We start from the raw sequence: 144,179 nt of genomic DNA, 5'->3' as shown, positions 1-144,179 counted from the left end.
AGAAAAGATCTCCAATTCTCTCTGTTTATTCAACTTTCTGGAATACCGCGCCTTGTCGTCTCTTCATCCAATTGTTTGCGCCATCTATTCTATGTCCTGCCAATTCTGCGTGCACCGCCATGTGGCTCGAATTTATACGGCTTTTTAGCGGGTTCATCATCGCTCATCCTTATTATATGGCCTAGCCAACGCAATCGCTGCATCTCGACACGTTTAACTATATTGATGTCGTTGTATAGTAGATACAGATCGTGGTTCATACGACGTCGATATTCACCGTCAACGCAGATTGGTCCGTAGATCTTTCGAAGAATTTTTCTTTCAAACACGCCAATCACTGCCTTATCTGCTTGCGCGAGTACCCAGACTTCGGAACCATACATCAGCACAGGTAGTATCAGTGTTTTGTAAAGCGTTATTTTTGTTTGAGGAGTTGTGGCTTTGTTTTTGAAGTGCTTACTTAAGCCAAAGTAGCATCTGTTGGCCAATACAATTCTCCTTTTTATTTCACAACTGATGTCGTTTGTTGTGTTTCCGGCGGTGCCGAGGTATACGAAGTCTTTTACTACCTCAAAATTATAGGAACCAACTACAACAGTTGGCCCGATCTCAATGGACACATTGCCGTTGACACCATCAACTTTGTCTTCTCGCCGCTTACCGCCAGACCCACTTTAGCAGATTCTCCTTCGACATTCATAAAGGTATCGGTTATTTCTTTTACTGATCGTCCCATGATGTCTATATCATCAGCATAAGCAATTAACATGTGGGTATTTGTGTAGATTGTGCCACTTCTTTTGACGTTTGCCTCTCGTATAACCTTTTAAGTAAAGTAGCCCTATATGCCGCATTTTTCTCTTCGGTAGCAGCACGACACTCCTGGTCATACCATGGATTCTTTGGTGGAGGTCTCTGGTATCCAAGTACTGATTTTGCGGCTGTTTGCATGGAGTGGGCAATGTTTTGTCATTGTCCTGATATGTTATCGGGACGAGGAGTGCTTTGATTAAGCAGTTGGGCCAGCTGAGTGGAATATGTTGTGGCTATCTGTTGTGAATGCAGCTTACCGATGTCCAACTTCCGTGTTGTGTCTGTTCGCACTTTGTTTGCTACGTTTAATCTGGTACGTACCTTTGCTGCAACAAGGTAGTGGTCCGAGTCTATGTTTGCACTTCGGAACGATCGTACATCCAACACGCTTGATGTATGTCTTCCATCTATCACAACGTGATCAATTTGATTTCTTGTTCTTTGATCTGGCGACAGCCAGGTGTCCCTTTGAATATCGAGATGCTTTAATCTGGTACTGCTAACCAGCATGTTTCTTGCAGCTGCATAGTTATCAGCCTTATACCATTGTCAGATGTTTCACTGTGGAGACTGAATTTCCCGACTGTTGGGCCAAAGATATTCTCTTTTCCAATTTTGGCATTAAAATCGCCTAGTATAATTTTAATATCATGGGCATGGCAACTGTCAAAAGTTTTTTCTAAGCGCTTGTAAAATATACCTTTGGTCTGTTCGTCCTTGTCTTCAAAGAATGCGTGAGCGCAAATAATGCTGATGTTGAAGAATTTTGCTTTTAGTCTAATTGCAGCGAGTCTTTCATTCACTGGGGTGAAACTGGAGACCAGATGTTTTAACCTCCGACTAACTACAAATCCGCAACCGAACTCATGCTTTGTGTCAAGGCAGCTATAATACAGGGCGTCACCGTTAGGTGTTGTTGGGACGCCTTTCCCGTTCCATCGTATTTCCTGTATGGCAGTAATGTCGGCCTTGTACTTTTCAAGTACATCTGTCAATGGGCAAACTGCACCTTCTCTATAAAGAGTGCGAACATTCCAGGTGTAGATTTGCAGATCATGGTCCTTAAAACGTTAGCGGGGTTCGTTTCTTTTCTTTCGTTTTTTATAGTAGGTTCTTTTTTCTAGGGGAGTGTTACTAACCCGACGCCCAAACCCAAGTCTTTAACGTTCTTATGGGTAAACGCGCGGCACATGTTAGCTCACTACCTTTAACAGGTGTTAAAGGCAGTTGGGGGCAATGGGGAGGTCAGTGTCCTCTTGAGATGAAAGAGGGACCAAGATAAATCCTCGGCTTTGGCGTGTTAAAGCCGTCAGGACCGTTCCTTGGTATCTTCCATCCCCTACAAGATTGACATTAATTGTATTTTCGTAGGTTTTACCATTTTTGAGATATAGAAGTTCAAATTGGGAAAATGTACTGACTGTATCGCCTTCTTATAAAACAATGTCATGAAGAGTGCACCATAACTAACCTTAAATGAAAACCGCTTACACCTGGGAAGTTTTTTTTGGACTCTGAAACAGCAATGTTTATAGATGCTAAAAATCCAAAAACAAGATAAAATCGCTGAAGGGATTTTTAAATAAATCGCGGTCAAAGTTCTCATTTTTAGGTTTATTTTAGATTTTTAGGAGTTTGCTTGGAAAGGGCAAGTCGTATCAAAATGGGACTAAAAAAATTTTTTAGAGGATATTTACTGCTACACCATTTTCTTTAGTCCCATTTCGATATGACTTTTCGCTTCCAAGCAAACTCCTGAAAAACTAAAAATAAACCTAAAAATGAGAATTTTACCGCGATTTATTTAAAAATCCGTCCAGCGATTTTTTCTTGTTTTTGGATTTTTCTCATCTATGAACATTGCTGTTTCAGAAAAAAAACTTCCCAGATGTAAGCGGTTTTCATTTAAAGTTAGTTAAGGTGCACACATGACATTGTTTTATAAGGAGGCGATACAGACAGTACATTGTCCCAATTTAAACTTCTATATCTCAAAAATGGTAAAACCTACGAAAATACCATTAAGGCCAATCTTGTAGAGAATTTTCACTGCTACAACATTTTCTCTATTATTATTTCGATAGAGCTTGCGGTTTCCAAGCAAAATAGTCCTACAATATGAACTTTGACCGGGATTTATTTTAAAATCCACCCTGGGATTTTTTGATTTCTGATTTTTCTCATCTATGAATATTGTAGTTTCAGAATCCGCAAAAACATCCCAGGTGTAAGCACCTTTAATTTAGAATTAGTTAAGGCACACCGAGTACAAGCTCGTATTTCCAAATATTAAGTCGCAAAATACCAAAAAACTTGTAACATCAATTTTTACAACAGTTTTTCTGATTTTAACATTATAATTTATTTATTCTAGATATTCTGAAATATCCGATAATCTATATTGTAACTAAAAATAATGCTGTTTTTTTAATAAAATTATTGAAACAAGATTTTATTTGATGTCGGATTGATTCAAGTTAAATTTCCTTTTAGTACTACAGGAATTGCTTTAATCTCTTACAGTCATAGGCTGAAAGTATATAACTGTCGGCTAAACCGATTTCTTCTTTTTTACTTATTTTTATTTACATTGGATTAACACATGTCACCAGCATTTTTACGTTTCTATGAATGCACCAACTGTTTGTTATAAGATAAACAAATGTATTACAATTAAGATTAGTACTTTATTTTTCTTTATGACTATGAGTGACCCCTCATAATTTAGTACCTACAAAACATCCTAAACTACAACATTTGCCTGTTTATTTTCGTTACTTGTCGTCTCCTTAGACATGTACATGCTCTTAGATATGTACCTAAAATGCAGCGGGCAACGACAGCTGTCAATCGAAATGTCCTACCCTACTGACTGACGTCAGTTTGACCATCATTTGGCATGTATGTTGCCTTTAAAGATAATCTCACAACGTTGCTCTTATTTTTTAGTTTGTAAGTGAGTTTTTTTAATTAAAGTACTAAATTTAATTCACATATACATATCTCAGTTAATGCCAGTATAAATGCTTCCTTTCCTCTGTTAACATGACAACATCACTCACTTACTCATCACTCACCACACAAAGCCTGTAATTGTGTTTATTTAAAACTTCATTTTCACATGAATTAATAATAACAACAAATACTTTGGTAAAAACAATATTTCCAACTCTCTTTTGTTGTCATTGGCCGGACATCAATGGGAAAATGTTTATTAAATATTTACTAACAATGAACAGCAATAATGATTGACTACACATTTCAGTTGACCTCCATCATGTTGTTGCAACACTAAACAGTGGTCCATGTATGATGTTGATGTCCACTAGCAGCAAATATGATCTTATGATGAACCCTTTAAGTGATTTGAATCTGGGAAATGGTGAAACCAACTGATATGGGGGACAAACATACAGTATGCCATTTTTGCGTATGCTTTTGTTTTCTTTGCCTTTTTTTCTTCTGAAAAGACATCATCAACAGTTCACAATAACAAACACTTTGATTGTTTGATGACAAATATGGACATAGTACACATCTTGGTGTTCACAGTATAGTGTAGCTGTTTCGGTTGATGCTTGTTGATATGTACATATGTATAGTAATGTTAATAATAAATGGCTGAATTGTCCATTATTAAGATAAGAAATAGTTTTATTCAGAAACATATTTCATTGATTTGTTTTTTTATTACAGTAATGATAAAATTTCAAATTTAAATAGTTTCACACCTAATGACTTTTTTCTTCTTGAAATCATTTCTTTAAACCAATCGTTTGTGCCTCAGCTTGTACATCACTGTCCATCACCGAAGAAATTAAACGAAAATCCCAGTTAATTATTTTGCACTTCGTCTATGTTTATAGTCGTCAGTCTTGTGGACAATATCGAGGCGGAGTATCAATTCAATATTATTGACAATGATTTGAAGGCAAATTAAGAAATGTTTATTTCTGTTAAACTCTTTTATTTCAAACAACAAATACATATTTATGTACAACCACAACAACAGAAGTTACCAAGAATAAGCCATTAAACACCATCAACAGAAATTCAAATCCATTAATTTTTTCATTGTTCCCTGGCATTTCAAAAAGATTTCTGAGAAACATTTTGGTCACCCTAAAATAAACTTTCGACGACAAGATTTTGGAAGCCTTTTTATCTTAATGGTAACCGAGGATCGATGTGAACGAGGTGTTGTTGAACAAACGATTTCACATTCAACAAATATTTGTGTCAGTAATATTATTGTTATTGCTATTGTTGTTTATAGACATTGACAAGAGTAGAGATATACTGATTTGATATTTCATTTTAATTTGTGACAAAATAAATAAATAATGCTGAAAGAAGAAATTTCTGTATGAACACATAGCTAAACAAATTTACAATCGGTTTTCGGTGGAGCTTATTGCCTATAAGTTTGGATTATGCTAGGCATGTTTGTAACTTATGTATTTTAGTGGCTGTGACAACACATGATTTTGAACATTTCAGCGAAGTTTTGGTTGTCAGTACGTTCATATTTAAATATTCTTTTTTAAATGTGAATAGTTATGGTGAAAACTTTATCAGTTGTAGAACAAGTCCATAATTATGAAAGTCATAAGTTGTTTGCCGAATCGTTTGAAATTTTCTAACCATCTTGCATGCATCTGGCCACTCATTCCTACAATGCGATCAAGATTTTAGTCTCATTGAAAAGGAATAAATATTATTCGGACATTTTTACGCCTTATGATTGGAATTGTGTAGTCATTATGGCAAACAGAGAACCATTTCAAATGGAATGATGGTGGCAGGTTATATTAAAATCATATATTTAATAGGGAGACTAGTGACAAAAAGAAAAGTCTTCCAGACAACTCTTCGAAATGTTTATGGCTTAGGATTCAGTGGATTTGATTCCAAAATGTATAGCTATTTATAATTCACTACAAATATTCAAATAACATAGATATTTTATTTCAAAATATTCATTATACCCTCAGCATTTATGCTAACGAGGGTATATCACGAATATTGTCAATTATTTCATATTCCATTTCAGAAAAAAAGGAAAAATTTTTTCGCGCTACATCAACGATTTTTGATATGTAGGTTAAGAAAAAAATTCCCAGTACGAATCTGGTCGCAAGCCAATTTTTGGTTGTTGCGGACAAAAGTTATGGCGGTTTTATTTCGCTTTTTAGGATAGAAAATATTAAAAAACGCTAATTATTTTAATGAGCACAATTGTTACAAAAAAGTTCTCTCGAAGTGACTTCAGCGAGTAGATTGCATAATACCTGCAAAATGTTACACAGAATTCGCGGAATGTACATAAAATTGATAAATTATTGAAGGTAAGTTAACTTTTTTTCAAAATTAAGGCCCATTTAGTGATCATAAAATTACTTAAACATTTGCTGTGGATCAAATCATCACGGCGAATCAAATGAGACTACAAACATACAGATTGGTGTTATAGTTTCGATGTTACAACCAAAATAAGCACATATTTTGGTCAAAAAAAAAAACAATTTTTTGTTTGAAAAAATATATTTTCTCATGCAAATGTTGCAAAAATCTATAGGAATACTTCCATCATTTTGCTTAAATCTCCCAATAAAATAGACGGATTTCACTTTATTGACATTCATATTAAAGCTTTCCCATTAGGAAAGGTAATTGAGTTGATGGGGATATATCTCAAAGCTTCTGAAATGGAAATACATGTCAAATAACCCATTTTAATTTATATGCATTTTAAAATACGTGTAAATCGCGTAATTATCAAAATCATTTTGTCCGCATGTGATTTTCATACAGCAAGACCATATCTATTATGTTGTATATATTTTTCTATATATAATTTTGATGCTAAGATGTAGCATCGGCTGCATCTTAGCATTAAAAAACCTATAAAATATCGCTAATTTACGCAAAGTGCATACAATTTTTGTCCGCATCCGATTTCAGTGTCCATCATGAAAATCTACATCTATATATATCTATTTCAAGGCGATCAATAAAGAACCGTGGATGTAGCATCACACACTATTTTTTGGGATAAAGTGAATGTAGCTTCCTTATCAGTGAAGTTTTCAAATATTTGTTTCAGCTAAAACGAAGATGCTGCACTAGTTTTTCCATTGCAGTGGAAACGATTCGCAGAAAACGCGATAAAATACGCCATATTTTCAAAAACAATTTTAGGTGATTTTTCTACTTTGGAATTTCTCGTAACTCCCGTTTTAGTAGATGGATTTTGACGAGAAATTTATTGGATCCGGAACGTAAGAAACTAAAATGTGCAATGGAGTACGAGGTATTCTAGAGACAATTGCAAATATTAGACCCGAAAAATATGATTTTTAGAAAAATGTTCGCACAAAATGTCTGCCTTTGGATGCAGATTTTTATGAAGCTGTGCAGACTACATTCACAATATACGTATCAAATAACTCAGAATCACAAGTAATACAATCCTATATATGATTTTTTGAAAAACCTGTTTGCGGAATGAAATTAGTAGAAAATTTCAAAAAACACTGTAAATCTGGCTTCAAAATTTCAGCATCATTTAATGGTTGAAGCAGTTCAAATTTTGAAAATTAATACATTAGTGAGATGATCCTTATTTAGTTTGCTTCTACTTTTACTTTGACAGGAAAATCGAGAGAAGTGTGGTTTACTCAAAAATCTAGAGAAAACAAAAAAAGACATTTTGGCTTCAACCCATTTTTACTCATTTTTTAACGTAAATATTGCCACAGCTTCCATGTAAATTATATTTTAAGGGCAATATTTTTTGCCACGTCCAAAAACATTTCAATTTATCCAAAAATATTTTATTTGTACAATATACAATCACAAGTCGCGTGTTCTAAAAGGGTAAACCTTGGATTCAGCTATGTTAAATTTTCAAAAATATTGGTGATATACACTTTCATACGGGCAAAATGTGCCTCATCGAAATAATGGTTTTAGACCCCAAGTATGTTTGGACGAAATGTATTTCAGACAATTTAGAGTCGATTGAGCAATGTCCGTCCGTCTGTCTACCTGTCGGTCTGGCTGGCTGGAGCGCACGATAACTCTCGAACGGATGCACCGATTTGGTTCAAATTTTGGCTTTCGTAATATTTTGCCCAAACTTAGTTAAAGTTCGAAGATGGGCTATATCGGTCGACTCCTTCCGGTACCTCCCCCACAAAAGTTCGAAAATGTTCGGAAAATTTGTGCGCACGATAACTCTTGAAGGGAGTAACTGATTTGGCCCATACTTTGCCCATCGTAAAGTGTGTACCAGACTTAGATAATTTTTCAATATGGACTCAATCGGCCCACTCCTTCGGGTACCTCCCACACAAAATTTCGGAAAAGTTCAGTTTAGGGCCATCTCTCGCATCGCTTTGATTTTACTTTAAGCAACTTGTATTCACTGCCCCCCATACGACGGTACAAGTTTCCTTAGGGGCAAGTCCATACATCCCGAGAAAACAGCCTGAAAGTTGCAAAAACCCCCTATGACACCGTGTGAGGTGGTTGGAACGCAAGATGACTCTCGAACGGATCTGCCGATTCGTTCCAAAATTTGGACTTCGTAATATTTTGCTCAAACATAATCTAAGTTCGAAGATAGGTCATATCGGTCCACTCCCTCAGGTACCTCCCCCACAATAGTTCAAAAATGTTCGGAAAATTTTTTCGTATGGTAACTCTTGAAGGGAGTGGCCGAATTGGCCCATACTTTACACATCCTAATATATCTACTCGATATAGATCAGGTTCAAATATGGATTATATTTGTCCACTGCATCCGGTGGGAAAAAATTGTTTCAATTTATACAGGCTGTGGGGATATCTCTGTCAGCATAGCCGACTGATACTCTTTTACTTGTTTTATAGTAATTTAAAAACAAATCCGGGAGCCGAAAAAGAAGATATTCTGGTAGAAGACCAACAATTATTATTAATTATATGTATTATTTAAAACTCAAAAAAAAAAAATTATTATATATCTGAAGATATTTTGTATGTTTTAAAAAATTGATTCAAAATGGCCTAACCCTCAGTCCCTATCAATAAAGTTTTTTAATGGATTCCAAAATGGCCTAAGCCACTTTATTTTTTTTATTAACCGCTTAAAACAGTCTTTGTCTAAATTAATTAATACCTTATGATTAACATAAAACAAATATTACAACAAATATTTATTTACTATTAATAAAAAAATGATAAAAATATTTTAAAAACGTATTTTATTTTCACTTTGTTTTTCTCAGAACCATTTTTTTGGGCTTAGGCCGTTTTGGCGCTAAGTGCCTCAATTGTCGGACGGCGATAATTTTCAGCGGATTAAAATTTATTTTGTAAACTAATTTTCACCATCAAATAATGTGGAGGTACGAGCGGAACTAGAAAAGTTTCTGGCCTAATAATGAAAACGCGAATATTTATCATCGGAAATAGTTTTATTGTTTTTCAAAAAATACTCTAGCATGATTTATAAACTTTTCATGCGCTCAAACCAACTGTTGATGCACACATTCCATTCCGATTGAGACACCTCCAAAACATGTTTTTTGAACGCTCCAGCAGCATATTCTTGCGATGAAAATCGTTGACCACGCCTATTTCCTTCATATGCGGGAATCAAATGATGTCACCGGGTTCCAAGTCAGGGCTGTACGGCTGGTGACCCATCAATTCCACGTTTTGTCCGGTCAAAAATACGTTCATTTGAATCGATGTGTGAGGGCTCACATTGTCATGGTGCACAATGATTCATCTTCTCTTCTTCGTTTTTCGAATATTTCAGGCAAACAAATTGTAGTGGACCACTCGGGATGAACCGTCCTACGTTCCTCAAACCGTATAGTAGCCGCAGGGTCAATTTGGCCGAAGAAACAGGCGACCATTTGCTTTGAAGTGCTTCTTCCATGAACAACTTCCATTGGATTTGGCTCGCCCTCGAAGGCACACATGGTCGATTGCTTATCTGTTTCGGGCCGTTTCGTTTCGCCGTCTGTAACGAACTTCTAAACTTCGTTTGAAGCACAGCGATCGTTTTTATTCACAATAACTTTGCTTAAATCGACAAGATCATCTTTTAACGATTGTCAAATTGTGCTGGATATAACGAGAGAAACCCATTTTTATGCGGCCAGGTGTTCATCCAATATAAAATATTAGTTGGTGGAAGAAATGACCAAGGATGCCTCCATTTGACGGTATAAAAAAGGGCGATCTTGCATTATCCTTTCACGCACGGCTTAATTTTTTGGTGACACAACGGCCTTTTTGCACGACACCAACGGCCTTCGTTTTTAACGAGTGTCGGACACGATTGAATTCATTAAACCGCAAGGATAACCTACTGAAACAAATTTCAAAAAGGTCCGAGAGGAGCTCTTAAACTTCACTTTATTTAAATTTTATGTAGGAGGTACCCGAAGGAGTGGACCGATATTGTTCATATTCCAACCTGACAGATGACTGGATGAAATAATACGATGTGCAAAGTTTGCACCAATCAGAAACTCCGTGAGAGAATTATCTTGCGAATTTGCCATTTTGCCGTCAGGGAGCTTTTAGGTCAATATCTCAGGAAGTATGGACTTGCGCAAGAAAAAAATTGTACCGTCGTAAAGGACGCAGCAAGGACAACCTACTGAAACAAATTTCAAAACGATAGGAGAGTAGCTCTTAAACTTCATTTTATCAGAATTTTGTGTGGCAGGTACCCGAAGGAGTGGACCGATATATTCCATTTTCGAACCCGATCTATATCTCGAAAAAATAACACTGTGCAACAAAATGGAGGTGAAAGTCTGGGGCATGGAATATTCCTCTTGGGGAAGAAAGGTCTTGGTGAGTATATTAAGAACTCCGAAGGACAGATCCGCTGTGAGTCGAACTTTCGCGTTATGGCGTGCTGAAGTTGTTGCTAGAGACCCTGTAAGCCACCAGGAATTATCGTTATATCTTTGTTCACTGTTGTTTTAGCTTATTTTTGAGATGACATGCCTGCAGTCAAATTGTATGAGGATTATTTTCGTAGAGCACTTCGACCTTCTAACTCGCTTCCCTCAATGTCCTTTTCGTCCTTTATTTTGAGAGCAGCTATAAAAGTACCACAAGATGACGTTTTTCAGCTTCGAAATGTTCTGCAATCCCCTTGTGTACGTGTGTGATTGAATAGTGTGTGGCACTCCTTCAATCCATATTCCAAAAATGATACATTTTCCTCCAAAACAGGACTTTTAGTTGAAGAACATACAAAAACACAGTTTTTTTCTGAGCAAACAGGGGTAAATGTCAAAAATGACTATGAAACCGCGAAAAAATCGCTTAGTTGTCAATGAGAGCCGTACCTAATTTTCTGAGCGATATTTTTGCAGAACATTTCGAATGTCCTTTTCGTCCTTTATTTTGAGAGCAGCTATAAAAGTACCACAAGATGACGTTTTTCAGCTTCGAAATGTTATGCAATCCCCTTGTGTACGTGTGTGATTGAATAGTGTGTGGCACTCCTTCAATCCATATTCCAAACTTTTAGTTGAAGAACATACAAAAACACAGTTTATTTCTGAGCAAACAGGGGTAAATGTCAAAAATGACTATGAAACCGCGAAAAAATCGCTTAGTTGTCAATGAGAGCCGTACCTAATTTTCTGAGCGATATTTTTGCAGAACATTTCGAAGAAAAACGTCATCTTGTGGTACTTTATAGCGGCTCTTAAAATAAAGGACGAAAGGGACATTGAAGGAAGCGAGTTAGAAGGTCGAAGTGCTCTACGAAAATAATCCTCATACGATTTGACTGCAGACATGTCATCTCAAAAATAAACTAAAACAACAGTGAACAAAGATATAACGATAATTCCTGACAGCTTCCAGGGTCTCTAGCAAAAACTTCATCACGCCATAACGCGGAAGTTCGACTTACGGCGGATCTGTCCTTTGAGATTCTTAATATACTCACCAAGGACTTTCATCTCCAAAAGGAATTATCTCTGCCCCAAAATTTGTGTTCACAGTGTAATAATACGTTTTGGAAAATTTGGTCCAAATCGATTGCTGCCTTCGAGAGTTATCGTTCACACCATTTTACAGAAAAAAATTTGAACTTTATGGCCCATCTTCGAACTTAAACTAAGTTAAGACAAAATACCGAAAATTTGGTACAGAAGTTTTTATTACTTGCATGATGGTTGGTATTGAAAATGGGATATATCGGTCCACGTTTTGATCTAGCCCCCATAGAACGGTACCTCCCGATTTTCGGTATTTTTAAGGTTTTAGCTTCATTATCCTACCGTAATCTAAGTTAAGACAAAATACCGAAAATTTGGCTCGAATAGATTGATCCGTTCGAGAATTATCGTGCACACGAACCAGACAGACGGACATGGATAAATCGATCCCAAATTGTATGAACCGAATTTCGTCCAAACATACTTGGGGTTTAAAGCGTCATTTCGATGAGGCACACGTTTGGTCGTATCAAAGTCCGTCCGTCAGTCCGTCCGTCTGTCTGTTGAAATCAAGATACAGCTCGCAATTTTAAAGATAGAGAGTCAATATTTGGTACAGAAGTTTTTATTACTTGCAGGATGGTTGGTATTGAAAATGGGATATATCGGTCCTCGTTTTAATCTAGCCCCCATAGAACGGTACCTCCCGATTTTCGGTATTTTTAAGGTTTCAGCTTCATTATCCTACCAAAATGGCTGAAATTTGGTACGTAGTCTTCTTTAGAGGTATAAAACTTTCCCCCAGAATTTTGTCGGTATCGGTCCACGCCTTCATATAGCCCCCCCCCCCCCCCCAATTTCATCAAAATCGGACGTATATAGCGTGTTTGGTGCAGCAAATACGTGAAATCTGGCGAAAATACATATGGGAGCTATATCCAAATCTGAACCGATTTTCACCAAAAGCAATAGCGTTCTTCCTATGGCTAAAAAAGTTGTAGTCCCCAATTTTCAGCTGAATCGGACAAAAAATGCGACCTGTATGTTGCGAACAAAAATACATAGGCAGACAGACGGACGGACGGACACGCATAAATCGACTCAGAAAGTGATTATATGTATATCCCCAAAAGGAACTGTGGGTCTATTTCGTTTCCTTTTGTATGTTACATACAAATGCACAAAGACATAATACCCCTTACCACTGTGTGGTGTAGGGTATAAAGAGAAATATATAGAAACGTTCAACTACGTTTCTCCTTAGTTGTGAAATAAAACAAATTTTCAAAGTTGACATCATTAGTGGGGAATCGGCATATGGAATCAAATGATTATGTACTAAATAAATATGGATATACCATATTTCAAATATACATATCGGCCTTTTTGTACAAAATTTACTTCTGTTGAACCTGAGGTATGGGGTATTGTATCTCGCGAATTGTTGTAATATACCATAACTTTTGAACGCATTTAGGTAAAATATACTGTTTTAGCACGATTCACCGATGGATTTCTTAAAATTATAATTTGAGCGGAAACTGTGGTCATATTAATGTAAAACAAGTAAAAAGTCGTTAAGTTCGGCCGTGCCGAACTTTTTATACCCTCCACCATAAAATAGTCTTAATTAAAATGGAATAATTAGAGTCCTTTTACAATTTTAGGTGGAACAACTTTTCGACAATGGTTAGAATCCTACTGCCTCCCACTATTGCTTAAGTTACACTGTGAACACAAATGTTGGGACAGAGATAATTCCTTTTGGAGATGAAAGCCCTTGGTGTGTGTATATTAAAACCCCGAAGGACAGATGCGCCGTGATTCGAACTTCCGCGTTATGGCGTGATGAAGCTTTTGCAAGAGACCCTGTAAGCCATCATGAATTAGCATTATATCTTTGTTTGTTGTTTTTGTAGAGCACTTAAGCAACAGTGAACAAAGATATAACGCTAATTCCTGATGGCCCACAGGGTCTCTAACAAAAATTTCATCACGCCATAACGCGGAAGTTCGACTCACGGCGGATCTGTCCTCCGGGGTTCATAATATACTCACCAAGGTCTTTCTTCCCCTAGAGGAATTTTCCGTGCAACAGACGTTCACCTCCATTTTGTTGCACAGTGTTATCTGATCTAATCTAAAAAAATGTGTTCAGCTAGGGGAAAGGTACCACCTACGGGGCTATATCAAAGAGTCAACCTATCTTTAAATTTTTTGGCGGAAAAGTTTTATAGCTGCAGGGAACTTCAAGAGTCAAATTGAGGGTAGTTTCATCAAAACAATGTAGACCCTCAAAAATGGACCCATGTTGACGAATTTTAGTGAAGAAATTTCGTGACCACTGAAAATTCCCGAAAATCGGGAGGTACAGTTATATGGGGGGATATACCAAAACATGGACCTATATTGACGATTATTTTTGAATAGACAAATTTGTACCGAAAATTCTTAAAATACCGATCATTACAGCTAGTTCGGTTAAAAATTGCAGCTAAAATTCTTAAAATACCGTAAATGGGGAGATACCGTTATATGGGAGCTATACCAAAACATGGACCTATGTAGACGATGTTTCGTTGGAGATGTTTTATGACCACTGAGAACTTCAAATGTCAAATTACAGCTATTTCAGTTAAAAACTGTAGCTAAAATTCTCAAAATACCGAAAATTGGGAGGTACCGTTATATGGGGGCTATACCAAAACATGAACCTATGTTGACGATGTTTGGTGGAGATATTTCATGACCACTGAGAACCTCAAATGTCAAATTGCAGATATTTCGGTTACAAATTGTGGTTAAAATTCTCAAAATACCAAAAATCGGGAGGTACCGTTATATGGGGGCTATACCAAAACATGGACCTATGTTGACGATGCTTGGTGGAGATGTTTCATGACCACTGAGAACCTCAAATGGCAAATTACAGCTAGTTCGGTTAAGAATTGTAGCTAAAATTCTCAAAATACCGAAAATCGGGAGGTACCGTTATATGGGGGCTATACCAAAACATGGACCTATGTTGACGATGTTTCGTGGAGATATTTCATGACCACTGAGAACCTCAAATGTCAAATTGCAGATATTTCGGTTACAAATTGTGGTTAAAATTCTCAAAATACCCAAAATCGGGAGGTACCGTTATATGGGGGCTATACCAAAAGATGGACCTATGTTGACGATGTTTGGTGGAGATGTTTCATGACCACTGAGAACCTCAAATGGCAAATTGCAGCTAATTCGGTTAAAAATTGTAGCTAAAATTCTCAAAATACCGAAAATCGGGAGGTACCGTTATATGGGGGCTATACCAAAACATGGACCTATGTTGACGATGTTTCGTGGAGATATTTCATGACCACTGAGAACCTCAAATGTCAAATTGCAGATAGTTCGGTTAAAAATTGTGGCTAAAATTCTCAAAATACCGAAAATCGGGAGGTACCGTTATATGGGGACTATACCAAAACATGGACCTATGCCCATATCCTTTGGTATATAAGTTTGTTGATCACTAGGAACCCTAAATCCCAAATTATAGCTAATTCGGTCTGCAAATGAGGCGAAGAACGTCAAAATACCTCAAATCCGGAGGTACCGTTATATGGGGGCTATACCAAAAAGTGGACCGATATAGCCCATCTTCGAACTTGACCTGCCTATGGAAAAAAGACCCTCGGGTGCAAAATTTCAGCACTCTATCTCAATTATTGCGGACGCTAGAGTGATTACAACAGACGGACAGACAGACGGACATGGCTAGATCGTCTTAGAATTTTATCCTGATCAAGAATATATATACTTTATATGGTCGCAAATGATTAGTTCGATGTGTTACAAACAGAATGACAAACTTAATATACCCTCCATACTATGGTGGAGGGTATAAAAATAGAAAAAAATCGTTGAAGGAAACGAGTTTTTTTAAGTCAGTTTTCAATTAGTGGCTTTACAATACAATGTAGAGTATAATGTTCAAAGAAGATGTTAAAGAATACACTTCAGAGATGAAGTTTCTAATGTATGATTTTTTAATATAACCACCGCATCAATCTCAAACGGATGCTGACATTTTGAAGACTGAAAAATTGGGTTTTTTGAATTTTTGCTCTAATCGGAACGCGCAACTGTACTCGTTTAAAAACTGATTATTAGATTGTAGTACTCGCGATTACGCATTTTTTGATGTATAACTAGGGCGTGTAGCCTTCAAAGGTTCACAACAATCTCAGCTTAAAGTCGAAATTTTTGTGCGTATTTTTTTTAAAAAACCAGTTTTTTGGATTCAGAACTTACAAATGCCTTTCGATTTCAGTGGAAACTAGAGTTTGGGAATTCCCGACTTTTTTTCATTCCCGGGAAATCGGGAATGAAAATTTCTCATTCCCGGGAACCCGGGAATTCCCGGGACTATGGTAAATCGAATTCGTGGGGCATAGACGTGACAGAGAGTAAGCAAACATGAAATACCTACTCCCTTTATGTGTAGTTGTGTCATTAGTTATCTCTTTGGAACAATATTAATAGCAATAGGGTCAAAAAGCAATAGCAAACATCTTAAACGACGTTGTGCCAAAATCTTGAAAGAACCAATAAATCATATATGACATATGACAGCTGTTCAAGAATATCTATATGTATGCCGTCAAAATCCAATTATTCCTGACTAATTAGCGGAGGTTATATAAAATATCTTTTTCCAACTACCATCCTAGCAAAGCTTCCTTGATATCAAAAGTCAACGATATCGTATGTTCTTCTTATGGTTCGAAATGTGTGTTGATCATATAACAAATCCGTTTATAACGAATTTTTACACGGGTGACCTTTTGAGTACACGGCTTCGCAATGGCAACACGGTGGCATCAATGATATAGAGTCGTACTTATATGAACATTACATACCATTGTTATTACTGGTTTCTAATCCTAATATGCTATATTTGCCACTTACACAATATACAGTGTTTTATATTGCAAACAATAATTTTGGAGAAAACAACAATTCGAATGGATCACAGCTTTTATATCTTAGCAAATTAATATTCTTCAAGAATGCCACCAATAAAAATTTAGACAAGAACAACCGGGATAAACTAAAAATTAAGAATTATGTGAGGTTATACAGACTTCGAAATCCAGAAAAAACACCAATTATCGAGAGGGCCAATACATACATATTTTATACGAATTATGGCGATTTTTCCAATGGGCCCGCAATTACGAATCATCGGGGCACGAAATATTTCCAACATTAAATAACTATAAGGCAAATAATATATGACTTATACATGAAAATACAAATACCCGTATTCCCGGGAATTTCAAAAAATTTTCCCGGGAAATCCCGTTCAAAAAATTTCGGGAATTCCCGGGAAATCCCGGGCCGGGAATTCCCGACCAGAAACTCTAGTGGAAACCCGCGTGAATTTAGTTTGTTTACGTTCTGAATTTAACAAGCCTTTGCGCGTCTAAATCCATCCACTAGATCGGCGGATCGGGGGATCGGCCCCTCAAATTTCGAAAATAGGCAAAAAATATTTTTGAAAATATCGCGTATTTAGACGCGTTTTAGATGTGTGATTCCTACTTAGATAAATAGAGCGAAACGCATATTTAAAATGTGCGAAAACAGATATTGAAAAACGTTCGCGAATCCGGAGATATAATAGATTTTTTCTAAAAACTGAGTGCGATGCTACATCCACGGTTCTTGATGGATCGCATTGAAATGACATAGGATGATGTATTTTTTAATGGTGATCATTGAAATCGGATGCGCATAAAATGCAAATGTACTTCGTGGAAATTATGGGCATTTTACTGTTTTTTGCACCCTAACATGCAACTGATGCTACATCGTGGTCGTCAAATGGAATTTCACAAAGTGTATATCAAATAAGAGGGATTGATTCGCTGTTTTGGAAAATCGGATGCGCATCATGTCATTTTCACTATTACGCGGTTTATATGCGTTTCAAATGTTGTAATATTCAATATAACATTATTTTAATGTTATGCCACAATTGCAATTCCTTGTGATTTAATATAATGTTCTAAAAATATTCGCCAATAGGAAAACTATAAGTGAAAAAGTTGTTGCAACGGAATATCTTCATTATTGCGTGAAATTTGGACGAAAATGACGAAGAACTCAATCATTTTTTCTTCAACATTTCCTATAAAACCATAAAAAAAAATAAAATTAGAATAACATAATTTTTATTTTTTTCGTCACATTTTCATTGTATTTTGCAAATAACACGAATACTATAGCTCCAAACTTCACGACTTAGGTTTCATTTTATTCCTCACAATGTCTGGATGCTGCTATAATTTTTTTATATATTTTTTTGTAAGTATAAGCGCTATTGTTTCAAAAATATGTTTGTAAATACGTGAAATTATTTAATAAATTTAATTTTTCGCGAATCCATTGAAACTTTTTGATTTTTTTTTTTGCATATTCTCAAAGGGTGCGAATTCAGTTAACGACAATTGGATATAACAGCTTACTATATTAAGCCGCGATTTTTTTAGAATTTTTTCTAATTAGCATAACTAAAAGGGTCATATCTTTTGCGCGCAACAATCAAAGTTGGTAACGAAAACAGATTTGGATCACGATTTTTTTCTTAATCTATGTACCAAAAATCATAGATGTAGTATCAAAATTTTTTTTTGATTTTTTTTGAAATGGAAAAGACGATTTTAGACATTTTTGCTGATATGTATGTAATTACCAATATTAAATGCGATTTCTTCTTTGTTGTCGGTATCGGTCCACGCCTTCATATAGCCCCCATAGAACGGTACCTCCCGATTTTCGGTACTTTGAAGGTTTTAGCTTCATTATCACACCGAAATGGCTGAAATTTGGTACTTAGTCTACGTGGGTGGTATACAACTTTCCCGCAGAACCATGTCTTCATATAGCCCCCATAGAACGGTACCTCCCGATTTTCGGTATTTTGAAGGTTTTAGCTTCATTATCAATCACACAGAAAAGGCTGAAATTTGATACTTAGTCTACGTTGGTGGTATAAAACTTTCCCCCAGAATTTTGTCGGTACCGGTCCATGCCTTCATATAGCCCCCATAGAACGGTACCTCCCGATTTTCGGTATTTTCAACGTTGTGGCCCCAATATTCCATCGAAATGGCTGAAATTTGGTATTTAGACTTCGTTGGTGCACGCAGAAAAAACGGCCTCTCTAACATATGTCCCAAACATATTTTGCAGCAAACAAATATATGTTTGCAACAGTCCCAAACATAACATATGTTTGGGTCCTGCAAACAAATATATGTTTGGTTGCAAACAAATTATATATTTGGGTGCAAACAAATTTATGTTTGGGTGCAAACAATTTGAATGTTTGGGTGCAAACAATTTAAATGTTTGGGTGCAAACAAATACGAACCCAAAAGCCACAAAAAAAAAAAACAAACACATGCACCAGTGGGCGATTACTGAGAGCAAGGGAGCGTAAATTTCAATGTAAAACACTTTGATATCTCTATAATATAATATACACACAAAAGGTGTTGTTTTTGTTTACTGAAAGGCACAACAACAACAGACACATAGGTACATACAAAATTCCAAAGAAATACATAACACACTTTAATAAAAGAAAAACTGATTGAAATAATTTGTAAATAGTCACACTTTTAAAAAGAAAAATATTTAGAAAGTTATAAAATATTCCAGAAGGGTATTATCAGTATATGTCCACGTCTTCCTATATCCCCATAGAAACCTACTTCTTGATTTTCGGTATTTTTTAAGTTTTAGCCACATTCTTTTACCGAAATATAGGAAATTTGGAATTTAGTCTTCTTTGAGTCTAAAAACTTTCCGTTAGAAATTTGTCGGTATAGATCGACGTTTTGAAATAGCCCCCATAGAACGGTGCCTCACATTGTTTTACCGAAATTGCTGGAATTTAGTATTAAGTCTTCTTCATACACGAAAGGAAACTAATTATTGCATTTTACTTCAATACAACTTGTGGTGGAGGGTATAACAAGTTCGGCCCGGCCGAACTTAACGCCGTTCTTATTTGTTTTCCTTATTTTTTCTTCGCATTTTTGCAAATAACATGGATATTATAGCTCTGAACTTCACGCCATAGGATTCATTTTATTTCTCCTGCTGTTATTTCGGGATGTTGTTGTAATTTGTTTTACATATTTTGTGTAAGCATAAGTGCTATCCTTTCAGAAATATATTTGCAAATACGCACAATTTTGTAATAAATTTGATTTTTCGCGAATCCATTGACATTTCAGGAGTATTTTAACTCTTTACGATGGTACAAATTCAGTTAACAGTAATAAGGCATAACAGCTTAAGTATGAAAATTACAACGGTCAAGGTTAGTTACAAAAAACTTTTTCTTTAACTATGTACCTAAAACCATTGGTGTACCATAAAAAAAAAACTTTTGAATTGAAAATAAATTATAGAGCCAAATGAGATAACCAAACTGATATAACATTTTTTTCTCACTAATTTTCTTTAATTCTGAAAATCATAAAAACGATTTTTTCAAAGGTAAAATTTTTTAACAAAAAAATAAAATTTTTTTCAAAGTGGTTCAATATTTGAATGAAATACACGTTATTTTAGTTACTAGCAGGCTTGAGTTTATTCATTCGTGCAACAGGAAGTCAGTTTTGAGAATTTGTTTTTTTCATTTCATACATTTAATTTTTTTTTTTTGAAATTGATTTGTGCGTGAACTTTGTTTATATTTCAATGGAATAAACGTTATGATTAATAGGCAAAATTTCATTCATCCATGCTACAGGATATCATTTTTGAGAAAAAATGTCCAAAAGTTATAGCCAGAATGACCACGTTTTTATATAGCCCCCATCGAATGGTACCTCACAATTTTCGATATTTTTTTAGCCACACTATTCTATCGAAATCACTGAAATTTGGTAGTAAGTATTCGATATTGGTATGAAACATGATTACAGAGAATTGTGGGTATAGCATTTGTTGGCAAATACTATTCTTGTTCGGCGGTGCCGAGGTAGACGAAGTCTTTAAACACCTCAAAATTGTGGGTAAAAACTTCTACAGTTGGTCCGGGTTCCGTGGACTTAATGCGAGTCGATTCCATCAACTTGGTCTTATCGCCGTTTACTACCAGACCCACTTTATATTATATTTAAGTATCAGTATAAATTAAAATTCATTGACTTTTTGTTGCTTATTTCTCGCTTAATTTCAGGTAAAATAATACTACAGGTACTACCTAATTAAAATGAAATTGTGCATTTCTTTATTCTTTCACATATATAAATTAATGCTTGTATAATGTCGTCGGCATAAGCAAGTAATATGAGGCTATTGGTGTATATTGTGCATTTCGTATAACCGTTTGCACTTCGTATAACCTTTACCAGCAGGATATTGAGAAGGTCATACGAAGGGGTTTCTCATTTTCTGAATCCTCTTTTGGTACTGAAATGTTCGGAAAGTTTCTTTCCTATTTTAACTAAGGACCGGGCATCAGTTAGAGTTATCTTAAAAAGGTGAACGAACTTTGCGGGGATACCGAATTCAGTATGGTTTGGAATACCTTTGAACGCAAGGAACTGTTGAATGCTACTCTATAATCGACAAAAATATGATAATTGTCGTTCTGTATCTCTTTGGTCTTCCCCAGGATTTGCCGCAAGGTAAATATCTGGTCAAGGGTGGATTTTCCAGGTCTAAAACCGCATTGGTATGACGCAACTACTCCTTTGACCAGAGACTTTAGTTGTTCGCACAATATCCTTCATACTATCTTTTAAGCAATAGGGAGCAGACTTATGCCCGAAACACAGTCGTATCTCCTTTTTGGAAAACGTTACACGCGATGCTCAGGTTCCAATCATCAGGTACGCGTTCTCCCTGTTTCGGACATTGAACAACTCGGCTGGTAAGCCATCGCCTCCGCCTCAGTATTTTCGGACTTCATTCTGGCTCCTGTAAATATCCATTTCTTCTCACTCTCGTTTTACGATTTGTCTTTTTTAGGGAAAAAGGCTTTTATCCGAATACCTCTCCCGGTACTCGTTGCTACTAAGGTAGAGTAGTCCTATATTATGCATACATCTCTTCTGTCACTCCTGGTCGTATTATTGTGTCAGATCCAGCTTGGATTTTATGGCCCCATCTAAACATGGTTAAATATTGAATTTTACAGCAATTCTAGGCTATATCTCTGAAACCTATGTGAATCTTCATCTGACCTCTGAAGCAAATTTGTAGATAAGGGAAAGAATAAAATATTTGGAGAAATAATGAACCCGAAAAATTACATTTATTGCCTCAAATTTCATAAAATATAGAAAATTTCCATAATTTGTATACATTTCGCAGCATCTCTCCAAAATTAATTAATTAATTTAATTTTTTCTGAATATTTTCTTTTGGAAAAATATTCGCTGGAATGTAGTACACAACTCTTCAGAACATTCCATTATTGTAAAATGCCTCTATCACTTCGTTTTCAGTAAATTTTTCAACGACGATTTAATAAGTTTGTCAATAATGTGGTGAAATCCGAAATGCGAGAATAAACTGTTGGTGTGACTGCGTTTGAAATACATGTTCAAAAATATATAATGCAAAATAGCGCTGAAACAAAATGAAGTAAACAATTTAGAGTTTCAGAATGTTCTGAAGAATTGCTGAGAACTTTATTTGGAAGGTTTTTGCAGGAGGTTACTTGGTTCAACTCCCAATAATTTAGCCGATACTGTACAATAATGTACAATTTTCTATATTTTATCGATTTTCATGTCCTAGATGGAGCTTTTCTTATGTGGTCTGTTCAAAGATAAGGTCTGCTAGTATATGGCTACAATATTGCCAAAGACAGCAAGGCTAAATTCCTTATTGTTTCTGAGATAAAGGTCCGATAAATGCAAAAAACTGTAGTTTTAGCCCGCTTTAGATGAGGCTATAAAATCCGAACTGGATCTCATAGGACAAAACCCTACTAGGGTTTTTGTAGTCTCAATATGTACTTTCAAAAAATGCATACTAAAAGTTGTTAGAATTTTCAGTGTTGCTTAGTGAATTTGGTATTTCGTATCCGTTGGGGGTACAAAACTTTCCACATAAATTTTTTAGGTAAATGTCCACGCTTTCATAGTGCCCTTATAGAACGGTACATCCCGATTTTCGGTATTTTGAAGGTTTGTGACCACAACCTTCAAAATACAGGATTGTGACGTCAATATCAGCGAAATGACTGAAATTTGTTATTTATTCTTCCATGGGGTTATAAAAAAACGTCAAACATAGAAGCGTACCTCTTGATTTTCGGTATTTTGAAGGTTTTAGTTACATTATCTTACTGAAATTTCGGAAGTTTGATATTTTGTCTTCTTCTAGTCTAAAAACTTTACGCCAGAAATTTGTCCGGGTAGATCGAAGTTTTGGTATAGCCCCCAAAGAGCGGTACCTCCCGAATTTCGGTATTTTGAAATTCCTGAAATTTGGAATTTGTTCCATTTTACTTCAATACAACTCGTGGTGAAGGGTATAACAAGTTCGGCCCGTCCGAACTGAACGTCGTTCTTACTTGTTGTTTTATCAGATGCCCTAATGAATGACGAGATGATTAAAAACCACTACGTTTTTGCCGTTGCTAAGTATATTAGCCTCATTCCATTGTCAGACGATTTACTGTAGAGACTAAATTTCCCAACTGTTGAGCCAAGATATTATTCTTCGAATTGCATGGTATTTGATCAGTTTCTTTAAACTGATGTTGCCTGAAGTCTTTGGTATCACATTTCTTTTCAAAAAGCCTCAATTACCAAACCGCCAGATACTATAAAATATTCGCTTCTGTTGTCATTCGCATTATTTTGAGGTAGATTTCAAACAAATGTGCTAACAAATCATTTCATTAAATCAATGTTAACGTAATATTGTCGCTATAATCACCATAAAGGTGCCAGAAAAAGAAGAAAACAAAATGCTATTGGTCCCAAATAACAGGGAATGCCAGAAAACCCGAAAAAAGGAATAAAACACCGAAAACACATAATGTAATTATTGCCATTATAGACCCTATTAATTATTGTTTAAATAAGGGGTTAATTAAATTATAGTGGGTTAACGAATACACACCCCAACGCCCGAATGAAACCCTCCATGCCAGAAAAAGGACAAAGAAGTTTTGTAATTTTTCCACTTGGTCGCCAGCCGGTCCGAATTTCAATTAAAAATCACAAGAAATAATTGAACATAAAAAAGACATTAAACCAATGTTTTTTAAGTTTCTTTTTCCGCAGTTTTAGGGCATTGTTAGCGGGTGGGGTGTGTATTCGTTCGAAGGACTCATTATACAAAATTGCGTTGTTTTCTTGGCGAAGTGTATTGAATTGGCCCCAGGAACCCTTTCGTTTTATTGCTTGCAGGTTAAGGGAAGTGGAAAAATGCCATTGTATGCGTATTTCAAATCGTAAATGACCCCACCAAAAGAAGGGTGGTTGCTTAAATAGATGCTTTATGGGTTGATTCTTGATTCCATTTCTTAACAGCTTGTAGGTTGTTCCTTGCACTACTAACTAAACATTTCGGCGTTTCCTTTTCAATTCCATGATGTTCGCCTTAAAATTACCACAAGTTTAAAATATTTCATTCGTAGCATTAACTGTTGTTGTTGTTGATTTTTTCCAGGATGGAGGATAATTTTCTTAATAAATTTTATTTTGTCCGCTCTTTTTTTGTTGATTTTGTTTTGGATTGCTAATGCCTGAAGCCTAGAAATGTTGTTAATATTTAATGGGCCTCTACATTTTCTTTTAATTCTTTTATGGGCTCTTTTTAGTGACCAAAATTACCCCAAAAAAATTAAAAAACAAAAACTTGAAATTCATAAATAATGGTTAAATGTTTTGTACTTCATTCACCACATTAATGGTGTTCACTTCAATGAATTACAGTAATGGCTAGATGAACGTCGTTGAAAAAAGGGGAATACTTCATACATCAGTAGAAGTATGTATATATACACGTCGAGTTTAATGATTGCAAAAGTTCAATATTGTTAGAGTTTTATGAATTTTGATTGATTGATTACTTCAAAGATTCTTAATTGTTCTTGAATTAGTGGAAAATGTATGTAAGATGAATTAACCTTTAGAATTTTCCATTTTATACACTTGAATAGAGCAACCTCAAACTTTACTTCTCTATAACGTAGCAGTTGGGGATAGACGAATTACTACATTTTAGGGTGAAAATTCCTTATAGATAGGCCGTGCCGAAACGGTTTAATTTGACCTACATAAATGAAATCAAACGAACAAACGTGTGTATTAGAGTTAAAACTTTTAAAAAATATCGCCACATTGCCGTGTAGAGCATGGAAAAATATTAAGGAAAGCAATCATAGCAAATCCTGGTTGAAATTGAAAATAATATTCAAACCGCGATGATTAGAGTCTTTTTAAACATAAATAAATCATATATATATATATATAATATATATATATATATATATATATATATATATATCAGGAAAAATTTGTAAAATTGTCTTTTCCAATTTTTTGATACTACATCAATGATTTTTGGTACATAGATTAAGAAAAAAAGCAGCATTCCAAATCTGTTTTCGTTACCAACTTTGATCGTTGCGCGCAAAAGATATGACCGTTTTAATTATGATAATTAAAAAAAAAATTCTAAAAAACCGCAGCTTAATATAGTTAGCTGTTATATCCTATTATCGTTAACTGAATTCGTAACCTTTGCGATGATGCAAAAAATAATCGCAAAGCCTCAATATATTCGCGAAAAATCAAATTTGTTAAATAATTTCACGTATCTTCTCTTCTTTATTTGCCCATCCGTGTTTCGGATATATGCGATCATATAATAATTACAGATTATTTGTTGATTTACAATTTTTCTTATGTTTAACACAAATGGATTTTTATAAATATAGATATCTGTTTTTGGCGACATTCAATAAACTTCTTTCATTTTGATGTCATGTCAGAATATTTTTCAGCCAATAAACTTCTTTTCTTCCTATATTTTTGAAACAGTAGCGCTCATACTTACGAAAAATATATAAAAAATTATAACAGCATCCAGACATTTTGAGCAATAAAATGAAACCTAAGTTGTGAAGGTTGGAGCTATAGTATTCATGTTATTTGCAAAAATACGATGAAAATATTACGAAAAAATTAAAATCATATTATTCTAATTTTATTTTTTATAGTTTTATAGGAAAAGTTGGAGAAAAAATTTTTGAGTTCTTTGGCACTTTCGTCAAGATTTCACGCAATAATGATGATATTCCGTTGTAACAAATTTTTCGCTTATAGTTTTCCTATTGGATAATATTATTAGAACCTTATATTAAATCACAAGGAATTCCAATTGTGGCATAACGTTGATTGAATATTACAACATTTGAGACGCATATAAACCGCGTAATTATGAAAATGACATGATGCGCATCCGATTTTCCAACACAGCGAATCAATCCCTCTTTTTTGATGTACAGTTTGTCAAATTCTATTTGGCGGCCACGATGTAGCATCTGCTGCATATTAGAGTGCAAAATACAGTAAAATGGTCATAATTGCCGCGAAGTTCATTTACATTTTATGCGCATCCGATTTCAATAATCACCATTAAAAAATACATCATTCTATGCCGTTTCAATGCGATCCATCAAGAACCGTTGATGTAGCATCGCACTCAATTTTTAGAAAAAATCTATTATATCTCTGGATTTACGAGAGTTTTTAAATATTTGTTTTCGCGCAGTTTAAACACGCGTATCGATCTGTATATTTAAGTAGAACTGACACATCCAAAACGCGTTTTAATATGCGATATTTTCAAAATAATTTTTTGCAAATTTTTGAAATTTGAGGGGTATCATATCCGCCGATCTAGTGGGTGGATTATTACGCGTCGTGGCTTGTTAGATTTAGTACGTAAAAAAACTAAATTTACGCGGGTTTCCACTGAAACCGAATGACGTTTGTAAATTTTAAACCAAAAAAATAGGTTTTTGAGTAAAATTTACGCAAAAAAATTTCGTGTTTGGGCGCAGATTACTGTGATCCTGTGAGGGCTACACCCTTATGTTATACATTAAAAAATGCAAAATCGCGAGTACTACAATCAAATAATAAGCTTTTAGGGAAATCTAGTTGCGCGGCCCGATTAGAGAAAAAATTCAAAAAACCCCATTTTTCAGTCTTCAAAATGTCAGCATCCGTTTGAGGTAGATACAGTGGATATATTAAAAAATCATACATTAGAAACTTCAACTCTGAAGTGTACTCTTTAACCTCTCCTTTGAGCATTAAGCTCTACATTGTGTTGTAAAACCACTAATTGGAAAATAACATAATGAAACTCGTTTGCTTCAACGATTTTTTCCGATTTTTTTACATTAGTACGACCACAGCTTCCGCTCAAATTATTATTTTAAGAAACCCCTCGGTGAATCGGGCTACAACAGTTTATTTTACCGAAATGCGGTCAAAAGTTATGGTATAGTAAAACTGATCGCGAGTTACAATACCCCATACCTCAGTTTCAACATAAGTTAATTTTCTACAAAAAGCTTGATATACATATAATTTGTTATTCAAAAATTTAAATTCAAAAATTTTACAAAGAAAAAATTATCCAAAGGCTTTAAGATATGGGTGTCGGTGCATAACCTTTTTTCACCGAGTCGAACAAAAAACTCATTTTCGTTATCAGGACAATTTTACGCGCGTGGTACTGGTGTAGTTTTTTTGTGTGTATATGAATGAACACAAATTGAATTTTTATTTAGAAGTGATTTTCATTTATTTTTATACCCTCACCATATATGCTAACGAGGGTATACACACTTTCATACGGGCAAAATGTGCCTCATCGAAATAATGATTTCACACCCTAAATATGTTTGGACGAAATCCGTTTTAGAAAATTTTGAGTCGATTTAGTGCAGTCTGTCTGTCTCGTCAAACGATATGGTCGAAAATTCGACCTTGAAGGGAATGACCGATTTGGTCAATACTTTGCACATCGTGAAATTTCTACCAGACTTAGAAGAGGTTCCAATATGGACTGGACGGATTGAGTCCCTATTGGAACCTCCTTCGGAAAAGTTCAGTTTAGGACCTTCTCTCGAATCGCTTTGATTTCTGTTGAAGCAAATTGCTTTCCTGCTTCAAGTACGACGGTAAAAGTTTTTTGAGGGGCAAGTCCATACTTCTTAAAAAAACAGCCCGAAAGGTGTAAAAACCCCCTAACGGCACCAAATGTAGTGTAGATTTGTACTTTTAAGCTCTTTTTGCTGATCGCTCTTTTTTGTTCAGTTCTTTTCAACGAACTAGGTTGCTCTGTTAGTTCAGTAGTTCAATCGTTCGTCGAAAAGCTCTGTCAGTCAGCTGTCTTTTCGTTCTATCGTTCCCGGCTCTGACTCGTTCGCTTGCAAGTTCGATCATTTGTATACAAAAACATGTATACATACATATGTATGTATACCGAAAAGGAACAAACATCAGAAGAATATTTAAAAGAACTCAGCAACTAAAATAGGCTTGGTCTAATTAAAAAGCTATAGCAAATTTGTAATTATTTCAGTTTAAAAATAAATAAAAAATATTAAAATTACGATGAATAAAGTTGTGTTTTTATATGTGTAAAATACAAAATTTAAACAAAACTATTACCTTTACGAAGTCATCAGTTAACTTTGACGATGGCGCCACTTATGATATTGTGAACGACGTGCTGAATCGTTCGTTCTTTAATCGTTCCTTCTTTGATCGTTCTTTTATCTCTCGGTCAGTGACCAGTGAACTACTGAACTATATCGACTCTTTTCAATGAATCTTTCAATTGGACTAGTTCGTTCGTGAACTATACAACTCCAATGTAGTGGCTGGAGAGCATGATAACTCTCCAGCTGATCAACCGATTTGGTACAAAATTTGGCCTTCGTCATATTTTGTAAAAACTAATTTTCAGTTTTAAGATGGGCAATACCGGTCGACGACTTCCGGTACTTCCCCCTAATATTTAAAAATGTAACTAAAATAACACTGTGCAACATATTTAAGGTAATCTTGTGCAAACAATTTGATCTGAGGATTTTTTGAAAGTACAGACCCCAAGGACAAAAAAGCCTAGTTGGGTTTTGTTGTGTTAGATCCAGCTTGGATTTTATGGCCCCATATAAACATGGTTTAATATTGACTTTTCAAAGCTATTCTGGGCTATATCTCTGAAACCTATGTGAATCTTCATCTGACTTCTGAAGTAAATTTGTAGATAAGGGCAAGAATAAAATTTTTGGGGAAATAATGAACTCGGAAACTACATTTATTCCCTCAAATATTATAAAATATCGAAAATTTCCATAATTTGTATATATTCGCACCACATCTCCAAAACCGTTAATTTTTCATTAATATCGTCTTTTAAAAAATATTCGCTGGAATGTAATACACAACTCATCAGAACATGTCATTGTTGTAAAATGCCTCTATCACGTTGTTTTCAGTACATTTTCAACGACAATTTAATAAATATGTCAATAATGTGGTTAAATCTGAAATGCGAGAATAAACTGTTGGTGTAAACTGTGTTTGAACATGCTGATGGAGTTTTTCTTATATGGTCTGTTCAACAGATAAATTCTAATATTTAGGGCTTCAATATTGCTAAGAGTAGCAAGGCCAAATCCCTGTTCGTTTCTGAAATAAAGGCCCGATAAATGCAAACTATTTAGTTGTAGCACGGTTTAGTTGTTTTCAGTACATTTTCAACGACAATTTAATAAATATGTCAATAATGTGGTTAAATCTGAAATGCGAGAATAAACTGTTGGTGTAAACTGTGTTTGAACATGCTGATGGAGTTTTTCTTATATGGTCTGTTCAACAGATAAATTCTAATATTTAGGGCTTCAATATTGCTAAGAGTAGCAAGGCCAAATCCCTGTTCGTTTCTGAAATAAAGGCCCGATAAATGCAAACTATTTAGTTGTAGCACGGTTTAGATGAGTCCATAAAATCCGAACTGAATTTGAAAGGACAAAACCCAAGTAGGGTTCTTGTCGTTTCGGATCGTAAAGTATGCGGATGATTTTACGATCCTGGCGTTAGGTACCTTCGAGGATAACATCTGTGAGAGATTGAACTCCTATTTAACCGATCTTACCACCTTTTTCTACGCGAAGAATATGTAGATTTCCGTGGTCGAAGGTAGCAGAATTTTGACCACAAACTAGCCCAAAATTGTAGGGGTCACATTCGACACTACATTCAAGTCGTGCGCGCACGCCACACAGTGTTGCCTCGTGGACAAAAATCAAAAATTGTGATGTTAACTTTTACATATGTTCATGATTTTTTCTTACAGTAAACACATCCCATACAACGAATCTGAAAGAATTTTGTCGATATGTGCATCCATAATGAAGTTATAGCCCATGAAATATGAAAAATATTTCCCAGGTAATCTAAAGCGGTAATCATATGAAAATTAGACAATTTTTAAAATAACATTTTCTGAAAAGTTTTTTGATAAAATTAAAAGTTTTGGATGGGGATTTGATGGGTGGGCTATAAATATAAAATTTTAGTACAAAAAGTTGACATCAACTGCACGTGGGCAATGTACCGTTATCAAGAAATCAAAATTAAAATCTGATAAAAAAATTCAAATTCTTATTATTTAGTAGAGCAGATCTTTTGATTGCCACCTATTGACACCTCGGCTCTTGTTTTCCGTTAATTGGACATCTCTTCCAAATAAAAATGTTCAAAAACTTTCTGCCCATTAGCCACTGCCGATTTTGCCACAACTTGTTCAATTTTGATCGGATAGCGTTCAAATTTAGTACGTGTTATTTTCTTAGGCCCCTGAATAGCTACACCGATTTTCACAAAAATCGGTTCAGATTTGGATATAACCCCCATATACAGTCTGTCGCAAAAGTTAGTATACACCGTTGAAACCAAAATGTATTAGGGATAAATATAACTATAACTTATTGAAAACAACAAACAATTAGTTTTATTTGATAGACAAGAAGGTTGTCTTCCGTAATAACAATTAAAAGTGCGCAATATTTGCATACATTAGCAAATGTACGGTTCGAATCCCAAAAAGACCAACATTTATGTCGCAAAAGTTAGTATACAGCGGAGAATCCTCGTGGAACTGTGTAAAAAATTCTTGATATTTTTTAACAAAATGAAACTAAATCTGTACTTAAGATCATAAGGAGTTTTTTAATTGGCTTTTATGGCAGTTATAGTACTTATAGTGACAAGTCCAACGTACTCTGGATCGTAAAATCCACAAAAATTGGTCATCTACAAATACAACAACTGTAGCGACAAAATTCCGGATGTTATGTCCTGTTTATGAATTCTAAAGCCATGAAATGCTCAGAAAAGCTATAAAGTTTCAATATGTGGTGATCTTGATCGAGTTTCGACTTGTCCTGTTTGAAAAAACGGGAATTTCTTGAAGGAAACCCATACTTTTGAGGCCATTCTCCTTTTGAAACATGTAATAATCCTTAATCCTTACACATAAGGACTTTCCTTTTGAGTTAATTTTCTAACAAATGCTGCCCCCTTTCATGTTCCCACCAAAAGTAGATAGTAGGAGAACCTCAAGGTCCGTTGTAAGCGCTACAGTTATACTGTCCTACCGGCCTTTTAGCAGTATCGGACATGCTTCTCGTGTCCCTAGTGTCTAATGTCCTACTTATGTCTAATGAACTACTTCTAACTGATCCATTTAGTTGTATTTTGGTCCTAAGTGAAGCGAACACAGCTTTTCAGAACGTTTTTGCACAATCCATGCGTTATAACAGCAGAGAAAGCTCTGTATTAAAATTTTAAATTAGCTATCATATCCTTCTGTGGTGGTGGAGTATCTCTGCGGGGTTACACCAGAATTTGAGGTTCTCCTACTATTTATTTTTGGTGGAATGTGAAAAGGGACTTAATTTGTGAGAAATTTAACTCAAAATGAAAGTCTTTATGTGTAAGGATTAAGGATTATTACATGTTTCAAAAGGACAATGGCCTCAAAAGTATGGGTTACCTTCAAGAAATTCCCGGTTTTTCAAACAGGACAAGTCGAAACTCGATCAAGATCACCCCATATTTAAACTATAGAGCTTCTCTGGGCATTTCATGGCTTTAGAATTCATAAACAGGACATAACATCCGGAATTTTGTCGCTACAGTTGTTGTATTTGTAGATGACCATTTTTTGTGGATTTTACGATCCAGAGTACGTTGGACTTGTCACTATAAGTACTATAACTGCCATTAAAGCCAATTAATATACTCCTTATGATCTTAAGTACAGATTTAGTTTCATTTTGTTCAAAAATATCAAGAATTTTTTACACAGTTCCACAAGGATTCTCCGTTGTATACTAATTTTTGCGACATAAATTTTGGTCTTTTTGGGATTCGAACCGTACATTTGCTAATGTATGCAAATATTGCGCACTTTTAATTGTTATTACGGAAGACAACCTTCTTGTCTATCAAATAAAACTAATTGTTTGTTGTTTTCAATAAGTTATAGTGATATTTATCCCTAATACATTTTGGTTACAACGGTGTGTACTAACTTTTGCGACAGACTGTATATCTATCACCGATTTTGCTATAACTCGGTCAATTTTAATCGAATAGCCTTAAAATTTTATGTGCGATATTTTCTTAGGCCAAAAATTTGTTCAGATTTGGATATAGCCCCCATATATATCTTCCCACGATTTTGCTATAATTCGCTCAATTTTTGATGAATAGCCTTCAAATTTAACATGGGATGTTCCTCAGGTCCCTGTTCAGTTTTGCCTTTGACCTAGGTTGATGAATGCACAAGTACTTATGAGGGCACAGGAATGAAAAAAAATCAACTTTGGTCCATATCGGTTCAGGTTTGAACATGGCTTCGATATATAATTTCGCCCGATGTCACTCAAGTACGGATAATTACGTCATATTTTCTTATTTAACCAATATCTCACATACATTGCGTGTTTAGTGAAAATATATATGAGAGCTATATCCAAATCTAAACCGATTTTTATCAAAATCGGGGAAACTAAAAAAAGGCCTTAAGAAAACATCCCATGTTAAATTTGAAGGCTATGTTTCAAAAATTGATCGATTTATAGCAAAATCGGGGAAAGATATATATATAGAGCCTATATCCTAATCTGTACCGATTTTTGCGAAATCAAATCAAAATCGGCAAAAATGAACAGAGGAAACATACCATGTTAAATTTAAAGGCTATTCATCAAAAACTGAGGGATTTATAGCAAAATCGCGGAAAGATATATATGGGAGCTATATCCAAATCTGAACTGATCGGTGAAACTACTCGGGGGCATAAGAAAATATCACATATAAAATTTGATGGCTATTCAATTAAAATTGACCGAGTTATAGCGAAATCGGGGAAAGATATATATGGGGACTATATACAAATCTGATGCGATTTTTGTGAGAATCGGTAGAGCTACTCATGAACCCAAGAAAATATTACATATTAAATTTGAAGGCTATTCGATCAAAATTGACCGAGTTATAGCAAAATCGGGGAAAGATATATATGGGGGCTATATCCAAATCTGAACCGATATGGACCAAAGTTGAAATTTTTCATTCCTATGCCCTTAGAAGTACTTGTGCAAAAATTCATCAACTTAGGTCAACTCCTTCTATTTTTGTCCACATTTGTATGAAGCGGCAACACTGTGCGCCACAGCTAGCTGCGATAAACTGAAAAGTAGGAACAAGATCCTCAAGTCCCTAGCCGGTAGCACTTGGGGTGCAAATAAAGAATTCTTCTTGACCACATATAAAGCGATAGGTCGGTATGTATTAAGCTATGCGGCTCCGGTTTGGTCTCCCGGATTATGTGATACGAATTAGAAAAAGATTCAAACCTGTCAGAATGCCGCCCTGAGAACAGCAACAGGGTGACTCCTCAAATCTACAATCAAACCTGTCAGAATGCAGCCCTGAGAACAGCAACAGGGTGACTCCTCAAATCTACAGTGGACATGAGGAGGCAAAGATTCTTCCAGTACAGCAACACAATGCGGTGCTTTCGTTGCAGTACTTGCTTGGGTGTTATCGTGAGAGCCATCCCAATCACCATCTGGTGGGTAGGCTCGACACATTCAGGCACATCAGCAACAACCCTAGATCAACAAGCATATGAAACAGGTTTAAATAGCATTCACACGGATGCAGTTGCTAAGACCATAAGCAAATATAAGCTTGTTCCTTTAAATTTTTAATGGTAAAAGCGGTAAAAGAGAAAACTGTCAAAATTGCTCTCTCATGAACAGTTTTACCAGAAAAGTAAAGGAATGAAAAAATGGTAGATCTGGTAGCAATGTCAAAAAGAAGCATACAAATACACTTTTCTTCTTTTATTTCACATTTTTTAATTTTGTTTTGTCAGCGTTCGCTTTTTATACCCTACACCACTACACTAATGGTCGTAGACCCATACTTACATATATATACCAAAATGAAGGTCTCGACGAGCCGTCCGTCTGTCCATCTAAACCTTGTAATCACACTACAGTTCGCAATTTTGATAGGATCGTCACCAAATTTTGGGTGTTGATGGTGGTCCCGGAGGGGAAGAAGGCTATTCATTTTGGTGATGGTCGGATAATATTTAGGGGTCGTAATGGGCAAAACACTTATTTGAAGAAAAGGTCAACGTTTCATTCAAAAGCAAATATCTCAGCCTCTATAAGGGGTATGCCAAGAGCAAAAAAACGACAACGAAAGTAGAAAATATCACCTTTCTTACGATGCAAAGGCCAAATAACGAAGATATCACAATAGTCAGTAATGCATCCCATTTTTCGCGAAATTTCGGTGGTTAATGAGGGTCCCGGATGGGAAGAAGACAACATGTTTTTGTGATGGCCAGATAATATTCAGGGGTCGGAATGGGCAAAAAACTTCTTTGGAGAAAACGTCAACGCTTTATTCAAAAGCAACTATCTCAGCCTCTATAAGGGGTATACCAAAAGCAAAACCTGACAATGAAAGTAAATAATATCTCCTTTCTAATGATGTAAAGTATGTTGTCGTACAACGAATACATCGCAATAGTCGCTAATGAAATCCAACTTTCATTTTTGCGATTTTAATTATAGTGACGAATATCACAGCTTTGGTTGGGGGCATCCAAAAGTAAAGTCTGACTATGAAAGTAGAATCCCGTCCTTGCAATGATGCAAAGTAGGTTGGCGTAGGTGGCCAAATAACGGAAATATCGCAATAGTCGGTAATACATACCATTTTTCCATTTTTTTTGGTCGAATCATCACGATATGTTGGGGGTTGATGGGGGTCCCATATAGGAATAAGCCTATTGATGATTATTTATAGACCGGAATGGGCAAAAAAACTTATGTGGGGAACATTTAGCGTTTTATTCATATGCGAAAATCTCCGCTCTTAGTAGGCATATTCCAAAAGGAAAGCCCGTCAATAGAAGAACACAAGATTTTTTTACATTGTTGCAAAATAGGTTGGCGTAGGTGGAGATATCGTAAAAATCGGTAATGCATCTCATTTTTCCATTTTTTGTAATTACGCTACAAGTCGCAATTTTGATAGTAAATAGGGATCACAGAAAGGAAGAAGCACATTGAGTTTGGTGATAGTCGGGTAATATGTGGAAAAAATTCCAAAAGAAAAGTCCGTCAATGTATGAGGAAATTATCACCTTTATTATTATGCAAAATAAGTTGGCGCATATCCCAATTACGTTTTTTTATATGAATATGACGAGTATCTCAGCTTTAGTTGGATGCGTTTTAACAATTATGCAATTTTATTTCCATGTCAGATATTTCTGCTTCTGTTGGACATATTGCAAGGAGAGAGCTTGATAATGAAACTGAACCATCTGAGCTTAAAATTAGTAAAAAATGTGGCATTTATGGTAAAATATTAGGTCTGTTCGATAACTCAAAAGTTTGTACAAGTTTGTACCAACTTTTACAAAATGCTGTTCGATAACAAACTTGTTCAGTTAAAGAGAAATGAGAAGTATTTGCAAGAACTTACAAGTACTTTTTACTTGCGAAGTTATCGAACAAGCCTATTATAATATTTTGAAGTTTTTCTTTAATGACAAATACTTCTGCTTCTATTTGGTGTATTAAAGATTTATCCAGAAGACCAGCAAAGCTTTCACTCAGTACCAAGTAGATGTCGGCAGAAGTCGAATATAAAATTAAATATTAATTATTTTGGTTCAGTTCGCCTTAAGTTATTTGGTATAAAACCAGAAAGGAGAAAGCTTCAGTATCTCCCTAAAAAATATTTACGAGTGAAAAGCTCATGCACGGGGGTAGTGGTGTAGGGTATCACATAGTCGTCCCCGTCCCGACTATAGCCTTTTCTCACTTGTTTTCTTCCGTTTTTGTTCATTTTATTCTTCATTGTCAAATAATCGACAAGCAAATGTCGAAAAATCAGTTCTACCATTTCTTTACCCAAAGAATTTTGTCTGGTAGCCTGTGGTAGAAGAGAAAGGCATTTTGGGACCCTCTACTCTCTCTTAAAAATTGCTTCCAGTTTTACCACTTTTTGGAATTAAGGAACGTTTTGCTGGTTAAAAATGGTAACAAATGGTAAAAATAGTAACCTGAGGTAAGTAAAGGAACACAACTGTAGTGTGAATAAAGTCCTCGGAGTACATCCGCCATCTATAGCAGCTGAGTAGAGTCAGCTGCCACAACAAACCAGAGTAGTTTTGGTTCAACTACGCTCGGGATATTGCAGTCGCCCGTGCAAGACATTTGCCCGGTATGCGACATGGGCCGGCACGACACAAACCACCTTTTCAACTGTCCCGACAAAACTTATCATAACTAAATTTGGAATTTTACTAAAATATCGTTAAACTATTTGAAATTTTTGAGAGAAAAATCTATGAACGAATCAAAGTAAATGGATATTGACGTCATTGGAGTGTGTGTATAAAGCATAGCCGACCAAGAAGAGGGCACACAACCCTGTCGGACTTTTATTAACCAGTTCATCAAATGATTGATAATAGATCGATAATTTTTAAACTGACTAAAAACTGGCTGAAAAGTTATCTAGAGATGAACCACTTTGAACAGAAAAAATTTTCGGCAATTGTCCATGTCTAGATAACTTTTCGACCAATAAAAAGTTAGTCGAAAAGTTATCTAGAGATTAACCACTCTGAAAACAGAAACATGTACCGTCTGCAAAGTATTTGTGTTTGTCGAAGAAATTAGGCACGAATGTATAAATAATTCGCACTTGCTTTTTCTTAATATTCTTCGTATAAATGCAGCATCCAGTTATAGAATACAGTGTTGATGGACTGAACATATTCGTACATATTACTCGTATTATTCTGGAATTAAAAAGGAACACAAAGGAAATATACAAATTTTCCCCATCTTCTCTCTAACAAAAAGAGAGAGAAAAAGAGAGGGAGAGAGAGAATATGAAAAGTCAAAAATAAAAAACACACAGAAACAAAAATTGTTTTTTTTTTTTCACATTATGTTTTAAACTGACTAAAAATAGGCAAAAAAAAGTTAGTTTATTATCAGTCGAAAAGTTATCTGGCGTTGGACAATACTGACTACTCAGGCGCTCATCGCCTTGTAAAATTAGTCAGTTGGCATAAGGCAAAATTATCGATAAAATGCCACTTATGTTTAAAAAAAAACCAACCTTAAGTGAGCTTTAAATTGGCCACAGTCCCTACAGGGAAGGAACACAAAGGAAATATACAAATTTGCCCCATCTTCTCTCTAACAAAAAGAGAGAGACAAAGAGAGGGAGAGAGAGAATATGAAAAGTCAAAAATAAAAAACACACAGAAACAAAAATTGTTTTTTTTCACATTATGTTTTAAACTGACTAAAAATAGGCAAAAAAAAGTTAGTTTATTATCAGTCGAAAAGTTATCTGGCGTTGGACAATACTGACTACTCAGGCGCTCATCGCCTTGTAAAATTAGTCAGTTGGCATAAGGCAAAATTATCGATAAAATGCCACTTATGTTTAAAAAAAACCAACCTTAAGTGAGCTTTAAATTGGCCACAGTCCCTACAGGGAATATCAAAGCACGACATTGGTATAAAGGTGCTACCGAATGAAAGTAGTTGAAAAACAAACATTCACACAAAAGCTGGAGGCAAATTCTTCGAATTAAGTAGAACACCTCAAAGTTAGGTGTTGCAAATCGACGGTCTATCTTAATTTCTTTAATCATGCAAAACGATCTAAAGTATGTCACTATTCATAGCTGCTCGCCATTTTTCTAAGTTTTCAACCCCATGTGCGGTCTTAAGCAGTGTCCTATTTCATTTGAATAGCGGTCAACAACAAAGTGATTTTCTTACAAAGCCTCCCCATTGTTTATTTGTTTATTATTGTAGTCATAAATTTGTCAAGTTTATGTGGATAATATATTTAAGACAAACATAACAAAAATTTAACGATTGAATAATTATTACCAACAATTTATGGTTTCACCAAACAAAATAAAAATGGTGAATACTTAATATGGTGTGTGATAGCAGCAATTCAAATAGATACTGTCCGTCGTCGTATGTAGACAACCAACAACCCAGTATGGCACTCATGAATCATAGAAATTTTATGGACCACACACACGTTTATGTTTGTGTGTATTATCCACCCTTAGCCACAAGGACCAACAAAAATGCCCAATGGTCATTCAAAGAGAAATTAGAAAATTTATGATAGAAACGATTGTGGCTAAAATATTTTATTTGAAATATATATTTGTTGGTATAATAATTAAATAAATGCCGTTATGCCACACACCACTGCCACCAAACACACAGACTCGCACCCACATGGTTTCACTTCAATGCGTTGAGTTTATTAGTTTCCGCTTCCATACGCTTCTTTCAGAATGAAGCCAATTTTTATCCCTTAATCTGAAAAGGTATGGATTGAGGAATAAAATAAAGATTTCATTGAATACTTATTATGCCTCTCTCGTTTCATGTATACGACAAACGGACGTGTTCAATCAAAATATTTTGTTTGGTTAGCCAAATTATAGAACGAGCAGGATTTTTATAACAAGTGAAAGTGGTCAAATGAAATCTATATTTCTCCCATTCCGCCTGCTTGTGTATATGTGTGGTGAGTGAATAACACCTTATACAAAATATTTGTACAAAATGGATGGACAAAGAGAAAACTCGTAAAACATATTTTTATGGCTTTGATTAAAGATATTCCAACTTCACCCAAGATTTCCTCCTCATTCAAGGACTAAACCACCAACCATTAGAGAAAGTGTGCCGTAAACAAATGAAATAAAATGCCAACATTTTTATGACTTCATAATTAAGTAGACCGCTTCAAAAGCTATAAGGTGTTGAAGTGATTTCATAAAACCTGACAAGAATTGTTAAGTATCTCCATAATCCTCCCCCGACACGAGGGGGAAAAGGCAACGGAGGACGTCATTCACACTTCATTCGACCGCCTGACGATCATCATGCCAACATATGTCATTCGTTGTAAATTAACCTCTGTTTTTTCGAATGTCTGGTGTTGTTTAAAAAATGTTTCTTTTGAACTTAAAATCTAGACAAGAAATGCTATAATTAATCATAGACAATGATCTTTTTTGTAGTCTTTGAAAGAGGGAAATGAAAACCATTGATCTTTGATGATCTCTTAAGACTAATTGTGTGTAGATGTCAGGCAACAATCTGTCACTTTGACAAATACTTATGTCAACATGCTCTTAAAAAATGAACAGATGACAAAACATTTGCGTTGAGATGATAAGTGTGCTTGCCTGCTACCTTGCACATGTGGAAGGACTACAATGATCGGAAGAAGCAAATATGTCAACAATCGGAATAGAAATACTGTATATAATTACATACAAAAATTAAAAATAAAAAATCTCAAGTAAAGACTTTCTAATAAGAATGTTAAAAGTTTTCTACTAATTTAAACGTCATCCTGTAACACTTAAAAACCTTCTAGGCTAGGCAACACACAGTGTCGCCAGGAGTCATTTGACATTTTTTGAAAAGTTTGACCGATTTTAGCCTAATCGTACTCAGGACAGTTTGACATACGACCATGTGTTGGTTTGTTTACAGTGGCTTGATTGAGACACCTCAAAAACATTGTTTTTTAACGCTTTTACAGCATCTACTGGCGAGGAAAATCGTTGACGACGTCTTTTTTCGTGATGTTCTGCAATCAGACGAAATCATTGGATCCCCAGTCAGGGCTGTATGGAGGATGTGCCATCAATTCCACGTTTTGTCCGGTTAAGCAGGCGCTGGTTTTAATCGAAGTGTGAGAGCTCGCATTGTCATGATGTAGAATGATTCGTTTTCTCATGTTCGTTTTTCGAATTTCTCCGGAGACTTCAGGCAAACAAAATGTAGTGTACCACTCAGAATTAACCGTCCTACATTTCCCAAGCCGTATAGTCGCCACACGGTCAGTATTGCCGAAGAAACAGGCGACCATTTGCTTCGAAGGTCTTCTTCCATGAATAGCTTTCGTTGGATTTGGATCGCTTTAGAAGACCCACACGGTCGATTCCTGCCTTGTTTTGAGCTCCTAAGCATAGATCCAAGATTTGTCGTCTGTGGCGATCTTATAAATGTTTTTTGGAGCATACGGGCAAAATGTGCCTCATCGAAATCATGGTTTTAGACCCCAAGTATGTTTGGAAGAAATCCGTTTCATATAATTTGGAGTTAATTTAGCCCTTTCCGTCCGTCTGTCTGGCTGGCTGCAGCGCACCATAACTCTCGTACGGATCAACCAATTCGGTCCAAAATTTGGCTTTCGTAATATTTTGTCCAGACTTAGTTTAAGTTCGAAGATGGGTTATATCGGTCCACTCCTTCCGGTACCTCCCCCATAAAAGTTCGAAAATGTTCGGAATATGTCGATTCGGTTCAAAATTTGGCTTTCGCAATATTTTGTCCATATTTGTCAAAAATTTCAGAAAAGTCGAGTTTAGGAAATGCTTTCAAATCGTTTTGATTTAGGTTTTATCAACTTGTATTCACTGTCCTCTATACGTCGGCTCAAGTTTCTTCGGCGGCAAGTCCATACTTCCTAAGAAAATAGCCTGAAAGATGCAAAGAAACCCCTATGACACCGTGTGTAGTGGTTGGAGCGCAAGACACTTTCGAACTGCCGATTCGGTCCAAAATTTGACATTCGTAATATTTTGTCCAAATTTAGTTTCAGTTCGAAGATGGGCAATTCCGGTCCACAGCTTCCGGTATTTCGCCCCAATATTTAAACAAGTAAGCAAAGGCTATAGTCGGACAGGGCCGATCATACGATACCCTACACCACTACCCTGCGAGTTAGCTTTCAGCAAATCAATGTTTCTTTTAGACAAATAAGCTCATTGTAAGAAATAAATTTTTGGAGTCTGGAACCTTATCACATTAAGTTTAAATAACAATATAATAATTGTTCCACAAACATCACAGAAGGGACAGGGCGGGCACCACGATTCATATTACAGCAATAGTATGGGGCCTACTGTTTATCGCCGAGTCCGAAAGGCATGTCTTAAAACACCACCTGTAGAGAAGTTGTACATGGTTGAAATACTCAGAAAATGTCGGCCGGGAATCGAACGCCCGACCTTCAGCGTGCAACGAAGGTGTGCAAACAATTGTACCATGGTGGCACCAATAAGTAATTTTAGAACGGACATTTAGTCTGGACCTAATTTTTTGCATATTTTGACATATTTGCTAAACCATATGCAAGACTTTGTGCCCTAAATATCCCATCGAATTGGCTGAAAGTTTGTATTAACTATTCGTTCATCACAATTTTCGACCTGAAATTTATCTGTATAGGTCCAGGTCTTCATATAGCTCCCATAGAACCGTACCTCCCGATACCTGGTATTTTGAAGGTTGTGGCCTCAATATCAAACTGAAATGGCTGAAATTTTTTATTCAGTCTTCGTTGGAGGTAAAAAAAACATTCCACCTGAAATTTGTCGTTATATGTCCACGTCTTCATATACATAGCTCCCATAACCAGAACCTACCGATTTCCTGTACTTTGAAGGTTATGATCTCAATATCCCTCCGAATTGGCTAAAATTTGGTATTAAGTCTTCATTGGGGGTATTAAACTTTCCATCTGAAATTTTTCGGTATAGGTCTAGGCGTTCATATAGCTCCCATACAACGAAAGCTCCCCATTTTCGACATTTTGAAGATTGTGGCTCTGGTTACAGATTTCTCTATTCTATTGACTTGTCTGAAGTGAATTTCAAACAGCAAAATGTACACATAAACATTTTACATAAATATATGTAGCATACGAAAATATGTGAAATACAGAAATTTTCCATATGCAAAAATAATATTTGCATATGCATAATTTATACATTTATACATATTTTTGTATATGTGATATATTTCGATTGGAATTTATTTAGAAGCCAAAAATATGCAAATTTTACAAAAATAGGTGTTGCATAAAATTCCGCTGTCTACATATAATTGAGATGATATTAATCGGGGTGCTCTCATTGATATGAAAAAAGGCGCCCTTGTCCCTACTGGGATGTTTGTGGAAAAATTATATATAGTACATTTTAAGAAATATTCTTAAATCTGAAAATTGGCGTTGTTTAGCAATTACTGCTACATCTTAAAATTTTGAACAATTGGACAGGTAATATGATAGGGTTCCACGCAATTTGTAAGAACTGGGAATTTGTCTGTCATGATAGAGAAAATTTGTAGCATGGGAGGAAGATGTGGCTCTTTTCACAAAACTCATTATATCTTAGGTAGTAGGTCCGCTACCAAGCACACATATTATTGGAATTTTCATTAGAGGAAAGACCGGTAGTTAATTTTTCATATATAGGCGACTTTGCTGGTATATGGCCTCCAGGGATTCAAATATGGACCAAAAACAAAATGTTTTTATTTAGCATACAAAAGTAATGGTCCATTGCACCCGCTAAATAATATCAGATCATCATCAAAAATTGTAGGCATCTTCTTCGACCTAAACCCCTACCTCGTGCAAAATTTCGTGACTATTGATCTATAATTGCGACCTCTAGTATGCTTTTGATTACATTACAAGCAAACCACTGGATATATTAGGCTGTAACTCTGTTATCTGACCACATAAATCAACATAATTGGCATTAATTGAAAGGGCAAGAGTTGTCCTTCCAAATATTATTTATGTGGGCGGAATGTGTGGTCCAGGAATAAAGATATTACCGGTATATTAAAAATTTTCACAATTTTCACAAAAAAGTTGTGGTCCATTTAACCCTCTAAACATCATTCGATCACCATCTCAAATTGCAAGCTTCTTCTTTGTCATATAATCGTACATTATTTAAAATTTCGAGGCGATCGGACTATAATTGCGACATACAGAGCCGCTACAAAATCGGATAAAAATTTTGTTTTTGGTCCATTTCACCCGCTTAATATTTCCCGATCATCACCAATAAGAATAGGGATCTATTCTGATCTGAACCCGACCTCCATACAAAATTTCGTGACGATCGGTCCATAATTGCGGCCTGGAGCGTGTTTACAATTTATAATGGACAGACGGACGGACGGACGGACGGACGGACGGACAGACACACATCTCAAAATCGCTTTATCTCGTCGAGATATGAAGATTGGTATACCACATTGGGGGTCTCCGACGAATATTTCGCGGTGTTACATGAATTTTTACCAAAACAAACTTATAATACCCTTTTCCACTTTGTGGTATAGGGTATAAAAATTTAACTAAAATGGTATGCACCATTTCTCTTAAACCAATTTGGGCCAAACTTTGGATCACCTAATATTTTGTCAAAGTTAATTTAACTTCTAAAATGACCCATATAAGTCCTCTCCTTAGGGTAACCTCTCCCCACCCCCCTCTAAAAAATGTCAACATTTGTGCCTAAGTGCAGTTTACTGTCAGTTCGAAGATCCTTTTTCCACTTCCATAATGGGTCAAGTCCGCCCATTCGTTTAAGTACCTCCTTTACTTTAATCCTAATCCACATTTTTATCGGCACACTCAAACGTCCACCAAGGGCCTCAAAATACTCAAAAGACTCTAAATATACTCGATCTTTCTGTAGATGAACGTTTAAATTCACATAGGCTGAGAGTATATCTGAGTCGGCAAACTGATACTTTTTTGCTTGTTTTATTCACAATTTCTTTGCACCAATCCACAAGAGCCATCTTGTGAGCGATTGGACAATTTTGCTGGATCTTGCGAGAAAAATCCATTTTTGCGGCCAGTTGTTCATGCAATATCAAATATTAGCTGGTGGAAGAAATACATAAGGATCCCTCTATGTCACGGTATATTACATGGCGATCCTGTATTATCCGCTCACGAACCGCTTAATTATACCCTACACCACCTTGTGGTAAGGGGTATTATGTCTTTGTGCATTAGTTTGTAACATGCAAGAGGAAAAGAGATAGACCCATAGTTCCTTTTAGGGATATACATAGAATCACTTTCTGAGTCAATTTACGCATGTCCGTCTGTCTGTCCGTCTGACCGTCTCTCCGTCTGTCCATTTTTTTTTTGTAAACAAAGTACAGGTCGCATTTGTTGTCCGATTCGCATGAAAATTAGGGAAGATAGTTTTTTTGGCCAAAGGACGAACGCTATTTATTTTGGTAAAAATCGGTTCAGATTTGGATATAGCCCCCGACTCAAGGCATTTGGTGCACGAAACACGCTACATATGTCCGATTTCAATGAAATTTGGAATGTGTGACGGAATTTAGTCTAGAAATAAGTGTACCAAATTATATAGAGATCGGTTCAGATTTGGGTATAGCCCCCATATATATTTTCGCCCGATTTAAGGAATTTGGTGCACGAAACACGATATATATGCCCGATTTCAATTAAATTTGGAATGTGCGACGGTATTTAGTCTAGAAATAAGTGTGCCAAATTATATAGAAATCGGTTCAAATTTGGCTATAGCTCCTATATATATTCTCGGGCGATTTTTGGTATTTGATGCACGAAACGCGCTATATATGTACGATTTCAATAAAATTTGGAATGTTTGCCGGGATTTGGCCTAGAAATAAGTGTGCCAAATTATATCGAAATCGGTTCAGATTTGGATATAGCTCTCATATATATTTTAGGCAGATTTGAGGTATTTGATGCACGAAACACGCTATATTTGTCCGATTTCAATGAAAAATGAAACGCGTGACGGCGTTTGCCAAATCATGTCAAAATCGGTTCAGATTTGGATATACCTTCCATATATATTTTCGACCGATTTGAGGTATTTGATGCACGAAACACGCTATATATGTCCAATTTTGATGAAATTTGGACTATGTGACGGAATTTGGTCTACAAATAAATGTGAAAAATTATATCGAAATCTGTTTTGATTTGGATTTAGCTGCCATATATATATATATATATATATATATATATATATATATATATATATATATATATATATATATATATATATATATATATATATATATATTTTACATATTCACAGTGGTGTAGGTTATTATATAGTCGGCCCCGCCCGACTTTGATCCTTTCCTTACTGGTTTTAGTTTGACGAGATGTGGCTTTGCTTTTAAACTGTTTACGTAAGCCATCGGCTCCCGCTGTTTTATTATTCTTTAGCCGGTTTATTGCTGAATTTACCTCATCTTGGCTGGGCGGTATACATTCAATACCAACTTTTGGAATTGGATCTGTAGTATTGGATACCAACATTTTGTAGAAATGCTCTTTCCGTATGCTGAACAAACTGTCTGTCAGTTTGATGTTTCACTCTTTGGTAGAATTTTCAGACTTCATTCTGGTTCCTGTACATCTCGACTTTTTCACACTCCCTCTTTTCCATTACTATCTTTTTACCAGTGGAGAAACGTTGCGCTACGCGTTGCTACGGATTGTAGAGTAGGCCTATATGCCGCATTTTTCTCTTCGGTAGCAGCACGATACTCCTGGTCATACCATGGACTCTTTGGTGTAGGTCTCTGGTAACCAAGTAATTAGTTTGCGGCTGTTTGCATGGAGTTAGCAATACTTTGTCATTGTGCGGATATGTTGGACCAGTTAAGTGGAATATGCTGTGGTCATCTGTTGTGATTGCAGCTTACCGATGTCCAACTTTCGTGTTGTGTCTGTTCGTACTTTATTCGCTACGTTTAACCGGGTACGTACCTTTGCTGCAATAAGGCGGTGGTCCGAGTCAATGTTTGCTCCTCGGAACGTACGTACATGAATGTACGATGAATGTTTTCCCTTTATTACAACGTGATCAATTGGATTTCATGTTTTCTACTGTGGCGATAGCCAGGTGCCCTTTTGAATGTTTTTATACCCTCCAACTTAGTATGGAGGGTATATTAACTTTTTTTTTTCGTTTGTATATATTCTTGATCAGGATAAAATTCTGAGTCTATCTATATGCATGTCCGTCCGTCTGTGGTAATCACTCTAGCATCCACAATAACGATAACTCTCAAGTTTCGGTATTTTGAGCATTTAGCCACAATTTGACATTTGAGGTTCTCAGTAGTCGCGAAACTTCTCCACCAAGAATCGTCAACCTAGGTTAATTTTTTGGTATAGCCCCCATATAAGTGTACTTCCCTATTTATGGTATTTTAGGGATTTTAGCCACAATTTTTAACCGAACTAGCTGTAATTTCAAATTTGAGGTTCTCGGTGGCCAAGAAACTTCTCCCCCAAAAATCATCAACATAGGTCCATGTTTTGATATCGCCCCTTTATAACGGTACTTTCCAATGTTCGGTATTTTTAGGATTTTAGCTACAATTTTTAACCGACCTACCTGCAATTTGACATTTTATGTTCTCAGTGATCTCGAAAGTTGTTCACTAAAAATCGTCAACATTGTCGACATTTGAGGTTCTCGGTGGCCACGAAACTTCTCCATCAAAAAACGTCAAAATATGTAGGTCAATGATTTGGTATAGCCCCCATATAAAGGTACCTCCCGATTTTCGGTATTTTGAGGATTGTAGCTATAATTTTTAACAAAATTACCTGTAATTTGACATTTGGGGTTCTCTGTGGTCACAAAACTTCTTCACTATAAATCGTCAACATATGCCCATGTTTTGGTATAGCTCCCATATAACGGTACCTCCCAATTTTCGGTATTTTGAGGATTTTAGCTACAATTTTTAACCGAACTTGCTGTAAATTCACATTTGAAGTGCTCTGTGCTCATGAAAATTATCCATCTAAAATTGTGAAAGGAGTCTAATTATTCAATTTTAATAATGACTGTTTTTGGCGGAGGGTATAGAAAATTCGGCCCGGCCGAACTTAACGACTGTTTATTTATTTAGTTTCTTTTTTTTTTTTTTTGCCTCATACCATTGTCAGATGTTTCACGTTGGAGATTGAATTTCCCAACTCTTGGACCAAAGATATTCTATTTTCCAATTTCGGCATTAAAATCGCCTAGAATAATTTCAATGCCACGGGCAGAGTAACGGTCATAAGTTTTTTCTAAGCGCTCGTAAAATATATCTTTGGTCTGTTCTTCTTCTTGTCTTCAGTGGGAGCATCAGCGCAAATAAAGCTGATGTTGAAGAATTTTGCTTTCAATCGAATTGTAGCAAGTCTTTCTTCATTCACTGAGGTGAAGGTGGAGACCAGATGTTTTAACATCCGCCGAACTACAAATACGCAACCAAACTCATGCTTTATATCATGTCAGTGCGCCAAGTTTAGGTGTGGTTATGACGCTTTTCCCATTCCATCGTATTTCCTATATGGCTGGAATGTGAGCCTTGTAACTTTCAAATACATCTGCCAATGCAAAAACTGCAGGTTTTCTAAAAAGAGTGCAAACATTCCAGGGTCAGATTTGCCTTAAAACGTTTGCACAGTTCGTCAACTTTAGAGGAGTTTGTTTTTCTTTTCTTTTGTTTTTTTCTAGGGCTAGGTTACTAATCCGACGCTCGGCACGTGTTAGCTCACTACCTTTAACGGGTATGGCCAGACAAAACGGCACCTTCCGAATTTCGGTAAATTAAACATTTTTGTTGACTGAACTAACTGGTATTTGACAGTTGAGATTTCCCGTAGTCACAAAATTTATTCATCAAAATGTTCAACTTCGGTCCATGTTTTGGTATAACCCCTATATAACGGTACTTCGATTTTCAATATACTGAGGGTTTTAAGGATGGACAGCTTTCGGTTATTTCGAAGTATTTGAGTTAAGGTTGTTGAAATCCTTGCATTTTTGGTATAAGTATAGTGTTTTTGGCAACTATACTGACAAGAATTTGGGGAATATTTGTTTGTGTCTTTTTCGAAAATCGTTCAAAAACTACTTTAAGAGGTGAATACATTCATATTTTCGTACTATGTTGTTATCTCTTTTCTAATTTTAACCATATTGAACGTTACAGCTAAAATTAGCATTTCAAAGACTATGCAATTTCATAAGCACTAAACTTCAATATTATTTGACATTTTTTGTGTTGACTATTGTCAAAATGTTTGACAAGTCACCTGTAATGTTTTGATATTAACCGCAAGGTGCGGTAAATTGTCTTTTTATGTTAAATCGTACGAATGAATATGTTTGTCTTTCGTTTGCATTTCCTTCAATTCTTCTGCCAATGATAATGAGAAACGCCTTGATGAGACATGTGGAGGATTGCATGATTTTTAAATCAATCATGAAGACAAAAAAAAAATGAAAATAAAAAGGCAAACCATGAAATAGATATATTAACGCAACAAATGAATAATTACCCCGAAGACTGTGGGTTCCTCCAGTATTTGAAGAATTTATGTGAGCGGGACTAAAGTGGAAGTGGGGATGTCAATATCATTTGATTGGTAGTGGCGGTGGTGTTGGTGCTAGTGAAGTGTTGGCGTCTTCTGCTCTAGCGGCGACGTTTGTCCAAAGTCTCAAACGTCAAATCTGTATGCAAACAACGTCATCATGTCATGTGTCAATTTTAAGTTTTTTAATGCCATTGGATGGGCGACTAGACGAGCCAAACGCTGGAACCCATAGACCCCAATATAATACCAATATTTAGATGGATCAGTCAGTGTCATTCGCTTGGATTTGTATACGTATGTATCTTTATTGTTGGCCGCAGTAATATCTTTTCGATGGATTTGACTGTCGCAACATTGGCTGTCACATTTAGCAAAACGCTTTGAGTGTTTAATCACTTGAAAATAGGTGTTGACAACATGTCATTGTGTCAGCACAGCAAGCGGCAAATGTTTGTTATTGGAAATCAATTGTTGCTGCTAAAATGCCAACGACATACACCGACCGATACATATGATGAGAGCAAAATGAAACTATTTCAACAATGCATATTTTAATTTGGTTCTTCTTTTTGCGAGAAAAATGCCAATATTTATGTTTTAACATATATGTATATGTCCTTGCATACAAAAGTCCAATGGATCATTCATTATTTGTCAAGTTTGTCCCTAAATCTTGTCCGATCATCACCAATTCTATTCTTCGTTACTTTATCTCTCAAAAAAAATCCCCCTTTTACCAAATAGTTCAGCCCCATTTCAATTTTACTCAATGATATTCGACTTTTACGTTATTTCTTTGCCAATTTTTGTCAAACGTTATATCACGTTGCACCACTTTCCACTTTCTCTGAAGTGGCGAACAAAGATCTTTTGAGGAACAAAACATCGCTAAACCTTGTAAGAGGATAAGAAAATCAAATGTCGCGAGTAAACCTCGTCAAGACCATATGGAGGAGAGATCATTTGACAGAGAGTCACATAGTGAGCTCGGACATGAAAATTGTGAGCCCGACGGCAGAAATTTACGGACTGGCCGAGGACTCAGAAAATAAGTGTAGGACCTTGCAGAAGAGGAAGGGGAGGCAGGTGTTAAGCCAAAATCCACTGAATGAACGAGCGGTGCTATGGGGTTATCGACACTTATAGAGTCCGGCAAACTACCCAAACGCCACTATCATGCCATCAACAAATGGTCAATGACAAAATATTAGAACACATACTCCTAGGGTGTGGACCAACAAAAAAAGCAGCAGTGAGATAAAGGGGGACCTCTCAATGTTCCCGGGGAGGTAATCAATAGTTTTGCAACCCCTTGGGAAGGTGACAAATTGAAATTGCTGAGGAGGGAAGGACAATTGGCCAAAGCGGCGGTATGGGCGGAAATGCTCGAAGTTTTTGGTAAACAAAACGAGACTTTGGAAGTGAAGAGATGGGAAATCATCCACAGTAAGGAGAAAGAGGATGACTCTCTTTGTAGTGGGACTTGACGATCTCTCATTAGCAGTAAGCTTCTTATATGGAATGAGAAGGATCGGAGAGGAGGATGATGTACAACAAAACAGCCAAGAGGTTAAACCACCGAACAATACGCAAGAGGGAGCCGAAAACACCAACGACATCCAAGAACGCCGCTTTATGGAGAAGCTATAATTGAGGTCATGAATAAAATGACTAACGGTAATACATCAAGACCTCGCTTGGGTCGTTATATTCCAAAAAAAAAAAAAACGACTCAAAGTGAAACGACGCAAAACGAATTAAGATTTTCTGTGGAATGTCATGTGAAGTTCGTAAATAGGTTCCATGGTAAAAACACTATTTTTTCTTATGCCCACAATTTTTCGTTGGACAACTAGTAACCCTTAAAGCCAAATAATAGCTAATTTGATCTAATTCGGCTGGAAAATGTAACTAAAACAGTCAGTATATCGGGCAGTAACGTTAAGAGCTGGCAAACTATCGATAGTCCGACTATCGTTTTGGTTGCTGTCGTAAAACAAAAAAAAAAATACCAATTATACAAAAAATACAATAAGTTTTGAAGAGAGCTTTAGAACAGCGATAAAAATTAGTTGGACTATCGATAGTTTGCCAGCTCTGGTAACGTTAAATGAGGCTATACCAGACGTGGGTCGATGAAACCTATCTTCGAACTTGATCTAAGTTCAGACCAAATATATATGTACAAAATTTGAGCCCTCTATCTCAAATCGTTCGGAAGATAGCGTGACTTCAACAAACGGTCGGACAAAACGGACTATGGTGGAGGCTAAACAAACAAAGACACTCGCAAAGTGAAACAACGCAAAGCGAGGTTTTGGTCCATACATTTTGGCTAAATTCAGGAACATTTGGACATTGAAAATCGATCGACGTATAGCATAAATTGTTATTAACTGAACAATGACACAACTTCGAAAACAACGCAAAGTGAAACGACGCAAAACGAGGTCTTGGTGTACACATTTTGGATTAATTCAGGAGCATTTGGACCGGTCTCCAGACTGAACCATATAAATTATAATTTTTTTACGCTAATACGGATAAAGTAAACAGGTATCGAACTACTAATACGAGGGTTGCACGAAATCTACCTGGACTAGGCAACACCGCTTATTGCCAGGCGCCATTTGAAACATTTTTGGATAGTTTGACAGTTTTTAGCCTAGACTTACTGAGGACAGTTTGTCGTGCGACTATGTTATGTGTTGTTTTCAGTGAAATATAGGACAGTTAATTCTGAGTGGTACACTATAACTTGTTTGTCTGAAGTCTCCTGAGAAGTTCGGAAAACGAACAGAGAAGAAAAATCATTTTGCATCATGACAATGTGGGCTCTCACACATCGATTCAAACCAGCGCTGTTTGACCGGACAAAACGCGGAATTGATTGGTCATCAGTCGTACAGCCCTAATTGGGGATCCAATGACTTCATTTGATTCCAGCACATTCCACTTATGTAGCAATACTTACTCTGACCACATTTCGTGGGGCCTGAAGGGTGCCCCTGAAAGGAATGACAGGGAGAATTTGCAACAAGGTAAAGAACTTAGCAAACGCAACTCCTGGAAACTATTTTTGAACAGGTAGACAGCGTAAACGCCATCTCAAAAATTAATAAACACGTTATCCAAAACCCATACAAAAACCGAGGTAATGGTTAATGAAATGGGAGAAAAGATGAAAACAATCGGAAAATCCTTAGGGCTGTTGATGAAGAACACTACGGCTAACACAGTGTGTACGTATCAGAAGAAGCATTACAATTGACCACTCGATGTTCAAATGTGCAATCATAAGTTTCTCACAATACGAAGCAACGGGACCAGATCCGATCTTACCGGCCCTACTTCCGAAGGAAGTGGACTATATATGGTCCAATGGTTTCATAGCCTGACAAGGGTAGACTTTATTTCCAAAACCGGCAAGTTACGTAATACCAAAATCTTATTGTCCAAAAACTTTAACCTAATTTTACTCAAGATAAGGGAACGTACGGTCGACACCATGATAAAGAGTGACATTTCCAGCGATATGCTTTACGTTAAAGGCAGATCTGGGGAAACCATATTGCACGAGGTAGTACACCACATAGAAAGAACTTTCGAAAGCAAATTGTACACACTTGCGGTCTGCATCGACATACATATAATGTGCTTTCAACAACGTCCTTATCCAATACTTAAACGAGTTTCAGGTTGACCGGTCTTTGAAGAACTGGTAAACCATATGCTAAACAATAGTTGGACAATCTGCGTGCAACATAATAACATAAGAATAACAGACAACATAAAAATAACATAAAGTTGGCCACGGAAAACCACCGTTACTATGGGTTACTACAATTAATAGTCTATTAAGAAGCTTAACTGACGAGGTATTTGAACTATGCAAACGACTTGTAATACCACTGAGGGAAAAGAATCCAAATGTGTTTTGTAGGTTCTTTAAATAGCTTGTAACAGGGTCAGACCGGGAGATCTAAATTTTAACCCGCAAAATAGAAATTTTTCTATTCATGGAAAACAAAAATGGAATCTGTCGTAACATTTCTAGAACAAGGTAGGACAATTAGATGGAAATACCATATCCAGAAAGGGCTAATAAAGCCAACATATTATGTTGGTATTCATGTTGAAGGCAATATGCCCAAAATGGGGATTTAATCCTATGATTCTACACTGGTTATATAGAAGCATAATTACACCGATCCTAACATACGCAGCAGTGGTTTATTGGATAGCTAATTACAAAAAAAAAAAAAAAATAAATAAATAAAAACAACGTAAAATACTGCAAGTTATCCAAACAATGTGTTGTTTCATTATAAGCGGGCCAATGAGGACTACCCCAACTAGGGATTAAGAGACAATTTTGTTTGTCCATCCCATAGCAATTCAAGTAAGGTAGGAAGTAACATCGCAGCTATAATGTTTAAGTCGATGAACGAGTGGATCAAAACAGACCACCAAAACACACTACGGGTCACTGACCGTATACCTGAACAAGTGAAGTCGCTTTATGTGAAGTTTTAATACCGGACAAAGAAATGTGGATCGATGGAACCCTAGCACAGGAATGCCCGCTGGAAGCAGCGGCTTTACATATGTGGCTGTGCTTGGTGGAGAACAATCGGAAACAAATATCTGCCTCCGACGGCGGTTTATAAATGATACTTTAGGCGGAAGTTCTTAGGTTTTTCGGGTCGCTGGTTTCATTTTTCATATTTTTTAACTCTCATATAGTCATTAAAGGGGACTTATTGGTCCCTTCTCCTATAAAATGTGTTCGTATCAGATCAGAATATTCTACAAATTTGTTCGCAAATAATTTTTGTATAGGTCCTGGAATATACCAAAACTCTATATCTTTCATAAACTCCACAAATATGAAAAATTAAAAACACATTTTAGGGTTTAGGTCGTTCTTTATGTGAGTTTTGGAAAAATTGTCATACAAAATATTATTTTAGAAGAATTACGTTAAAGACAAAAATGTTCTCCGCTATATTTCACTATTAGCCACCAATGAAATGAAATCTCTATTTGCATTACATACCATGGAAATGTCGGTATCAATTTTGCCAAAATTCAAGAAACTAGAATAGGGGTGCAAGCTTCTGTCATTTCTATAGTTTTGGAAATATTTGAGGTAAGATTACTTGGAATCCTTACAACTTTACTGACAGGAATGCGAGGAATATTTTGAACCTCGTGTGAGTCAGAAAAGGTGTCTTTGGTGATCGTGTCAGATCAAAATATTCTAGAAATTTATTCGCCATAAACATTTTACTATAGGCCTTAGAATACATCAAAACTCTAAATTATACCCAAATGCCATGTAGTGGTCCTATACTATTTTCCGACATGCCGAATCAAGGAAAATCTGTACATATCTGCAAGACAAAATGTGACATAAAAAAACGAAAAGTGCAAATATGTGCAGGCTGTTTCGATGGAAATTGTTGAAAAAATCTTCCGTTTTTATTATTTATTATGAAAACTGACCTTGAAAAAATCAACAAAATACTGACATCAATTATTAAAAACGCGCACTGCATAGGCGACACTGAACATTTTAAATTCGTTTCACATACCTTTCATTACAACTACAAAACTAAAATATTTAAAAACCATTGTTTATTTTGGATATTACAGTTCTTTAACAAACTACATAAATATTGAGCAAAAATAAAAATAGGGTCACTTTGACCTGCTTAATAAACAAGAAACACTATCTGACAGTATTCAGTGTAAATTGATATACTATATTTCTTATTTTTGGCCAGGTTTTCCGGAAATTGGGCCACTGTACGGTGTTTGGTAAGCGAAGTCGTTAACTACCTCAAAATAATAACTACCAGCTTCCACAGTTGGTCGAAATTCTATGGACGCATTTCGCGTCGATACAATCAGCTTGGTCTTGTCGCCGTTTACTACCAGACCCAATTTGGCAGATTCTAATTCAACCTTCTTAAAGGTATCAGTTCTACGAAGGTCACTAAAAAACCTCTTGGCCTAGGCAACACGCAGTGTCGCCAGGCGTCATTTGACATTTTTTCGGAAAGTTTGATAGTTGTTAGCCTAAGAGTACTCAGGACAGTTTGACATATGTCCATGTGTTGGGTTTTGAACGTTTTTACAGTATCTTCTGGCGACTGCTGCTATTTTTCGGGTTCATATGCATAGTTCCATGATTCGTCACCTGGATCCATCTTATAAAAGTCTTGTAAAGCGCCGCGATCGTATTTTTTCGAAATTTCATGCACCGGTCGACAGGGATCCAACGAGAAAAGCCCCATTTTTGCCGCCAAGTGTTCATGCAATATCAAATGTTAGTTGGTGGAATAAATTCCTTTTCAGATCGACGCATGATGTCAATATCGTCAGCATAAGCAAGTAACATGTGGCTATTGATGTATATTTTGTCGAAATTTCATGCACCGGTCGACAGGGGATCCAACGAGAAAAGCCCCATTTTTGCCGCCAAGTGTTCATGCAATATCAAATGTTAGTTGGTGGAATAAATGCCCAAGGATGCCTTTATCTTACGGTATATAGCACTGCGTTCTTGCATTATCCGTTCACACGCAGCTTATTTTTTTCTGGCACAATGGCCGTTTTTGGACGATCCTCACGAACTTCGTTGTTTTTTGGTGTCGGCCACGATTGAATTCATTTAACCAGTTTTTCATTGTGATATAGGATGGTCCTTTATCGACATACAAAGATTTAATTTGATCGATGCACTCTTGCCGTGATTATTCACGTCGGAAATGTTCACAAGTAAATTCCAGTTTTTTGCAAAGTATTTTTTTCAAGTCACTGTAAACAGATCAACACATTGTCGAATGTGAAACTGTTCTCTTAGGCTTAAAACTGTCAAACTTAAAAAAGTCAAATGAAGCCTGGCGACACTGCGTGTTGTCTAGGCTAGAAGGCTTCTAATAATCAACAAAAAAATGGTAAGTGTCGATCGGCACCTTTTGGGTCTTATTCAGGATTGGCCGCAGGGTTAATATCTAGTCAATGGTGGATTTGCTAGGTCTAAAGCCGCATTGGTATGGCCCAATTATTTCATTGGCCATAGGCTTTAGTTGTTCACACAATATCCCTGATTCTATCTTATAGGCAATAGGGAGCAGACGTATGCCCCTGTAGTTAGAGCACACATTCTTATCTTCGCACAGCAGGGCTACTCTGGCTTAAGTGTATGTCCATAAGACATGTGGCTATTTTGTATCGACCCTCTTCTCAGCCTATCCTCGCTTTCAATATACATGGATGAATCGAGTGTGCAAGAGGGATACGGTGACGTTGCCGGTACATAAGTATATATATTTCTAGCGAAAGTCGCCGGGATAAGAAAGACTCCTCTCATTACAATGAGTGTACCAAAGTGTAAACAAAGCCTGTGAAAATTGAAGATCCCATCTTTACAATGATGCAAACTAGATCTGCGTAGGTAACCAAATAACGGAGATATCGCAATATTCGGTAATACATCCCATTTTTCCATTTTTTTTTTTGGAAATCACGCTACAGATCGCAATTTTGATCGGATCGTCACGAAAATTTGAGGGTTAATGGGGGTCTCACAGATTAAGAAGCCTATTAATTTTGGTGATGGTCGGATAATATTTAGGGGTCGGAATGGGCAAACACTTATTTGGAGAAAAGTCAACATTTTATTTCAAAGCCAATATTTCTGTTTCTTTAAGAGCTATATCAAAAGCAAAACCTGGCAAGGAAAGAAGAAAATATCACCTTTACAACAATGCAAAGTAGGTTGTCCTAGCTGCTCAAACAACAGAGATATCGCAATAGTCGGTAATGCATCCCATTTTACGATTTGTTTGTAATCACGCTGCAGGTCGCAATTTTGATCGGATCGTCACGAATTTTTTGGGAGTTGATGCGGGTCCCACAGAGGAAGAAGCCTATTAAGTTTGGTGATGGTCGGATAATATTCAGGAGTCGGAATAAGCGAAAAGCGTATGTGGAGAAAAGTCAACGTCTTTATACCCTACACCACTATGTGGGGAGGGTATTATAAGTTGGTTTTGGCCAAAAAGTTTGTAACGCATCGAAATAATGGTCTTAGACCCATACTTATATATACCAAAATGAATGTCTCGACGAGCTAAGTCGATCTGGATGTTGATGGGGGTCACGGAGGGGAAGAAGCCTATTGATTTTGGCGATGGTCGGATAATATTTAGGGGTTGGAATGGGCAAAAAACTTCGTCACGAAAATTTGAGGGTTAATGGGGGTCTCACAGATTAAGAAGCCTATTGATTTTGGTGATGGTCGGATAATATTTAGGGGTCGGAATGGGCAAACACTTATTTGGATAAAAGTCAACATTTTATTTCAAAGCCAATATTTCTGTTTCTTTAAGAGCTATATCAAAAGCAAAACCTGGCAAGGAAAGAAGAAAATATCACCTTTACAACGATGCAAAGTAGGTTGTCCTAGCTGCTCAAACAACAGAGATATCGCAATAGTCGTTAATGCATCCCATTTTACGATTTGTTTGTAATCACGCTGCAGGTCGCAATTTTGATCGGATTGTCACGAATTTTTTGGGAGTTGATGCGGGTCCCACAGAGGAAGAAGCCTATTAAGTTTGGTGATGGTCGGATAATATTCAGGAGTCGGAATAAGCGAAAAGCGTATGTGGAGAAAAGTCAACGTCTTTATACCCTACACCACTATGTGGGGAGGGTATTATAAGTTGGTTTTGGCCAAAAAGTTTGTAACGCATCGAAATAATGGTCTTAGACCCATACTTATATATACCAAAATGAATGTCTCGACGAGCTAAGTCGATCTGGATGTTGATGGGGGTCACGGAGGGGAAGAAGCCTATTGATTTTGGCGATGGTCTGATAATATTTAGGGGTTGGAATGGGCAAAAAACTTATGTGGATAAAAAGACAATGTTTTTTCCAAACGAATATCTCAGCTCCTATAAGGGGTATACCAAAACCAAAACCTGACAATGAAAGTAGAAAATATCACCTTTCTAATGATGTTAGATCAAACAACGAAGATATCACAATAGTCGCAAATAAAACCCAACTTTTCATTTTTGCGATTTTAATTATAATGACGAATATCACAGCTTTGGTTCGGGACCTTTTTAAAAGCAAGGCCTGACTATGAAAGTAGAATATCCCATCTTTACAATGATGCAAACTAGGTCGGCGTAGGTGACCAAGTAACGGAGATATCGCAATTTTTTTGGAAATCACGCTACAGGTAGCAATTTTGATCGGATCATCACGAAATTTCGAGGGTTAATGGAGGACTCTCAGAGGAAGAAGCCTATTGATTTTTGATGGTCGGATAATATTTAGGGGTCGGAATGAGCAAAAAGTTTATTTGGAGAAAAAGTAAACTTTTTGTTCCAAAGCAAATATCTTAGCGTCTATACAAAAAGCAAAACCTGGCAATGAAAGTAGAAAATATCACCTTTACAACGATGTAACGTAGGTTGCCGTAGGTGGTCAAACAACGAAGATATCGCAATAGTCGCTAGTAGATCCCAACTTTTCATTTTTGCGATTTTAATAATAATGACGGATATCACACCTTTTGTTGGGGACCTTCTAAAAGCATCCCTTTTTTCCACTTTTTCTGCAATCACACTACAGGTCGGAATTTTGATCGGATCATCACGAAAGAAAGATTATGCACAGAGGTAGTGGTGTAGGGTGTCACATAGTCTGCCCCGTACCGACTATAGCCTTTTCTCAATTGTTTATGTCTATTATGGTGATATCTGTAATGTCTTTGTTTCTCTGGCCAAATATAACATTTTGGAAGCAAAATATTCTAAAAGTACGACCCTGCAAATCTATATAAATAAAAATCAAATATCGTTCGTTGTTATGGCATCAGATGATAACAGCTGGAGGGATTTTGATAATTCTTTTTTGAAATGTTCGTAATAACACAACTTAGGTTTCTATACAACGAAAATTTAACCACGCCCACTTTTACGCCCACTTTTATCAATTTTAATCTTTTCTACAAACAGTACGGAACTGATTTTCCTGAAATTGTCATGGAATGTATAGGGATGACCCCCGGTAATAATAGGCGACATATTTAGTTGAATTTCCATTTCCTATACCCTACTTCTTTAAAAATGCTATATCTATATAAATAAAAATCAAATGTCGTTCGTTGGTAATAGCATCTGTTGACAACCCGACCTAGGTTTATATGCAAAAAAAAAACTTGACCACGCCCACATTTTTAATTTTCAGTTTTAATTTTTCTACAAAAACTACTGAACTGATTTTACTGAAATTGTCAGGGAATGTACAGCGATGGGCCCCCGAAAAATTTACGAATAAATCCAGAATCTATGTGCCTCTTTTGGGCCTAAAGATCACGCCTACTATTTTAAACATGTTATATCACCAAAATACTGAACCGATTTCCATGAAATTTGAAGCAAATGCTCTAGGCCTGCGGTGGCAATGCATTCTTTATGAATTTCAGAGGGGGTGGGGTACCTTCCCATGCATTTCTTTTAAATGCTATATGTACATGCCAAACTTATGATTTTGGAGACAACAGGGTTGTGTCTCCGACTTTAGGTACATATTTGGTGCCAAAATACCGGACCACCATCCACGTTTTTGAATATGTGATATTTTTTGAAAAGTGATGACCACTCCCACTCCTTTAAACACATTTTTTTCAAAACTACTTAACCTAATTTCATGAAATTTGCGGAAAATGTTCAGGAAAGTTCCGTTTTTTTTCAAAAGTACTGACCTAATTTCATGAAATTTTCGGAAAATGTTCAGGAAAGTCCCGTGGTACAAAATCCATACATATAAAGTAGAAAAATGTTCGTACGTTTGTTTGTTTGAAGCTTATGGACTCATAAACCGCTTAACCAATCTTCCAGAAAATTTCAGAGTATATCACTCACTACATGGCATGAAAGTAACATAAGCTATTAAAATTTCTGAAATTCCGCGTTGATCCGGAGATATAGCATCAGAATTGGATGTACCTCCAAAAAATTTAGTTTTTTTATGCAAATATCTATAGAATGTTAACAGATAATGTCTTTAAATTTTGGATGTTTCAAGGAATTTGTTCTAGAAATATTGAAATTGAAATCGGTTCAGATTTGGATATAGCTCCCATATATATTTTCTGCCGATTTTATGCACTAAACACGCTATGTATGTCTAATTTCAAAGAAATTTGGAATGTGTGACGGAATTGGGTCTAGAAATAAAATCGCCAAATTATGTTGATATGGGTTCAGATTTGGATATAGCTTCCATATATATTTTCGACCGATTTCATGTATTTGATGCACATACATATATACCCGATTTGAATGCAAGTGGGAATGTGTGAAAAAAAAGTTGGCCTACAAATAAATATATCAAAATATATTTTACCTTTTTCGGGGTAGCGAAGCTCACAGAGTTCAGCTAGTGCTATATATTTGTTGATGAATCTCGGGGGCCTATTGTTATAAAATGGCTATTTTTGCGAAACTTATGAATGCATCGGTTTGCAAATTAATTTTTGAGACAACGGTAATTGCGCCCCCGATCGAATGTTCTTTCTTGGTTTCTCGAAAACTAACAAACCAATTTTCATGCGATTTTGTGGAATCACGTTGGCATGAATTTTGAAAGTGGCACTCTTTTAAGAAAAACGATATATTTACCAATTTCCTTAAACGGTGAAGTTCAACGGTTCATCAGCCATGAAAAACTAAAAACATATAAGTCTCAATAAGATGGAGAGTTCGACTTTAACATTTTTTAACTTTTATAATTAGATCGCTTTAGATAAAAATAGGGTACTTGGGCGATAATAAATCCCAACCAGCAGCAATGGGCGAAAAAATCCAACAAAGCCTGTAAGAGAAAAGAAAGATTACAAACAAAATATGTTGATAAATTTTAAAGCCTCAATGAATAACACGGTTTGACAATGGACCCGAAGAAATGAGGAAGAAAATACCTATTTTTTGATTTGTAAAGCATAAACTCCATAAAAAGTTGCCATTAAAACTCAATACGACGGACCACGCAACGCAGACCATTTTATCAGCAACCAATTTTTATACCCTCAGCATTTATGCTAACGAGGGTATATCGGCCTTTTTGTAGAAAATTTACTTATGTTGAAACTGAGGTATGGGGTATTGTAACTCGCGAATGCTTGTAATACACCATAACTTTTGAACGCATTTAGGTAAAATAAACTGTTTTAGCACGATTCACCGATGGATTTCTTAAAATTATAATTTGAGCGGAAGCTGTGGTCAAATTAATGTAAAAAAATAGGAAAAAATCGTTGAAGGAAACGATAAGTAAATTTTCAATTAGTGGCTTTACAATACAATGTAGAGTATAATGTTCAAAGAAGAAGTTAAAGAATACACTTCAAAGATGAAGATTCTAATGTATAATTTTCTAATATAACCACTGCATCAATCTCAAACGGATGCTGACATTTTGAAGACTGAAAAATTGGGTTTTTTGAATTTTTGCTCTATTCGGGACGCGCAATGTACTCGTTTAAAAATTGGTTATGAGATTGTAGTACTCGCGATTACGCATTTTTTGATGTATAACTGGGCGTGTAGCCTTCAAAGGTTCGCAACAATCTCAGCTTAAAGTCGAAATGTTTGTGCGTAAATTTTTATTTTTATGAACTTAGTTTTTTTACGTTCTGAATCTAATAAGCCATGACGCGTCCAAATCCGTCCACTAGATCGGCGGATATGATACCCCTCAAATTTCGAAAATCTGCAAAAAATGTTTTTGAAAATAGCGCGCATTGCAACGCGTTTTTACTGTAATAAATGGAGCTATATGCCTGTTTAAAATGTGCGAAAACTTATACTTCAAAACTATCGCTAATCCGGAGATACAATTGATTTTTTCTAAAAATTAAGTGCGATGCTACATCCACGGTTCTTAATGGATCGCAATGAAACGACATCAAATGATGTATTTTTTAAAGGTTATCAGGGAAATCGGATGCGCATAAAATGTAAATGAACTTCGTGGAAATTATGACCAACTAACTGTATTCTGCGCCCCAATATGCAACAGACGCTACATCGTGGCCGCCAAATAGAATTTCACAAACTGTACACCAAATAAAAGGGACTGATTCGCTGTGTTGGAAAATCGGATGCGCATCATGTCATTTTCACTATTACGCGGTTTATATGCGTTTCAAATGTTGTAATATTCAATATAACATTATTTTAATGTTATGCCACAATTGGAATTCCTTGTGATTTAATATAATGTTCTAAAAATATTCGCCAATAGGAAAGCTATAAGCGAAAAATGTGTTGCAACGGAATATCTTCATTATTGCGTGAAATTTTGACGAAAATGACGAAGAACTCAAACATTTTTCCTTCAACCTTTCCTATAAAACCATAAAAAAATAAAATTATAATAACATTATTCTTATTTTTTTCGTCATATTTTCTATGTATTTTTGCAAATAACATGAATACTATAGCTCCAAACTTCACGACTTAGGTTTCATTTTATTCCTCACAATGTCTGGATGCTGCTATAATTTTTTTATACCCTCCACCATATGGAGGGTTTAATTAAATTTGTCATTCCGTTTGTAACACTCGAAATATTCGTCGGAGACCCTATAAAGGATAAAAGGATAAATTTTTTTCGCGCTACATCAACGATTTTTGATATGTAGGTTAAGAAAAAAAATTCCCAGAACGAATCTGGTCGCGAGCCAATTTTTGGTTGTTGCGGACAAAAAATATGGCGCTTTTATTTCGCTTTTTAAGAAAGAAAATATTATAAAAACGCTAATTATTTTAATGAGCAGAATTGTTACAAAAAAGTTCTCTCGAAGTGACTTAAGCGAGTAGATTGCATAATACCTGCACAATGTTACACAGAATTCGCGGAATGTACATAACATTGATAAATTATTGAATATAAGTCAATTTTTTCAAAATTAAGGCCCATTTAGTGGTCATAAAATTACATAAAAATTTGTTGTGGATCAAAACTTTACGGCGAATTAAATGAGACTACAATCATACAGATTGGTGTTATAGTTTCGATGTTACAGCCAAAATAAGCACATATTTTGGTCAGAAAAATAATTTTTGTTTGAAAAAATATTTTTCACATGCATTATGTAGTAGAAAATATTGTAAAAATCTATAGGAAGAAAAACTACCAAATTTGAGTGTGTATTTCAAATTTGTTTTTTGTTTTGAAGCAAAAGCAAATGAAATAATATTTCAAAAACTAAAGTTTGGGTGTCTTTCATGCGCACACATTTTCGTTTCGAAATACATAAACTGGGGGTTGATCTCCCAATAAAATAGACGGATTTTGTTTGTTGACATTCATATTAAATCTTTCCCATTAGGGAAGGTAATTGGGTTTATGAGGATATATCTCAAAGCTTCTGAAATGAAAATAGAGGTCAAATAACCCATTTTAATTTATATGCATTATAAAATACGTGTAAATCGCGTAATTATCAAAATCATTTTGTCCGCATGTGATTTTCATGTACAGCAAGACCATATCTATTAAGTTGTATATATTTTTCGAAATATAATTTGGACTCTAAGATGTAGCATCGGCTGCATCTTAGCATTAAAAAACCTATAAAATATCGCTAATTTGCACAAAGTGCATACAATTGTTGTCCGCATCCGATTTCAGTGTCCACCATGAAAATCTATATCGATATACATATATCTATTTGAAGACGATCAATCAAGAACCGTGGTACATCACACACTATTTTTTGGGATAAAATTAATGTAGCTTCCTTATCAGTGAAGTTTTCAAATCTCTGTTTCCGCTAAAACGAAGATGCTGCACTAGTTTTTTCTTTGCAATGGAAACCATCCGCAGAAAACGCGATAAAATACGCGATATTTTCAAAAACAATTTTAGGTGATTTTTCTACTTTGGAATTTCTCGTAATTCGCGTTTTTCACGGGGAATGATTTATTGGATCCTGAACGTAAAAAACTAAAATGTGCAATAGAGTACGAGGAAATCGAATGACAATTCTAAAAATTAGGCCCGAAAAACATGATTTTTAGAAAAATGTTCGCACAAAATTTTCGTATTTGGATGCAGATTTCTGTGAAGCTGTGAAGACTACATTCACGAAACATATATCAAATAGTTCAGAATCGCGAGATCTTCAATCCTATATATGATTTTTAAAAAACCTGTTTGCGGAATGAAATTAGAAGAAAATGTCAAAAAACACTGTAAATCTGGATTCAAAATGTCAGCACCATTTAATGGTAGAAGCCAGGGTTTCGGAGTCGGAGTCGGAGTCTACGAGTCGGAGTCGAGCAATTTTGCTGGAGTCGGAGTCGGAGTCTGAGTCGAAAAAAATAAATCGACTCCGACTCCGGGCAAAAATTTTTCCACGTTATAGAAATATAACATTCAATTTGGAACAAGAACATTTTTTTTAAATCATCATACATATATTTGAAAAGAAAGGTATAAGAAAACATACACTCCAAGTCAGTAGAATAGAACACCTAAATTTTTGTTAATGTTAGCTTATTTATCCCAAAACGAATGAATCTGCGTTTTTAATCTTGTGGGGATTTAAAGTCTATGATGTTCCGTATCAAACACAGAAAAAATATTTTTCTAGCTCTTCGCGAAATGATTTTCTGATCAATTTTCCGATAGTACTATAAAAAATAGGCATTTATTTTTGGTCATCAGGATAGAACAGTCACTTGATTTTCGAGAATTTTTGATATATTAACGCCAAATTTTCTTTCAGTCGATAAAGCAGGGCTTTCTAATCATTTTCAGCAAAGAAAACCTATAAATTATTCCGCGGACACCGAAATAACAGCGTTAAAGGGTTTAAATTGACAGATATTTGAAACATCTCAAAGTATCAATAGGAGTAGAGCAGTTATGTCATATTTCTTCACAATAAGATAGAATATGACACAGACAACCTCGACGGATACAATCGAGTGCTTTGGATGCTGATAAGATGGAACATTTTCAAAATAATTATGAAAAACCTCAAAATTTCTTATTAAAACCATGATGTTTTGATCAATTAAATGGTTTTTCCGCGAACAAGTCTGCCGTTTAAAGGCATGGAAATATGCTCCGGATTTAGAGGAACATAATCTGATATGAAAACAGCCGCTATTTTAATACACTGAGTGAAATTTTAGCACAATTTTCAAATTGTACACACCCTTTGGACTTTGAATTTTATATGTGTTCTTATTTCGGTGTCCGCGACTGTTCTCAACAGCGGTATGCTTCAATATAAATGGGCCAGGTTATGCTCTCCATACCGGATTTTACGAATTAGTAGTTGTTTAACTGAACTCGCAAATGTAAAAGCCCCGTTTTCGCGGGAAAACACACTCATGGAAATTGAGGTTTTAGGTTTCGTATGTTGTTTTAAAAAGTACTACAATTTCCCTCAGTGTATTAAAATAGCGGCTGTTTTCATATCAGATTATTTTCCTCTAAATCCGGAGCACGGCAGACTTGTTCGCGGAAAAACCATTTAATTGATCAAAACATCATGGTTTTAATAAGAAATTTTGAGGTTTTTCATAATTATTTTGAAAATGTTCAATTTTATCAGCATCCAAAGCACTCGATTGTATCCGTCGAGGTTGTCTGTGTCATATTCTATCTTATTGTGAAGAAATATGACATAACTGCGCTTCTCCTATTGATACTCCGAGATGTTTCAAATATCTGTCAATTTAAACCCTTTAACGCTATTATTTCGGTGCTCGCGGAATAATTTATAGGTTTTCTTTGCTGAAAAATGATTAGAAAGCCCTGCTTTATCGACTGAAAGAAAATTTGGCGTTAATATCTCAAAAATTTGCGAAAATCAAGTGACTGTTCTATCCTGATGACCAAAAATAAATGCCTATTTTTCATAGTACTATCGGAAAATTGATCAGAAAATCATTTCGCGAAGAGCTAGAAAAATATTTTTTTCTGTGTTTGATACGGAACATCATAGACTTTAAATTCCCACAAGATTAAAAACGCAGATTCATTCGTTTTGGGATAAATAAGCTAACATTAACAAAAATTTAGGTGTTCTATTTTACTGACGTGGAGTGTATGTATATTCAAACGGTATATTATACTAAGTTAAAGGACCATTCACAGGATATTTACTATCCTCTGAAGTGTAGTCTATTCAACCCTATTTTGTTGATTCAATTGATTCCTTACAGTTTTGCAAACAAGAGTAAAGTTCTATGACAACAGAATTTAGATTGGACCTTTAACCTCTTTCGTCAGAAGTCTTAGTGGTCTTCTCACAAAGGTCTATTGGTATTCTCATCTTCTTTTTTTGATGAGTCATCCTTGTCTTCTATTAAAGACATTATGGTCTCTATGGAAATCTTACTGAATACCCTGTGACACAAAATGGAAGTCAAGAAAGCCCGAATTGAGAGCCCCAAATGATCTCATAGCTGGAATTTCTGAGTTATGACATATTGTATTTTTTGATCGACCCCCATCAATCATTGAGATATTGTTTCATAATGTTTAGATGACATGTTTTCAGTTAAATAGAATGAGGAACCTTTCTCTCGAATATGCTGTCCTTCTAGCTCAGTTCCTTCCACGTCCTTCTTGTTCTTGAACTCAAAAAGTAAAACAAAATGAAATTTTTTACAAAAACGTTCCACCGAAAATTATATTTAGGTTCCCTTATCCAAGTATTCGATATTGTCATGTTTTCAAAGCCCTTTAACAGTTTTACCCGTTACTTTCTCAAAAAACCCGTATGTTTATGTATTTCGGTAAATTTCCCAAAATTTATTAACTATATATGAAATTCGGATGGTTACGCCTCTGAATTAGAGCATCATAAATTCGTTGTTGGTCAACGACAGATTCATCTCGCCATATCTCAGAAGTCTGACAAACGGCGAGTCTTTCTTCTAGGATTCATTATATACTCAATGAGGGCTTTAGATGCAGACATTCAAATAACCGGATCCGCCCGCCAGCATGCACGAAATTCAATTAAATACATAATCATAATGTTTTCATAAGAAAGTATCGGGTAAAAGTGATAAAGGACAATGAAAGCATGAAAACATATCGATTTCTCGTCCTACATAACATTTTCCTAGCAAGTGGTTTATTAGTTTTCAAGCTAGAATTGGCACCGTAAAATGTTTTAATAAAAACAGGGTTTCGTAGACGGCCTCAAAACTTCGTAATATTATTCTATTTTAGATGAAGAAAAAAATCTGCCAATAAGTTACGTAGTTTTCTCGAAAAAAAAACATGAAAAATGGCTTTTATTGAGCTTTATAATGGGGGTCTCCTTTTAATGCTAAGCACACTAAAATGTTGGCTTTCATCCGATCTGAAACTCGGTCATGAATTGTTTATATTTTTTATTGCATGTAGTCCTTATGAAAGTTTAAAGATTTTCTCACGCGGAAGAATTCCGACGAGAATATACTTTTGCAAAAAAAGGAAAACCGACAAAACCTTTCTAACTTTGCTTTTTTTCAATGTAATATTCGAATGCATTCCAATGAATGCCCTTTCCAATGAATATGTAACGAAAAACTAACGCATTAGCCTATATAGGCCAATATATAGGAAAATGATACAAATTTGTGAACATTTTATTCATTTTTAGTGGTATAGGAATTCAGGAATTCACACTCGGAGTCGACCCGGAGTCTGAGTCGGAGTCGGAGTCGGAGTCGTGAAAAAAACTCGTCTGGAGTCGGAGTCGGAGTCGAGCCAAAAATACCTCGACTCCGAAACCCTGGTAGAAGCAGTTCAAATTTTGAAAAGTAATACATTAGTGAGATGGTCCTTATTTAGTTTGCTTCTACTTTTACTTTGGCAGGAAAATCGAGAGAAGTGTGGTTTACTCACAAATCGAGAGAAAACAAAAAAAGACATGTTGGCTTCAACCAATTTTTACACATTTTTTTAACATAAACATAGCCACAGCTTCCACGCAAATTATCTTTTGAGGCCAATATTTTTTGCCAAGTCTAAAAACATTTCATTTTATCCAAAAATATTTAATTTGTATAATATACAATCACAAGTCGCGTGTTCTAAAAGGGTAAACCTTGGCTTCAGCTATGTTAAATTTTCAAAAATTTGGTGATATATATTATTGATCAGCATAAAATTCTATGTCGATTTGACCATTATCCGTCTGTCTGTCTGATAAAATCAAGATACAACTCGCAATTTTAAAGATAGGATGGTTGGTATTGAAAATGGGATATATCGGTCCACGTTTTGATATTGCCCCAATAGAACGGTACCTCCCGATTTTCGGTATTTTTAAGGTTTTAGCTTCATTATCCTATCAAAATGGCTAAAATTTGGTACGTAGTCTTCCAAGGGGGTATAAAACTTTCCCCCAGAAATTTTTCGGTATCGGTTTACACCTTCATATAGCACCATAGAACGGTACCTCCCGATTTTCGGTATTTTGAAGGTTTTTGGCTGCGTTGGTGGTATAAAACTTATAGAACGGTACCTTCCGATTTTCGTAATACTGAAGATTGTGACGTCAATATCCAACCGAAATGGCTGAAATTCGTTATTTCGTCTTCTGAGAGTTATAAAATATTCCAGAAGAGTATTATCAGTATATATCCACGTCTTTCTATATCTCCATAGAAGCGTACTTCTTGATTTTCGGTATTTTTTAAGTTTTAGCCACATTCTCTTACCGAAATATAGGAAATTTAATATTTAGTCTTCTTTGAGCCTAAAAACTTTCCGTCAGAAATTTGTCGGTATAGATCGACGTTTTGAAATAGCCCCCATAGAATGGTGCCTCACATTGTTTTACCGAAATTGCTGAAATTTAGTATTAACAGCGTGTTTTTGTAAAAAGTTTTTGCCCATTCGTTCGTCAATTTCATGAACGAAGACACAATTTGGTTTTCATAGCGATTGACGTTTGTATTCGTGTGATAAACAAATGAAAGCTTTTTATTTTCGTATTTTTTGGTTTTCGTAACAAAATCAGACGAACGAATACGTCAAAAATAAACGAATGGAAAAGACCCATCGTTTCGAATGAAAATTAAATAATTTGAGTAATAGGTGACACAAAACATATGAAAACTGATGGGGAATGCAATTTTATTTATTTCCATAGAACCACTCGAGTATATGTACATCCGTTTCTTCATATTATCACAATATTTTTTGGACAAATTTGTTTACATTTTTTTCTTATATTTTGTTTGTCATCTGTTTATCGGGGTTGCCATCAAGTAACACATTTTACGTGCAGATGCCTATGCAAAATTCACAAAATAAGTATCATGGAAACCCTGAAATATAAAAGCTTTTATGAAATAGACGAAAGCTTTCAGAAAAAAAAGAATGGTTCGTAAAATTTTACAAGAACCAAATTTTGAACGTATACGTTTTAGTACGAACGGTTCGTGTGACAGGCAAGCATTTTTACAAAAACACCCTGTAAGTCTTCTTTATACACTAAAAGAAACTAATTATTCCATTTTACTTCAATACAACTTGTGGTGGAGGGTAAAACAAGTTCGGCCCGGCCGAACTTAAAGCCGTTCTTACTTGTTTATATTTTTTTTGTAAGTATAAGCGCTATTATTTCAAAAATATGTTTGTAAATACGTAAAATTATTTAACAAATTTAATTTTTCGACGAACAATGATTTGGAATGACGATTTTTTCTTAATCTATGTACCAAAAATCATAGATGTAGTATCAAAATTTTTTTTTTGATTTTTTTAAAGTGGAAAAGACGATTTTAGACATTTTTGCTGATATACACTTTCACTTTCTTACAATGCAAAATTGCATTGTATGCACGCCCGCCTTGCACGCAGAAGGTCAGTGCTTCGATTCCCCGGCCAGGCAACATCAAACATTTTTCAACGGTGGAAAAATACCCCTCAGTAATGTTGGCGACATTTCCTGAGCATTTCAGCCTTGAAAAACTTCTCTACAAGTGGTGTCTTAAGGCACGCCGTTCGGACTCGGCGATAAACAGTAGGTCCCATATCATTGAGCTTAATATGAATCGGGGTGCACTCATTGATATGAGAGAAGTCTCCCTTGTCCCGAATGGGATGTTGTGGAACAATGTTTTTTTTGTTTTACTTGCAAAATGTGCCTCATCGAAATAATGGTTTTAGACCCCAAGTATGTTTGGACGAAATGTGTTTAAGACAATTTGGAGTCGATTTATCAATGTCCGTCCGTCTGTCTGGCTGGTGCGGACGATAACTCTCGAACGGATAAACCGATTTGGTACAAAATTTGGCTTTCCCAATATTTTGTCCAAACTTAATTTTAGTTCGACGACGGGTTATATCGGTCCACTCCTTCAGGTACCTCCCCCACAAAAGTTCGAAAATGTTCGGAAAATTTGTGCGCACGACATCTCTTCAAGGGAGTAAGCGATTTGGTCCAAAGTTTGCATATCGTGAAATTTCTACCAAGCTTACGAAAACCAACTGAAATGACAAGTGGGCGCGATATCTATCGAAAAGATATGACTCTTAAAAATAAGATCCACTTCTCTAATGCAATATGTCGGTACATTCCCTCCTCCGCAAAATTTGTGAACTTTAATCCTAATCCATATTTTTGTCGGCAAATTCAAATGTGCCACAAAATTCAGAAAAGACTCTAAATACATTCGATCTGTCCGTAGATGAAATGTCCAATTCACATAGGCTGAGAGTATATTTCTGTTGGCAAAGCCGACTGATACTTTTTTACTTGTTCTTATCCCTTTCTAATACCGCTTCAGGTCGAAAACAATAGCCAAAGGTTTACCCTGGAATCCGCTGTGATTATTTTGGAGCCTTACATGCTTTTAAGTTTAATGTTCACTACCTCTAATACACTTGGAACTCATTTCTTACATGAAGTATCAAACATAAAAAGAACAGATTTGCAAACCGCGATAAAGAAAACTATTTGAAGAATTTTTAAATGTGATCAACAACATCTACTTTGAGAAAAAAAAAAAAACAAACAAGCAAACAACACGAACAATGTTCCTTTGATTTTGAAAACCACACAACAATGGTATGAGAATTGACAATACAAAGCAATTCATTAACATTTCGATGACACACAAAAGGAACAAAATTTTTGCTGTTTTGCATGAGAACCTAAGAAATTGGTTCAATTTTGGGGACATCAACAATGGATGTGTGCGCATCATTTAAATAAACTATTGGGATACTATTGTGTGTGTTCCCTATTAATCAGCGTTATTCATACAGTAGTTTGCGTTATATCCAATTTATATGTGTTAAATACTAACCACAATCAATATTTATACACTACACCTAATAAGGAAGTAATATTCGTCGGAGATCCGATGAAATGAAGCGATTTAGCGAAGTGTCTCCGTCGGTCCATCCATCCCTTAAAAATTGTAAAAATGTAGTATGAAGGTTGAGTCACGGTAGTAAAATATTTTAGAAGAGCATATTATAAATTGATGACATAATTTACCTACAATTTTTGGGGAGACAATCATTCAAAGCTGTTATTGAGAGTTTTAAAATTGTCTGCTCTTCGTAGAATATTTCAAATTTTATTTTAAAATCTTCGCTTCTGTTACATTTAGGATAATTTTTTAACATGAACAAATAAATAAATTGTTCTGGTATTAAAAAAAAAACATAAAATACATAAGTTTCATTATGGTCCTGTCCAAGTTTTTTATTCCACAAACATCATGTTTTCCAAACCTTTTAAATCTTAACACAACCTGTTCATCAATACTAACTTTTATGTAGTTAACAATACAAATGTGGATCGATTGGCGGAAGGGCACTCCCTCCTGCACCAGCACATATTGGCCATCATTGTATAATCTTTTTAACATAACCATATCGGTATAAGCTCCTCCTATCTGACCATATTTATGATTCGATCACCCATAAATATCAAAAGTAGGTACAGGCAATACGTTTCGGAACATGCTGTTGTAATTGTTGTGGTATTGTCTTAAAAAGGGTAAGCGAGTATCTGCAACAATGCCATTATGGAGTATTAAAACCAAATTAAGAATTGTTAAGCAGCCATTAAAAGCTCAAACATGTCTTAGGTTTCACAAAATGCTGCCAACCAAAGACAACCGATGAAAAGGCGAAACAAAATAAAAAAACAATAACAACAAAACAATGCCAACAAGTAAAAACGCTTAAAACGTTAATTCTTTTCGATATTTATCGACCAAGTAGAGTATGTGTTCTAATCATTCTTTCAATATATTTATCCATGTATGTTTTGTACCAAAAGCTTGTGACACAGTGATTTTATTGTTCATAAGTTGCCACCGTGGTACAATGGTTAGTACCGGAAGTTGTGGACCGGTATTGCCCATCTTCGAACTGAAACTAAGGTTGGACAAAATATGACGAAGGCCAAATTGTAGACCAAATCGGTTGATCAGTTCGAGAATTACCACGCTCTCCAGCCACTGCATATGATGCCATATGAGTTTTTACACCTTTCTGGCTGTTTGAAAGTATAGACTTGCTCCTGAAAAAACCTTTACCGTCGTATTTGAGACAGCGAATGCAAGTTGTTTCAACAAAAATCAAAGTGATTCGAGAGCAGGTCTTAAAGTGAACTTTTCCGAAATTTTGAGTGGGAGGCATCCAAAGGAATGGACAAATATAGTCCATTTACGAACCTGATCTATATTTGGTTGATATATTAGGTTGTGTATAGTGTGGACCAAATGGGTCGCTACCTCCAAGAATGATCGTGCGCACAATTTTTCCGAACATTTTTGAACTTTTGTGGGTGAGGTACCAGAAGGAGTAGACCGATATAGCTTATATTCACACTTAAACTAAGTTTGGACAAACTATTATGAAATTTTAGACCGAATCGGCAGATCCGTTCGAGAATAATCTTGCGCTCCAAACACTACAAACAGTGCCATAGGACGTAAGGGCTTGCCCTGATTAAACTTGAACTGGAAAAAACTTGCTTCAACAAAAATCAAATCGATTCGAGAGCTGGTCCTAAACTGCTCTCGACATTTTGTGTGGGAAGTACCAGATGGGGTGAAATTGGAACCTCATATTAGTATGGTAGAAATATCACAATGAGCAAAGTATAGACCAAATCGGTTACTACCTTCAAGAGTTATCGTGCGCACAAATTTTCCGAACATTTTCAAACTTTAGTAGATGAAAGGAGTGGCCTTCCGGTACCTATCCTACTAAAGATACAACATTTGTTTCTTGTAATATTTCATTCAGACATGGATCAGGTTCGAATAGTGACTATTGCGGTCCATTTCTTTGGGTACCATTCACACAAAATTTCAACTTATGAGTTAAGCATACGTTATGGCCAAAACTTTGTACATCGTAAAATTTCTTCATGTTGTCTACATAGGACAACATATCCTTTAGCTTGGATGCTACCTCGGCGCATGACAGCTTACTTCCTGTAACTGGTTATAGATTGTTTCCAAGACATCAAAATGGTGAGATTAGGGTCCACTTTACAATCATTATAATGATATATTCTATCTAATATTCGTTACACAAAAATTATCGCAGCTGCCGTATTGGACAACTACTTCACACGTAGACCTTATGCTTCATTGTGTATGAGGGATTCGTCTTTTTTGATTGAGGTTATATCGATAACCTCCCCTCTGGTTCTAATTTTGAAAGGTATACTCATTTCCCCTGTTACATCGTATCGTAGCTGCCCCAGTGGAAGTGGTGAACATTGACATCACATTCTAGACGGAACCTGATCTATCCTTGCCCAAAGTGCAGCTTCTCCTCACGAGTCCGGAGATACTCCTGTCCATGGGTGTCTATGGACGCCCTAATGACAAGACCCCCATTATCCGGACTGTGGCTGACGAGCTTCCAGGAGCTAGTCTGGAGATTGGGGTTTTGCCTGCCGAGTATTGTCAGTATTCGTGCAGGGCCCACTGCTGGCGGTGGTACCCATTCTGACAGTACTCTTCTGCTGGGAATCTGCTTCATACTAACTGTCGACAATTGGCAACCCTCCCAGAGTTGACCAAGGCCGGCTATTGTGTTGACAAGGAAATCCAATGATTCCTTGTTTTCACAGTATATGACCTTAATGCCCCTGTATGGAGCTGCACTTCCGAACAGGGTATGTTTGGGTGGTTCCCCCTCGCCAGCAAACACAATCTCGCTCAGCAACCGACTGTCACTGATCTTGCTATCTGAATCAGATCTATTGATTACTGCTACCCGGAGTTCATCCGGTACCATCGGTCACGTCATTGCTTCCGATTTTTGTCGTTGGTGTTTGTGTCCTTCCTGATCTCAGGGCGGACAGAGGAAGTAGATGGTTTGGAGTTCTGGCTCGGGTTAGGTCTCTTGGCCTTGGGATGTGGATCCTTCGTTGATATATAACCCTATGCACCGATTTTTTCGGTGAAGTTGGATTGATGTTAGTAGAAGCCACACACCCAGTTGCGAGTCGCGCTTCCCAGCCCTCTGCTTTCCTGATTCGGACTTTACCTCCTTATCCCCCAATTCCGACGACTTTGAATGCTGCTCAGTTTCTGTGGAGCAGCCCTTTGTCGAGGTTGTTGGCTTCAAGGGCGCCGGGTCGAACCACCATCATACCTTTTGTGGGTTGTGGGAGTCGATGATGGTGTTGTGTTCGGTTTAGGCTCCTCGTTCAATTTGATGAGGGAGAGCTTGCCAACTTGGGGACTTCTCTTGGCTAGGTGAGGATGGTTCTTCTCAAACTTGCTCACCACCTTGAGGTTAATCTTTATTCATTTAAACTCCCTCATCAAAATGGACGAGGGTTCTCTGCCAACGTACTTCCTGAGGTAGTGCATAGCCCTACGGTACGACCTCTTTGCCTTAGCTAGCAGACGTACATTGCTGTCTGAGCTGGTGGGAGCCGTTTTGGCCATGGTGCTGGTCGAGGTTCCTTCCTCAGTGGCTTTCTGCTTCTGCAGAATAATAAGTCTCTCGGCCACGGCCGATGAACAGTGCTCCCGGTCTGAAGATTATCCTGGATCAACAGGTGTTGAAGTCTCCATTTGGGCCGAGACCAGTTCATTGGCGGCTTCTATCGAGGTCGTCGTCCGATAAACTGTCCTCGGCCCCAGTAGAGACCCCACTCTGACTTAGACACAGGGTCAGTGTCCGTTCCAGAAGGGCAAGTAGTTGTCTACTTTATTACAATTGACATAATTTGCTAGTGTATATTTTCATTATGTACCACTGTTAATTAAATACTTGGCGGAAAAGCAAATCGCTGGCTGGCTATGATTGTCTCTGCTCAGATCAGTCTGCTGGTTGCAACTCCTATAAATAAGTAAGCACTTAATTGCTTACAAGCATTCAAGAAATTATACAATTTTTCCTCATGTCGTTTTTTGTTGCCGTTTGGTTGTTGTTGCAACAAATGTTTCTGGAAATTTTACAAAGATATTTACAACAACTACAACAGTAAGCGTTATTGCAACTATGAATGCTGCTGCTGTTGCTGCAGCAACAACAGAAATAGCGGCATTACATCCTCTCCTGCATGTTATACAGTAAAAGACGACCAACGGTGCTGATAGAGAAGCACGGGGCCGAACGGAAAGATCGAACGTTAAATGTAAAGAGATAAATGAAAACTTGTTTATCATGTCGACACGTATCTTTAAATGCGGTAAAATGCTCCTGCGATATTGCAACGCAATGTTAACTAACGACAATCGGCATCATGAACAGCACCAGCACCATCAAAATACATTCATACATAGCTGGCAAAGATTGCTGGTGTTGTTGTAAAGTCCGTTGTTCTGGAGTGTCGTCGTGTGTATTGCTGGTTGTAGCTACAACATTCATTTCGTCGATATGACTTACAAACTGGCCACTCCTTGCTTGCCAACCAGCCAGCCTGCCAGCAACATGCCCAAATGAGTTTGGACAGAGTGAACAACGTTAAATGGTTGGTTGCGTTTAATTCTGTCTAGGCACTCTTGGTTTGTATCTTTCTGCCGTTTTGACTATGGGAATGATGATGACGATGTACGACATTTGGTGTCTCCCGTTTGTTGAGCCCATAGCTCTGAGCAAAGTCACACTGATGTTGGTTATGTTGGATGATGCTGAAGTGTGTATGCGTTTGCTTAGCTCAAATGTTGTTGTCTATGACGATTAAGCAGCGACTAAACATGGAAAATTGTTGTAATTGAAGCCGACTTATCGCTCGATATTACCGCCTTAGCGTATTTGTTACGTTGTATTGTAACGTTCATATGTTTTCAACTTTTTTTTGTTTAAACGCACCTTATCAGCTTTACAACAAGCGAAACGCCAACATGTTGTTGTTGGTTGTGTGGACTAGCCTTAACTTTTTTGGAGAAACATAAGACGACAAACATATTTTTAAAGGTGTACGAATAAATGTTGCATTTTAATGGTGCTGTATATTTGATTTTTTCAACATTGCCATAGATGAAATATTTACAGTGGGGATTGGATATGATAAATACTAAAGATTTGATAATTGGGAGTTAGCACATCAATGTTGTTCATGAGATAAAAATATAAATTTTTTGGGTAACGAAATTTCTGAATTTCGAAGAGTTTGATACACATAAACCCACATTACAGACGATTGGAAGGAAGTATATGAAAGTTTAAGTTGATTGGAATTTATATATTTTACCTTCATTCCGCTTGGTATGTGCAGGAAAGGTGCGCGGATATAATTCTGATGAATGATTTGAAACTTCTTCTCATTTTATGTTCAGAATTATGTTTATTAAACGTATGCGGACATATTTCTTTAAAAAAAATGTGGACAGAAAGGGAAGAATTAGTAGCTGGTTTTTGTTCCAGCTGCATGCATATATCAACTTTTAATTTTAATTAATAACTCTCTCATAAATCGGAAAAAGTTTGGTTGCTATGCCCTATAAAAAATGCGGACATACAAAAATTTATGTCACGGCACCTTACTTAAACAAACCGAAGTACATATTTTATCAAGTACTTCGGCCGGGCCGAAAAGTGGAATACTCTAAGTGAAGAATATCACTTGCATTTAAACCAGGTTTAATACCAATGAAATATCGATGTTTTCTACTCATACAGAATCTGAAATGCCATGTTACAGCCATTCCATTTGGACGAAGCGTGTGCAACATTCAAAATACGTAAAATCTGGAGGTACCTTTACATGGGGTAACTAAAATTTCTGTTACATAATGCAGCTAAAACCTGCAAAATACCGCAAAACATTTCAAATATCGAAAATTGGGAGGTACAATCTGTGGGGGCTATTCCAAATCATGGACATATATTAATTTCTGGGGGAACGTTTTGATGCCCCACGGTTGCATAATGTGGAAACAACTTTTAAAATGCTGAATATCGGGCGGTAACGTTCTATGAGCTCTATATCAAATCGTGAGTTATACTGAAACAGTTCTGGGGAAAAGTTTGTAGTGTCAAAGAAGACTGAATACAAAATGTGAACCATTTCGGTTCACAATATGCCTGAAATCGGGATATACCGTTCTATGTGGGGTACGTCAAAACGTGGACCTATGCTGAAAAATGTCTGTGGGAAAAGTTTGCAGCCTCAAAGAAAACTAAAAACCGAATTTCAGCAGATAATGTGGAATTTCTGTTAGATAATGTGGATTAAACCTTTAAAGTACCGAAAGTCGGGGTACGTTAAAATGTAGACCTATAATGAACACATTCAGAAAGAAAGTTTTGCAGCACCAATGAAGATTTTATTCCGCATTTTAGCCATTTCGGTTAGATGATGTGGGTAAAACCTTTGAAATATCGAATACCGGGTGTTGTCGTTCCATATGGTCTATATGAAGACGTAGATATCAAACATCCTAGGAATAATATAAAACTCTGTACCGAATTATAAAGCTCTATCGAGCTGTATATTGATTTCAACCGACGGGCAGACAGACGGATACAGTTATATCAACTAGAATTTGATGCTGATCAAGAATATACATATATATTTTATAGGGTTCCCGACGAATATTTCGATGTGTTACAAACAGAATGACAAAGTGAATTATACCCTCAATATTATGGTATATTTTTTACCAATGCTAATCCCGCGCCGGCATAGAAAAGAACCCCGTGTCATGGATCTGTCCCGTTGTCAGATTCGCATCCACCACGTGTCATCTTCGGTGCTCTGACCTTATGCGCCTCCAGGACTACCATGATAAGAGCAGCTTGCTGTGCCAGAACATCTCCCAGCGTGTCTTCAACTCTGTACCCAACAACAACAACAAACGCAACATCATACACCCTTTATTGTTTTTCAGCACCCCGGAAATGCATCGTTCCTCCAATTTAATTTTCGCTTTTGTTTGGAGGGCAATAACCCTCTGGAGCTAGGGGACTTCAATGATCATCATAAGCTTTGGCATTCCATCCCAGGCAATGGCCAGAGGTGTTCATGGCTGACCGAGCAAATTTATAGCTCTACATGGTGCACGGTGAACGAAGATAACAGACGATTGTCACAGCTTGCCGTACATCACTTCTGTGGTTCCCGATCTGATAAATGAAGTTCCCAGGCAACCCGTCATTTCCCTTGGCTCAGACCACTTCTCTATCATCGTCTCCGTTAACAGACCACCGACTTCATAAATTCTGATCTCCGTACTTTTAGCCATGGAAAAGCCGAGAATTTTCCAATCACCGCTTCAGATAGCTGCCCATTCCCTAAAATCCTTGGTTGGCTTAGAGAATTTTTCGGTATATCATCATAGCAGCAACCGCTCTCTAAATACCTCCTGGTCGAATACCCGAAATTGGATAACATTTTCTAGCAGATGCGACGGGATTAGCTAATAAACATGATGATCTTTATCGCATGAAAACTCAAGAGTTAGGGAACTTACTCTTGAAGTCAACAGGTTAGCAGCCAAGCATAAGGGGAAAATGTGGCTAGAACACCTGCAGCAATGCGACATTTGTACAGGATTAAGTAAATTGTGGGCAACTGTTGAAACGCTCTTGAAAACGGGATGATTGATGGCAATGGTGGGACAGTCACATATTCGAAGAGGAGTGTGTGTTATTTGAGCTTGCAATTCATAGAACCCGGAGAGTGATAGGGCGTAAGGGAGTGTTCTATGTCGTATAAGAGAACGTACTACCACAAGTTATCCAGATGTCATCGAACCGCGAAATCATGGGCCAACAAAAATCTAAGTGGTAGTTCTTAAGCAATTCGATGAACCCGGAGAATTTGAAAAAAATGTCGTTCGCCACCCATATTATGCCAGAAGCATTGAAAGGTGGTTACTGGCGCCAGCAGAGAAGAATCGCACAGGTCGATCTCCCTCCTCTCGCCAGTAGCGAAAATTCTAGAGTCAGAAGTCCACCATCACCATGCATTCCGGAAAATGTACAAAAGCGGACAAGCCGCACGTGTTCATTACATATCACGGTGGTGACGAAGTTTTTTGGAAATTTATTCACACTCGACCCTAGTGCATAGCAAGAGCTTACAAACGGGAGCACATGTTTTTATTTTTTTGTTTGGTTTGTAACTTTCGTGCTTACAAATTTACTAACACACTGTCATAAGTTTCCAAGTCTTCATTTGCTGTCAAATTTTTTTGCGCGAAATATCCTCGAAAGCCAGAGGAAAAGGTAAAATATTCTTCGCCAAGCTAAAATAAAGATGTTGCGCACATATGTACATATGTATATACTTTATAGAAGCAAAATATTTGTTATTTATTTTTGATTAGAAATTTTTTTGACAGCAAATGAAGACGTCAGTTGGTATTATTGTATCACCTTCTTTCTTGCATCATGGTTTTGAGTACATTAAATTTTTTGTATGCTTTCTTCTAGGTCACCAATGGATCAAACACAGGCCTTTGTAACCGTTAATCATGCCAATCCGTTCATTGAGAACATTGAGAAGACTTTCCTTCAGCCGTACTTGAAACCATAGAGTAAAACACGGATTTGACAGTTTTTCCATCTGAGGAATATGAAAATATTCGCAGCTAATTCTACTACCACACTGTTCACCCCCTGGACGGCTGAAATGCTTTGGAAGTGTAACAAACCCGAAACATATGCCAAAATAGTATAGGTTTGTGGTTGGACCTACTGAGGCTATAAAAAAGTGCATCAAAATAGTCTCAATCAATTTTATTTCCAAATCCTGTCTTATTCACACAAATAAAAATTTTACCCACTGTATGTATTCGTTCCTTTCTCTAACGGAATTGCCTTTACCATTTGCTGTGACACTCACATTCTATGCGGTTATCGAATTTTTATGGCCAATGTTTACTTTTGGTCAAGTTTATCATATTTTCCCCCATAACAGCAGTTTTGGTCATCCATTCTATCGAACAACAACAACAAAGATTTAGTTTCTAATATCTCATGCTTTAAACGTAAATGTAAGAATTTTTCAAGATAGTCATAACATACACGGAAAATACAGGCAAACAAATCGTTCTTGGACCTCTTTCGCTACAGATCTTGTTTTGTTTTATATATTTATTATGGTTTATTTTCACTACCAATTGGTAGTTGTTATTTTTTTTTTTTGCTGTTCATACACTGTTGTCGCAGTTTAGAATGTAGTATACTGTGACAATTTCCTTGATATGTCTTTAGAAAAGACTGAAGACCCATATGCAGCTCATCGATCAATATGGAAAGATGAAAGAAAAGTCGAACTAGCAGTAGAAAACCGCACTGACAGTTTTTGTGATTTTGATGCAAAATTGTTGCAGCTTGAGAAATTTGTCAAATTATGTTGGGACAGTTTTTGTTGCTGTACCAAAGCAAATATGTTCGTTTGTGTATTATTTCAGTTATCAGGTTCTGGTTCCTCTGTATCCAGACTCAAGAATTCTGCAACCTGGACTTGTTGCGACCATGAAAATCTCTCCTGACGTGCCTGGGCGGAGGAAGCCTATCCATTAAATCGTGACAGAGATGCTCACTGCGATAGCAACAACCAGGTACTGCATCGACAACATCTTTTTGTGTTGACGCACCGATAAAATATTCGTCTCCTCATGAAGATAGTCCACTGGTGTCATGAGGAGGCTCCCTGTTGCTGTCCTCAGGGCGGCATTCTGACAAATTTCAATCTTCTTCTACTGCGTAGTGCTAAGCTTTGCAGACCACGCCTATTGCCACAGACCGGCCTATTGCATTGTAGGTGGTCAAAAAGTTTCTTTGTCAGCTCCCCAAGCGACTTGAGCACCTTGTTCCTACTTCTGATCTTATCGCAAATAGCTGTGGCTTGCGCGGACGAACGTTACACCCAATATTTTGGGGTAGTTAGTGGTCGGAATCAGTGCACCATCGACTAATATGTTCAGTGGGAGCCTCATTTCTGCCGTCCATGTGGTGAACAGTGTGGCAGTGGATTTATCGGATGTTTTCATATTCCTCAGATGGAAGAATTTCACTAGGTCAGCTATGTAGACATTTAACTGATCACATATGTCATCGACGATAGGACCCGACGCCAAATCGTACAATCATCTGCATACATAACGATGCCGTCTGGAGGGTGCGGAATTTCAGAAAGGTAGAGGTTAAACAGTTCCGGAGATATGGAGAACTTACACTACGGGTTTTGGACTACTTGTCCCTAAATTCCACAAACGACTGGCGTCCGCACATATAGTTGATTACGCAACGTTTCAAACATGGCTGGAGAGTAGTCTTCTCTATATCCTCGAACAGCTTGGCATAGTTGACGGTATCGAAAGCCTTTGATAGATCAAGAGCCACCATGACTGTTCGGTCGCACGGCCTTTTCTGGTTTAGCCCTCTACTGATATGTGTGGATATCGTGTCTAATGCTGTTGTAGTACTATGCATTTTCTGAAATCCATGTTTATGTTGGGCAACTGGGAAACACCTTCTCATCGTGGGGAGGAGTAGTGCCTCTAGGATCTTTGCTACTGGCGCCCTAATTCTTAGGCCTTCAGGGTTCGTACGACAAAGCTCATCACGCTCATTTGCTAGACCCGTCGCCTCTGCTGGGAAATTTGGTCTTATTTCGGGTATTCGACAAGCAGGTATGTATGTAGCGAGCGGCTGCTGCAGTGATGATGTCCCGGAAAGTTCTCTCAGCTACCCGAGGATCTTAAGGGGTGGGCAATTCTCTGAAGCGGTAATTGGTAAATTCTCTGAAACCTTGCCAATCAGCTTTCCCCTGGTTCAGGAAAGTACGGCGTTCAGAGGTTATGAAATCGGGTGGTCTGTTTACGGAGACTATAATAGGGAGGTGGTCTGAGCTAAGAGAAATGACGGATTGGCAGGATACGTCATTTATCAGACCTGGTGCCACAATGGTGATATCTAGCGAGCTGAGGCGGTTTCCTCTAATCCTCGTAGGAGCGTCTTTATTCACCGTTCAAAAGGTCGAGCTATCAATCTGCTCGGACAGTAGGGTCAACTGGTCAATTTCCATGAAACATTACAGTGCACATAGGTTTCAATCAGGAAATTTTTGGCCAAAACCCTATTTTTGAAGTTTCGAAATTTTAATTTTTTTTGCACAGAATAATAAAAAACACATCAAGTAATCTGAAAATAATTAGTTTTTGTAAATAACGTTAGTATTCGTTGATTGGCGCAGTCCCAAATTGACACTTTTTTATGTAAAAATAAAACAGACTTTGTGCTGTAAAATATACAATTTTTGTTGTATTGCGTCGCTGCAATACAACCAAAGTTATTATGAATCGGGAAGCTGTTAATGAGTACTTTCATAATGTTTACAAAAAGAACGATGAAATTTGTAAAATTAGCGTAATAAGATCAATGTTTTTATATATATTAAAAATTATTTTTTACAAATATTTTTTAAAAATACTTAAACTTTTAAAAAAATGTCCAAATATGTCCACCTCCAAATAGAATTTGAAAGATAGCAGGGGGTCTGTACTAATAAATTCAGAAGTCAAATCGTGCTCAAATTTGCCACAGTTAAAATAAAGTGAATTTTTCTATTTTAAGATGGGAGAATTTTTTGTAAATACGTGTTGTGACTGTACGTAGTATCCAACTGAAATAGAACGGTAATTCCCACATCTATCAACCGATTTTCCTTAAAATTCATATTTAAGGGTTTCAGAGTGTAGAAAACAAGTATATATAATTTTTTTGAAAATAAGTCCATTTTTGTCATAGCCCCCACATAATAGTACTGTCCGATTTTAGATATTTTGTGGATTTTAGCGACACTTTATGAATGATTCGGCTGAAATTTGGTATTTTGACCTCTTGGAAGATATGAATCCTTCGTACCAAAAATTATTAACATAGGTCAATATTTTAGTTTAGTCCCCACACAACGGGACCACCCTGTTCAACAAATTTTGGCAGTTTTTGGTCATTTTGGTCGATAAAACGTAAGAATTGCTGTTTGTACACATTTATTATAAATAATAATTAATTTCAATGCAAAATGGACGTTGAAATAGTTTTGGCCAGAAAATTTGGATTTGGGACCATTGTGCAGTGATAAGATTTATACAGGGATAATAAGAAAGCATGATTATCAATAGGCCTTCTCATCCAATGTTTTATTTCATAAGGTCCTTGCTTGTGAACGTTCTGCGTGGGATATGTTTTTCTCACAACCTGTAGTGCGTGTTAGTATGTGAAAGATGAAAAAGTTAATTTTTAATGCCAATGAAAAATGTTTGCTAAGATCGTCCCATTCGTCACCTCGAAATCATCGATGTAAAATTATGAGCATACACGTCGGAATTTGGAACTTTTGCCAAAATCAAAAAATACAGCCTACTCAATCACAATGATTCCGAGTGGAGGTTTGGGTGTAAGTTATCAACATTTTCTATTCTTTATATTTCGTGCATTATTTGTATTTATTAATGTGGTGAAGATTTTAAATTTCTCATAAGTTACGACTAAAAATTTGGTATTTTACAATTAATATATCATACGTCCGATTGTGGATGTTATAACCATTCGATCGATTTCAAGCAAACAAAACCATTTTGTGGTACCACACAGCGTATTGAAAAGTCAAATGCAACAACGAAAATTAAATCGAATGTTTCAAAATACAAAAGCCCATACCATGCATCGATAAATTTTTGCCATTGCACACAGGCCAAATACGAAAAGAAAAACTTGTTGTTCAATCAATTTGCCAAAGACGAGGTGACATGACTAAAATAGATTCGAACAAAAATCTCAACAACCACAAATGTGCCAAAAGGGGAGCAATAACAACAAAAACAGCAGTATTTGTTGCAACAAACTAAAATCATGTAATTACACAACCCATCTTGTAGTTGCTGTATGTAAAACACACCACAGAACAATACACGAGGTATGTTGATTGTACACATTTACATACGTACTATGTCTGCTCATCCTGTCCGTCCGGCCCGCAAATCTATAGAATGTACCATTGAACGGTCATGTAATCGGCAAATGCAATTTTGTATTTTTACAACGAGGTACATAGTTAATTAAAATACCTTCAAGTGATTTATTTTTGGGGTCTCGAAATGTGAATCGAAAGACAAGAACAAAAAAATAGAGGACGACGAGAGAAGCAAAATGACTTTTTGAAAATAAAAGAAAAAACATCAAAGATATATAATTACGCCATGAAATGCATTTAAATCGATATTTTAATTTGCTAAAGATTTTTTCAAATTAATTGTATTGCAATACCGCAGGGTAAATATCTTGTTTATAGCATATCGCAATAATCATGCCAAATAAACCGTTTATTATATCAAAATGAACGAGCAGCGTCCATGATCTATGTAGCTCTATTACACAAGGTTGAAATTTAAGGATTTAGCCAAGAAGCAAAGATAGTATTATGGTTCAAAAAAAAAAAAAAAAAAAAAAAAAGACAAGTGACAAAGACTATAGCCGGAACGGGGCCGAATATGTGATACCTACACAACGGAATCAAATCTTGGGACTGGACATATTTATGGCAAAATTATGCAAAATGCGTAAATTTTGCATATGTAAAAAATAATATGTGCATATGCAAAATTTATGGATTTTTACACATTTTCTTATGCAACAAATATTTCAATAATAGGCACAAAGTGTTTGTATGTACAATTTTTCTTTTTAAAATTCTGTTCAGACCAGTCAATAAAATAGCGAAATGTATAACCACAGCCACAACCATCAAAATACCGAAAATCGGGAGGTATCGTTCTATGTGGGCTATATGAAGGCCTTTACATAAACTGAAAAGTTTTAGGTGGAACGTTTTTTTATCCCCAAGGAAGACGTAATACCGAAATTAAGCCATTTCGGAGGGTTATTGAAGCCACAACCTTCAAAATACCCGGAATCGGGAGGTAGCGTTCTATGGGGACTATATAAAGACGTGGATCTATACCGACAAATTTCAGGTGGAAAGTCTTATACCCCCAAGAAAACTTAATACCAAATTTCAGCCATTTCAGAGAGATATTGGGGCCACAACCTTCAAAATACCGGAACTCGGGTGGTACAGTTATATGGGGGCTATATGAAACCGTGGATCTATATCGACAAATTTCAAGTGGAAAGATTTATACCCCCACGGAAGACTTAATACCAAATTTCAGCCATTTCGGAGGGATTATGAGGCCACAACCTTCAAATACCAGAAATCCGGAGTTACCGTTCTACGGGGGCTATATGAAGACGTGGACCTATACCGAGAAATTTCAGGTGGAATGTTTTATACCCCCAACGAAGACTAAACGCAAAATTTCAGTCATTGCGTTGGGATATGAGGCCACAACTTTCAAAATACCGGACATCGGGAGGTGCCGTTCTATGGGGGCTATAGGAAGACGTGGATCTACACCGACAAATTTCAGGTGGAAAATTTTATACCCCCAACGAAGACTTAATACAAAATTTCAGGCATTTCGGTGTGATGTTGAGGCCATAACCTTCAAAATATCGGAAATCGGGAGGTAACGTTCTATGGGGGCTATATGAAGACGTGGACCTATGAGGACAAATTTCATGTGTAAAGTTTCATACCCCCAACGAAGATTTAATACCAAATTTCAGCCACATCTGTGGGATATTCACGCCACAGATCCTTGCATATGTTTTTGCATATGCTCATTTTATGCAAATACGTAAAAATAAGTCAAAATATGCACGATATGCAAAAATTTCTGGGCCTAATTCGTTTTAGTTTGTGATAAAACGAGTTTCTGTCTAATCAGATTTTCTCTACGACCATCCTAACCATATATGAATTTTCATAGGATTCCGCTGTCTTGTGACACCCTACTCCCCTACCGCTGTTCTTAAGCTTACTAATGTTTTCACTCTCCCTGAATTGAAGGTTAGCTGAACCAAAATAATTTCGGGCTAATTGAACCAAAATAATCAATAATTTTATATTTGACCATTGTCGACAATCTACTGATTGAAATCATTGCATAAGAGAAGCAGAGGTATTTGTCATTATAATAAATACATCAAAATATTAAAGTTGGGATAGCGTAGCGCATTTTGCAGTAACTCTGATATCAATGGCAAAATATTTGGTATTAACATCAAGCTCAGATGGTCTAGTTTCACTATCTACCCTTATAATATGTATGTTCAACAGAAGCATAGATATCCGCATTGTAAATAAAATTTCACAAATTGGAAATTGTAGTAGTATTTTACCACTTTTGGTAACGCAATTGGGATCAATTTAAAGCTCCGAATGGATATTAGTCATTACAATTCAAGTAGAAAAATGTACGTGAGGCTACTTTGCGTTATTGCAAAGGTGATCTTTTCTTCTTCCATTTATAGACTTTGCCTTTAAAATACCCCTATTAGAAACGGAGAATATTAGCATAAGAATAGAAGGTTGACATTTTCTCCACATTAGTTTTTGTTCAATGTGACGTTTTATAAAGATGAGATTATCTACATTCATCGCCAGACTCTGGTTTTGGAAGACCGACAGACAAAACTGTTATGTTCGTCATTACAATTGAAATACCAAAGATGAAGATTTGAATTTGACCAGGGACTATTGTGATATCTCTGTTGTTTGACCACCTGCACCAAACTACTTTGCATCGTTGTAAAGGTGAAGTTTTCCACTTTCATTATGAGGCTATGCTTTTGGAATACTATTATTAGAATTGGAGATATTCGCATTAGACTTTTCCTCTACAAAATATTTTTGCCATTCCGACCCAATACTCACCAAAATCAATCGGCTTCTGTCCGTCTAGTACCACCATCAACCCCCAACATTTCGTGACGATCTGATCAAAATTGCGACCTGTAAACGATAAAAATATGATAGGTGACGATCAGAATCTCTTGGATATTTTCCTAGGATTTTCCGCCGGTAAATATCTGGCCAATGGTGGATTTGCCAGATCTAAGACCGCATTGGTGTGGCCCAAATATTTCGTTAACCATAGTCTTTAGTCGTTCGCACAATATCCTACACACGTGGATCTATGCGGACAATTTCCAGGTGTAAAGTTTCATACCCCCTACGAAGACTTAGTACCAAATTTCAACCATTTTGGTGGGACATTCGGGCCACAAAACCTTGCATATGCTCAATTTATGCACATATGTAATAATATGTCAAAGTATGCACGATATGCAAAATATGCAAACATTTCTGGGCCCAATCCTGGGAAGACGACAGACATTAGGTTGACTTGATAGTAAAAGGCTTTAAAAATACTTCACAACTGCGAAATTGTAAATACCGTAATATCTAACGATAGGAGAGGAATTGAAAATTATATTTTTGTTTACACGCAGAAAAATTTATGTTAGAAATATGTTTGGATCCAAACAAATATATGTTTGGGACCGGTTGCAAACAAATATATGTTTGGATCCAAACATAATATGTTTGGGTCCAAACAAATATATGTTTGCAACATTTTGTAACATATCTCAATTTGATATGTTTGGGTAAAACATATTTTTTATGTTAGAACATTTTTTTCATGGATGGAGAGAGGATGTTTGTCAACGAGAGTAATAACAGTGCTCTCGCTGCTGTGGAATGTTGCTTTAGAATAAACAGTTGATTGTATTGTATAATAGAAGACGTAGAATCGAAGAAGGGGGCTTTGGTGGCATGTATGCTTCAAACTCGTGTGTTTCTTGTTTTGTTTTTGAGGTAATTTACACGAGGAAACAATGTTTCCTCAAAAACGTGTGTTCCGCTTTGATTCTCATTCTTAATTGCATTTTCAGGGTTGCGCTGTTTAACAAGCGTACCTTTTGAACGGTAGACGTACGTTTTTAGATAAAGTTACCAAAAATGATTATCTACCTATTGCACGTGAATATTCAAAAAACAATTCTTTGGAAAAAAAAACAAGTAAAAAGAAAGGGTTAATAATATAAATAACCATTCATGAAAAATTCCGTAAAAAGTATTGACACATGAGGGTAAAAAATATCTGTATTACCTGTCGTAAATTGTTAAAAATGGGTATCAATTCATGAAGTAGGGAAATACCTTACTATAACAATTAAAAGAAACATTTTTTTACAACACAAAATAAATAAATTATTATTTATTTCTTGCAAATATCCATCCTAAAGTGCCTTTTGTACGTTTTTGTACAATCATTTCTACATTTGTTCCCAACACTGACTAATTTTGAGAATGAGAATCAAAACGGAACACACGTTTTAGAGGAAATAAGGAAACATTGTTTCCTCGTGTAAATGAGCTCTTTGTTAACCAACGAAGAAGAAAAGAAGAAATGATATGAATTATATTTTTTTTCTTTCTTCAGTGTTTTAGTTGCCTTTGTAGAGTCAAGACGGTAAAGTGAGTGAATAAATCAGTGTTTTGTCTTTTCTTAAAGAAATTGTGCTTTTTAGAAATTAAATGTCCAATACATTTTATAATTGAATCGGAAAGTTGAATGGAATTATTTTATTGGACAAAGAAGACATCGCATTTAATATTGGTAATTACATACATACTTATGTATATTTGAAATATGGCATATCCATATTTATTTATTACATTACATAATCATTTGATTCTAGATGCCGATTCCCCGCTGATGATTTCAACTATGAGGACAATTTTTTTATTTCACAACTAAAGAGAAGCGTTCAACTACGTTTCTATATATTTTTCCTTTTTAAAAGTGTGACTATTTACAAATTATTTCAATCAGTTTTTCTTTTATTAAAGGGTGTGTATTTCTTTGGAATTTTGTATGTACCTATGTGTTTATTGTTCTTTTGCCTTTTAATAAAAAACCACAACATTTGTGTGTATACCTATGTAAAATAATTATATGTGCAAACTAATATTATGATATTTAGTGCCGAAAACAAAATATATTTCCAATATTCTTTTTACATTGTAGTTAGTGCTTACGATTGCTTTTAAAATATAAAAGAAAATTGCGTTCTTATTAATTTCATATTAAAGAAAAATAATATATAAAAAAATTTTCATAGAAAATATTTATATGTGCAATAACGAACATTTTTAAAAAATGCATAATAATGAACAAAATTGATGTACATTTAACATGATATTGTATTGCCCTTGTAGATTAGGACTTGTTGTAGCCTTCGTGTCATAGAACCGACTAGGTTTCTTAAGGTGTTAGTCGTGATATACTCCCATTCCGCCAATAATGCACATTTCAATTCTTTGAGCGTCGTGCACTCCTTTGACTTCGCGAAAACTTTGGCAGATAGTCCCGATGGTCTTCACTGTGTTTGTGGCCATGAGTTACAGCTGGCCACTCCAATAACGGTACATTTCGTGCTTTTAAAAACTCCTTTGTAGGTCGAACAGGGTGATTCGGGACAATATCCTGCTGGAAAGTCTAATTATATCCGTACAGTTCTCCAGCAAAATTTATTAAGTTGTTCTCTAACAACTCAACATATGTTTCGGCATTTATTTTTGTCGGAACAAAACTTAAATTATTCTTTCGTCCAGCTCTGAATGCAGCGCATACCATAAGAGATCCTCCGCGAAAAATTCCCAATTCTCAAATAAATTCTAACGGTATTATATTTCAATTTTTTCTACATTTTGCTTATGTCCTGTCAATTTTTGCTTAGTGGTAATATCTTCCTTGGATTTAAATTGTAATCCCGTTAGTTGGGACATTCGATTTTAACTTACAAGCCAATAAAAAATAATTATATGAGAATTATAAAACATTCGCGTCTGTCACGTCATAAAGGGAACACTTAACATCGACGAAAGTTTACTTTAAGTTTTGTTCCGACAAAGATGAGTGCCGAAACATAAATTTAGTTGATAGAGAACAACTTAATAGATTTTGCTCGAGAAATGTACGGATATAATAGGACTTTCCAGCAAGATATTGCCCCGAATCACCCTGTTTGACCTACAAAGGAGTTTTTAAATGCACGAAATGTACCGTTATAGTAGTGGCCAGCTGTAACTCATGGCCACAAACACATTGAAGATCTTCGGGGCATACTATCTGCCAAAGTTTTCGCGAAGTCAAAGGAGTGCACGACGCTGAAAGAATTGAAATGTGCATTATTGGCGAAATGGGAGTATATCACCACTAACACCTTAAGAAACCTAGTCGGTTCTATGACACGAAGGCCACAGCAAGTCTTAATCCACAAGGGTAATACAATATCATGTTAAATGTACATCAATTTTGTTCATTATTATGCATTTTTTAAAAATGTTCGTTATTGCACATATAAATATTTTCTATGAAAATTTTTTTATAAATTATTTTTCTTTAATATGAAATTAATAAGAACGCAATTTTCTTTTATATTTTAAAAGCAGTCGTAAGCACTAACTACAATGTAAAAAGAATATTGGAAATATATTTTGTTTTCGACAATAAATATCACAATATTAGTTTGCACATATAATTATTTTACATAGGTACTATAGAGATAGACACTGAGCTCTTACTGAGAGCAAGCGAGCACACATTTTAAAGTGTTTTACATTGAATTTTACGCTCCCTTGCTCTCAGTAAGCGCCCACTGGTACATGTGTTTGTTTTTTTTGTGCCTTTTGGGTTTGTATTTTTTTGCACCCAAACATATAAAATGTTTGCACCCAAACATAAAATTGTTTCCACCCAAACATATCTTTGTTTGCACCCAAACATAAAATTGTTTCCACCCAAACATATCTTTGTTTGTACCCAAACATATATATCTTTGCACCCAAACATAAATATCTTTGCACCCAAACATATATATGTTTGCACCCAAACATATATTTGTTTCCACCCAAACATATATTTGTTTGCAGACCCAAACATATATTATGTTTGGGACTGTTGCAAACATATATATGTTTACTGCAAAATATGTTTGGGACATATGTTAGAGAGGCCGATTTTTTTTGCGTGTACATGTAGTGTATATAGTAGCCGCTATTTCCAATATGTAACATGCTTCACATATGCGTTGTAACGGTACTTTTTACTCACTTTATGAAAAAATGTCAAAATATTGGCATGTTTTAATGGTTCACCAGAACCTGGAATGTTCGCACTCTTTATAGAGAAGGTGCAGTCTTCGCATTGGCAGACGTACGTACAAGGCCGATATTACTGCCATAAAGGAAATACGATGAATTGGGAAAGGCGTCACAACAACACGTAAAGGTGACGCACTGTATTATAGCTGTCATGACATAAAGTTTGGTTGCGGATTTGTAGTTGGTCGGAGGCTTAAACAACTGGTCTCCAGCTTCACACCAGTCAATAAAAGACTTGCTACAATTCGAATAAAAGCAAAATTCTTCAACATCAGCTTTATTTGCGCTCATGCTCCAACTAAAGACAAGGACGACCAGACCAAAGATATATTTTACGAGCGCTTAGAAGAAACATATGACCGTTGCCATGCCCATGACATTAAAATCATTCTAGGTGATTTTAATGCCAAAATTGGAAAGGAGAATATCTTTGGCCCAACAGTCGGAAAATTCAGTCTCCACAGTGAAACATCGGACAATATACATATTTTTTTGCCCAATATTTGTTGGAAAGGGACACTCACGGCCTTTATTTTTAATTGTAAGTACTTTTTTGTAAAATTTGTCCACATCTAACAAAGGATTTGTGCAAATTCTTATGGTAATTCCATCCTAGTGAAGTATTAAAACATGCCAATATTTTGACATTTTTTCATAAATCGAGTAAAATGTACCTTTATAAAGCATATGTGAAACATGTTAGGCATTGAAAATATCGCGTTCTATATATTATACATGTACACACAAATATAATTTTCAATTCTTCTGCTATCGTTAGATATAACGTTATTTGTAGGCAAAATTGGTCAGATGAACAGGAGTGTATACAAGTTTTCAAACTCAGCCTTTGTCTCGCACAACATCTAATATGCCTGATGAGCTGAATTAAACCACCAGCGAAACGATAGTAGCATATTGGTTGGATGTGTGTGGACTTAGCTTGATATCACTTTTTCAATACAATTTCCTTAGGTACGATAGCTCAATTAATTCAATTAAATAAAACTCTATTTCGTTTTATTTTGTGATAAAACGAGTTTCTGTCTAATCACCTAACCATATATGCATTTGCATAGGATTCCGCTGTCTATTAATAACGAATTTTTCGTTCTTCCTCGGCGGAGGTCTATGGTATGTAAGTATGGATTTTGCGGCTGTTTGCATGGAGTGGGCAATATTTTGCCTCTGTGTTGACAAAGTTTATGGGTGTTAAAGACAACACCCATGTAACACCATGGGGAGTTCAGTGTCCAGTTGAGAAGAAAAGGGAACCAACATAAGTCCTGGGCTTCGCCATGTTAAAGCCGGTCAGGGCTGTTGCTTGGTATCTTCCATCCCCTACGTCTGAACAAATTTGTGAAATCAATCAAACAGGATTTGCTGGCTCATTCGAGGAGATTGATATTTTTAACGTCCCAACACAACAGACTAATTATGCACGTAACGGGCCTTTAATGAGTACACCTACCAATTTTAAACGACATAGAGAGGGGTCTGATACCTTGCATTGACTTGAGTACTTCAACAACTGTTAAACCATTTACTAAGTAAAATGCAAATGCAAATTTCCATTGCATTTGTCTACGAAAATAAATTCTTAGAAAAACCAAAACACACATGCCTATTTATATACATTGAGAGTTTTGACAAACAAATATTTGTCATTGCAACATATTCTTGGTAACGTTTACTGTTGCATACGACAACCTTCCTTCTGAAGGTGTTAATGTGTAATTTTCGACTAGGAAACCCTTGGAGTCATGTGTCAATATAAAGAAAACCCTAAGAAATTATCGAATAAACAGTCTTAAATAGGCAAACAGTCATTACTTAATATTAGCCATGGTCTATGAGCTGTCATGCATTGTGATTGAAGGCCTATGTACATGACTATGTACACTACAAAAAATATTGACTAGCAAAAAGTTACGATGATTTAAATGTTATTTTAAAATACCGCCGTAACTAAGGATTGTTTAATGTACAATGATATAAAAACCAAGGACTACGGATTTTGTGGAAAAAAGGCTATACCAAAACTTAATAAATTCATGATTTTGAATTTTCATTTAAGTGTAGCTCAAAATCCACAGAAACATTTCCAAGCTTGTTCTCATATGATAATCCCCAACGAAGTACGGACGAATGACGACGACTGGATGGTTATTTGGACACTTGGCTAGTTTCGATTGGTAGGCCGGCCGGCTTTGGTGTTGTGCTTCTGCTTACTTGGATGATGAGTGGTTGATGTTAGTGTCCAACATGTCAACCATCAATCTGACACTTAACAACGCATCCGAAAAAGGAACATTAACAATTCTGAAGAACCAAGCAGTTGTCGGCTGGGTCTGTGACCAAAGTGTCAGTTAGTGTGTCTTCCCTGGGCATTCGCTTGTTATTTGTTCATCCATCCATTCGTTCGTTCCTCTTGTGTGATTATTATGGCCAAAGTCTCCGCATGTGGCAAGCAATTATGCACTTCAGTGGTGTTGCATTTTATTTGTTTGTTCACTTCAGCATTAAATGGACATACTCATAAGTGTAGGAAAATGTTTTTTGGAACAACGCAAGACAACATGTTGAGTCAGTCCAAGTGTTACTACACCCTGTGCATCACCACATAATCCTAACACACGTAATGTGACCATAGTGACCACCAGTGTCCGATGTCCATAATAGACCACATCAATATATGCACCAAATGAGCAAGACATTTTGTTGTCTCAGTCAACAAATAGTTTGAGGAAAGAGTTTAGACCAAATAACGACACTCTATGAATTCTGGGAAGACATCTTCACGCCTAATGCCATTTAATGGGCGTATGGATGATGATAATGTGTCTACATTGCAACTGCATGCCGAAATGGTAGTAGTTGTGGTTTTTCTAACTGCATTGTGGTGCATGCGGAAAACAATTTCCTACGAACTGTCCGAACGAATATATTAGATTTTTCTCATATTAATGCATGTGTTTTTTAGCTCAGTAACACTTTAGTTAAATTTACCGATTATTTCGCCTATGAAAAACGTATCTAAAGGTGGTATTGTATTATGTTCGACACGTATTCCGACTCACCGATAAAGTGAATGACCCATATACATATATCATTGAGCTCAAATAGGATCGGGCTGACCTCATTAATATGAGACAATATCACAAAATTTATATTATGATGAGGCATCTTGAAGTTTTCATGGTCTAAATATGTTTCCTTTTTATAGGCTAACCTATTTTACCACGGTGCAAAATGTATACGGTGTGATGGTGATAATGCTAGTACAAATATTGTGTGTTGGCAGTTAGTGGTTACAGTCAACGTTTATACCAACATGTAGTTGTGATAGAGGTAGGTAGCCATGGTAGTAGTTGACTTGTGTTTGAGTTCTACATAATAACTGCATGTTTCTCAAATTAACCGGGTGCAACAGTGACAAGGAACATATTCGTTGTACCCATACATGTATTGTCCACTGAGTAGTGGCAGCAGTGACCACTCCTTATTGTCGTTTCAAAACAGACAAGTGCTAGACGCACTACTACTATCACACCGGTTAGTTGTGGCAAATAGGACACACATTGATAGATGTTCCACCTCAGTATGATGGATATATTCCTAAGGATCTACCATTGAAGTAAACTTTTCTAAGTTCAAAGTTTTTTTTTATAAAATGCATCAATTTAATTATATATTTTTTGTTTATTTTTCAACACTTTGTTGAGACTGATTACCACAGGAAGGCCATTATAAGTTTTGATTTTGATCACAAATAATTAACGAAATTTGTCGTCTTGAAATGGAGAAAAAGGGGCGAATGGTTTGAATATAAAATTTGCTTTAGCCGTTTTTACTACTCCTACAATGTTTGGTATTGAAAATGGGTCACATCGGTTCACGTTTTGATTTTCGGTATTTTAAAGGTTTTATTCCATTATCACTCCAAAATAGCTGAAAATTTTTATTTAGTCTTCATTGATGGATGAGGTACTGCAATTATATATAAAATGATAGTATCGTTCTTTTACTACCAATTCCATGGAATCGTTCAATGCTAATAGAGGTTATCCTTTTATAAATTACAGTGTATGGATAATATAATAAGGGAGAAGTACACAAATGGGCAGAGTTGAGCTGCTAGTATAGAATATCTATCAAATTCAAATTCAGAGTACATATATAAATATTTGTTGATCGGTATTTCCTTGGAATCATTCAAAGTTTTTAGAGGTTCTCCCCATAGCAATTGTTAGAAAAATATAACGCGGCACTATAGGTAATTTGGTCTGTTTCTGAGGCAAAAATTAATAACGGTGGACTTATGGGCCTTTTAAAAATGTTTAATGATTCATATACAATAGTAGACTAAAACAAAGAACTATACAGTAAAATTCGGTTATAGCGCACATCGGTTATAAGAAACTATGTTTATAACGAACAAAGGTTTTTTTTCCCATAGAATTTTCTGTAAGATTTGCATAAAACTGGTTAAAATGTCCACGCTTATAACGAAAAAAAACTCACCCTCCCTAGTAAAATTTCTTTTTGTTTTTAAAATTTCCTTCACCAAACTATAAAATAAAGAAAAAAATAGAAAACCCAAAAAAATTCAAGAAGTATGGACTTGCTCTTGAAAAAACTTTTATCGACGTAATTGAGTGGAAATAAGTTTTTTTTAACTACGCTCAAAGTGATTCGAGAGCAGGCTTTAAATTGAAATTATCAGAAATTTTGTATGGGAAGTATCCGAAGGAGTGGAAAAATATAGTCCATATTCGAACCTTATCTATAGCTGGTGTATATATTAGGATGTGTAAATTATGGGCCAAATCGGTCACTCCCTTCAAGAATTATTGTGCGCACGATTTTTCCGAGCATTTTTGAACTTTTGTGGGAGAGGTACCTGAAGGAGTGGACCGATATGGCTTATCTTTGAACTTAAACTGAGTTTGGGCAAAATAATACGAAGGCCAAATTTTTTTAGAGAGTTATCTTGAGCTTCAACCATTACACACGGTGTCACAGGGGTTTTTTTCTTTTGCACCTTTAAGGCTATTTTCTTGTACCGTTGAATGGGGGCAGTGAATAAAAGTTGCTACAATAAAAATCAAAGCGATTCGAGAGCAGGTCTAAATCGGTAAGTCCCTTCAAAAGTTATCGTTTGCACAATTTTTTAACATTTTCTAACATTTGTTAGGGGGGTAGGAGTGAACCGATATAACCCATATTCGAATTTAAACAAAGGTTGGGCAAAATAATGGATGATCCAACTAGAGGTACTTTTTTCAATAGCCTTTTTTTCACGGATCCCGTATGAGTCGTGTCCCGTGGTCATGTTATTTTCGTTTAGTATTGTTTGACATTTAATCATGGAAAAGCTTACACCTGAAAAATGTTTACTATGGGCTCTTGAAAACTTCCAAGAAGATCCGACGTTTTCGAAGATTTTTTTCAGTGATGAGGCCCATATCTGTCTTATTGGGTATGTAAATAAGCAAAATTGCCGTATTCTGGACGAAGAGCAACCTAAAGTGATTCAAGAACCAGCACTTCATCCAGAAAAAACAACGATTTGGTGTGGTTTGGGGCCGGTGGAATAATTCTTCTTCAAAATTGATGCCATTGAGGACGTAACCGTCAATGGGACCGTTATCGTGCCATGATAAGTGACAATTGGATACCTGAAATTGAAGCTCGTAATCTCGGCGACATTTAGTTTCAACAAAACTGCGCCACTTGCCACACGTCGTATCAATCAATCGATTTATTGAAAGAACGTTTCGGTGAACAGGTTTTGGGCCACTCGATTGGCCACCAAGGTCGTCTTGTATCACATCGTTAGACTTTTTCTGTGGGGCTATGTAAAGTCAAAAGTGTATGCAGACTAAGTCGCTTCGATTCCGGTCTAGGAGGAAAACATCAGATGCCCCATTCTCCAGTTACAAGTCGAAATGCTTGAATGAGTCATTGAAAATTGGACTAAACGGATGGACCATCTGAGACGCGGCCAAAATTTTATAGACATAATTTATAAAAAATAAATATCAAAAAACGTTCTTTCATATGATAATAAACATTCCCCATTCAATTTGAATTTTCTGTGTTTGTTTCGTTAAAGAATGTAGGAACCTCTAAACGGATCACCCTTTATTACGAAAGCCAAATTTTGGACCGAATCGGTTCATCCGTTCCAGAGTTATCGTACGCTTCAGCCAGCCAAACAGACAGACAGACGGACATGGCTAAATTACGGACAAGAAGTAAGTTTTCCAAATTTTATTAAAATCGGTTCAGATTTCGATATAGCTCCCATATACATATACGTTCGCCCAATTTGAGTTATTTGGTGCACCAAACACACAAATTCTGTCCAATTTCGATGAAATTTGGAAAATGTAACCGATTTTGGCCTAGAAATAAATTTGTTAAATTGAATTAAAATCGGTTCAGATTTGGATATAGCTCCCACATATACATATTTTCGACCAATTTCAAATATTTGACCAAACACAAAATCTTATCTAGAAAAAAATTTCTCCAAATTATGTACATATATTTAAATCGTGGTGGTGTAGAGTATCATATAGTCGGCCCCGACCGACTTTGATCCTTCCATTACAGTTTTTTCTTTTTTTTTTTTTGCAAATTGATTTTTTTCAAGTCATTATAGAAAACCCAGCACATGGTCGTACGTAAAACCTTACTGAGTACGTTTAGGCTGTAAACTGTCAAACTTTCCAAAGGAAATGTCAAATGACGCCTGGAAACACAAACACCAGCAGCTTTTCCAGAAGCCCTATTATGTACATATTTTTAAGAAATCAAGAGCAATCATTAAATTTGGATGGAAAAATCTCATGTATTTAATTTTTGTATGTGTGAATATTGTTTAAGCGAACTTTGTGAATTTTTGGAACTTAAATTATTTAGCAGATGCCTGATGTTTTAACCTTGATATAAATCTTAGAGTTTTCCCAACGTCAACATGTTATGAAGGCGTATATAGTTTTTACAAAATTAAATTTTGACCGAAAGTTTATGCCCAAAGGTTATGGTGTAGATTATCACACGGTTGGCCCCGTCCTATTATAGTGTTTTCTTACATTTTACAATGGTACTGCTAATAATATCCATCATTCAGTTTTTCCACTTCGTAAAACAATATTTAATAAAACCACTTAACATCAACTACAAGCTCATAATTGCTTCTATTCATTTTAAAGTCACATAAAATTGTATCAAAAAGCTCAAATTGAAATAAATTTGATTTATAACCTCACTTTGGGCATATAACGCACACATTTCTCTGTCTCTGCACATTCTAGTAATTTAGTAAGATCTTTCGATACAGGTTCTCAGTTGGTTGGTTATCCATAAGGTGATGGGATGATATCGTTGTTGTTTTTTTAGGTTACTCACCTGACTGCTTTACACTTTGTCCAGTTTGCTTTGCATGTTATCGAAAACGAACATTTCTTATCCATGAATGGTATAAACGTTGTTTGTGGACAAGAAGCCGTTTTTACAATGGTCATAAACAGAAACAAAACATAAATTTATAGTGTTCTTAGCTTTTATTAACAACCATATAAAAAATCGACCAACGGCAAAAACAAAACACGACATTACAAACACACACATACCCATACATGCATGCAAAAATGCTCGTAACATCGATAAAACGATGTCTACCAATGTATTCTACTTAAGAAAACACGGTCTAAAACAAGTGGTCTACCAGTAATATCCTGCTGCCATAAAAATGAGTATTTGCACAGTGGATAGTGAGCTTTAGATTCGAAATATATATGTTTTTTATACCCTCCACCATAAGATGGGGTGTATATTAAGTTTGTCATTCCGTTTGTAACTACTCGAAATAATCATTGCAGTCGAAACTATATATTCTTGATCAGCGTGCAATTCTACATCGATATAGCCATGTCCGTCCGTCTGTGGAAATCACTCTAGCGTCTGAACGGATTGAAGCAGATGAATGAAATTTTGGTAGAATCTATTATATGTACGTAGGACTTTTGGTATTGAAAGTGGGCTATGTAGGTCCACGTTTTCGCATAGCCCCCACACGCGTCGTCGTTTTTAGGAATTTTTAAGATATTTATCCCATTTTACCACCGAATTGGTTGTAATTTGGTATTTTGCGTTTCCAGAGAATTAAAAAACATTTCTACCAAAGTTTGTTTATATAGGTCCACGTTTTTGTAAAGCCCCCATATAACGCCCCATATATAGTACGAGTCAATGTATGTATTAGTCTCATTTGACCACAGAATCGGTTGTAACTTTGTATTTTGTGTTTCCAGAGGCTAAGAAACATTTCTACCATAAAATGACGATATCTCCCGATTTTCGGTATTTTGTAGGTTTTAGCCCCATTACCAAACCGAAATGGCTAAAATTTGGTATTTACTTTTTGTTGGGGGTATAAAACTTTCCCCCAAAAATTTGTAGGTATAGTTCCACGCCTTCATATAGCCCCCATAGAACGGTTCCTCCCGATTTTCGATATTTTGAAGGTTGTGGCCACATAAATCCACCGAAATGGCTGAAATTTGGTATTTGGTCTTCATTTGGGGTACTAAACGTTCCATATGAAATTTGTTGGTATAGGCCCACGCTTTTATATAGCCCCCAAAGAGTTTACCTCCCGATTTTCGGTGTTTGGAAGTAGGGTGTCCAAAACCGAAACCGGTTAACCGGTTACCCGGTTTTGAGTTACAAAACCGAAACCGGTTTTCGCCAAAAACGTAATTTTCGGTTAACCGAAAAAACCGGTTAATTGTGTCGGTTAACCGGTTTTAAAAAATATTAATATTTTTATTATTAAATTGAAATTTTATTCTTGAAAGTAAACCAATCTTAACTGTCACAAGGTACGGGCAGAGTTGTAATTATCAGTAGGGGAATTCTGTTCGAGTTACCGACTAAAATCGGTGAAATTATAATGCTTATAATTTCTGCAAGCAACAGCGACCAAAATGTAGTAGTCGTTAAGGCCTACCGATGTCAAGAGTGCTGTCAAATGTAATTAAAACTTTTCATTCATAACTTTGCGTTTTAATTTTACCGATTTTTGTCGGTAAATGAAAAAATGGATTCCATAATCCCACTGCTGATACCTTTAAATTTGAAAAATATTTTGCGTAAAATGTTTAGTTGTGCCAATCTAGTTACATTGAACGATCTATGAAAAACTGCGAATACTTAATATCCCAAGGTAGTTTGAATGGCGTTACTCATACGGTTTTAAATTAGTACAGTAAACTAAGAACTTGCCGAATTTAAGGTTGTAAAGGGTAACGATAATAAAATACATGTTTGATTCCGGCACAATAATTTGAGGTTCTCAACACATGAGGGAGAATCCAGACTTAATAAAATGCAAACCTAATTCTTTTGGTACACAATTTATTATATGTAAGGGTTATTACAATTTTTAGAACACAATTTCAGTCTTAATTTTACTGTCCCCACTTCGAGGTTGAATATCAAATAACAGGGATATTATGAGATAATTATATTATAACGAAGTCGTTTTACTTAATTTACCCCTTTCCGCACATTTTTCATCAAATATTTATCAATTATGAGCAATTTTGTACCTATTTTACAAAACCGGTTTAAACCGGTTAACCGGTTCTGAAAATTTTTTAAAACCGAAAACCGGTTTTAGAAAATTTTGAAAATTTCGGTTAACCGGAAACCGTTTTGTTTGGAAAAACCGGTTTTTTGGACACCCTATTTGGAAGGTTGTGGCCTCAATATTCCTCAGAAATGGCTGATATTTCGTATTTAGCCTCCGTATATAGTCGGGTATAAAACTTTCCTCTAGAAATTTGTCGGTACAGGTCCACGTCTTAGTATAGCCCCATAGAACGGTAATTCCCTATTTGCGGTATTTTGAAGATTGTGACTTCAATATCCCACCGAAATGACTGAAATGTTGTATTTTAAAGGTTGTGGCCTCAATATTCCACCGGAATGGCTGAAATTTGTTATTTAGTCTTCGTTTGGGGTATACTACTTTCCACCTGAAATTTGTCGGTATAGGATATCTCCAAGCTAGCTTTATTATCCTACCTAAATGGCTGAAATTTGATATTTCGTCCTCCTTTGGGATGCAAAACTTTCTCCCAGATATTAATCGGTATCGGTCCATATTTTGATGTACACCCATGGAAAGGTACATCCTTATTTTCGGTATTTTGAAGGGGTTAGCCTTATCATAACACCGAAATGGCTAAAATTTGGTACATAGTCTTCGTTGAGGGTATAAAACTGAACCTGAAATTGGTCGGTCGTCTTCATCCCATAGAACGGTACCGCCCGATTTTCGGTATTTTAAAGGTTTTAGTCTCATTATTCCACCGAAGTGGCTGAAATTTGGTATTTAATCTTTTTCTGGGCTACAAAAATTTCCCTCAGAATTTTGTCGGTATACGTCCACGTTTTGATGTACACCCCCATAGAACGGTATATCCCAATATTCGGTAAATTGAAGGATTTAGCCTCATTATAACACCGAAATGGCTGCAAGTTGGTACTTAGTCTTCGTTGAGGGTATACAACTTTCCACCTGAAATTTGTCGGTATAGGTCCATGTCTTCATATAGCCCCCATAGAACGGTACCTCGCGATTTTCGGTATTTTGACGGTTGCTGCCCAATATCTCATCGAAATGACTGACATTTGGTAGTTAGTCTTCGTTCCCCACGGAAATAGCTGATATTTGGTATTAAGTTTTTGATAGGGGTATGAAATATTCCACCCGAAATGTGCCGGTATAGGTCGACGTTCTCAAATAGCCCCCATTGGAACGTACTTCCCGATTAAAGGTATTTTGAAAGTTGTGGCCTCAATATACCACCGATATGACTGAAATTTAGTATTTAAACTGCCATGAGCATATAAAATATTGCAGAAGAGAATTATCAGTATAAGCCATTTTCTTCAAATAACCCCCATAGAAGCGTACTTCCCGATTTTCCGTATTTTGAAGGTTGTGTCATCAATATCCCATAGAAACGGATGATATTTAGTAGTCCGTTGGTGGTATAAAGCTATCCACCTGAAATTTTCCGGTATTGTTCCATGTTTTTATATAGCCCCCATAGAAAGGTCCCTCCCAATTTTCGGTATTTTGAAAGTTTTAGCCACATTATTCAACGGGAATAACTGAATTTTGATATTTAGTCTTCGCTAGTGTTACGAAACTTCCCTCCAGAAATTTATCGGTACAGGTCAACGTTTTATACAGCCTCCATAGAACGGTGCCCCCGATGTTGCTAACTATCCAAATGATCCTTTCTTCCCCATACGTGTATCTGAACCACAGTTCAATAAGAAAAACATTAGTTCAATGTCATTCTCCCTTCCCCTTTTACAGTTTCCATATTTCTAAGATCCTCCGTCGTTTCTTTCTTTGTTTAAGAATTCCTTCTCATTGAAATGGCGGCTTGAAACCTTTAATGATATTCGGCATCAGATGATTATGAATGCAAATGAGTCGCAACGACAAAATGGATCCCGAAAAATTGTGTTTTAGACCACAACAAGAAAAGCGAAAACAACAACAACAAAAGCAGCAATGCCATGCAATGTAAAGCAAGCTGTCCATTCAGATGAAAGGGATTCCATGTCGAACCTGAAATTAAGTGCAATCATTAGTTGATCGTTTTGTTGTTGTTGTTGTTGCTGATGTCTTCTGTGGCAATTCATTTGGCAACGATCCTGGTATATGTATATATGGTTGTATGCACCTCGTTTGTGGTATAAGTATGCAAAGTGTGGCCATTATAGCAGCAAGTGACTTTTGTAGAAATCGTAGTTGTTGTAGTCCTTTGATTTGTATTATTTCTTCTTCCTCACAGCACTTGGTTGTGGCGGCCTAAGATGAAAGGTAAAGATTTGTTTTCTTTCTCCACAGCACTCGCTTAAATGAGATTCAAAAGACATCTTTGAAAATGTAATCAATTTAAGATCTTTTAGGGTCTATAAACATTGATATACACAAGAGATAAGTGGAATTTCCATTATTGTCCATTCTGTGATTTTCCATTAATGTGATTTTTTAGTTTTTTGTTTGCATTCTTGTTGGCGACATTAAAGTAAAATCATTAATAAAATTATATATATTTCTCTAGTCGAATTATCTCATAGTTGTAATACAAGTTTGAAAGTGTAGTTTTAGATCTAAAACCATAATTCTGATGAATTGACAATTGTATGAGGAAATCAAGGAAATCAAATCACAACTACAGCTCCGGAAAATAATGAAAAACTTACCGCCAAATGCTTCATGTCAACATTAACACATATCGTCCCGAGAAAATTTTTTTATTTATTTTTTAAGAAAAAATGAATGCTTTTTTAAGGTAATTAGGACAAACGGATATCAAAAATATACTCAAAAAATTTCAGATTTTTCGTTTTCCCTGAAAATGGTGTTCGACATTTCGAAATTAGCTTAGCCTATATGTGTAGAAGTAAAACAAAATTTGATTTATTTGCTGATTTATTTTTCTCATTTTTCAATGTAGAAATGGTTGAAGAGTGATATTAAATCTTCTTTGGGCCTACAAAACTTTTCCCGGAAATGTTTTCCATCTGTGGGATATTGACGTCACCGCATTCAGAGTTACGAAAATCGGGCGGAATTGCTATATGGGCGAAACTGTTCTACATAGATCGATGAATTTTTTCAAACATTCGTTGTATCCGGAAATCGCATGCGCATCAAGTGATTTTGAGGATTTCGCGATGTACACGCATTTCAAAATGAAAATTACTCGATACTCAATAATAATACTGAATTAAAACTCAACATTATAGCCCATTTAAAGAAAACCAAAATTTAATTCAACTTTCTCCATATCTTCCGCTAGATTTTATGATTTTTTGCGTGAAATTTAACTAAATTACAGGAATAACTCCGACCTATTTTTCCTACAATTTCTCCAACTAACTCAAAAAATAAATTTGGAAAAATATTTTCTCTTACAAAAATCTTATAAATTTCCTCAATACATATGTATATATTTTTGTTTTTGCTATAATATGCAAACCGCTAAACAAATTTGTATAGGTTTGGTTTCATTTGAATCTTCGCGATGTTTAGATTACGTGCATATTTTTTAAATATTTTTAAGATGCATTAACAGCTTGAAATTTATTAAAACAAGTTGCAAACAGCCGATTTTTTAAATTCTTTCTTAATTTCCCGAAAATTTACAACTTTTTCACTAAAGTTATAGGACCTCAGTAAATATATAGTAGTAGGAAGCCATAAATTAACAATGTTTCTCGATATAATGAATAGCGTTTTTATAAGATTTTTTCTTATAATCAGAATTGAAACGACCAAAACGTTTGCGCGCAATAACCAAAATTAATGTATCGAACAGATTTGAGAAGGGAATTTTTTCTCAATCCATGTACAAAAAATCTTTCATGTAGCTTCAAAAAAAGTTTAATTTTTTTCAAACGGAATATTAACAAATTTTTACTTTTCCTCCACTTCGACACGTTTTTGTTCAAAATGTTCTTATGTCGACATCATTAAAGTTTTTCCAAATATTATTTTTGGTAAAAATATTAGCATGTCTTGACTATAAGTGTTGATATATAAATGATTATAATTTTGTTTTTAAAATATTATTTTTGGGAATTTACAAAATGTCTAAAAAGTGGCGAAGGACATATATCAACGGACTCTAAAACTGGCATTTACCATGCTTCCTCCCCAAATATCAACATTATGCATAAAATGAACATGTTTTCTATTTAATAATCAAAAATGATTCTAAAATGTACAAAAATAAACATATTCTAGCCGTTAATTGAAGTAGTTACTTTGAATTAAGTCATAAAAATGGAATTTTTGCCAAATTAGATAGGTTTAGCACAATATTTGATTTTAACTTCACATTATTGTGTGATATATCATTAGCATAAAGAATTTAAGTTAAACCTGACATATTTCTCACAATAACCCACAACACCCCTATCATGGTGTAGCCACCCCTCCCCCTACATAGTTCATAATATGAATATATTGACATTTATAATTACTTTTATCATGCAAATTATTTGGATTTATATTCTTCAATAGTTTTCTATTAACGGTATAAAGTACAAGTGGGAGCTGAAAGATCTTCGTTAAACTCACAATTTTCCCTTTAACGGCATTTCTGTAGCAGTTATAATTATCAAGAAAATCGGTGCTGGCGAAGGCGCCTCAGTGGCGAAGCCGCCCCATGTTATCATAAATGTATATAAAAACAAGTAGTGTTAGTTACTACGCTTATAACGCAAGAACCGCTGAAATTATTTTGACAATTCGCACCAATTCCAAACGTTCTCATGGCAGAAAAGATAAAACTTAAAAAATCGGAAAATCTCAGAAAATTTGCAAAAAATATTTTTTTAATTTTTTTTACAAATTTCTATCAAGCTTTTGAGTTTAGGGTATTCGTCACATTTTTGGTCAGTGTTTTGGCGAAAATTGTATATGCAATTTTTGAAAGTCGTACAGAATTTTTTATTTACAATCAATTTGATTTTCATTGTATTTACATTGCGTTTATTGTATCCATAGGCTTTTTAACACAATTAAAAGCGCACATTTGTTTTATCTAATATATTTATATTATCAGTGGGGATGGTATGAAGATTCCCCATCCTACAAAGGCAAATACAAAACACATCATACGAAAATCATATTGCATCATATTTTCAGCTTCGAAATGTTCTGCAAAAATGTCGCTCAGAAAATTTTAGGTGCGGCTTTCATTGACAACTAATCGATTTTGTCACGTTTTCATAGTCTTTTTTTGACATTTATCTCTGTTTGCTCAGAAAAAACTGTATTTTTTGTTTTTGTATGTTCTGTAACGAATATACAAAAACCAAAATATAGTCTTTTTCTGAACAAAAACAAGGTAAATTCACAAAACGACCACGTAAACGCGACAAAATCGATTAGTGTTCAGAACATTCCGAAGCTCAAAAACGTCATCTTGTGGTACTTTTTTAGAGGTTCTTAAAATAAGGTCGAAGTGCTCTACGAAAATAATCCTCATTCGATTTGACTGAAGACATGTAATCTCAAAAATAAGCTAAAAGAACAGCAAACAAAGATATAACGCTAATTCCTGATGGCTTACAGGGTCTCTAGCAAAAACTTCATCACGCCATAACGCGGAAGTTCGACTCATGGCGGATCTGTCCTTCGGGGTTCTTAATATTCTCGTCAAGGCCTTTCTTTCCCAAGAGGAAAGACTTTCAACTCCATTTTATTGCACAGTGTTATTTGAAAAATCAAAATCGTTTGGAGCTAGTTTTAAACCGTAAGTAAAAAACATATTCAAAAGAACAACGTAAAAACGGTGTCGGCGGTGAATATATGTGTGGTATGAAATTTGTGTGTTTACCAGCAATACACTGATATTAGTAGAGAGCGGGATGATAATTACTGAGATTTAACGAAAAAATGGTCATATATATAGAAAATGTGTGGTATTCAAAATTGAAAGAAAGGGCAGAAATTGGAGGGTAAACACAAATACACTGTGCAACATTTTTAAGGTGATCTTGTGCAATAAATTCGAACTGAGGATTTTTTGAAAGTACAGACCCAAACGACAAGAAACCCTAGTTGGGTTTCGTTGTGTCAGATCCAGCTCGGATTTTATGGCCCCGTCTAAACATGGTTAAATATTGAGTTTTTAAAGAATTTCGGGGCTATATCTCTGAAACCAATGCGAATATTCTAAGGACAAGAATAAAATGTTTGGCGAAATAATGAACTCGAAAAACTACATTTATTGCCTCAAATTTCAAAATATTTGCAAAAATTCCACAATTTTTATACATATCTCCAAAACCGTTAATTTTTTCTGAATATTTTCTTTTGGAAAAATATTCCCTGGAATGTAATACACAATTCTTCAGAACATGTCATTGTTGTAAAATGCCTTTATGCCGTTGTTTTCAGTACATTTTCCAACGACTATTTAATAAAATTGTCAATAACACTGTGAACCGAAATTTTGGGGGGTGGAAAATTCCTATTGGAGATGAAAGCCCTTGGTGAGTATATACAGAACCCCGAAGGACAGATTCGCCGTGAGTCGAACTTTCGCGATATGGCGTGATGAAGTTTTTGCTAAAGACCCTGTAAGCCATCAGGAATTAGCGTTATAACTTTGTTCACTGTTGGTTTAGCTTATTTTTGAGATGACATGTCTTCAGTTAAATCGAATGAGGATTATTTTCGTAGAACACTTCGACCTTCTAACTCGCTTCCTTCAATGTCCTTTTCGTCCTTTATTTTAAGTGCCGCTATAAAAGTACCACAAGATGACGTTTTTCGGCTTCGAAATGTTCTGCAAAAATGTCGGCCAGAAAATTTTAGGTACGGCTCCCATTGACAACAAATCGATTTTGTAGAGTTTTCGTGGTCGTTTTATGCATTTACCCTGTTTTTGTTCAGAAAAAGAATATATTTTGTTTTTTGTATATTCGTTACAGAACTTACAAAAACACAAAACATAGTTTTTTTCTGAGCAAACAGGGGTAAATGCACAAAACGACCACGAAAACTCTACAAAATCGATTTGTTGTCAATGAGAGCCGTACCTAAAATTTTCTGGCCGACATTTTTGCAGAACATTTCGAAGCTGAAAAACGTCATCTTGTGGTACTTTTATAGCGACTCTTAAAATAAAGGACGAAAAGGACATTGAAGGAAGCGAGTTTGGAGGTCGAAGTGCTCTACGAAAAAAATTCTCATTCGATTTAACTGAAGACATGTCATCTCAAAAATAAGCTAAAGCAACAGTGAACAAAGTTATAACGCTAATTCCTGATGGCTTACAGGGTCTTTAGCAAAAACTTCATCACGCCATATCGCGAAAGTTCGACTCACGGCGAATCTGTCCTTCGGGGTTCTGTATATACTCACCAAGGGCTTTCATCTCCAATAAGAATTTTCCACCCCCCAGACTTTGAGCTCCATTTTGTTGCACAGTGTAATGCACAGTGGATCCACCCATTGGCCAAAAATAAAAAAATTAATTTCAAAATTTTGGTACAACATCTGGCATCTCCGACAGCTATGACATGGACCTTTTTAAAAATATATTAGTTTTGGTTTCATTCGAACGCGATCTTCTTAAGAATAGTTTCAAAAGTCGGAACATTTGACTAATATTTTTTGTTGTGAGTACAACCTATATTTTAAGTTCAAGTAAATATATTCAAAATATCGCGAAACTAATACGTATAGCAAAATATTATAAATGGATTTTGAAGGAGGATGCAATAGCTTAATTTTCATTAAAAAATAGTGTTTTAGCGTGTTGTGGAATTCTAGTTAGCTGCATATTTTCTTAGTATATTTTGCAATGCCAATTCGATCATATACTTAAATTTGGCCTAAGGTTTTAGTCATGATGCCCACCAGTGCCCACCTCGGGAATAATTTTCCAAAGTAGGTCATGGGTTTAAAATTATTCAGTATTAAAATCAGCTGCCATCTAGTGCCAGACAATAAATGCTGGGTCGCTGACTAAAGCTGTCTAAGAATAGGGTTTGTATGGATATATTAGCGTATAACTCTGTTATCTGACCACGTACATTAACATAATTGGCATCAGTGGCAAGATGCAGAAATCTTCTTCCAAATTTGTCTTACGTTGGCGGTACGTGCTTTCCAGGAAGAACGCTATAAGATTTATATTAAAAATTTTACCAATTTTTAGACAAAAATTTTGATTTTTTTTAATCCGCTAAATTTGTTGGATTTTATGTTGTTTAGGGTATAATTTTGTTTCCCAAAGCCTATTTTTGCATCATAAGATAATCGGGACCTTTGTTCATGTCATTTTGTATTAACAGCATAAAACAATTCTTACCATATACCCCCACCAGAGGGGAAAGGGGGAGAATGTTACGCTCGTGGTTTCTTAAAACACTCTTCGCAGCAGCACAAAGCTGTAACCGGCGCATTGGCTTGATTTTTACACTCTAAATAGTTTTGGCCACTTTCTCCATACAAGTGGATCCACTGTGTAATATAGTGGAATCCGAATTGCGAGAATTAACTGCTGGTGTTGGTGTTGATATGATGCAAAATACCGCTGAAACAACATGAAGCAAGCATTTTATAGTTTCAGAATGTTCTGAAGAACTATTTAGAATAAAATTTCGAATATATTTGTGAAAGGTTACTTGGTTCAACTCCCAATAGTTTAGCTGATATTGACCAGAATTACAGCAATTATGTAAAATTTTATATATTTTATCGATTTTGATGCCCTAGATGAAATTTTACTTATGTAGTCTGTTCAGAAGATAAGTTCTATAAGCTTAGGGCTACAATATTGCCAAAAACAACAAAGCCAAATTCCTAATCGTTTCTGAGATAAAGGCCCGATAAATGCAAAAAACTGTAGTTTTAGCCTGGTTTAGATGAGGCCATAAAATCCAAACTGGATCTGACAGGATAAAACCCTACTAGGGTTTTTGTAGTCTCAATATGTACTTTTCAAAAATGCATACTAGAAGTTGTTTGCATTTTCAGTGTTGCATAGTGTTATCACAGTAGCCTATACCGCTAGATTCATTGTATACTGTTATACACAAGAATCACATAATTTTGCATCGAACATTCAAAAATATGTATACACATTTGTACTTACAGCAGTTAATGCATGGATATTATGGATAGTAACGCGTGCTAACTGATGTCCAAAAATCTTATTTAGAGTGGATAAACGATCTATGGGTCAATTTAATTTGTATGCCAACTCCTTCATTGACGTTTTGACATTGAATTTACATTCCATATATTTTGCGGATTAAAATCTTACGCGTCGAACGCACAATACAAATATAATTCGGGATATCACATTCAACAGTGTCATAAAATGTACCAGACGAATAATGGAAGTAGTCACTTGACAACGATTAGAACCTTGTGTTCAAATTGGGTATGTAATCCTTGAAAGATGTTACGATCACAGGACATACCTTAAAAATTTAAATAATTTCCATTTACTTTTCCACTTTACTTAAAAAAATTAAACCCACAGAGATCGTATTATTTCGACATAACAAATACATACATACATTCCTGAAAAGTTATCACAACTCATTAAAACAATGATTCGATCTCCGACGTTCCAAAATTTATATCAACAATTGCTTGAATAAAATATTACATAATATGGGAAAAATATAGATTTTTCAGAATATTTTTAATTTACACAACAAAATGTAGTATTTGCTAAAAAAATGTATTAGACATGTTTTTTACTCTGGAGTATTACCCCAAATGGCTTCACTTCATACTACGCTCCATTACAAAGATTGATGTTTACAAAACGAACTGATAGCCTTGCAACATTTGCTGTTTCTACCAATATCGTGATTTCATCTCGGCGAAGGCAATTTACAATTGGTTTCTTCAAGGTTTTAAATATTATATTTTTGGTGAAAAGTGGTCGTTTTTCAAGTATCGAGTATACAAAAAAGTTTTTAAATCACCATAAATAGTTCAAACCAAAAAATTATTTCCCATTGAACACGGGTATTCTATTTACATTAAGATTGAACAAAAATTGCCATATTAAATGCCTAACATACTGCGAGACGAAGTTCTTCGGTCCCTCTAGTATAGATATAAATCTTAAAAATTTTAATATTGCTATAGAACCTATATTGTGTGATCAAATATATTTAATCGAATGAAAATAAATGGGAGCTACATATATCCAAAACAGAACCGGTTTCCATATAGCTTGGCAAACTTATTTAAAGGACAAACTCGTTCAAAAATAAAATTTCGTCAAAATCGGACAAAATAAGCGTGATTGGTGCACCAAACACCACAAATCGGGTGAATAAATATATGGGAGCTATATCCAAATTTGAGGCGAAAGTATATATGGGAGCTTTATCCAAATATGAACCGATTTTTCCACAATAAATAGTGTTTGTCCTTTGGCCAAAAAAATTATCTTCTCCAATTTTAATTTGAATCGGACAATAAATGCGACCTGTTCTTTGATTACAAAAATACATGGACAGACGGACGAACATGCATAAATCGACTCAGAAAGTGTTTATCTCGTTTCCTTATGCATGTTACATACAAATACACCTTACCACAGTGTGGTCCCTGCCAACATTTTTTCAATTTTTGGAAGATGGTTCGCTTAGATTAATCTTCTGTGATTCCCCACGGCGATCATTGGGTGATTGTTTACATTTTTTTCTTAAATTTTTCAAATGATCGCCTTTGGGAATCACAGAAGACTCTTCTGGAAGAGCAACAGATGATTGTTACTAAAATTTTTGATTTTGTTGCATATAATTCTCATATACACTTTCTTCAGAACTTTGATATAAATGACACGTACAATATTATGAGTATTGACAAACCACACATGTCCAGGTTTTGCAAAGTTTAACCAAAAGACAACATATTGACTGAGGAAACAGTACTGAGTACACAGTGCCTATAACAAATAACCACAACATAAAGGAATAATTAAAAACCATAACAAAACAGAAAAGAAAAGAAAAGCAGAAAACAAAACAACAAATAAAAGAAACAAAAAAACAATTGTTCTATTCTTTTTTTAATTTTTCTTTACATGTTGATCTTCTGAAGATCTTCCAGATGATTAATCTGCGATTCTTCCTCGCGATTCGCTTCCCGGACACAGTTACTTTATGTCGGCGATTCGCAGGTTATCATTAGGCGCGCTCTTCCGCGATTAAATTGATCTTCCCCGCGAATCGCAGATTATCTTTAAGCGATTAAACATTTGAAAAAATGTTTGCAGGGGTGTAGGGTATACAAATATGTTGGTATCCAAGAAACTGCACTGTTGTCAAATAATGAACACAATTACCATGGATGAGGAAGACGAAGAAGTTATGGAAGATGTTGTTCCCCCGATGGAAATAACTTTGAAGCTCGAAGCTTTGGTTCTATAAGCAGAAAAGGAGATAGAACATCAACGGCAGTGCCAGACTGATGGAAATGTTTGTCCCAGTGAGAAGAAAACTAAAGATGAAGCCAATGATGAAGAAATTTTATTGGACATTGAACTTCCACCACTTCCCAATGGTAAATTACACTCTGATGAATTTAAAACCTTCCCTACCTGGCGGTAGCAAATGCCGTGTAATGAGATGCCTTAACATTGAAACCAAGTACAGTCCACTGAAACGCATAGGAGGTGCATACAACAGAGACTTGCTGCAGAGAATACAATGCGATACATCCAAGATGAAGAGGTTGGAGAAACGCAAAGAGAGAAGCAGGGAGAATTCCGGCTAAAGGATGTATTATGTATTTCACTATCATGTTATAATGGATATAGAATGTTAGAGTATCTTAAAATGCTTCGCAAGGGATCTATCTGTTTTATGTTTAAATAAAAATTGTATTTGTCATACCTTTGCGAGTGGCTAGGTCTATCTCGCTTCCTTTTGCATGTTACACCACAGTGTGGTGTAGGGTATGAATATCACTTTAACACTTAAGGTGCGACTTGCTGCAGCTGATGTCAATTGAAATTACAAAAAAAAACTCTTTCTTTTTTAAGAATTTATACATTAAATAGCGGAACTCACAACTATTTTGCTGTTGATGCCAGGGTTTCGGAGTCGAGGTATTTTTGGGTCGACTCCGACTCCAGACCATTTTTTTCACGACTCCGACTCCGAGAGTGAATTCATATACCGCTAAAAATTAATAAAATGTGCACAAATTTTCAACTTTTTCGTATATTGGGGCCCATATAGGCTAATTAACCGTTCGAATATAATTCTTAACTACAGAACATAAATATGAAGTTAAGTTCATATCTATATTGTTTCTACTGAATCTTACATTGGAAAATAGGAACAAAATACAGGTTAGAAATTATTTGTAGGTTTTACCGTTTTTTGCACGAGAATATTCTGGAAGGAACTTTTCTTCGTGAGAAAATATCTCTTGGGTCAGACATTGAAAATATAACATGAACATTTTTTATCTTTTAGGAGAGAGCGAGAGAGAGAGATGAGGTGAAGGAGATCCCTTTCTACCTTCTTAAGCATAAGCTCAAAACATTTTCATGAACATGTTCATAGTCCGGCACAAGACTATGTGAAAATGATGAGGCAATACAAATAATCGAACTACAGTGGGCACCATCATTCCAAAATGTCATTATGAGAAACCCCCGTTTCAAACTTCGATGTTACATACAAATCAGAACGAATTTTCTATTTTAACGCTCATATCTCACCTAATTTTTGTCAGATCGACTATAAATTTTTTCAACATATTTTAAAATAACACTGTGTCTAATTTTTTGAGTCATGTTTTATTAACCATATTCTGACTCCACAGTGTGATAGAACACCAAAAATGAGAAGACATGTGTCTCGCCGTTTTTCCCTATCTCATCAACTTTCGCGGTTATAGGCCTCCAAAGGTTTGAGGCTTTGATGTAAAAAGGGTCATTTAGTCAGGACTATATCTTCGAAACCGTTAGGAAATTTGAATTAATCTCAGAGGCAAAGTTGTAGCAAACAACCAACTACAAAAATGTACCTCAGATCTCAATAAGCATCTTTCTAGAATATACGAACTCTGTAGAAACGGATCTTAGTGGCTTCTGCTCCATAGAAACTAAACCGTTAAAAATTCACGAAAACAATCAACCACAATAGTGTAGCAAAGGCATCAATAAACAACTTTCTGGAACATGAGAAATGTCTATGAACGGTTCTTAATGGTAAAAATAGGAAAACACTTTTGAAAATATTCAATTTTTACACTTTCTTCTCCGATTCTGGTCCACAGATACCTAATCGCTCAAAAATTAAGGATACCGTCAACCATTTCTGTGTACCTAAGATTTCAATAAACAACTTTTTAGAACATATAAAGATTCTTTTAGACAAAAGCTACAACTTTGCCTCTGAGATTAATTCAAATTTCCTAACGGTTTAGAAGATATAGTCCTGACTAAATGACCCTTTTTACAACAAAGCCTCAAACCTTTGGAGGCCTATAACCGCGAAAGTTGATGAGATACGAAAAAACGGCGAGACACGTGGCCTCTCTTTTTTGGCCTTCTATCACGCTGCGGTGTCAGAATAATTTTCGTGTTGCACAGTATAAACAAATAAAAAATGTTCGATTTTGTAAAATTTGTAAGAGGACATAACCCCTTAAAATCGATCGATGAATTATTAGATGTTGATGTCCTTACATAAATTTTCTGAGAAACATTTCAGTAGATTTTTCATGTAGAAAATCTGATCTTTTGTTTATTTTTCAGTTTAAGACTAAAAAGGACATGGATGGAACTCACAAAAGCAAAGTGAGAAGATCAGTAGATTTTTGTGAGAAGACCAGTAAATCTTGTGAGAGAAGACTTGAAGGGGTTATATAAAAGACGTAAATGAACAATTATAATTCGATTGTCATAGAACATTTTTTTTGTTCGCAACGAAAATAAAGGATCAACTGGATCAAAAATATTCTGGACATGCACTTTTTAATCAAAGTAGAGATGAAAAGACTAGACTTCAAAGACCAGTAAATATCTTGTGAATCGTTCTCTAAATTTGTATAATATACCGGTTGTTTAATTGGTGTTCCGAATTTATTGTTATGCTTTTAATATTGTAGAAAAAATTTCCCGGAGTCGAGTTATTTTTGTATACCCTCAGCCTTTAGGCTAAAGAGGGTATATCTCGAACGGATCAAACGATTCGGTTCAAATTTTGGGTATCGAAATATTTTGTCCATATTTGATTTAAGTTCGAAGATGGGCCATATAGGTCCATTCCTTCAGGTACCTCCCCCACAAATGTTCAAAAATGTTCGCAAAACTTATGCGCACGATAACTGTCGAAGGGAGTAACCGAATTGAACCAAACTTTGCATATGCCTCTACTCATACATCAGGTTCTAATATGGATTATATCGGTCCACTCCTTCAGGTACCTCCCACACAAAATTTGAAATAAGTGCAGTTTAGTGACACCTCACGAATCGTTATGAAATTGTTTGTAACAGGAAGTTCGTGTTGCCCCCGTTACGTAATTTTTTTTTTCGAGGGAAAGTCCATACTTCCCGGGATAATGGCGCATAACCTCAAAAAAACGCTGCACTATGTCGCGAGTTCAAATAAACGGTGGCCAAATATAAAAGGAGTTGGCGTTGGCATATAAATTTTGGTATAAATACTTATAGTTCACTGACAATGTCGAGAACAAAAAATTTGGAAGGTCGGTCCACGTTTTGGGATAGTCCCCATGCAACGGTACTTCTTAATGTTTCGGTATTTTGAATATTTTAGCTAAACTTATCAACCAAATTGGTTATATTTTGAGATGTGGTGTTTTCACTTTACAAAAAACTTTTACGATAAAAATTATGGACATAGGTCCACGTTTTGATATAGACCCCATATAAAGGTACCTCCCCATTTTCGGAATTTTGAAGATTTTACATATGTTTCACGCCCAAATACGCCGAAATTTTGCATTGAGGGTTCCCAATGGACCAAAAAACTTTTCTGATAAATATTATGTACATGGGTCCACGTTTTGATATAGCTCCAATAGAACGGTATCGCCAGATTTTCGGTATTTTCAAGATTTTAGCCACATTAAACAACCAATGTAGCTGATATTTGGTATTCGCCAGGTCTTGCGAAATATTTTTACAGAGAATTGTTGGTATTGATTCACGTTTTGATATAACCCCCGTGGAACGGTACCGCCCAATTTTCGGGTTTTTAAGGTTTAACCCACATTATCCACCCAAAATTACAGAAATTTAGTGCTCAGTCTTTATATATTTTTGTGAGTTTATTGAACACATCAAAATTTTGTCTTCAAATAAGAGAATTTTCCTTAAAAATTTTTTTTTGACCGATTAATGGTCAATAAACGGCACATTTTTTGTTAAAAATCGAAATTTTGACTTTGTATTCTTTTCCTTGACGGTGTATACTTTTTAGGGGGCAAGTCCATACTTTTTGAGATAATGGCCCTGGAGCTCCAAAAAATCTGCCGGCACTAACTAAGCTTGGCCATCGACATATTTTGTCCAAACTTGGTTTAATTTCTAAAATAGCCCATATCGGTCCACTCCTTAGGATACCTCCCCCACAAAAGTTCAACATTTGTGTTCAAGCGCAGTTTAGAGTCTGTTCGGAGATCCTTTGCTTCCTGCCATACTGGTCCAACAGGTGTACGATAGCCCACTGAAATGACTAGTGGGCGCGATATCTATCGAAAAGATATGGCTCTCAAAATAAGATCCACTTCCGTAATACACTATGTCGGTCCATTCCCTCCTCCGCAAAACTTGTGTCCAAATGTCCAAAAAGTGTCACGAAATTCTGAAAAGATCCTAAATACTTTCGATCTGTCCGTAGATGAAAGTTCCAATTCACATAGGCTGAGGATATATCTCTGTCGGTAAAGCCGACTGATACTTTTTTACTTGTTCGACTCAGGCTCCAACTCCAACAAAATAGCTCGACTCCGACTCCGAAATCCTGGTTGATACAGCCGTTACCTTTCAGGCGTTGAAAATCTTTGCCCTCACTGCAGACAAGGACCGCACGACAAAGACCAATCTATATCTTTGGATTAATTAGGGTAAAACGAGACAGCCAATCTATTACAATAACTATTTTGATGATTTACTGCAATAATTGACTACGAAAAAAATCTTCATTTAGGGCTATATTTAAATATTCTGCTCTGGCTAGTTCGACTGTTTATTTGTTGCCAACAAGTCCCTTATGACCTGGGATCCATTTAAGATCTACTCTAATTGTACTTTATACTTTCAAAATACGTCACATATTTCGGTTGTAGTAAAATCCCTCAGAACAACTTTCCTATAAGAAGTGTCGTAATATGTTTGATACACCGTTAGTTATTGGTCGTAACGCGAAGCCATACCATTATGCTTGAAATTAATCCGGGTGGTAATAATTAGAAGACACACCATGACCTTACTGCTAGACATACATAGCACATGTTCCTACAACGTCCTCCTTACTGCTATGTTCATAGGAAAAAATTACTTTTTTTTATCCACCATGGTCAAACTTTAATGAATGCTCACAATGGGTAAAATCCATGTTGAAGACTCATTCTTGTTCGATATATTTTCATTTTTAAATAAAACAATTTTTTGGTGCTTCTTAAATATTGCACTATTTTTCATTCTTTTTGAATTCAAAAATACTTATCTTTTTTAAAATACTCCAAGTTATTCGGCCAAAGTAAAGAATTGACACAAAAAAGGAAACGATGTTCATTTCCGTTCTAAAAACATTGAAATCCAATTTGAGACAATAAAAAAACGTAACGCTTCTGAATACATTTTGGAATTCTATTGAAACAATGATAACCCGTACAGACAGAAGCACATCATACCCAAATGCTGGCAGGATACGTTGAAAAAGATAAAAAACCAAGAAACATGTTAAAAATGCAACACGAACTTTAATTTAATAATGGCCGATACTTCTTCAAAAATCAGCGCCACCAACAAAAGCCCAACCACAATGCAACAAAACAAAAAAAAAAACAGGGATTCACAAGGAGTAGCACAGTAGCGATGACAATCCCAACGAGATACAGAGATAACTTGCAACGAGTCATTGGAGAAAAGAATTACTGCAACATCTACTGGTTGTTTGAAAATTCAGCTACTAGCTGGGTTGTCTCCTGGATGCTAAACGACGAAAAAACGAAAAGAAAAAACGTCGCGCCATCGTGTCATCATCAAACGTGGAAACCAATGGCGCTGCAAATGATTGACAACATGTGAGCCAACAAACAGGCAAAACCGACCCCAACATATTTTGGTGGTTGTGCTGCCTGATGAGGACGATTGTCGTGGTGGCGTTGGTTGCAGCACTACTATTGTTTTAGATATTGCACCACAGATCGGCAGCCACACAATAAGACTTGGTGGCCAATGCAATTGCGCCAGCAATGTCATAGCAACAGTACCACGCCAGGAAGGACTTTAAAGTGAATTGAATACAATGATAATAACAAGAACAACAGCAATAAAACAACTGCTAAACAATGATGGCGCCCCCTCTATATTGCAAGACAGCCCAGATATATAACAAAGAAAAACTTTTGCGATACGGAATATGTGACATAGAGGTGGAGTAAAATACCACCATTATCATCAACATTTCGCTATATCTCACATCCCCATCATGAGGTATCATGACAAACAACACCAGTAGCAAACTAAGCCCCAAACAATAGCAACAACATCAGTAAAATTGGAATAAATACATAACAACGAATTTAAAAAAAAAAGAAAAAAAACTGAAGAAATAAATGCATTTCAAAGTTGCAATCAAAAAATACCATTGTTTTTTGTTTTATTTTTCTTTGTCATAGCTTCTATAAAACAGCAACAAGGCAATCCCATCACACACGAATTGAAACGGAAGCTATCAAAAAACACAGTGATTTGTGTTATGTTTATACCCTCAGCATTTATGATAACGAGGGTACATATATACATTTTCATATTTGCAAAATGTGCCTCATCGAAATAATGGTTTTAGACCACAAGTATGTTTGGAGGAAATGTGTTTCAGACAATTTGGAGTTGATTTAGCCATGTCCGTCCGTCTGTTGAACTGTCTGGCTGGAGCGCACGATAACTCTCGAACGGATCAATCGATTCGGTCCAAAATTTGGCTTTCGTAATATTTTGTCCAAATTTAGTTTAAGTTCTAAGATGGGTAATATCGGTCCACTCCTTCCGGTACCTTCCCCACAAAAGTTCGTAAATGTTCGAAAAATGTGTGCGCACGATAACTCTTGAAGGAAGTAATCGATTTGTTCCATACTTTACACATCGTAAAATTTCCACTAGACTTACATGAGGTTCAAATATGGACTCAATCGGTGCACTCCTTCGGGTACCACCCACAGAACATTTCGGAAAAGTTCAGTTTAGGACCTGCTCTCAAATCGGTTTGATTTTTGCTGTAGCAACTTGTATTCACTGCCCCCCTTAAGAAGGTATAAGTTTCATCAGGGGCAAGTCCATACTTTCTGAGAAAATAGCCTGAAAGGTACAAAAACCCCTATGACGCCATGTGTGGTGGTTGGAGCGCAAGATAACTCTCGAACGGATCTGCCGATTCGGTCCAAAATGTGGCATTCGTAATGTTTTTTGCAAACTTAGTATAAGTTCGAAGATAACCCAGGTTCGAATATGGACTATATTTGTCCACTCCTTCGGGTACCTCCTTCATTTTTGTGTGGTTCGAGGATTTTTACCGAAGGTTTTCCTATTGGCCCTGTTTACAGCAATATTATGTTTTTCGTTGGCTAGTTTGACTGATACTTTTTTACTTGTTTTATTTAAATTTTAATTCTTATTTTTAACAAAATATAATATAATTTGGGACATTGTAAGGATCATGATCTGCGAATCTGCAGATCACACATTAAGTCCAGTCAAAATAGACACGCACGCGTATTAGGGACAAATTGCAAAACTTCCTACAGAGCTGCATTTGGTGGAAAGCTAGGGTTTGTCATTAGAAGTAACGTCCTAAAAGTCCCCATCGATCCCATGTTTGCAAACGAAGTTATTCAGGGTCAAATTAATTTTTTGCAGGCCTTATTCAGTTTTTTAATGGTTTTTAAAAACCGTAAGACCTTTCAGAAATCCACTAAAGTAAAAGTTGTAGGCTTACAAATTTGTCTACAAGAGTAGACCGTATGACGTTTAAGAAGGGATTACCATTCTTGAGACAATGTGATATAAGTGTCAGATTTCACATACGAAGAAGTAACCCACGTAACAACATCATGGGGCGGACCGGTTAAAATAACAACGCCATGTGTTAGGTATTTCCACAAGCTTTCAGTAATAGGTTTAGTAGAACCGAGTCTTACCCGCCGCCCGTGAAATTTATACTTTTCCGTAATAAGCGCAACAAGCCCTACCTTGTGACAAAAATTCAAAAAAAAAAAAAACGGAGAGTTTTCGTTGGAGTCGTTCCAGTTGGGCTTACGATTACACACGTGGCTTTAATTGGCTAATTTTGCACAATATTATTCTAACATAGAATAATTCTACTAGGGACTCACCGATTTTATATGCATTTTTTAAAGAAAGGTATAATGCGATCTTCAAGGGAACATATATTTTTTGGGAGGACAGAACCAGTTAACCCGGTTATTTTAGCCGGTTCGACTGCACATGATGTCTTTTTTGGAACCGCTCTATATCAAGAATGGTTCCTTCTAGGAAAAAAATTATAACGACCAAACATGTAGAGAACTTTTCTGTCTAAAATATTTGCTCTAGTCACTTTTTGATTAGACCCACCGTTTTCAAGGAAAAATTCAAACACCTAAAAAATTTCTAATTTTGACCTTTGACATGGGATTGATGGGCTAATTGAGCCGATATTACTGTCATATGGGAAATACCAAGGATTGGGAAAAGGATATCAACAACATCTAAAGGTAACGCACTTCATTAAGCCATTAGTTTGGTTGCGGATTCACATTTAGTCAGAGTTTAAAATGTTTGATTTCCAGCTTCACCCCAGTACACAGTGGCCAGTTTCCCAAAAATCCGACCAAAAATAGCTCATTTACTCACATATCGCTCATTTACTCAAAGAGTGACACATCTCAAAAAATCAAGTTTCGACAAAAACGCGTTTTAATGTGGCGAGTGAAATTTAACTTCCCAACTTAAAATGATTATTACACAAAAACTGAAATGAGTATTTGGACCATATTTTGCAAACAAGTGGAATGGGGCAGATAGAATTCGCAGCGGCGAACAACATGGTAGTGAGCAGTAGAAGTTTAAGGCATCTCGACATTCATAAGGGTCATGGATGCCTCCAGATAAAAAAACAAGAAATCAAATTGATCAACTTGCGATAGATGGAAGACATTCATCGATCGTGGTTGATGGTACATTAGGGTGGTTTCAAAAAATCGTTGTCGGATTTTTTATGCGGCAACCCCCTTAAGTGATTAATTTTGTTACATTTTAAGATTGCCAAAGTTTGAACACAATCGAAATATGTTAACACGTGGCACTGGAGCCTAAGGGGTAGTTTACACTATCTGTCAATGTCATATGACACGAAATAAAAACATTCCATATCTACCCACGCAGGCAATGTGGAGACGTAATTTTAAAATTTCATGAATATGACATTTACATATAGTCTAAACTACCCCTAAGTTTCCATGGTAATCTGTATGATTTTTACCAGTTCATTTCTGTGGCTTAATAAGTAATCCTAGAATTTTTTTTGAAAATCAGGTCAGATTTTATTATTAGATTTATATAATGCCCGCGTAAACTTTGAGGCCCCAGTGACGCGTGGTAACATATTTCGTTTGTGCCCAACTAATGCGAATAGGAACTTCCAAGAATTAGTTTTCATTTCCGATATACGCCCTAGATTAATTCGCAGAAGAAGCTTTGAAAACAATTTAAATTTTTATATAAGGAGACATTTTTGATTTGAGGGTATTATGATATTTACCCCCAGACCATGGGAAAACTGGTAGGAGATGGCAACCCTGTTAGGATAACAAATGCATAACATATGTTTGGGTCCAGCAAACAGATACATACATATATGTTTGGGTGTGTGCTGTCTTTTGTGTGTAGAGGCGCAGCTAACAACGCGTTTTTCTCGAAATTACATTTTTTAAATGTTTTATTTAAGCTTTGCAAAATTTTTCAACAAACATTTCAAAACCTTGATCACTTATCCCCTTAATTCACTGTGCAACACACATAAAATAAAAAAATACGAATAATAAAATGTATTGAGCAAACACCACTATTAAACCAATATTCCATCCATCTACTACTGTATTAAGGATATCGTCACAAGGAAATGTCTGACGTTTCCTCTTTGTTTTTCTTTTTGTTCCTATAAAACTTTACACAAGTGTGAGTGTTGTGTCCAACATTAATGTCCGTCTGTTAACTTTTTTGTCATTGAATAGAAGAAACATTATGTTGACGGTGACAGTTGCTTGTTGACGTGTGCAATTTAAACGGTGATAACAATCGCTGCACAATGACAAACCTGGAGCAATAACGCTTTCTGCAGCAATGGCTCAAATACAGTAGTCAGCAGCTTAGCAATACAAGAGTACAATAAACATATAAGATACAATTGAATAGTTTAAAGCAGGCTAAGATTTGCTTAAAAATAAACTATTTTATTCCATTCTTTGGCCACCAACCTTATGAAGTTTTCATTTGTTAAACAGATTTTCATTTCAAAAGAAAAATAAATTTGTATTACTTCGGTGCAGTTTCTCATAAGTATGGCGATTACGTTTTTAAATATTCTTCAACAAATACCTTACTTGGGCATATTAGGAATTTTTCTGTTCTACACCACTCCTATATATATGGTAACATGGGGCGCCTTCGCCACGTTTTTGTTCAATATGTTCTCATATCGACATCATTAAAGTTTTTCCAAATATTATTTTTGGTAAGAATATTAGCATGTCTTCACTACAAGTTTTGATATACAAAAGATTATAATTTTGTTTTTTAAATAATATTTTTGAGAATTTACAAAATGTCTAAAAAGTGGCGAAGCCTCCCCACCCATGGGGTAGCTTCGCCATCGACATAGGACATATATCAACGGACTCTAAAACTGGCATTTACCATACTTCCTCCTCAAATATCAACATTATGCATAAAAGGAACATGTTTTCTATTAATTAATCAAAAATGAAGTAGGTTCCTCGAATTTAGGCATAAAAATGAAATGTTTGCCAAATTAGATAGGTCTAGCACAATATTTGATTTGAACTTCACATTATAGCGTGGTATATCAATAGCATAAACAATTTAAGTTAAACCTGACATATTTCTCACATTAACCCACAACAACCCTATCATGGCGTAGCCGCCCCACCCCCTACATAGTTCATAATATGAATATATTGACATTTATAATTACTTTTATCATGCAAATTATTTGGATTTATATTCATCAGTAGTTGTCTATTAACGGTATAAAATATAATTTTCATATCACAAAAGGTATACAAGATATCACAAAATATACCTACCATGAATATTTTTCGCAATACCCCAAAAACATGAAACCGCGTGCATGAGCAAGCATATATTTGATAGAAATGCCAATTTTTGGGAGATGAAAGATCTTCGTTAAACTCACAATTTTCTCTTTAACGGCATTTCTGTAGCAGTTATAATTATCAAGAAAATCGGCGCTGGCGAAGGCGCCCCAGTGGCGAAGCCGCCCCATGTTACCATATATTTAAACTGTTTTTTTTTAAGTTCGATTTTCGTGTGTAACGCATAAATAATCCTTTGCTGCCATAAAAACAATATATATTTTTGATCAGGATAAAATTCTGAGTCGATCTAGCCATGCCCATGCACCATTGTCTTTTTTCCACAGGAATTTCAAGTTCGAAGATGGGTTAAACCGGCACACGATTTTGTATAACCCCCACATAACGGTACCTCTTGATTTTCGGTATTTTCTAATTTGACATTTGAGGTTCTTAGTTTGTAACACATCGAAATATTCGTCGGAGACCCTATAAAGTATATATATTCTTGATCAGCGCAAATCAGGTACGTTTGTCAGTAGGTTGATATCAAGATACAGCTCGCAATTTTTTATAATTTGGTATAGAAGTTAAAATTACTGCTACTATGTTTGGTATTGAAAATGGTTCACGGTCCACGTTTTTATATAGCTACCATAGAGCGGTATTTTCCGATTTTCTGTATTTTGCCCTCAATATCTCACCGATATAGCTAAAGTTTGGTATGTAGCCTTCAATGGTGGCATAAAACATTCAAGGAGAGTTTTCAGTATGGGTCCACATTTTCATATAGCCCCCTTAGAAATGTGCCTAACGATTTTCAGTATTTTGAAAGCTGTGGCTTCAATATCATATAGCTCTCATAGAACGGTTTCGTGTTTTTTAAGGTTGTGCCTTACTAATCGACCGAAATGGGCCAAATTTGGCATGTAGTCTTCAATAGGGTATAAATTATTCCAAAAGAGAATTTTCAGTATAGGTCTACATTTTATATAGCCCCCATAGAAGAGTACCGCCCGATTTTCGGTACTTTGAAGGCCGTGACCTCAATCCAAAATGGCTGAAGTATGGAATTTAGTCTTCATAAGGGTACAAAACTTTCCACATTAAATTTTTCGGTATAGGTCCACGCCCTCATATAGCCCCCATAGAACGGTACATCCCGAGTTTTGGTACTTTGAGGGTTGCGGCCTCAAAATCGCACCGAAATTGCTGACATTTGGTATTTAGTCTACATTAGGGGTATGCAATTTTCCATCTGAAATTTGTCGGTATAATGCCACGCCTTGATATAGCCCCCATAGAGCGGTACATCCCGATATTCGGTATTTTGAAGGTTGCGGCCTCAATATTCCACCGAAATGGCTGAAATTTTGCATTTACTCTTCGTTGGAGATATACAACTTTCTACCTGAAATTTTTCGGTATAAGACCACGACATCATATCGACGCCTCCAAACAATAGTATGCTAAGTCGACTTAGCATGTTTTCAAGTTCTTTATATTTTTATATTTAACGTCCTTTAACTTAAATTCTGTCAAATTTTGGTAGTAATCGGACAATCCGAACAGAACTTATAAACAAATATTTACTTAGCATAGTACTGAAGGTCAAAGAAAATTCCAAACTTTTAGAGTTTGTCCTGCAAAACTCACTGTTCAGAATTAGCAAACTATTATTTGGAGTGGTCGAACGCCCTTTAACTTAAATTCTGTCAAATTTTGGTAATGATCGGTCAATCCGAACAGAAGTTATAAACAAATATTGACTTAGCATTGTACTGGAGTTCAAAAAAATGTCCACACTTTGAGAGCTTCTCCTGCAAAACTCACTTTTTAGACTTAGCATACTATTATTTGGAGGTGTCGATATAGCCCCCATAGAACGGTACCTCCCGATTTTTGATATTTTGAAGGTTGTGAGCTCAATATCCCACCGAAATCGTTTGATATTAGTATTTGTTGAAAATATAAAATGTTCCACCTGAAATTTGACCTTCATATAGACCCCATAGAACTGTACCTACCGATCTTCGGTATTTTGAAGGTTGTGACCTCAATATCCCACCCAAAAGGCTGAAGTTTGGTTTTGGTCTTCGTTAGGGGTATACAACTTTCCTACTGAAATTTGTCGGTATAGGTTCACGTCTTTATATAGCCTCCATAGAACGGTACCTCCACATTTTCGGTATTTTTAAGGTTATGGTCTTAATATACCACTGAGATGACTTGAATTTTTTATTTAGACCCGATTTTCGGTATTTTTCAGGGTGGTGGCCTCCATACCCTATCTAAATAGCTGAAGTTTGGTTTTAAGTCTTCGTTGGGGGTTTAAAACGTCCCACCTGAAATTTGTTGGCATATGTCCACGTCTTTATGTCGTCCCCTTTCAACCCTTTCACATTGTTCAACCAAAATGGTGTTTTGTCTTCGTTGGAGTTACAAAAAACTTCCTTGAGAAATTTCTCGTGATAGGTCAACGTTTTATACAGTCTCCCTAGAACGGTACTCCCAATTTTTGTTATTTTGAAAGTTTTAGTCACATTTTTCAACCAGAATAACTGAAATTTGGTATTTAGTCATGTGAGGGCTATTAAAGATTTTAGTCATATAGGACTCTTTCAGATTTTTTGAAAACATTAATCACATTTTTCTGGTCAATTGCTTGTTGGAATTTTATATTCCCAGAAAATAGGAAACTTACTCTAAAATATTATCCATATCCATAGTAATAGGAGGTAAACATTTCCTCCACATATCTTCAAAAACGAAAGCAAACTTATTGTTCTTATTTACTTCAATACAGTTCGTGGTGGAGGGTATGAAAACTTCGTCCCGGTCGTTCTTACCCCGTTTTGTTACTTGTTTAGGCTAAATTCAACAGGTAAACATAAATTTAACATATTTGAAGCCAAATGTGTGTTCGCGCCGGTCTACCAGCCAATTGCTAAAATTTTAGCAACGATTTATGCATATCCATTCGTAGATTTTTAAATATTAACTATATTTATTTTTATTTTCGCGAAAAATCAACAATTAATAAAAAATCTTGAAGTAAATCCAAATTATCCTGCCTGAGAAAAGTTAGTCCCGATTTACATTAGGGGAGTTCACTTGCGGCAATTTTTCTCGTTCCTTTTTAAACTTGCCTCTTGTGTTTTTAAAATGCAATTCTGTTCCGACAAGTTTTGTCTTCAAAACAATGAAAATAATGTCAAATACGAAAAATATAAAAGGCAGTGCCTGAAAATTGCCGGTACGAGAAATTTTTTTATTTCCATTCCCCTTACGTGTCTCTCCTACAAACAGGGACTTGTCGCAAGTAAACTTACCTAATCTAAATTGGGACTTAGAAAAATATATTTGGGAGTTTTCCAACTATTTCGCTAAAATCCCATACAGTAACACTAGGCAACTCTTCGGTTGCAGTCTGGCAACTCTTGCAGTCTAGCAACTCTTAGCCTCTAGCCAGGAGCTGGTAGCCAGCCAACTAAGTGTTGTCAGCTCCGCAAACAGCTCTGACTCACTTCAGCAACAAAATACACAAAAAGCAACGACTCTGTCCGTCACGAAAGATGGATAATCCATTGACTCCAACCGAAGAAAGAGAAGTTCGCCCGACGTTCGGAAGGCCCTGTTCCAAAAGGCAACGTTTATTCTCGGCAAGATAGCCACGAATGCTGCTAACGGTACAGTGCATGAACGGGATGAGGCGGACAAGCTCAAATACACAAAAATTGTTGAGGATTATGAGAAAGCCAAAATCGCACAAATCAACGATCGCCCATCTTCTTCCAAGCGAGGGCGTTCTCGGACGGAGGACACAAAGATGTTAAAACGCAACACTACAACCACATCTACAACAAAACGAGCCTTCAATGAAGTTGTTAAGGACAACATGTTGGTTGCCATTGCTAACAAAAAGGAGGGAAAGCTGTCCCTTATCACCACTGTGGAATGGGATACTGTAGAAACCAAATTGTCGGAACTTGTTATGGAACACGTTCTAGCAAACGAAGATTCTCCTGTACCCCATTTCGACTCTAGCGAGGTACATCATGGTTACAGGGTGATCAAATGTATGGATGAGTACTCGAAGGCATATCTAGAAAAAAGCATAGCTAAGTTTAGCGATGCTTGGGACGACATCGGCCTTAGGCTGATCCCGGCCCAAAAAATCCCGATGAGACCTCGTGGCAGAGTTTGGTTGCCCAAGATAGAGTGCGACGGAACCAAGCTGCTGAAATGTCTGGCGAAAATGAACAAAGATGTTCCGATGACAATAACAGCATGAGCTTAGTTCTATCAATTACTGAGACCGGAGTAGAGGCTCTCGAAAGATTGGGGAACAAGTTGCTCTTTGGCATAAGGGAAGCCATGGTCAAAATACTACGCCCACATGGCCCGAATGGAGAAGACGATGAGGTTGACATCGACAATGCCGCTAAGCTGCTTGACAACATGCAGCTAGAGGGCCATTCACATCTTTACACAATAAAAATGATGTTTAAGGTCGTGCAGATCAATCTGATGCACTCGAGAATTGCTTCAGGCAACCTGCTGATCCTTCTTGTTGAGGAGGATCTAGACATAGACATCATACAGGAGCCCTAGTAGTAAAAGGCTTGGATAACAGAGGTTACAAGACCATATACATGAAGGATAATGGTAAGCCTAGATCATGTTTAATTGTTTAGCACAGCGGACTTCACCGTTGCAAGAGTGGAACTGGAAAACGGTAAGCAGTTCCTTATTGCCTCTTGCTACATGGCCCACTCAAGGAAAGCTCCACCAAGCGAGGTCTCGAGCTTCATGGGGGCCATTCTACCACACGACACTATAATCATTGGTTGCGACGCTAACGCAAGACATACCCTGTGGGGCAGCACTGAAACAAACGACAGAGGTGAGTCAGTTTTAGATTTCATAAATATTAACAACCTCACAATATGCAGCAGAGGTACTAACCCAACTATTGTATTTCTAAGCTCCGTGAACTTTAGGGGGTGGCAGGAGGTCATCGATCTCACGCTAGTATCAGACAGACGACAAATTTATTATTTTATTATTTTATTCCACTCAACTAGCCCAATTGCTTAACGTGAGCACTCCTTGTCCCGATAACATAACAACACAATGGCAACATATTGCCCACTCCATGCAAACAGCCGCAAAATGCATACTTGGATTCCAGAGACCTCCACAAAGGAATTCATGGTATGACCAGGAGTGTCGTGCTGCTACCGAAGAGAAAAATGCGGCATATAGAGCTACTTTACAATCAGTAGCAACGCGTAGCGCACGAGAGAGATATCGGGAGATAAGGAGAGAAGAGAAACGGATTTTCCGAAAGAAAAAGAGAGAAATGGAAAAGCGGCAGTGTGAAAAAATCGAGATGTACAGGAGCCAGAATGAAGTCCGAAAATTCTACCAAAGAGTGAAACATCAAACAGATGGCTTTGGTACAGGCACATCCTCCTGTAGGGACCAGCAAGGTAATCTGGTAACAGATACAGATAGCGTGCTCAGGATATGGAAGGAACATTTCTCCAATCTGCTGTTATCCAATAGTAGCGAAGACGATGATACTACAGATCCAATCCCAGAAGATGGTATAGAATGTATACCGCCCGACCAAGATGAGGTAAAAACAGCATCAACCGGCTGAAGAATAATAAAGCAGCAGGAGCCGATGGCTTACCAGCCGAGCCGTTTAAAACCGGAGGCGACGCGCTGATTGGTGGATTTCATGTGTCCAGAATTTATATTCTTTATGACAAGAGCTACAACTTTGCCTCCATGAACAAATTAAAATTCTTCGCGGTTTAGAAGATATGCGCCTGCCATTGCATACTACACATATCGCAAAATGTTTGGGAGCCGCTGGGGCCTCAAACCCAAAGCAGTGTCATGGATGTACACCCGCATAATAAGACCAAAACTCACATATGGAGCACTAGTTTGGTGGCAAACAGTGGGAAAGACACAATTCAAATAAAACTATACAGCATACAAAGATCGGCATGCATCGGGGTGACAATGATGCATATACTGCCAATAGATCTACACATCAAAGCAACTGCGGCCTGCAATGCTGCAAGGCTACGTGCTCTAGGAACGTGGAGAAACAGAGCTTACGGACAATCCTGCGTGCTTCTCAAACTACCGGGAAAAATAGCAACTAATGCTGATTACTGCACACCTGCAATAACTTTTGATCTGCCTTTTAAAGTTAAATTTCCAAGCAGGAACGAATGGAAAAATAGAACTCCACTGACGGTTACGACATTATTGTATACACGGACGACTCTAATATGAATTATGGAGTCGGCTCTGGTGACTACTCGGAAGAAGTAAAACATATCTACATCCACAAAGCTACCTGAAGATTGCAGTATTTTTCAGGCGGAGATACTGGCTACAAAGGAAGTTTGTAATATACTTCTACAGCACCACTCACCAAACTCAATAGGAATTTTTGTCGACAGTCAAGCGGCGCTCCTAGCATTGAATGCAAACATTGTCACATCAAAGCTGGTGAAGGAATGTAAAGAACAACTTGCTAAGCTATGGCATCTGACCAGAGTAGTTCTTACTTGGATCCCAGGTCATAAGGGTCTTGTTGGTAACGAAAAAGCAGACGAACTAGCTAAAGCTGGCTCTGCCTCTAACGAACTACAAGGGCGTCAGTCGCAACACCAATGGGAGTAGTTAAAGGAGATATCTTCAAATACTATCTTTCACAAGCAGAGATCAGATGGGACAAGACTGATACATGCAAAATTTCAAAATATACATAGCCACACTACAACATCAAACGTACAAAGTTCCTGATTAGCCAAAATCGACGGAACCTGGCAAGACTAATTGCGGTGCTAACCGGTCACTGGGCCATTGGCAACCATGCGAAGTGGTTATACATTCAACACAATGACTACTGTCGCAGCTGCGGAAACGAAGAAGAAACATTTGAACATGTCCTCTGCTACTGCCCTGCACAATTGCAAAGAAGATTGAAAATTCTAGGACGACCGTTCCTACCTTAGGTCTGGGAGACCTTCTGAGGTTTCTCAATTCATCAGGCTGGATATAATTTACCAACATACTATAACGGAATAACAATCTCTACCTGAGTGGTGTGGTTTTCAAAGCGGTATATTTTAACATACTAATTGAGGCTATGATGATTATACCCACCACGTAAACCAACCAACCAACATTATGCAACACTGAAAATGCAAACAACTTCTAGTATGATTTTTTGAAAGTACGTATTGAGACTACAAAAACCCTAGTAGGGTTTTGTCCTGTCAGATCCAGTTCAGATTTTATGGCCGGGCTAAAACTACAGTTTTTTTGCATTTATCGGTCCTTTATCTCAGAAACGATTAGGAATTCGGCCTTACTATCGTTGACAATATTGTAGCCCTAAACTAATAGAACTTACCCTTTGAACAGACCACATAAGAAAAACTCCATCTAGGGCATCCAAATCGAAAAATATAGACAATTTTACATAAATACTAAAATTCTGATCAGAAAAAAAAGCCAAACTATTGGGAGTTAAACCAAGTAAACTTTTGCAAAAATATTGATAATAAAGTTCCCAGCAATTCTTCAAAACATTCTGGAACTCTAAAACAATAACTTCATGTAGTTCCAGCTGTATTTCGCATCATATCTTTTACAACACGTATTTCAACTCAGTTCACACCAACAGTTTATTCTCGCATTTCGGATTTCACCACATTATAGATATATTTATTAAATCGTCGTTAATAAGTATACTGAAAACAACGGGATAGATGCAATTAAGAACAATGGCATTTTCTGAAAAGTTGTGTATTACATTCCTGCGAATATTTTGTCGCAAAAAAACCATTAAGAAAAAAATTTACGGTTTTGGATATATGATGCGAAATGTATATGATGCGAAAGTGTAGTTTTTCGTGTTTATTATTCTGCAAATATTTTATTCTTGCCCATATCTATAAAATTGCTTTAGCGGTCAGATGAAGATTTACATAGGTTTCAGAGGTATAGCCCAGAATTGCTTTAAAAACCATGTTGGGCCATTAAGTCGAAGCTGGATCTGACGCATCAAAACCCAACAAGGGTTTTTGTCGTTTTGGTCTGTACTTTCAAAAAATCCTCAGATCAAGTTGTTTGCACATGATTACTTTAAAAATATTGCACAGTGTAATTATTGTATACTGCTAAAATTCATCAAGAAATATGGTTTACCATCGCGAAAGCTTAAATGTTTACTGTGATAACTTATAAGGATAGGGAATTAAGAGTATTATTTAACTTAAAATCATTCAAAAAGAAGTAAAAAAGTATCAGTCGACATTGCCGGCAGAGATATACCCTCAGCCTGTGTGGATTGAAATACTTTTTTTCCAAAAAAACTTACGTATTTAGGGGGTTTTCAAAACAAAATTAAAGCGCAAAAATTTGCGGGGATATCGATAGATAGGGCTTTTTTAAACTTAGTTTCGACAATATTTAGAGTAAAATTTTATCGAATATTTTCGAACTTTTGTGGGTGAGGTATCGGAAGGTCCACTCCTTCCACCTTCGAATTTCATCTAATATTCGAAGAAATATTACGATATCCAAAGTGTGGACGAACGCAGTATTCGGTTCGAGATCTCCAGTCACTACATGTGGTGCCATAAGGCGTTTTTAAACTTTCTGGCTTTTTTCTCAAGAAGTATGGATTTGCCCTAAAAGTCTGTTACTGTCGTAATTGAGGCAGCGAATGCAAGTTGCTTCAAACAAAAATCAAAGTGATCCGAGAGCAGGTCTTAAAGTGAAATTATCCAAAAATGTGTGTGGGAGGTACCCGACGGAGTAAACAAATATAGTCCATATTCGAATCTGACCTATACCTGGTAGATACATATATTAGGATGTGTAAAGTATGGACCAAATCTGTCACTCCCATCAAGAGTTATCGTACGCAGAATTTTTCCGAATATTTTTTAACTTTTGTAGGGGAGGCACCTGGAGGAGTGGTGGACCGATATGACTTATCTTCGAACTTAAACTAAGTTTGCGCAAAACATTACGAAGGCCACAAATTTTGGACCAAATCGGCTCATCCGTTAGAGAGTTATCGTGCGCACCAGTCAGCCAGACCGACAGACGGACGGACATTGCTAAATCAACTCCAAATTGTCCTAAACACATTTCGTCCAAACATATTTGGGGTCTTAAACCATTATTTCGATGAGGCACATTTTGCCCGTATGATACAATTTCCCTTTCTAGCCTAAAGGCTGAGGGTATAAATATGAAAATTAAAAAACCTGTTATTCGTGAATCAGTTGATGCGAATCCGCTTTTAGATACAGCGAATCAATCTCTTTCAGTATTTATGCATACTTCGATGTTTAACTCAGTGGCCGAAGTTGCAACACACAATGCAAAAAAGTTTAAAGTGGGTAAAAGTCGCGCAATGTGCATTTTGATGCGCATCCGATTTCAGTAGAACCCATCAAAAATACCTCAATATACAGCTACATCAAATAGATTCTTCAAGAATCGTTGATGTGCCTCCACATTCTATTTATGGGAAAAGACCCATATTAAATTTTATACGTTTTTTTAAGAAAATACAAGCATCAAATTTGGGCTTTTAGACTTCAGTTTCTAGGATGCTGTACGGAGCACACTCATGAAATATACATCAACCGACATAACATCACGAGTTCTATAATATTATTATGAGTTTTGAGTATTACCCTGTTGCGCGCCCGAATTAGTTAAAATTAAAAAAACACCGAAATTCCGGCTTCAAAATTTCAGCATCAATTTTAGGTAGATGCAGTGGATATATCGAAAAATCATACACAAGTATCATGTTACCAATGAAGTATTCTTTCAGACTTTCTTTGTTATTTATTTCTTTGTTGTTATGGGATCCCTCCTAAAACACTTCATAGTCCGGTCAAAATAGACATTGAAATAGCAAAAATTCCCACAAAGCTGAATTTTGGTGGAGAGCTAGAGTTTGCCATTAGAAGCAACGTCCTAAAAGTCCCCATCGATCCCATGTGTGCAAAAAAAATTATTCGGGGTCAAAGGTCAAATTTTAAGGGTTTTTTGGTTTTCGGATTTATTTTTTGATAACGGTTCATCTAATCAAAAAGTGACTTAAGTAAATATTGTAGACAGAAAAATTATCTACAAGTTTGACCTTTATAATGTTTTTCCTAGAAGGAACCATTCTTGAGATATAGCTGTTCTAAAAAACACATGATTTTTATGCACTTATAAGGGAAATATGCACATATTCAGACGAACCGGCTAAAATAAGCGAAGTAATCGGGTCTGTCCCCCAAAAATATATATATTTTCTTGAAGCGTGAGATTATAGCTATCTTCTAAAAAAAATTCCAACAAAATCGGAGCTTGTTTAGTAGAGTTATTCAATGTTAGAGCCATTTTATGCAAAAATAGCCCATTTAACCCACATGTGTAATCGAAAGCCCAAAGGAAACGACCCCAACGAAAACTCTCCGATTTTTTTTCAAGTTTTGTCCGAAGGTAAGGTTTGTTGCGATGATTACGGAAATGTATAATTTTCAACGGTTGCGGATCCGGTTCGCCGGTTATTCGACCCGAAAGGCCAAATTTAAAAACCGGGTTAGACCCGGATCTACTGAACCGATTCCTGCAAAGTGGATATCGTCTGAAAGCTTACGGAAGTATCTACCACATAGTGTCGTTACTTTAACCGGTTCGCCTCATAATGTACTTACGCGGCTAATTTTTTATTTGACCTTTAGATCGCGATATCTCGAAAATGGTTAGTATTTTTTTAGTATCATAAAGACCATTCTTGTAGACAATTATTGAATCTACAACTTTTACTTTAGCCGGCTTTTGCTAAGTCTTACCGTTTTTGAGAAAAATTAAAAAAACTGAATAATTCCTCCAAAAATGACCTTTGACCCCGAATAACTTGTTTTGCACACATGGGATCGATGGGGACTTTTAGGACGTTGCTTCTAATGGCTAACCCTAGCTCTCCACCAAAATTCAGCTTTGTGGGAATTTTTGCTATTTCCCCCTTATACGCATGTCTATTTTGACCGGACTATTCAGTCATACTAACACTTCAGTCATACTAACAGTTCTCGAATTCTGAAAGGGAGAAACTCCGAGTCATCGATTATAAAACATTTTTGGTTTTTACCATAAACCCTCGCTAGCATAAATGCTGAGGGTATAAAACCAACAATAAATTTTTTTAATGTCCAAACATAACGAAAATTTGGACAAAACTCGTAAAACATAGCTTTAAACTATACATCAAACACAAGGGATTCTAAAGAAATTATATTTTATAATTTCAGATTTCTTTTTCAGTTTTTCAGTTTCAGGGACTCATAGCGAAATTGATTTGGAACAATATCCCCAAGAAGTGAAGTCTTTTGGAAGATTTTTACTGTATGGAAACATGCAAAATTAAAACTAAACACTTTGAACAAATAATTTCTACCTTTAATATATAAATTTCTGGTGTTATTGTCATAAAAAGTATTTTACCCCCATAAGTAGTTTATTCTGAGATTTGTAGTGAAATTTTGTGTAGAACTTTTCAGCTATTAGTTTGTCTATTTGTCTAGAACTATGGTGAAATATTCGGATACGATTCGTTCACATTTTTAATGGGATTTAAAACGTTTTTCGAAAAAAGGACCAAGAAGACAACTTTAATGACTCGCCTGGGGTTAAATTTTGTAGCTAAAAGATTCATCGCATTTTTGACAACAAATTGTCAAAGACAGTATATGCATAAAATGCAAGGATTCAAGGAATCCTAACTCGAATATTACCAAAAATACACCGCCCATTTACGGTGCTTCCCGAAGTAAACATTAAAGCGCCGATACACATGTATTAATTTTATTCTTTTATAATCTGCCCGATTTTACCTGTAATCATTTTTTGTGTTGTAAAGTGTTATTAACATTATATTAATAATTAATATTTTAGTAAAGTGTTGAAGGTTTTTAGTTTAACAATCTAAAGAAAAGAAACAAAGCTTCCACAATATTATCTAAGAAAACTTAAAAATTATTACGTTTTATTATTACAAACTGAAGACAAATACTTTATATTTGTATTTATTTTTATTTGAAAAGTTTTAAAATTAATGAATGCGGCTTTTGTAACTGGTTGTTACTAACATAATTGTTATTTATTTCCGCCTTCGCCATGTTAATTTTTTCTTTATCATGGTCGGAGCATTAGTTGAAGATGTTGTTGAACAAGTAATCTTTGCATTTAAGCCCTTTTTGTAGAAAGACAAAGACATTCGACAATTGTTGAGGTTACATAGTACAACTTTGTGAAAAACTTTTGTCATATATTTTGTTAAGCCTAAGTCGGAGAGTATTTCCTTCTTTTTGCGTGTCATACTGAATTCAAAGAAATGTTGTCTTGTTGTACGACTGTATTTTTTGCGTCACTCCTATTTTTAAGATTCAATGGTTATGTTAATTAAAAAATTGTTGCATTTTGTACTAATGATATCAGTTTGTTTGTCCATGGTTACCAGTGGTGGTAACTTACCACAGCAATGTCATGTTGTGTGGTTTAATGAAGTTATGGATGCTGGAGTCAACAATTTAGTCATCTGTTGCCAGTAATTTAAATGCGAATATTTTGCAACTAAAATTATATCGTCTTTATTGTTTACAATTATTTGTTTTTCATTAAAAAATATTTACTTTACTTACTTTAACTAAGAATAGATTTCCAAACGCACCGATCTTCTTCTTTACTTATCCAATTTTGGATGCCATGGGTTTGTGATATCATATTCAAATTGGCATTTCCATCGAAGTTTTGGCCTTCACTTGTGGCATAACCGACATATTCATATGTCTTCGTGGCGGAAATATATTTATCTATCCTGATTACAGGGTCTAGCCAACGCAATCATTGTACTTTGATACGTTTTATTATATCGAATTCGATTGGCTACTACAGTTAATAGTTTATACGACGACGGTATTCACCGCCAATGCATATTGGCCCATAAATCTTTCGAAAATTTTTCTCTCAAACACAACAAAATTCTGCCTCATCTGCTTTCGTAAGTACCCATGCTTCGGATCCATACGTAAATACGGGTAGTATCCGTATCTGGTTGTCTGGTGTGATTTTTGTTTGACGAGAGGTGGTTTTGATTTTAGGCTGTTCACTTAGACCACTAATAGCATTTATTGGCCAATATTATTCTTTTTTATACCCTCCACCATAGTAACTAATCATTTGTAAAGTATATATATATTCTTGATCAGGATAAAATTCTAAGATGATCTAGCCATGTCCGTCTGTCTGTCCATCTGTTGTAATCACTCTAGCGTTCGCAATAATTGAGCTAGAAAGCTATATTTTTGCTTCCGAGTGTCTTTTTTTCCATAGGCAGGTCAAGTTCGAAGATGGCTATATCGGACCACTTTTTGGTATAGCACCCATATAACGGTACCTCCCGATTTCCGGTATTTTGAGGATTTGCTAAAATTGTTGACCGAACTACCTGTAATTTGACAGTTGAGGTTCCTAGTAATCACAAAATATCTCCACCGAAAACTGTCAACATAGGCCCATGTTTTGGTATAGACCGCATATAACGGTACCTCCCGATTTTCAGAATTTTGGGGATTTAAGCTACGTTTTTTGACCAAACTACCTGTATTTTCACGTTTGGTTCCCAGCGGTCACAAAATATTTCCACTAAAAACCGTCAGCATATGTTCATGTTTTGGTATAGTCCCCATATAACGGTACCTCCCGATTTTCGATATTTTGAGGATTTTAGCTACAATTTTTGACCGAACTACCTGTAATTTTGCAGTTAAGTTTCCTAGTAGTCACAAAACATCTCCACCGAAAACTGTCAACATAGGCCCATGTTTTGGTATATCCCCCATATAACGGTACCTTCTGATTTTCGGTATTTTGGGGATCTTATCTAAACTTTTTTTTTACCAAAATAACTGTAATTTCACGTTTAAGGTTCCCAGTGGTCATAAAATATCTCATCTAAAACCCGTCAACATAGCTCCATGTTTTCGTATAGCCGATTTTTGATATTTTGAGGATTTATCTAAAATTTTTCTCCAAACTAACTGTAATTTCACTTTTGGGGTTCCCAGTGCACATTGGGCCCAATGGCAGGTTTCTGAGGCAAAAAGTCTAGTTTTGAAGTCATATATTTGTATAAATTAGTATCGGGATTAGATTCTTAACACTTTGAGCCACTTAGAAACAAAATCATTTCAACCTGGCAACGCTTCGTGGTCACATACCGAGCTGTCAAAGATATTGCATGTTACTTTGTAAAATTTTATAAAAATTTATCCAACGAAGAACAAATTTGTTTCGCTCGGCAATTAAAAACCGCTGATTTAATAAACAGTTTTTTTAATGGATAAAACGTGTAAAGGTATATAAATTAATATTCTGATTAAGAAATAAAAGAAGTTAGATTTGGTAAGGAATATTTGAAGTAGACTTGTGGTGTATTTTTTGTGTAGTTCGTATTGTAGTTTAAATAGTTTTTGGAATAAAACTCGCGGTATTGCGGCGTATTGTCGAAACTATATATATCTGATAGAAGGTAATAGTGAGTACTATATGTGTAAAAAAATTTCATGTCCGTATGGATCCGAATACTTATAGAAAATTACTTACAGATAGCGTGACACTTAAAAATGTGGATATTTTAATTTATTAGATTGGGTTGGGACTGGACGATGCTCAATATGACACAAGTCGCCAAATTTTATAGTAATCTTATCCGAGTTACACCAAGCATTGAAATCTTCAATATTCTAGATCTTTAAATTTAATAACTGGTACTACAAACACCTACTAAATTTCAAGATCTTAACCTGTAATTATAAAGTTTTCAAATAACGGACGCAATCGCGGTTTTCTACTTCCAAAACATAAATTAATGATAGAGGTCACAATTACTATTGTTTTGTATACCAATGCGTCTAATAATCTCTGAGATTTCGCGTTTGGCTAAAACTTGTTGTGGGGGAGGTCCCCCACCCCCTCCATTTTTCGGTATAAAAAGTACCTTACGATCTATTCTCAGACCTTATGAATCTACAAACAAAATTTTATCAAATTCGGTCCAGCCATTTCAGAAGATTTATATTTCGAACATCATTGTATACCTGAAAAGGTTTCTATATATATGTAGATATATATCTGAACCGATCAGAGCCAAATTTTCAGGACCTGATTCTAACCTGAACAGGATTTACCATATCAAATTTTAAGGCGATCGGATGCAAATTGTGACCTTTGTGGGGCTTAAATATAAAATCGGATTAAATCGGATGAAACATATACATGCAAACTATATCTATATCTGAACCGATTCTTACCAAATTTTGCAGAAGTACTTTTATGCCCATTAAAAACATTGGAACGAAATTTGGTAGCTCTAGCTGCTTCCAGTGACTTGTTGCCTCAAAAACCTGTCATTGGGCCCAATGTGCAGTGGTAAAAAAACCTCTATTAACGTTACCTCCCGATTTTCGGTATTTTGGGGATATAATCTACGTTTTTTGACCAAACTACCTGTATTTTCACGTTTGGTTCCCAGTGGTCACAAAATATCTCCACTAAAAACCGTTCCTAGTAATCGCAAAACATCCCCACCTAAAACTGTCAACATAGGTCCATGTTTTGGTATAGCCCCCATATAACAGTACCTCCCGATTTTTGGTATTTTGGGGAATTTAGCTAAAAATTTTCACCGAACTACCTGTAATTTGACAGTTGATGTTCCCAGTGGTTATCAAACTCATTTTCTTTAGTCACATTTCGATAGGACTTGCGGTTTCCAAGCAAAATCGTCAAAACCTAAAAAACTCTTAAATATGTCAATTTGAATCGCGATTTATTTAAAAAGCGCTCCATCTTTTTTTTTTTGTTTTTTGATTTTTCTCATCTATGAACATTTTAGTTTCAGAATCCCCAAAAACTTCCCTGGTGTAAGCATCTTTCATTTAAATTTGGTTCAAGGACACCGTGCCTCTGTCTGACTGGTACGCACGATAATACTCGAACGAAAAACTAAAAACCCTTAAAATTTGACCTTTGACCCCGAATATTTTTTTTGCATACATGGGATCGATGGGGACTTTTAGGACGTTGCTTCTAATGGCAAACCCTAGCTCTCCACTAAAATTCAGCTATGTGGGAATTTTTGCTATTTCAATGTCTATTTTGTCTGGGCTAACAGTCGCTAACATAACATATGTTTGGATCCAACCTAATGGTCAAAATAATAACAGGGCACCTCTACACATCAGTCACCGTCATGCTGTTGAAAGTAACAGGTGTCCTACCTAGTCCGGTCAAAATAGACATGCGTATAAGGGGGAAATAGCAAAAATTCCCACAAAGCTGAATTTTGGTGGAGAGCTAGGGTTGGCCATTAGAAGCAACGTCCTAAAAGTCCCCATCGATCCCATGTGTGCAAAACAAGTTATTCGGGGTCAAAGGTCATTTTTGGAGGCATTATTCAGTTTTTTTAATTTTTCTCAAAAACGGTAATACATAGCAAAAGCCCGCTAAAGTAAAAGTTGTAGATTCAATAATTGTCTACAAGATTGGTCTTTATGATTCTTAAAAAAGACTTACCATTTTCGAGATATCTCGATCTAAAGGTCAAATAAAAAATTAGCCGCGTAAGTACATTATGAGGCGAACCGTTTAAAGTAACGACACTATGTGTTAGATACTTCCGTAAGCTTTCAAACGATACCCACTTTGCAGTAATCGGTTCAGTAGAACCGGGTCTAACCCGGTTTTTAAATTTGGCTTTTCGGGTCTAATAACCGGCGAACCGGATCCGCAACCGTTGAAAATTATACATTTCCGTAATCAGCGCAATAAACCCTACCTTCGGACAAAACTTGAAAAAAATCGGAGAGTTTTCGTTGGGGTCGTTCCCGTTGGGCATTCGATTATACATGTAGGTTAAATGGGCTATTTTTGCATAAAATGACTCTAACATTGAATAACTCTACTAAACACGCTCCGATTTTGTTGGAATTTTTTTTAGAAGATAGCTATAATTTCGCTCTTCAAGAAAATATATATTTTTTTGGGGGACAGGCCCGATTACTTCGTTTATTTTAGCCGGTTCGTCTGAATATGTGCATATTTCCCTTATAAGTGCGTAAAAATCATGTGTTTTTTAGAACAGCTATATCTCAAGAATGGTTCCTTTTAAGAAAAAAATTATAAGGGTCAAACTTGTAGATAATTTTTCTGTCTACAATATTTACTTTAGTCACTTTTTGATTAGATCAACCGTTTTCAAAAAATAAATCCGAAAACCTAAAAACCCTTAAATTTTGACCTTTGACCCCGAATAATTTTTTTTGCACACATGGGATCGATGGGGACTTTTGGGACGTTGCTTCTAATGGCAAACCCTAGCTCTCCACCAAAATTCAGCTTTGTGGGAATTTTTGCTATTTCAATGTCTATTTTTACCGGACTAACCTTTCCCAGATAAGAAAGTGATCTAACTGCATACAATTTACTCAATCTTTTAGCAATGTGTAATCTAGTCATTTTATCCCCCATGCTCACCTGTTGACTTCAAAGTAAATTTCCTAACTCTTTGTAGTCTTTAGGGATTGTACATCGAATTTCGAATATTCTATCATTAGGTAGATAGCAGGTAACCCAAAAAAATATCTTTAGCTACCCGAGGATCTCAGGGAGTCAGAAACGTTGATGGGTAAATTCTCTTGCCAATAAGCTTTTTCATGGTCCAGAAAACTACGACTGTTAGAAGCGAAATGAGGGGTTGCCTGGACACGTCATTTATAACTATGATAATGTCTAGCGAGCTAGGGCAATCTCCCCTTATCCTCTTTCACCATGCAAGATGTAGAGCTATTAATTTGCTGGGGCAGTTTGGAATGACAAAGCTCATGATGAACATTGAATTCTCCTAGCACCAGACGTCTTTTGCCCTCTAAAGGCATAATTATTACAGCCATATAACGTAGGGTAGAACTATGTACGAATTAGCATGATGCTTTAGACTTCGGCGAACATAAAATCTACAGTCAAACTCTGGCCTTTCTTAATGGTAGCTATGATATATCGCGTCACCTCCTATCGCATTCCCTCCCACGTCCTGTAAGCCAGTAAAATTGCAAAAAAAACTAAATATGCATTGAACAAATTGTAACTTCACATTTTAAATATAGGTTTAATGGTTTTTACCACGTGATAATGACATTATCTTTAGGAACAGTCTTCTCCGAATATTGAAACCCATACTGCCACTATATTGTGTTGGCCAAAGAATATAACTTTTTCGAAATTAAGAAGACTTCGTAAATATTCCTTCGCCCACTAAATATTTATTTTGTATACTTAATGAATAAAAATTAAAAAGATGTACCTATTACTTTCTTACAAAAAGACCATTTATATCAAGTAAAATTTTCCCCTTTTCTATTCGAAATGTAAGGTTTTAAATTGAATTACTCGACACACATTAATCTCTTTAGAAAACAAATTAATGTCATCGAACACCACCAGCCTCATCAAAGCGACAGCAATTTAGGTGTGTACATACAAATCCCTTTACGAAACATTTAAATCGTTTGAGAATTTGTTAATCTTGCCCGAAAACAGAAACTCACCGACACAAGGAGGCTAAACATCAAAAGAAAATCTTAATTGATTTTAATTTATTACTGCATGTCGATCATTCCATTCAATTTGAGATTTGAAAACAACAAAAAAAATAATCGAACTGAACCCAAAAATTAAAACTCTTCACTGTGACACTTTTTACTACCGTGGTAGCTGTGGTCCGTCGTAAGTAGTAGACTCAAAACCATAGCCAAAAACTTACAATGATTGATTTATGTGTCACTGCGTGTCCAGTTTCCATTCTAGATAAGTTTCAGATGCCTCTGTCCTGGTTTGAGAAGTAGCCACAAAACCTCGAGTACGCAATGTAGCAGCAGCAACAACAACATCAGCTACGGTAACGCAAACACAAAATTAGTGTTCATTGATAAGAGATGTTGTTACATGGCACACATAGCAAGAAAGTGAGGAAGATGAGGAGACAAAATGAGGCAACGGCAACAAAAATGTATAAAAATTATAACAAAAACCTGAGTTTTAATGAGACTCTGATAACAAATGAACGACTGAAGGTAAGACATGTAGCTGCTGTTGCTTTTGATGCTGATGATGAAGGAAGAATGAAGAAATGCAGTAGCAGCCTGTTTGGCTACCCCACCACAATGATGCAAGCAACATCAAACGTTGCGACAATCAGTTTTGTCTGTATGTTTTTCCTTTATAATCTATGTATTTGAAGACGTTTTTTTCTATGGGATACAGTGGTGTAAATATAATTGTTTTATGTGTCTACACATTTATAAATCTCTAGGATCTAAGATCTTAAATATAATGACCAGAGACGTATACGGGGGGTGGTTCAGGGGGCTAGAAAAATTTTCATAAAATTTTTAAACATTTTGCTTCCAAAAAATCATATTTGTTCTAGTGGGTCCACCCCACAACTCTCATGTATCTCCAGATTTAAAACAGAAACTTCCGGTAATTACACTCTCCAGCATATTTCTAGACCAAACTCCGTCACACATTCCAAATTTCATTGAAATCGGACATATATTGCGTGTTTGGTGCAGCAAATACGTAAAATCGGCCAAAAATATATTTGGAAGCTATATCCAAATCTGAACTGATTTCGATTAAATTTGGCATATCGATTGATCGGCAGTCAGGCATTATAAATTTCATCGAAATCGGACAAATGTAGCGTGTTTTGTCTATCAAATACGTGAAATCGACCGAAAATATATATGTGAGCTATATAAAAATCTGAACCGATTTTCAGACAAAAAAAATATGTTCCCCAATGTTCATCTGAATTGGATTATAAGTTCGACCTGTACGTTGCGAACAAAAACACATGGACAGACGGACGTTCGGATATGCACAAATCGACTCAGAAAGTGATTCTATGCATATACCCAAAAGGAACTATGGATCTATCTTGTTTTCTTTTCCGTGTTACATACAAATGCACAAAGACATAATACCCTTTACTACAATGTGGTGTAGATTATAAAAAACAAGTAAAAAAGTGTTAGGACCGTCCGGGCCGAACTTTTTTTACGCCCCATCATAAAATATTCTGAACTTTTATCCATGCTGATGCTGGATAGCCTTTTCTGATGTTGAGTAGGAGAAAAGTACATATCAGGAGCCTTTGCTTTTGGCGATAAAATATTAAAAGTAAAACACTAAACATATGAAAAAAGTGTTGTCACGGCGTGTTAGCGTTCAGAGCCAAAATCATAACTTCCGAACGCTGCGCGAAAATAGGGTTTGTCGTAGAAAATCATACATATTGAATGAGAAAAAAGCTCATCACTGTGAAAAAAGAACTTGCATTTGAGAAATGAAAAGTTCGATGACAGAAAAGCCACTCCACAGCCGATATGTCTGATGAGCTGCTGCCAATAGCGAAACATGTCACATGTTGCAAAAAATCAGTAAAACAGTCTTGTTGACAACTTCTCTGCCTTC

The sequence above is a fragment of the Musca autumnalis genome, unplaced genomic scaffold (genome assembly GCF_047663935.1).
Source record: "Musca autumnalis isolate F117 unplaced genomic scaffold, ASM4766393v1 scaffold_4, whole genome shotgun sequence".
In the NCBI taxonomy this organism is placed as follows: Eukaryota; Metazoa; Arthropoda; class Insecta; order Diptera; family Muscidae; genus Musca; species Musca autumnalis.
The sequence above is the reverse complement of the archived record's forward strand: the minus strand, read 5'-3'. Positions refer to the sequence as shown.